Source organism: Tachypleus tridentatus, chromosome 10 (assembly GCF_004210375.1).
Source record: "Tachypleus tridentatus isolate NWPU-2018 chromosome 10, ASM421037v1, whole genome shotgun sequence".
Lineage (NCBI taxonomy): Eukaryota > Metazoa > Arthropoda > Merostomata > Xiphosura > Limulidae > Tachypleus > Tachypleus tridentatus.
The window spans coordinates 136,130,779-136,274,957 of record NC_134834.1 but is presented as its reverse complement, the minus strand read 5'-3'; the positions used below and the strand labels follow the sequence as shown (position 1 = coordinate 136,274,957).

At 33.2% G+C, this 144,179-nt stretch overlaps 5 protein-coding genes across 8 annotated transcripts; 1 reads left to right on the top strand and 4 right to left on the bottom strand.

Moving 5' to 3' along the window:
* Window positions 1-5,273: 5,273 nt before the first annotated feature.
* Window positions 5,274-19,996, bottom strand: LOC143230407 (uncharacterized). Its single transcript, XM_076463919.1, has 4 exons — window positions 19,847-19,996; window positions 18,999-19,032; window positions 14,690-14,849; window positions 5,274-6,374 (listed from the first exon to the last, which is right to left on the bottom strand). Exons 1-4 carry the CDS (start codon window positions 19,898-19,900, stop codon window positions 5,651-5,653), a joined length of 972 nt encoding a protein of 323 aa, XP_076320034.1. The 5' UTR covers window positions 19,901-19,996; the 3' UTR covers window positions 5,274-5,650.
* Window positions 19,997-25,769: 5,773 nt separating this feature from the next.
* LOC143230406 (cytotoxin-like) lies at window positions 25,770-29,590 on the bottom strand. The gene is made up of 4 exons (XM_076463918.1): window positions 29,448-29,590; window positions 29,137-29,161; window positions 27,213-27,372; window positions 25,770-26,607 (listed from the first exon to the last, which is right to left on the bottom strand). Exons 1-4 carry the CDS (start codon window positions 29,505-29,507, stop codon window positions 25,914-25,916), a joined length of 939 nt encoding a protein of 312 aa, XP_076320033.1. The 5' UTR covers window positions 29,508-29,590; the 3' UTR covers window positions 25,770-25,913.
* Window positions 29,591-44,624: 15,034 nt separating this feature from the next.
* LOC143230405 (ribonucleoside-diphosphate reductase subunit M2-like) lies at window positions 44,625-49,131 on the bottom strand. 2 transcript variants are annotated; one of them, XM_076463916.1, is made up of 7 exons: window positions 48,604-48,866; window positions 48,061-48,111; window positions 47,271-47,555; window positions 46,661-46,794; window positions 46,065-46,293; window positions 45,193-45,411; window positions 44,625-45,072 (listed from the first exon to the last, which is right to left on the bottom strand). In XM_076463916.1, the coding sequence occupies exons 1-7, from the start codon at window positions 48,709-48,711 to the stop codon at window positions 44,920-44,922; spliced, it is 1,179 nt and encodes a 392-aa protein (XP_076320031.1). In that variant the 5' UTR covers window positions 48,712-48,866; the 3' UTR covers window positions 44,625-44,919. The 2 variants fall into 2 exon arrangements, with proteins under 2 accessions (XP_076320031.1, XP_076320032.1); XM_076463917.1 differs by lacking the exon at window positions 48,604-48,866 and adding an exon at window positions 49,102-49,131 and having other exon boundaries at window positions 44,653-45,072.
* Window positions 49,132-54,003: 4,872 nt separating this feature from the next.
* Window positions 54,004-99,075, top strand: LOC143230404 (tyrosine-protein kinase Src42A). Of its 2 annotated transcripts, none has more exons than XM_076463914.1 (8): window positions 54,004-54,696; window positions 73,857-73,978; window positions 74,218-74,381; window positions 85,457-85,625; window positions 85,975-86,133; window positions 89,290-89,468; window positions 91,045-91,201; window positions 94,723-99,075. In XM_076463914.1, the coding sequence occupies exons 1-8, from the start codon at window positions 54,251-54,253 to the stop codon at window positions 94,932-94,934; spliced, it is 1,608 nt and encodes a 535-aa protein (XP_076320029.1). In that variant the 5' UTR covers window positions 54,004-54,250; the 3' UTR covers window positions 94,935-99,075. The 2 variants fall into 2 exon arrangements, with proteins under 2 accessions (XP_076320029.1, XP_076320030.1); XM_076463915.1 differs by lacking the exon at window positions 54,004-54,696 and adding an exon at window positions 59,460-59,580.
* Window positions 99,076-99,368: 293 nt separating this feature from the next.
* On the bottom strand, window positions 99,369-143,403 carry Hpr1 (THO complex 1-like protein Hpr1). 2 transcript variants are annotated; one of them, XM_076463913.1, is made up of 20 exons: window positions 143,265-143,403; window positions 141,461-141,540; window positions 136,344-136,404; window positions 135,835-135,898; window positions 133,197-133,315; window positions 128,718-128,766; window positions 127,743-127,838; window positions 127,036-127,165; window positions 126,244-126,352; window positions 123,375-123,512; window positions 121,662-121,762; window positions 119,691-119,757; window positions 117,948-117,998; window positions 116,211-116,320; window positions 110,329-110,391; window positions 109,737-109,802; window positions 107,658-107,741; window positions 107,146-107,299; window positions 103,234-103,372; window positions 99,369-99,748 (listed from the first exon to the last, which is right to left on the bottom strand). In XM_076463913.1, exons 1-20 carry the CDS (start codon window positions 143,310-143,312, stop codon window positions 99,471-99,473), a joined length of 2,007 nt encoding a protein of 668 aa, XP_076320028.1. In that variant the 5' UTR covers window positions 143,313-143,403; the 3' UTR covers window positions 99,369-99,470. The 2 variants fall into 2 exon arrangements, with proteins under 2 accessions (XP_076320028.1, XP_076320027.1); XM_076463912.1 differs by lacking the exon at window positions 143,265-143,403 and adding an exon at window positions 141,930-142,523.
* Window positions 143,404-144,179: the final 776 nt, after the last annotated feature.

Below are 144,179 nucleotides of genomic sequence, written 5' to 3'. Positions count from 1 at the left end.
AATAAAGTTAAAAACAAAACTGTTTATCGCGACAGGAAATTCTGGTATTTGTTGTTCATTTGCAATATTATATTGTTTTAATTAATCCTGTATTCCACTCTTTATATCTTGGTACATTTACAGTTTACTTATGAGGTGGATAGAAACAATCAAACAATTAATTTTTTCACATATTTCTTGCTTGATTGCTCTTTTAGTGATGTTAACTCAACTATATATGATGGTGTTATATAACCGTTACTCGAATGTCTTTAGAGTCAATACTAAAGCAGAAACATAACACCATTAACTAGTTAGCATTTCAGTCACAAAGCTTTTCTAACTAGTGTGTGAATTGTAATGCTGTTGTAATTCAGAAATACTATTACAGGAAGTCACAGTTACCACAAATATCGTGTCACTTACTTTAATTTTACATAAGGTCACATTTACCACAGTTCTTTTTGAGTGCTTATGTGGTTTCACAGTTCACTGTTGTTAAGGTTCAATAAGACTTTCATCTTTACTCCTTGATGTTAGTTGTTACCCGAGTTCAATTAGAAAGCATAACATATGAACAACAACGGATCATTAGATTCTCTAAAACTGTTCCTATGCACATTTTTTGTGTGAAAAAGTAAAAATGAAAAGAGGTAGGTGCACGCCTATGGAAAAGGTTTGAAAAATTAAAAAATGTTTCCTTGACAGCTAATCTCCTATACCTGAAGCTTGCTTATATAATGACTGCCCATTCCGAAATGAGATACGAATTACAAGAGAGTATATATGACATTTTCTATAAAGCATCAAATGTAAAACACTTTGCTCTACCTTGTGCTTATGCATGTATATTTATACATATGTGTATATATATATATATATATATTACTACTCTTTACCCATTTATTTATTTATCATTTATCCTTAAAACATAATACAAGGAAATAAAAAAAACGTAGAAAAACAAAGTTTACCATGTTAGTAAATTGATTTGTACTCGCAGGTCTTGTCTAGTGTCTCAAGTGGATAGAGAACGTAAATTGATTTGTGTAGATTTGAAAGACGAATTTAGAACACCCCCAAAAAAAAATATATATATATATATATCTAAAATTACTATACTGGTTCATATAAAACCACGCTAACGTACCTGTCTTTCTAACTACGCTGTATATAGTTAAAAAATCTCATTTCTGTTCAGAATAACAAATTACTCATACTTTAACATCTCTCAATTCCCCTTCAAGCCAATTATAAACAGATTTCTGACTTACATAGTTTGTAATGTGCTCTGTTGGTTTATAAATATATATTTAAGAGAAGTAAGCGTTAGTAGACAAGAAGTTTCAAAATAATATAGTAGTGGATGGGATTACCCTTTTAGCTTTGCAAAATATATTGATATCTCAGTAAATTAAAATAAAAAGTTAAGAAATTATAAATTTCCTGTATAATGTAGAAAAAGTAGAACACAAATAGTTAAATTAAGGAATTATTCAGTTAATCATTCAAGCATTCAGTTGATTAATGAGTGATTAAGTTGTGCATTAGTAGTAGATTATGCAATGAGAGTTATCAAATCTATTCAGTTATTCAATGAGGTATTATGTTTGTTACAAATTAATTAGTGAGCAGTTGCTCACTATAAGTATGTATGAGTTAGGCCTAAATTAGTGTAAGAGTTCCTATTAAATCACTTTTTGTGAGGTTAGGCCTATAACTGAAAGTAGCTTGTAACAAACGTCACTAAACAAATAAGTTGTTAATTGTTTCATGAACTGGATTTGACATTCTTTTTATCAGATAATCCAGAAAAACATATTCAGTGTTTAAACACATTACAACAAGATCTTTACGCAGTCATTTCTAAACAGTTTGTAGTAGGTAACAAGATCATTACAATTAAATTTATCCTCTCACACTTGTTTGAAAATATCATTTATCTTTAACGGCATTTTATTAGTCACACAGTTTTAACGTTACCTTGCATAACTTAACTACCATTAATTTAGCAGTCCATGGTTATCAAGGATAAAAAGCATACTTTCAAATTCAGATTTTATTGTGTTTTTCATCAATTTGGAGGTAGCGTACAATATCTTTTATTCTTAAATCTCAATTTAGCCTTAGCTAGAATGTTTAAAATATCGAAGCTAAAAATATCCGTTGTAATTAATGGCATTCGAATATAAAGTAATATGGATCAATTTGGGTGTCCTGTACCATATAGAAAGAAACCTACAATAAGTCGATTCCCAGATATGGAAAATCAGAAGTGGCTATTTGTAACAGGTGAGATTTCACGACACAAATGTCAGCAGTGGTAAAAAACAAGATTATGCAACTTAATTAAGGTTATTTTACAAAGTCAATACAAATCACGTTCTCGGTGATGTCGAGAAAACCCACTTGTAGAGAAAAATATATATGTAAAAACGGCTCGTTTTGGTTGAGAAAATTTTTTTACGTGGAGGAGCGAACAACGTTTCAACCTTCCTCGGTCATCACGTTCTACAATATTTCCGTTCAATCATTACATATCTCAGAAGGATGGAGAAAAGTGGGTATTATGCTATTCCATACGAAGAAATATCAGTGAAGTCGTTTTATGCAGTGTCTATGAATTTATGTGAAACCTGACTTTGAAAGGTGTGCAAAAATTATTTAAGTTTTAATATAACTTACTTTTATTTTATAAATATACTAGATAAATGTATGAATATCATTCCCTGCTCGTACAGCATACTCACTGATGATATTGTGGTCTTTCTTTAAGATCTTGATGGTTACTGCAGATATCCTACCATAACATGTTAGGATTGTTTTTGTGGCTTCTTCACTGACATGTTCTTGGACCCATCTATCAAAGTTCATTATACAGTTATTTGGGACATTATTTTATATCGTTTTTGATGCAGAGACAAGCAAGAATAGTATGTTCGAGTGAGACTTTTGCATTAAATATCCGTAGTTGTTTCAGAAGTTTAGATTATAAAGTCGATCTCCAGAATAATTTGTTAAAAATTTTGTACTTTAAATTGTATAAGCTATTATAATGAAAACAGTTCAGATGATTGCAATTCGTTTTTTATATACAGTTAATACACATACCTCTCTGAATCACATATTCAACATAAATAACAATCTATGAAGTCTTCACTTTAGTTGTTTAATGTTGACAAGTCTGAGTTAATTTAAGAATAATAGTAGATGAAAAACAAATTTAATTTATGTTTTGATAATATTTCTTTAGATCTGTTAAAAAATTATTCCTGGCGTATACAGATTTGATAAACTTTCCACATACATTCTATAGTACAAGAATGTAAAATTCCGGGACCTTATTAAATCAACAAGTGCACAGAAGTTCATGGGTACAGAATCAACTAACTTTATGAGTGTCAGAACATCACTTTTTATAGTTTATAGGTCCCGTGCTGGGACAGCGATAAGTCTTCTGATTTACAACGCTAAATTCGGGGGTTTGATAGCTTGTTGTAACTTTGATATAAGAAAACACACATATACAAACACATAGTTTATAGAAATGTCCCTTTGAAATTTGCTGTAGGTCTCGATGTGGCAACATCTTCTCAATGTTTTGACCATACAGTGAAAGAATTTCATTTCCAAAAACCGGTATCAGAATATTTTCCTGTGATATTAATAAGAGATCTTTTGTTTAAATGTCCACTTTGCGAAACTTAAATTTCTCATTATGTGAGAAAAGAGTGGCAACTATAAGCAGCACGAGAAAAGCTATCTTTGCATTCTCTGTACCATGTTGGAAAGCCATTATTATACTGAAATTGTAAACAAACCATCTGTATCAAATCAAAGTCGTTTAATATATTCATGACTCCTCCAACGTTCCGTGTTTCATATTCAATGTATTTTTCAAGTTTTATTTTTCTTAGACCAATATGTCTTGAGTATTTATATTTTATGTTTATTTACAAATTGAAGACCTTTATAAACTTCATTGCCCCCCGCTAGTACAGCGGTATGTCTCCGGATTTATAACGCTAAGATCAGAGGTTCGATTCCCCTCGGTGGGCTGAGCAGATAGCCCGCTGTGGCTTTGCTATAAGAAAAACACAAACACACATAAACTTTATCATAGTAACAGTTGATTTCGATGTGTGAAACGCGTTAGTAGTAATTTTCTGACTGTGGTTTTTCATGGCTGCAAAGCTTTGTTTGAGTGATTTCTTGGTGCACTGATCTTGCCAGTACTATCCCTAAGGATATAAATTGTCGGTCTGCCCAAGATTTGTATCTCTTTGCTATTTCTCTGAACTAATATACTTCATTGTAAAGAGGTGACATTTCTTCCAGTAATAAGATTACAATGGCGGCATTTCACTGTCGTAAGATAAAAAAAAAATGTTTTTAGCCAAATTAATGTTGTCCGTAGCATTATTACTCGTCTCTATAATGACATACCACAGAATTAGTGCTGACGCGAAGTGTTAGTAACCCACCACACACTCTCTTCATAAAGGCATATATATAAAAAAGCTTACGTTTGTAGTATATATATATATATATAAACAAAAACCCGTCTTTATGTTTCTTAAGCATAGAAAAATATTTTCATTATATAATTACTTTTTGATATTTTGCTAATAATTTACAGATATATTTATTTTGATGCATATTGTTAGGGACATTTTGAAATCTAGTAATCCATTATGTTTGTGATTTTATATTCCACTATGAGAAAAGGTGAGTTCAAAATAACTGGTCAAAACAACATAGTCTGATGCTCATGTACAGCAGTGATAAAGTAAGAAGAAAAAACGGGATGTTTGCTAAATCCTTGAAGCATTCTTGTTTTTCATGTGTATTTTTAGTTATTATTATAAGAATAATTATACCTGTGAGGGCGTGAAAATATACGGTCAATTCCACTATTCGTTGGTAAAAGATTAGTCCAAAAGTTAGCAGTGGTCTTACACTGCTAAATTGACGACGGCATAGCCCTCGTGTAGCTTTGCGCGAAATTCAAAACAAAAACAAACATAAATTGGAAGTGCGTATAACAACAGTATTTCAAACATGCTATAGATTCATCCTATCCGTTGCTGACAAGGCGTTTCATCGAATCAAGAGCTCTCAAGGGTGGATGGATATGACGAATATAGTATGGTTGAAATACTACTATCATACAAAATTTTAATTCTTGAAAATCTCTAAGATAAAGAGTGTAGTGTTTTCAAATATAATGGGCTCAATGACAAGTATAATTATAATCATGTTGTGCAAGCTTGTAAAAGACGTTCACACCGTAATAGCCATTACCTTGTTTATTAACTGCGATTTTTTGTTAATCCAACATCTAGTTAAAAGCATAAATAGTAAATGTGACAATATTTCTGAAACTTTTTAAAAACTAATGTATGTCAAGTACCAGTGTGCTGGACTTAAAAATGTTTGCTGCAAATGAATAAAACGAGCAAATAATGTAAAACTGTTTAAGTTTTTGTACACGTCATTGTTTAGTGCACTTTTTCAAATTATTTACGATTTGAAAAAAATTAAACTCATTTCATTGCGTAAATAAAAATCAATTTTTGAACATTTTTAACATTCAGATGGAAAGCCAAGAAGGTTCTAGTTAGTATACGAGCAAATAAAAATGTTAGAACGATACATGGTTGTCTCTTTCCTAATCTCCAAGAACACCGTGGTATTTCTGCTCACGGTTTTGGGGAATATGTTGGGTCTTGATCCTACGAGGAACTTCTGGTTTAGTCAAGGGCTCTCCTGTAACGTCTGAATACGGTTTCTGTAAAGGATATTCATACGTTCTGATTACTGAGTCGATCCCACGAACTCCACGAAATGTTCCATGAGCTCTAAATTTAAGACCATCACCATTTTGTTGAAAGTACTCATTTCTCAACATCCACATAGGGTGAAACCAAAGCCAGTGTCCCTCCCATTTTTCATGAAACCACATAGCGATCCAGCCATCTATAAATATATCTGCTTCCCAGGGAACTTCAATTTCACGTTCCGTAATCACCCATTCTGCTTTTACGGACGTCTTTGGATCAATTTTAAGAGTGTATGAAATCTTAAAGGTGTCTACCTCACTGGTGGTTTTTCCCTGGCTGGCCCTAAGGTCCAGTTCCGTGGTGATGGACGTACTGACATCAATGACTTCAGGAATACCAGCCTTGGCCTCTACCTTTGTTCCAATCTTTAATCCTTGTTGCAAAGACCAAGTAAACGAAGACTGCCTCTGAATTTCTTTGGAGATGACTGTGGTAATTTCTTGATGAGCCTGGTCGTTGTGATACCATTTAGTGTAAACTGACTGAGGCCTGTCAAGTTGCCTGCTAACTGCTTTGTAGAAGACAGGTCCAGTGCTTACCTCAATTTTGTACCTAGGAAGTTATCAATTTAAATACTTGTATTATTTGCTCTCCAGAAAACACAGCTGAACATCAAAACAATAACAATAACTTTAATACATAAGTATTTTATAAAAGATAAACGATTAAGTACACAAGTTTACAATTAAATCAAACTTATTATATAATTTTCAGGATTAAATTCAACTTGTAGTATTAATGATTAGTTTTAGCATATAAATAAGGATCTGAATTAAATTTGACTTTTAAGGCATGCTGTATTAATTGGATTTGTTTGATTGCTACAATCATATGTACCAATTTGAAGATTATCCTCAGTTAATAACATACAATCAGGATCGACAGCATTTCATTAAGATCTGAATAGCTGATTGTATCATACAATGGAATCGTTAGTGGTAATCTATGAGTATTTCAAGGGTTTGAAATAAAATGAAGAAACAAGTATTTGTTGTGGCCGTTTATTCATACTGAAATTATGTAGGCTTTGACTTTGTAGTTAGATTTGACGAACACCGAGTCTCAATGTCTTCACGTATCATAAACGAAGAAACTGAAAAATATAACTTAAGAATAAACAAAACAGTAATTAAAAATGATATACGAGAAACAGTATAGAAAATTAACAATTTAAAGATGGTGATCGCCTGACGAAGATTAGTTTTTAATTGGAAATATATGTGTAGAGAGTAGTTAACCTCTTTACAGAAACGGTTTCAAGTAAGTTTAGCTAAAACTGAAAGTTTATATAAAAATAGAGTGGAGCGTGATTCTCATATGCATAATCAAGCCATTTTTATTTCTTTCATAGATCAATTATGGACACCCTCGGAAACATTATTATTAGACTCTCTTGAAATGTGAAGAGCGATCAGAAACTGTCAGATTTCCCAATATATCTTTCTTTTCTACTGTGTATTAGATCTTACAAATATACGTGATTCAATGTATCGATAGAAAAACAGAAATGTCTTTAATCTTGATGAACTAAAAGACTTTCACTCCAGCAGGTTGTAGGCCCGGCATGGCCAAGCGTGTTAAGGCGTTCGACACGTAATCCGAGGGTCGCGGGTTCGAATCCCGATTGCACTAAACATGCTCGCCCTTTCAGCCCTGAGGGCGTTATAATGTGACAGTTAATTCCACTATTCGTTGGTAAAAGAGTAGCCCAAGAGTTGGCGGTGGGTGGTGATGACTAATTGCCTTCCCTCTAAAATAGGGACGGCTAGCACAGATAGCCCTCGAGTAGCTTTGTGCGAAATTCAAAAACAAACAAACAAAGAAACAGCAGGTTGCACTTCTACAATTTAGAGAAAAAAGTAAATATTTGAAATATTAGGAAAAGCAGCAGATTTTAAATCAGTATTACTTATTTATTTCATTTCTTTCACCAAAATAAAGAACAAATGTCAGAGGCGTTAGATTCAGAGTTTATTTCCAAGTGTAAAACAACAAAATGCCCGATGTTTTACAGGTGTAGCAGATTTGAATGCAATCATGACGAGATACCATTTACATAGAAAGCAAACCACATGAATCTCAGAAAGCGAAGGTTCGTTATTTTTAATAAAAATGTCAAATACTTGAAGATAAGCGCTTCTACTTCCAGATTGGGAATGTTCACAGAATTGTCGTAAGACGTGGACAACCATGACCAAAGAGTGTTTAAAAGTATACAAAATCCCAACAACCACAAGGAAAAGGCACAGAAAAAGACTCCTCACTTCAAACCTTACAAATCTCTCTACATATTTCTTGTCAACCTTTTCGGACCTCATGTGTACTACTTCCTTCTCAACGACTGATTCAACCGACTCAGAGATTCGTTGTTAGAAAATTGTATTTAAACAAATGAAATTATCTAATGATTTTTGTACATATTATGTTCATAATTACTGATAGTAATTTAAAGTCACGCAATAAAATATATCAAACATATATTGAAACAGTATAGTAATAGGCCTGTGCATGTAGGATTACCATGATGCACTGCTACGTAGGGCTTGTTACAGTCAACAGAGGCTACACTATCCACATAATAAATATCAGAATTAAGTGTTGTTGACGTTTATATTTTCACAAATATCTGTGAACCCTCTAAATAATTTCGAGAGTGCATTTTGCAATCTTACCCTGCATGTTTGATATTTTGTAACAAATGAGGTTAATTATATTAATATGAAATACAAATACGCTTAGCTCTGTCAAACTGAGAAACACATGTTATATTAAACATTTACATATGTAATTTGTATAACGATTTATTAGAACAGGAAACTATTTTAAGACACTTATAGAAAGTTACGTAATTCAGCATTTCACCTATCCCAACAAAATCTTACCGAAACATATATCATGATAAAATGTTATATGAAGTTATAAGAAATAGAGTCTGAAATATTATTTCGGTTAATATTAAACATTTAGTATTGACTAGCCCTCTTCGTACACTAATAACCTCCATAAGGCGACGTGGCATGCTGTCAATGTGGTTACTGATGTAGTACACCGTTATTTCATCCCAAACTGTCACGAGAATACGCTGCAACTTAGCTACAGTCTCTGGTTTACAGTCATTATTAACTGTTTTTCGGATTACTTCTGTCCAACAGTTCTCAATGGGATTGCAGTCTGGACACTTTGCTGGCCATGAAAATTTGGTAATGTTTTCCTGGCCAAAATAATCATGTAAAATGCACGTACTGTGGGCAGTGGCATTTTTAGCGTGTATCTTCAAGTTATTGTCGTACTTTGCCCTAGGGTATGACAGAAATATCATCTCCGCGTTTCCCTGGAGGATTATAAAAAGCAGTTTTTCTCATCATAGCAGCCCAGTATCTGCTGTACTGTTTACATTGTGTTCCCTGTAAGAAAGACAGCCTTCCATCGTATATTTACCAAGTCAACGAATCCTATCATCAGTTTTGTCCTAGCCTTAAGCTGGCATACTTTCTTGCCAAAGTAACATGGCGAAAGTAGTAAATTATGGTTAATTTCGTTTTTAGATAATTCTTCTTGCAAAATAACCTTTATAACCAGTCACTTTTTTCTAGAGCAGTAGTGTTTTGGATAGACTCTTCTGGAAAAAAAAAAACATTTTCTGGAATATCCATGATGCTGGATACAGTGTACTGGGTACTCTACTATTCTGACAATGACTGCTTGCTTCATACCATTTTAGGACAGTCGAAAAAATTGATGCTTTATTACTTCTGGCATGTGACAAGGCATAACTCTACATCAAGTACAGATATGCAGTCTAAACAATGCGTTCAATTGTCTGGAAAAAAAATTATACCAAAAGCACATGTTTTTATATAAAACAAGTGTATATGTGTATTTTAATGAACAAATGTTCAAATAACATATATAGACTAGAATAACAACTCATGCATATTTGTTGATCGCACGCTCCTTTCTCCATTACATCTCGAACATTCACTCAGTAACTATTCCATACATGTAAAGGTTAACATCATTACAGAAGAGTATGAAATATTTTGACCAAGGTTGCATGTTGTTAAGTGACAGCCCATAGAAAGTTTTAAAGTCTAATCTGTTCTCGGTAACTTTGGGCGTTCTTCAATCTACAAAAAGTCATGGGGCTCACCTCTGATTGCACAAAAATGGGTGTGACGACGAAATACAAAAATAATTTCGCCTAAATCAGCAGTTTTTCAAACCTGTACGCCAAACAATGATTACAGAGGAGAAAGATGTTGGATGTCATTTGGCGAAAATGTCTGTACGTGCTATTATGCAACAATTAAATATTCACATCGACAACTGTCAACAAGCGACAATGATCTCAAGATAAGCGTAAAATACTGACTGACAAGAGCCAACACATCTTGAAAAGTCTGGTCACCTCATCTCGCCCTCAGTAAATCTGCTTTTGTAGAATAAAATACCTATAGGCAATTCTATAATGTTTCCACGGCACGTCGAGGGCTGTATGCATTGAATTTTCACGGAAGAACTGCAGCTCACATGCCATTGATAACAAAAACGAAAGCTCACCAAACCTTGAAGCATGACAGTGGTTCCTGTGAAGTGATGAATCATACTACGCGCTCTTACATTCTATTTGACGTGTTTGAATATGAAGGATGCCTGGATAACTCATATTACTTGAGTGTATTGCCCCAACAGTAAAGCTTGGAGATGGTGGTATCATGATCCGGGGGTGCTTCTCATGCATGGATCTGTGAATGCTGAATGGTGTTCTGAAAAAAATTTGTGTCCTACAGTACTATGTAAAATATTTAGGACATGAGAATATTTTGTCATTCTATCCATTTTATGGGACTAGTTCTTACATGTCATTACAGAATGTAAATTTCAACACTATGGAAGTGCTTCACTGATCTCTGTTGACAATTGAAAGAGACAGGGTAAGAAGACTTGTTACTCTTTAAAATTCCCATACACTTGTACTAAAGCCTTGTCATAATTGTTCTTCTTGAATGAGCATACCAATCAAATTTAGGGTATGAAATAACTGTTACGGTATCCTAAGCGCTACCAAGGATAATGCATATGATACCGGTATATGTTAGAAGGCATAAATTTATAAGCACTACATAAAAAAAACCTGACAAAAAAACAGAGTTTAGCACTATATATTATGTTTTATTATCATGCCACGGCCCAAAAAGCATACAGAATTGCTGGTAGAGCATAAAGTTTGCGTGATGTTGTTTGGACTTTCCAAAAGTTTGCTGCACACTTGAAATGCTCCCCAAACACTGTTAAGTTCATCATAGATCGTGAGACCAAGACAGGTAAATTTTAAAAAAGGAAAAGAAAAGGCAGAACACTTAAACTCCACGATTCTGATGCGAAGCATCTTCAATGATGAAGTCTTTGGAACAGAAGGAAACCTACCACTGATTTCAAGCAAGTGATAAATGAATATGTACCAAGTTATAGAAAGGTATTCAGATCTATGGTATCAAAAAGAGTCAAAGAGAATGGAAAATCTGTTTGTGTATCAGTTAAAAACATTTACTGCGATCTCCAAACATTGTCAATAGATTAAAGTTTGCTAAAAACTACAAAAATAAACTGATGATGATTATTAAGGGTGTTATGGACGGATGAGTCCAATTTTAAAATAATTGATTCAGATATATGGCGTATGTTCGGTTGAAGAAAGATAATTACTTCAATGCATAGCACCTACTATGAGAGAATCAATATGATGATTTAGAGGTATGTTTATGTTAAGGTAACAGGAGATATTTCCAAAATAGATGGAATAGTAAACCAGCGCAAGTATCATCAGATACTGATCCGTCATACTACCAAAAAATAATGACCTATGCAGAAATTACTTTGCTATGAAAAAAAAAACAAACTGCTGGAGTAATTCAAATGATGCAATTGCCCCCATAGATAAGCAGATTCGGGATTTGATGATAAAAACCTGAAAACACTTTAATTAAATATACGGAAACAATACTTGACTTTCTGTAGTTATTAAAGCAAAAGTTTGTTGAAATCAAGTTTCAGTTGTATTAATATGAAGATTAATAAAATTTTGATGTTTCTTCTGTTATTTACCTTCTATTGTTCTTGGAAAGTAGCCTGAAATCTAATTTTTGACTTTGTCCTATCACTTTCGCACATACTGTAGATTGTGGCAATTTCATAGTATCATCCCTTACACCTTCTAACATAATAACGCTATATGTCACAAAGCAAATAATATCGGAACCTTGCAGGGGCCAGCACCGAGGCCCGACCGTAACCTAATAAAACATCTTTGGGATGAATTAGAACGCAGAATTAGCGGAACTTACTTATGCTTTAGAGAGGAGTGGAAATCAATATCACCAGCTTTCTAACAGAAATTAACAATCATTACAACCAAAGGTAAGCTAACACATTATTAATTTCTTAAAGTAACTATCCGTATACCATTACTTTTGGTAGAATATTGTATATTCTTGTAAGGTTCAATTAATTTGTTTTATTGTTTACATTATCTGGAAATTTCTCTGAAATGCATAAATCAATATGAGAAATATATAAGCACTTGAGAAGCTATACAGTCAATAAAGTAGTGAATTATTGAATGAGTGATTTTTGTCAGTTAGTTAATCAGTCAGCTATTTCAATAGTGTGAAATAACTAGACTGCGTTTTAACTAATAAAATAGTCATGAAGGTAGCATTTCTGTTAGAGATAGTGTGTATGTGGAATTAGGCCTGTTGGTGAGCATTGGTTAAAGTCATATTGAAACCTGAAGTTGGAGAGAGTAAACATTGTTATTAAGCATAGGTCATATAACCCGAAATGGTTTCCACACATTGATTTAATAATGTAAACTACACATATAAAATCATTTTATTAGACAGGTTCAAAAATATTTTTTGTATGGAAACCAGTACGTTAATCAAAGAATAACTGATTTTTTATAACGTTAAAAGTTAAAATCACTCTAGTTATTAATTATTCTCCTCAATGACTGGGCAGTACGTCTGGAGGCTTATAATACTAAAAACTGGGCACATCAGAAATTGTACATTGTGTAGCTTTGTGCTTAATTACAAACGAACAAGTGGAGTGTTACACCCTTGTGCAAATTAATTGAAACAAGACGGAAAATTACGATTTTTTCAATTTTTTGCGTTTTATTTCTGAAAATACAAAAATTACTCGCAAATTAATACATGATATGACCGCCTTTATTTTTCAGAAGATTATTAATTCGCTATGGAATCGAATCTACGAGTTGACTGCAATATTTACTAATTTTTGGATCGCGGTATCACATCTCAATTACGGCCTCAATTAGCTATCTTTCGTAGTACAGTCTTTTCCCCAAAGTCTTTCTTTACAAATCGCCCAAACATTTTCAATAGGATTTAAGTCCAGAGAGTTTCCAGGCCAGCCCAGCACCTTTATTTGCGTTGTAGTCATAACATTATTCACAAGTTTCGATGTATGGCACGGAGCCTGATCTTGCTGAAAAAATGCCAGATCCATCTGGAAATCTCTTTTTCAATTTTGGAACGACTCTTCTCTGCAAAACTTCAATGTACTGTGGTCCTCACATCATACCTTCTACGATATGTAAGTCTCCGACGCCATAGTAGCTGAAAAGCCCCAAAACATCTTCTTCAAGGGATGTTTTACGAACTGATTGATGTGAGATTCTCGAAGTTTCTCACCTGAAGATCTGCGAACATGCAGACTTCTTTGACCCTGTACGAAGAAATGAGTCTCGTCGCTGAATAACATCTTCCTCCATTGTTCTTGCGTCCAGTTCTTGTATTTCAGACCCCATTGATACCGTTTTTTCTTCATTGAGTTGGTAAGAAGTTGTTTTTTGACTGGTCTCCTTGCTCTTCTAACGCAATTTCGAATGACGTAATATTCCTCAAATTTTCGTCATATATCCCAAAAATAGATCGACCGTACTGCAAAACATAGCTAGTGAAGCCGTCTGTGTGAAAAAATGACTATTAAAGGAAATCAGCGGGTCCAGCGAGCCTACACCGGCCGCCATGCTGAAAATATTGTAAAATGACCATTTGTTTCAATTAATTTGCACAAGGGTGTAATATTAACCCACCACGAATATTAAAATTACTTTATTTTTTAAACCTCTTTCGTCACTCAACCCACCTAAAGACAACTACAAAAACTAGCTGCATCACGCCCTTGTTAAGTTTTCTGTGGTTTGCATTATTCGTTTTGCAGAATAACCCAAAAGAACTGGCGAAACAATGAAATTTAAAAAAGAAAGGACAATTAGACAATGCAAAAGCGAAGGGTTAAAGCCGTTGTGAATTTGACAAACAAAACGTAACTTAATATAGACGAAAAGGACTCAGCAAGAAAAACAAACACAGGACAGAGGGTGAAAATTTGATTGTGAATAACCGCAAAAGTTGGATGAATTATAAAAACCAGGAGGTAACAAATGGTCATAAACAGGGCTGAAAGGGCAGGCTCCAAAATCTTATTAGAATTGAAACATCTGTATAAGAACACCTATAGTCTTTTCACGGTGGCACCATGAGTTCATAATAGCATTCAAGCTATGCCTAAAAACAAAAGTAGACCCACGCGGCTTTAACGGCATTAGTAACACTGTATGATTTTGCTTTTGTAATTTAATGGTTTAATGGAGCAGGATAATGACACAAATAACTATAAAAATTATATACTCTATATTTTGTTTCTAGCTTTCTAAATCAGCAGACATGCCACTAGGGGACATTTCCTTATGCGTTGATATATTTGTTTGCTTATTAAATTAAATTATTTCTATAAATCTCAAAAAATATACTTGTTTTATGCCATAAGTCACTTACCGATGATATTCTGGCCTTTCTTTCAGATGCTGGTGGTTACCATACAGATCCCACCACGACACCTTACGGTTGTTTTGACTAGCCTGTTGATTGACGTACTCTTGTGCCCACCTATCAAAGTCCACCATGTAATTGTTGCGAACATTGTGTTCTATTACATCTGTACCAAGAAAAATACTCAACAGTAAATTACGCTGCGTAGATGTAATTAAAAGTTTCGCTTTCTGTATATCATATTAACTGCCGTAATATTTTGATTATTATGGTCTTCAGTGTTATTTTCAAAATAAATAGTTTAAAATGAAGCATATCGTGGACAGAATTCTAAGTCACTAACGTTTAGTTCAAGTGTGGAAAAGCTTTTACCGAATATCAAGAAATACCGACGAGGCCTTTCCCATAATGGGTGGAGTTCTCAAGCCGACTTGGGTACAAAAGGCACAGTAATGATCAAGACGTTTTTGGAATAAAATCGCAACGAATGTAACGGTATAAACAAGATTAAAATGGTGAAATATAATTTTTATCAATTTTGTGCTAGTCATTTACAAATCAGATTTAAATTGAGGATTAATAAGAAACAGAGATGGTAAAGAAGAGTGAACTTTCACCTGATAAACAGTATCGTAAGAATAGGTACGACGGTTGGGAGAGTTGTTTCAAAGCCAAGATATACGGAGTTCCACTTAGCCTACCAAAAGTTATTAGTTTCATGCAAAAAAGAAAATAATAATTATGTATACAAAGCAAGACAGTACAATAGGATTTAGCAATGAGAAAAATAATTTCAAAAAGAGTTGTCGTTCCCAATATATATACTGAATAAGCTTTGAACTCCCTTGTTGAATTTCGCACAAAACTACTGGCAGGTTGTCTGCGCAAACTGACCCTAATTTTGAAAGGAGAGACTAAAGAAAAGACAACTAGTTTGCACAATCCTCCGCCAGCTCTTGAATAGTGGGGTTGAGCTTCGCTTTATAACGTTCCTACTATTGAAAAGATGATCACGTTTGATTACTGGGTTCGATCCCGTAATCCGCAGTTAGTGAATCCAGCACCCTAACTAAATGTAAGGTTCATACATGATTTAATACTGTGGTGAATGCACGTAATACTCACTTCATGCCGATAAAACAATATAAATAAAATTATCATAGAAAATTACAACAATTGAGAAACATTTATAATACTTTTTCATCAATATTTTATAAATCGGTGAGTTGAGTCTATCACTCAGTTGAAGAATAATTTAGCCAGCCAGTTAATTACTCTAGTTCCATCAACTACTGAATTCGTATTTTGACAGACATATATTGTTTTTTAACAATTTAGACCTATGTATTTTCCAGTATGGTATATGTAAAAATACATGATGATAGTGTTTGTTTGTTTTGAATTTCGCGTAAAGCTACACGAGGGTCATATACACTATATGTCCGTAGTTTGCAGCGTAAGATATAGGGAAGGTGATCATTATTGCTCATGACCAACTCTGAGGCTACCCTTTTCACCATTGAATTGTGGGATTGATCGTCAAATTATTATGGCTCCACGATCGAAAGGGCGAGCATGTTTGGTGTGATGGAGATACGAAACCTGCGACTCTCAGATTACGAACTACCCTAACCACCTGGCTATGCCGAGTCCAACGATAGTGCTTTGAAAACTTGGTCGATAAACAATAAACGTAACGATGAAATCCATATTAGTTTCTAACATTTAACTAACCACATTCAGAATCGTACATTGTTATGTTAGGACTTAGGAGTGGTTCTGATGATGTCATAAACTAAAACAGAAATAACGTTTGTCCAATCTAACCAATCTTCATAGCTCATTTCCTTTTGAAACGTTTGTAAGAGACGTTTTTAATAAATGAGGAAAATTACGGCTATTATTGGATTAAACTAATTCTAAAATGCTTTTATTATTTATTAACCAAAAATAATTTCTAGTAGCTTCTGATCTAAAGTTAGGGGATTCTATATATCAGAACTAGAAAGTAACTTATAACTTAATGGAGATAATTTCATACAACAAACTACATAATATCACAAATCAACACACAAGCAACTAAATCTCACAGCAAGAATGCACTGAATTATCATTTCGAATCTTTGCTATTAACGATTTTTAGATTATTAAGCTGGCAGATTAAAAGCTGGGGATTTTTGTTTGTTTGTTTGGAAATTTCGCACAAAGCTACTCGAGGGCTATCTGTGCTAGCCGTCCCTAATTTAGCAGTGTAAGACTAGAGGGAAGGCAACTAGTCATCACCACTCACCGCCAACTCTGGGGCTACTCTTTACCAACGAATAGTGGAATTGACCGTCACATTATACACCCCCACGGCTGGGAGGGCGAGCATGTTTAGCGCGACGGGGACGCGAACCCGCGACCCTCGAATTACGAGTCGCACGCCTTACGCGCTAGGCCATGCCGGGCCAAAAGCTGGGGAATAGAGGAAAAAACTTCTATTGAAGAAAGTCTTTGCGTTAAAGTACTTGTTTCTCATAATATATCAACTTAAAACCAGCCCTTTCACAATCGACTTGCTTAATATAACCACTTTCCAGAAGTTATATTGAACTAATTCATGAAATTTGATATTAAGTCAAGTAGGGCTTTACGTGGAAACTAATTGACCTCTTTTAGTTCTTCAATTGAACTTTATTGCAAATAGATGGCACTCTTTATTTTGTTACTTGTAAATGATGCAATCAGGAGACAAATGCTGATGTAACGAAATGCACATTTGCACTGTCTTTCAATTTAAAAATTCGGTCTTAATAATTAATATGTTAAAAGTAACCATAGCAGTTTATTTCTTTTAGAATGTTCGCGCGATTGTGTGCTGATACACTAGACAGAGGGCAGCTGATTAACAACTTCTGCCGCCATTCCTTGAGCTATTGTTGATATACCAAATACTAAGATTTGAATATCACATTTGTAGCACACATACTGCACCAAACAGCAGAGCGAGTCTATTTTTCTTCGGCAACGAGACACCAACCGTTAAACCCTGGATTCACATTTAAGGCACATTAATCACTAGGTTGTGCTCAGCCCCGTTACAAAAGATCAAGATGCCTGATCTTAAACCCATTGTTCTGAATATTAAAATAGATTGATTTAAAAAATATTAATTTGAACTTCGAAGCTGTTTAAAATATAGTTATGGGTTTGAATTTTGTGCACTGATAAATGTAACTAGGGATTTCAATGCCTGTTTTTATCATCATAGGTTCAAACAAAAAAAGAAAGAGAAGTTCTCATATGTGGACCATTTGAAATAATTTGGTCCACATTAAACGAAAAATAGCTTTGCGGTTTATTTAGAAACGGAGGAGCATTCTCTGTTTAACCACATGTTTTGTGTGTGGCATTCCTTGATAAATTGAGAATATTTATACTATTCTTTAAGAATCATAGGTTTACTCAATATTGAAATCTTAGAAGTGGAATTATTTAACACCAGTTCGCGACTCAGAGAAATGTTTTTAATTAAATGATTCTCAAACAAAGCTTTTCTATATATACATACCAGGGGTGAGCATACCATAGACAGCCCATTATGTAGCTTTATGCTTAGTTACAAACAAACAAACCTCAGTTCTAAAAGCCGTTTTATTCGTGAAGTTTGCTGATATAGGTGGTTGAAAACAGCTCAAGAAAGCTAACTTGTGGATATAATGTGACTAATTACCATACTTGCCTGGACACGATCATTTCTACTGTTGTATGCAAGAGGAACACATTTTATTCAATAACCTAAATACTAATTATTTCTTTTTTCACTTTAATGTAGTTTTTAAGGTTAACAGATAGAGCCTTTTATCAGAATACATTTTGTTTGTCTTTTATCGAATATCGGAAACCGTTACATCCCTGTGGAACTCTGTAATTTGTAGATTGGATGTTAAAAACAGACTTTCAGGGGAAGATTTCTTTGATATTTTGCAGTTTTCTTCCACAAATTAAATGGCACGCAAAAACATTCAATTTTTGATAAGAATGTATATTGGTGAACCACTTATTTCAAGCTATATTTATTATACTTGTTGTTTTAAATTAAGCACAAATCAACACAATGAACTATCTGTGCTTTGCCCATCACAGGTTTCGAAGCCCAGTTACTAGCACTGTAATACTGCAAACATACTGCTGTACCACTGGGACCGAGAAAATGTAGAATCCAACTTCGAGCTGCATATGAAACGAGGGGTATTTAAGACCTGCTAAATAACTTTACTTGCATGTATTTTATTATGAAATAAGAAAAATAAAATATCCGAAATTCTTTTACCTTTAATTGCAACATCGTCGAATCCCTCCAGCACCTGAAATAAAAAGAAAAAGAAATATAAATATATTTGTAGAAAATTGTTTTATCCTTTTGAACATTGTACATAAAAAATGCTTGTAAAGGAGTTTTGTATATAACTTATCTTTCGTCATGACTGACCTTCAAATTAACACAAATAATCATCAGTCAAACATTTTCTTGGTTTTATTTTTATGCATTCCATAATTAATGAGTAATATTTGTGGAAAAGAGAATTTTTCTCCCCAATTTCAAATGTTGAAGCATCACGCTTATTTCATAATGTACTTGTGTGGGTGTAGAAAATATATAACTGGTATGTTTACAGTTAAACACAATGCTGCATAATTGATTATTTGTACTCTGCCTGCCTTGGGTATTGAACACAGTTTCTAGTGTAGTAAACCCACAGACATACCACTGTGCCAAAGGGGAGCGAAGAGAATTAGACAAAATAATATATATGCATATGTATATATATATATTCAATAATTTTAGCACCACACAGCATGAAAAGTGGTCAGTGGTCGAAATGATTAATCAAATTGCTGTCTAATCTTGTAAAAATGCCTGCAAGATAATGGTTCGAAATATCGAAAGTGATTTTTTCTCCTGAAGTTCTTGATTTATTTATATCCCGGAAGGATGGTAACTTGAAATCTTATATCAAAAGTTTCTTGTTTATTTGTTTTAATTTATGTCACATCTGGAATTTTCAACTACTTATTTTTACAAGAAATAGTTAAAGTAAGAAGGTGTTATAATGTGTATGTAAGTTTTTATATAAAACTGGAATATATTTCTTAATTTCAACAAATAACGATACTTACTGGAGTAGCAGCGGTAAGACCCAATAACACGTAGAGTGCCGAAAGACCTAACATCTTCGTAATTGATAGAAAATAGTAATTCAAGACTTTTAATCAAAGAATTTCAGTTTTATTAAGCATATTTGTTATCACTGCCTTGATAAATACCGTTGTTCTGTATGGGACTCGCCATATGGTTTGATAACTCTTAAGTTGTTATTATCATCCAGTTCCGGCACCTCATGGCCTTGTTATACGGGAAACTAACGTAACTACCTGTCTTCAATAAAGTGCTAAAGACACGTAGGTCCAAGAAGTCTTGATAAAATTGAAATAGAAACCCTTATAACCCGAGCGCTTTCGGGTTATACGGGTTTCTATTTAAATGTCTTCAATGAAAATATGGTATATTTCAAAATATTTCAAACTCATCCAAAATTACATACGTTTTGTCAGTTTTCCTGAAATATACTCTCTTTATCAGTTTCTTTATATAAAACAAAACTCATGGTTAAATAAAATGAAACTTATTATGTTTATAAAAATATCTAAATGAAAGATGCAAGAAATAATTGACATCAAGATCTTTACATACTCTTTCATGGGGAAAGGATGATAACATAGAAACTTTACAGCAGAACTTTGAAATTATATTAATAAGCTCAATCTCTAAACCCACAAATAAATCCGTAGGTTATAAATCAGGTTTAAGAGGATAGCAACAATAATGCATAATAAAGATGGAGAAAAGTGGGTATTATGCTATTCCATACGAAGAAATATCAGTGAAGTCGCTGTATGCAGTGCCTATGAATTTATGTAGAACCTGACTCTGAAAGGTGTGCAGGAATTATTGTCTTCATATCGAAATGGTCTATGTCTAAGGTGGTATACCTTGGAAGTAACAGCTTTTAACTTTAACAGCTTTTTTGGAAGTAACTTAGTAGTACCTTTTGCAGTAGAAACTACACTGAAGGGCTATTTACAAGATGCGCAATCGATAAACGAGACATTACTAGATGTGGAAACGTAGGTTTTTACGGTGCAGCGAGACTCCAAGACAGTTTCAATATAACTTACTTCTATTTTATAAATATACTTGATAAATGTATGAATTGCATTCCCCGCTCACACAGAATATTCACCGATGATATTGGGGTCTTTCTTTAAGATCTTGATGACTACTACAGAGATCCCACCATGACATCTTGTGATTGGGTTTTCTGGCTTGTTCAATGACATATTCTTGGTCTCATCTGTTAAACTCCATTATACAGTTATTTGGGACATAACTTTATATTGTTTTTGATACAAAGAAAAGCAAGTTCGAGTGGAGACTTTTACATTAAATATCCGTATTTGTTTCAGAAGTTTAGATTACAAAGTTTGTGTGTGTGTTTTTTATATAGCAAAGTCACAAAGGGCTATCTGCTCAGCCCACCGAGGGGAATCGAACCCCTGATTTTAGCGTTGTAAATCCGGAGACATACCGCTGTACTAGCGGGGGGGCAGATTACAAACTCGAGCTCCAAAATAATTTATGTTGAGAATTTTGTACTTTAAATCGCATAAGCTGTTATAATAAAAACAATTTAACATAAATAACAATGTATGAAGTCTTCGCTTTAGTTTAATATTAACAAGTCTGAGTTAATTTAAGAATAATAGGAAATGAAAAACAAATTTAATTACCTTTTGATAATATTTCTTTGGACCTATCCAAAAACTATTCTCGGTCTATACGGAATTTGTAAACTTTCCACACACTCTATAGTACAAGAATGTCAAATTCCAGGACTTTATTAAACCAACAAATGGATACAGAATCAACTAACTTTATAAGTGTCAGAACACCAAATTTGTTTTTCATAGTTTATAGGTCCCGTGCTGGGACAGCGATAAGTCTTCGGATTTACAACGGTAAAATCAGGGGTTCGATTTCCCTCGGTGGATACAGCATATAGCTTGTTGTGGGTTTGATATAAGAAAACACACATATACAAACACATAGTTTATGGAAATGTTCCTTTGAAATTTGCTGTAGGTCTCGATGTGGCAACATCTTCTCAATGTTTTGACCATACAGTGAAAGAATTTCATTTCCAAAAACCGGTATCAAAATATTTTCCCGTGATATCAATAAGAGATCTTTTGTTTAATTATCCAATTTGCGAAACTTAAATTTCTCATTATGTGAGAGAAGAGCGACAACCATAAGCAGCACGAAGAAACTCATCTTTACACTATCTGTTGGAAAGCCATTATTATACTGAAATTGTACGTGTGTGTGTGTTTTCTTACTGCAAAGCCACACGGGGCTATCTGCTGAGCCCACCGAGGAGAATCGAACCCCTGATCTTAGCTGAAATTGTAAACAAACCATCTGTATCTAGTCAAAGTCGTTTAATATATCCATGACTCCTCCAACATTTCATGTTTCATAATCAATGTATGTTTTCAAGTTTTAATTTTCTTAAACCAATATGCCTTGAGTATTTATATTTTATGTTTATTTACAAATTCAAGACTTTTATAAACTTTATCTTAATAGCAGTTGATACAGATATGTGAAACGTGTTAATAGTAATTTTCTAATGTTGTCTTTACAGTCTGTCTGCCCAAAATTTGTACCTCTTTCCTATTAAGGTTGTCGTGGCGGCATTTCACTGTCGAAAGTTAAAAAAAAGGTTTTTAGCCAAATCAATGTTGTCTGTGGCATTAATACTGGTCTCTATAATGACATAACACAGAATTAGTACTGGCGTGTTGTGTTGGTAACCTACCACATATTCTCTTCATAAAGACATATATATATAAAAGAAAACAGTGAGAGAGAGAGAGAGAGAGAAAAAAAAACCGTCTTTATGTTTCTTAAGTATAAAAAATATTTTCGTTATACAATTACTTTTTGATATTTTGCTAATAGTCTACAGGTATATTGTTTTGATGCATATTATTAAAGACATTTTGAAATCTGGTGCTCTATTATCAGTGATGACGAGCAAACCCACTTGTAGTGAAATACATATGTAAAAACGGCTGGTTTGGGTTGAGAAATTTTTTTATGTGGAGGAGCGAACAACATTTCGACCTTCTTCGGTCATCGTCTTTGTAAACCTGACGAACCAAGTAGATAAGTATATTTTATTACATAGGAGGCATTACTTGTTAAGTTATATTACTAATTTAAACAACTCGCTAGACCATAATGTATTAGCTATTTCGATTATTGACAATCAAATACACGTATTTATGAGCTACTGAAATAATATTTTAGGATGCTCCATTTCTTAACATGCTTTTCTATAACTAACTTACATAGAATTTCAATGTTTATAGCAGTATCAGAGTAATTATGTATTAAAGCTAGATCACTCGGTCTTTCTATGATTTGTATATACATGAAAATGAAGTTAATAGCAATATTTTTACGTCACAAAAGTGAGGTAGTAGTGGGATTGACTGTCACAGAAATTAAACATTCAGAAAAAGTTGCAATGAAAGCTGCAAGTATTCATTAAATGGAAATCAGTTTTATTCAATAAGATTTGTTGTTGTTTTTAAAGATAAGTATAGGCAGTCGAATGCGAGACAAATTCCTAATGTAACGGCAAGTGTGCTTAACTAACATGTGAAGTTTAAATAATATTTCAGCACACACTATTAAGCCGTCTTTAAGATAACAAAAATATAAAATATATGATTTAAATTAAACTATTAAAATAATAATTTTAATTGTGAGCACACATTACGAATTATGTTAAAATTATAAGCTATATCATAAAAGTTATCTGAGTTGCAAGTTGAAACCCCAAACATTACACAAAAAGTGGTGAGACTTAACATTTTAATTGTTCGAATTTTCGAAGACACTACTGCAAAACACCAGATTCGTCGCCCTTTATTTCATAATTATCAGTTTTCTGAATATGCTTAATAAACATGCCATTTGATATTAATATTTCGTGATAATCAACAAGTGTTACTTTTCATACAATATTCTGATAACTTAGATTAATGGATCATCCAACTTAAGTAAACTATGAGTTTCTTACGTAACGTTTTAACCACATTCTTTGTCAACAGGTTTGTCATGCACTATAACACTAAAAATCCGGTTTAGATTCTGACAGTGGGAAGACATCTGATAACCCACTGTGTCGCTTTGTTCTTAAAAACAAACAAACTAGCTAAATATTTTCTTCATGTTGAGAATCTGTTGGATCTTGAAGGACACACTTAGAAGTTCTAAACATTCGATTAAAAAAAGGAGCAAATTATTCGTGATTTTCTAACAGAATGAATCTCGTAATCTTATAACTAGATCTAAACTACTTTGAAGTATTAGATTCAGTTGTTGTTTACGGATCTTAAAGTTGTACGATGGGATATATGATATGCACTATCCACAGAAAGCAACTCACGAGTTTTAGAATTATTAGTTCTCAAACTTACCAGGGTACTTCAGATTTGGACTGTAATTGTAGAGTGTGGTGTTGTAAAAAGTAGTATTTTATTAGTTTGGTTTCAATTTCGCGCATAGTTTAAGACTAGAGTAAAAACAGCTGGTCATCACCACCCACCGCCAACTTTTAGGCTACTCTTTTACCAACACATAGTGGGATTGACCGACACATTATAATGCAGCATGTGATGGAGACTCGAACCTGCGACCCTCAGATTACGAGACGAGTACCTTAACCACCTGATCATGCCGGGTCAGACTGAAGAACGTAGAGTTCGAGTTGAAGAAACAGGCTTTTGCTGGTTATACTGTAAACTGTGGTGTTGTAAAAGGTAGGTGTTTGCTAGTTAGTCTGCAACCTATATTGTTCTAAGGAGCGAGTTTTCGTTAATTAGATTGGAATTATTATGTTGTAAGAGGTACGTTTCGACTGAGGGGCGAAATATAGTGTTTTAAAAAGCTGGATTGATAACTTTCATTTTTAAAAGTATTTGATTTAATTTCTTCTTATTTTATAAGCAAGACTCGCCTCTCTCCTTCAGTGATTCAGTGTTGAAAATCGGGTTTCGATACTCATGATGAGCACAGCGCCAGTGGTTCATTGTGGGGCTTTGCGCTTAACAAAAAAGAACTCTAAGTGGCTGTTTCTATATTTAAAGATACGCTTTTGGAAAGAAACGTTGATGAAACAAACCATGTTGCGGTTTAAATGCCGAAGGTAGGCGAATAAGTATAGAATGTTAAAAAAGTCTGGTTTACGTGCTTTTCGGGCCATTAAAAACAAATCTTGTTCTTGGTCTATTAATACAATATTTGAAAGTACATAAAATTAAGTGGGCGAATTTTTAAACTATTCTTATTATAACAATATATAAACTTCAGAAACTCGCTATTTATATTTGTTTTCAGTTAGTTGCGAGAGACAGATAAATAGTTATTTTTAATGCAACTTGTGTATTTAGGGTAATATATTTCTTGTTAGAAATACTTGTTGTTTTGTTATAATTTCACAAAGCTTAGTTAAGAACTAATTAACATTATGCTTCCACCAGAAAAAAGAATTATAGGAAAACAAACTCAAAGTAGGCAGATTCTTCCTTTAGTTCTCGGCAAAAAGAAGAAAAAGGTTTTATGAATATTAATTCATATTTGGTCAGTAAGTATAAAACAACTTTTCTAATTTATAGTGATAGGATATGTTTCTTACCTTTAGTTTAAACAACATTAAAAGTCATCAACTTCGTGAAGAAGTTAATGGGATTTGAACAACTTCTATTAGGGTCTGTTGTTTGCAGAAGACCGAGTCATTGAAAATTGGCTTTTACCTTTAGTGTTGAATTATTATAGCCTACGTTATTGATCAGAATTTAAGCTTTAATTTTGTGTTAAGGGCGTAGTTTGTTACGAGATTTTTATAATATTCTTTAAATATATTCAAAGCATATACTATGTCCTAAAAAAGGGAAAAATTCATCAAAATTATTTTTTCAATAAACGCTTTTATTTTGCATATATATTCCGTTTTAAATAAAGAAATTAATAAGTAGTTTACATAACAACCTCTATGGAAAGAAAAACTAAATGATGGGTTAAAACAAATTAAATGTACAACATAACTTTATTTTAATTGGTTCTCAAATTCATTGGAATTGTAAAAGTCTTGTGTGGTGCTCCTGGGTCAGACAGTGGCTCCCCAGTCTGAGTGTCCCTTGGTTGAATAGGATATTCGTTGGTACGGATCGAAGATTCTATTCCTCGAATTCCTCTAAATACACCTTTAGCTTGGAACACTAGACCGTCACCATTTTGTTTAAATAAATCATTTTGAAGCATATATATTGGGTGGAACCAGAGCCAGTGTCCTTCCCACTTTTCATGAAACCATATAGCAATCCAACCGTCAATATAGACATCAGCTTCCCAAGGCACTTCCACCTCTCGCTCTACAATTATCCATTCTGCCTTCACGGAAGTTTTGGGTTCAATATTTAAAGTATAGGAAAATGTGAAGGTATCAATATCACTTATCATCTTTCCTTGACCTTCAGTTAAGTCTATTTCAGTGGTATTGGTCGTATCTTTATCGTAAAGCTTTGGAATTCCTCCTTTTGTAGTTACACTGGCCTTAATGTTGATCCCTTGTTGCATAGACCAGTGAAATGTGGATTGATGTTGTATCTCCTTAGTTATTTGTGTGGTGATAACTTGGCTAGCCTGGTCATTGTGGTACCATTTGGTATAGACAGACTGTGGTTTCTCTATCAGTTTAGTCACCGTTGAGTATTGGATATCACCTGTTGTGACTTCAATCTTGTACCTGCAATACCAGAATAATAAAAATTTTCACATGTCTAATATGACTGATTTACAAGTTAATTACTCTAGTTAACTCCAAGGTAAATTAAGATAATAGAAAAGAGCCGAATTTCGAGAATTATCTTTTAATTCCTAAAAAATAAATTGCAGTTGATTCAATTTTTCTAAACAGCTTCAAGAAGGTCAGGCTTAGCCGTAGTAGAAATCCTAACTATGTATAGTTATAACTCTCAACAACATTCAGAAATAAATACAACTCGAAGATATCCGCTTATGTTCACAACTTATAAAACTCGTGCAGAGCAATAACAAAGGCTATTCAGAAACATAAATATTCATTACAATTCACAACTGTAACAATACTCATGTACAGTTCTACAACTAACAGCTCTCCAAATTCTAATGAACGCTAATAATATTTATTTATGGTCTCTTACAAAATTAATAATACTCACATACACGTCACAGTATTAAAACCTACAAATGGTACAGACGCAAACGTGTTTCTCGGTAAGGACACTTTATTCTACCAGTTCAATTACGTCAAGTAATTGAATTTATATTCAAAAAGTCAAATATATGCATCCATTCATAAAAATCACCAACCTGTGATATTGTGGTCTCTCTTTAAGGTGTTGATGGTTACCATAGAGATCCCACCACGATACTTTACGGTTTTTTTCTCTGGCCTGTTGATTGACATACTCTTCAGCCCACTTATCAAAATCTGCCATCAAGGTACTGCGAACATGGCGTTGTACTGCTTCTAAAAACGAGCATAAAAACAACATTTAATGCGTAGTTAACTGGCACGTTCCCACATAACGATACCCACAAATAAATAAGTGACTATAATGTATTCAGGATACCATGCATTAGGGGCATTTCCTAGAGCCTAAACAATGGCGTATTTAGGTAGGGGCTAGAGGAGGCTCAGCCCCAGGTCCATGGCCTTAATGGGGGACCCACTGATAATTTTATTCTATGTAAAATTACATGGGATGTAGGGCCCACAAAAAGTATTAGTTCCTGGGCCCATACAACCTTAAATCCACCACTGGATCTAAAGGAGATCATGTAAATTTATTATTCCTTTAAATTTCTTAAAATAAAATAATTTTTTATTATCAGTGTAAAAAGTTTTCTAAAATTGTAATTATATTTCTCTTACATATTTACCAAGGTTACGACACTGATGTAGCTTTTAAATTTACTTATTAAAAACTCGAACCGAAAATAGTTGTAATTGTATCATAAAAAAAATGGAACAATAAATTATACCTATATGGAAATATTGACTTCAAATACCATCATTATTACACTTCTATACCATCGTTGATTTGTATCTTAAAGGTGTTTGTGTTTTCTTATAGCAAAGCCACATTGGGCTATCTGCTGTGTCCACCGACTGGAATCGAGCCGCTGATTTTAGCGTTGTAAATCAGTAGACGTACCGCTGTGCCAGCGACGAACATCTTGAGAGTTAAGTTACTTGTTTTTAAATACAAACCTCCACAATATTAATCTATCCTCTTTCCCCCACGGGTATTAAAACCTGGCTTTGGCGTTGTAAACCTGCAGATTTTCCCCTGAGCCGCTAGAAGCCCACCTTAGAGCATAGTAATCATAATAATTTCAAAATATTGGAATTTAATTTTTTCTTATTTTATTAAGCAAGATTTTCAAGTTTGATTTCATGTTCATGAAACAACAATTATAGTGAAAAAGACATATTTCTTGAAAAAACATACTAAAAAAGTAAAATATTAGTTACATTTTGAAAAAAAAAAGCAAGAACGTCTAACTGTGGACCTTTTTCAAAATGGAAATCGAATGTATTATACGGGTAAATGAAATATTTTTTCTTTACTTTCTGCGAAGTCAAAACCATTGTTTTGTTTTGTTTGTTTTTGGAATTTCGCACAAAGCTACTCGAGGGCTATCTGTGCTAGCCGTCCCTAATTTAGCAGTGTAAGGCTAGAGGGAAGGCAGCTAGTCACCACCACACACCGCCAACTCTGGGGCTACTCTTTTTCCAACGAATAGTGGGATTGACTGTTACATTATAACGCCCCCACGGCTGGGAGGGCGAGCATGTTTGGCGCGACTCGGGCGCGAACCCGCAAGTCAAAACCACATAGTTACCTTTACAAACTGATTTTTGAAATTACACAATACAATTAAGGTAATTTCAAAAGACTTAGAATCTCGAACGCCAATAAATTGTTGACTGTTCTTCTCAAAGAGTAAAAACATTAGTTATTGGTTTTCTTTCTTTAACTAGTGTAATAATGAAAACATTTTTAAATGAATATAAGAACTACTTTTAAAATATTGTGTTAACCCTTCTCCCCTATTAAACAATTGGTTTCAGTACTCGCACTGGGCATAGAACCGGTAGCCCACTTATGTAGCTTTGTGTTTAACAACGAACAAAGTTAACCCTTACATAAACATAATTTTAAAGTATTAAAAACAACTTGTAAATTTATTAGTTTTCAAACATGTTGCTTTCGCACTTCAAACTTACCTTGTACGTTTTCGCCTTCAAAAACCTGTCCAAAAATAGAAATACCAGGTAACAATAAGAAAGTACAAAAATATACAAATACGATTTATGGAATTTACATAATGTTCGGTTTTACAGCTGTATTTTAAACATAGCTTATTGGTATTTCTATAGCCACAGCTATAAATACCAATATTAGTAATATTTTCTAAATAGCCATTATGGACAGTATTTTTTCATATTAAGACCCCAATCCTACGACAACAGAATGGTGCTTCCTGCAATTTTCTGATATTCGGTTTTTATGGTTATATATTTTAAGAACAACTTACTGGTATTCCTAAAGCTACAACTATAAACACCAATATCGGTATTATTCTCCAAATAGCCATTATAGATGGTATTTTTCAAATTAAGGTCCCGATTTCACAACCACAATAGATTGTTTAAGCAATTTTTTTTGGCTGACATATATATAAGTGATTATTTTATGTAGTGTGACTTAAAGGCCAAGGACATTCGGAATCGAGAAACATTTTCCTGTGGCATCAAACAGGTGAACAATATCAGTAGCTATTATCAATAACTAGTGTGCGTTGGTACCTACAGATGAAACTGGGAGATATAAACAAGTCATTCTTATTTTTGTTCTGATTATTTATATATCAAATGACAAATATATCTTAAACTACACATTTCGGTTATTAAAAATTAGTTTCGCTTATTTTTCGCCACATGCAAACAGACCACTATTGTTTTAAGCAAAAGTTTTGATTTACGTCATACGGTTAGATATTTCGTTCTCGCGTGAAAAAGAAACTGACAATTTTAAAACAACCGTGAGATAATTCCAATAACCGAAGAGTCCGATTAAAACCATTCAATGTCGAAGCGTTGAACAGTTTATGGGACGATATTTTATTTTTAATAAAGCATCGCAGCACGTTTGAAAACTCTCCATATGACTAAATAATGAAACTTTAATTTCTCAACAGTGTATTTTAATACGTAAATCGAGAAATCGTGGTATTTGAAGACTAAGAATTAAATACATGTAAGGTTGTTACCTGATTATCACAAACAATTAGAAGTTCGAAGATCCAGGTAGAAGAGGGACAAATGATTTGTTGCAAGCTAAATGAAGATTAAAGGAGAGGTACAAAACTGTGTGCAAATTTATCTTTAACTGTTCATTGTCAATAAAATATTAACTAAAAACAATTGCGTTCGGTTTCATTTAAGGTAGATAAAAGATGTAGGAATGAATGATTAACCTGAAAAAATGAAACTGTCTTAAGCAAGAAAATAAAGTTGGGTTTAACTTCGAATTGCGCGTGAATTGGATAATTAAACAAAAACCAAAAGAAATTAAATAACCCTCATGAATGGGTCAGTAAACAAACGCACACATAACTTCACAAGCGAATTTTGGCTACTAGCAAGCTGGAACAGAAATCCTCGAAAGAAGACAAACCATGCTTTTACAGTCTAAACCTTCTTTTACAGCTGACCACTCACAATCACAGTAATAACGCCGAGAACATAACAGTTATCTTAAGAAAAAGGGCTAAATACACTTAGTTCTCAACTTTTATAGAAATTGAAACAAACTACATACATTTTGTTACAAACTATGCATTTAAAATTTTACTTTCGACCAGTACTCTAGCCTCTAGTCCTCTACCTTTCTTCACGTGTTCCATGGGAAGTCTGCATCATGACGGAAGAGAAGTGGTAGTATAGTATATTGTTTAATTTTATTTGTGAGTCAAGTTTATTATTGCGTTAACTTGACATTGGGCAACCATGACTGGTTTGGTTTGCTTTGAATTTTGCGCAAAGCTACTCGAGGACTATCTGCGCTAGCCGTCCTTAATTCAGCAGTGTAAGACTAGAGGGAAGACAGCTAGTCATCACCACCCACTGCCATCTCTTGGGCTACTTTTTGACCCATGAATAATGGGATTGATCGCGACATTATAAGGCCCTCACAGCTAAAAGGGCGAACATGTTTGGTGTGACGGGGATTCGAACCCACGACCCTCGAATTACGAGTCGAGTGCCTTAACCACCTGGTCATGCCAGGTGTTCATCTTAAGAGGCAAAATGTTTTTTCATTGAATTTGACTAGACTCAGCTTTAATTTTATTTATTTTGGAATTTCGCACAAAGCTACTCGAGGGCTATCTGTGCTAGCCGTCCCTAATTTAGCAGTGTAAGACTAGAGGGAAGGCAGATAGTCATCACCACCCACCGTCAACTCTTGGGCTACTCTTTTACCAACGAAAAGGTGGATTGACCGTCACATTATAACGCCCCCACGGCTAGGAGGGCGAGCATGTTTGGCGCGACTCGGGCGCGAACCCGCGACCCTCAGATTACGAAGCGCACGCCTTAACGCGCTAGGCCATGCCAGGCCTCACTTTAATTTTACCAAATAATAATAATAATAATAAAAATAGCTCTATGATAAAATATGACATCACATTAGAAGCAGAAGTGGGATTATTTTTTTAAAACTAAAATAGAATCTAGACTGAATATCAAGGTGATAATGTGTGCTCGAAATAAGATCGAGCACCTGATGGAGATGATGAGTAAGTGAAAAGAATAACAAAAAGAAGAGGTAGAACATTGAAAGAAGATAAAGAACAAAATAGAAGATTAGAACAAAGAAACAGAGAAACTGAAAACGACCAAGAACAAAGAGACAGAGAAATTAAAAATGACCGGGGTCGGATTACAATTTAGTGGCTTATGTAAATTTTGTAGGTGAGGCTGTCAAGTATAATTCAATACTATATTTAACTACAGTTTGAACAATACACAAACACGAGCGATGGATAGATGATATATATTCGAATTCTATTGCTTATAATAAATAAAGTAATTACAACAGTTATATTTTGTTGAGTGATGAGTGTATTTATATTGATGAGAAGTTACAAAATAATAGGTTTATATGAAACGACTTAAGTCGCTGTTGTCTTAGTGACGTAACTGCAGTCATTTTCTTCAATGACGCATCCAGTGTTTTATTTACTCCCATCCTCAAACCAGCCCTAAAGAATATAAAAACAGAAAGAGACAGAAAAATCAAAAGAAAGCCAAGATGAAAAAATACAAAACTTAAAGTAAGATCACGAAAAATAAGATGTAAATTTAAGAGGTAATACAGATATAATATTTAAAGAAAAGTAAATAATAAAATGAGTCACTAAAGAAGTCTCCCGCTGGTACAGCGGTTAGTCTATGGATTTAAAACGCTAAAATCAGGAGTTCGATTCCTCGGTGGACTCAGCAGATAGCCTGATGTGGCTTTGCTATAAGGAAACGCAAACGCGGACTAAGGAAAATATCGAAGAAGCTACTAAAAATGTGCAGAAGGATTACAACAGATAAACTACAAAAATATTTATAAAGTGCGTATAGATTAAAATTAAAACAATCTAAAAGTATAACCAAAGCAACAAGGTACGATAGAGCATGAATGAGAAAATAAAACATTTGGAAATTTTTTTGTAAGTTCAGGGACACCCGAGCCCGCATCTACCAGTAAATTAAAGCCCCAAACGCCATTAACTATGAAATAACGAATAACAGAACATATCTGGCTTACAACTTTTGCGACTACTGCTGTATCAGCTAACTCTCCTAGACTTCACTAGCTATATCGCTACATCATCAAGCTTTAGAATTTAACTGTTTAGTTCAAACAGCAACGCAGTCGAGAAAAACGTACTATGATGGCAAGGTAGTACAGGAAGAACAGTATGTTAAGTATGAGGAATTAATCATTTATACAAGCAAATGGCAAGAATTTGCTCTTATAATAGTTATATAAGTATATCGAAGTAATAATTGTTTAAAATAAAAGATATAAAACAGACCTCGCATATGTACATTCGAGATGAATACATTAAAGGCAGAAAAGAAGGTAGCAAAGCATAGGGATATATTATAGATTGGAAACACTGTAGTCTCTCATCTCGATTGTTGGGATTTTCACTACCTAGGTTAACGTTCAAGAGGTAGGTTTTATTAATCAAGGTTTGATTTTTGTTTTACGAGCTATGCAGGTTTTTTTCTTCAGCTGCTTACAGATTTGTCCACCACTCTTCCATTTAACAGTTTAGAATTTTTACCTCTTTCACATCTCACTTAATAAATAAACGTCTTTCCCAATGCCCTATTTATTTTTAAGTTGCTTTGAATTTCACGCAAAACTTAATTAGGGCTATCTGCTATAGCCGTCCCTAATTTAGCAGTGAGAAGGCAGCTAATAATCAAAACCCACTACCAACCATTGGGCTACTCTTTTACCAACAAATACTTCGATTAACAGTTACGTTATAACGGTCTCACGGCTGAAAGGGGGAGAATATTTGGTGTGACGAGATTCGAACCCACAACCCTCATATCACGGGTCGAGTGCCCTAACCATCTGGCCATGGCAGGCTTTATTTTTAGATAAAACACATTAAAAGCCACGTTTTAATCATTAATAAAAAATGAAGAAATATTCATTAATGTCCTCTCCATCAGTTTACTTGGAATGATATTTGTTGGTACCGTTATCATCATCTACAGCTTCAGTTCTCCCATTTCTTGCTTCCGAGGCATGTTTTAGTTTCTCAGCATGTACTGTGTATATTCATGTACTATGAGGCTTACATACTTTTGGTGCATACAACAGCCATGCCCAGTTGCCTTACTTAACCTGGTATTATTTCATCATATTATTTACTGTTTTTCTTCTGCCTTTCCCTTATGTTCGTACAAAGTAAGGCACACAAATATATATTCAACCATCCCACAAAATCATGTATACACTCAGGAAAATCCAGAGCTAGTAGCAATCCACAAGATCTCCTAGAAGTACAATACTTTCTTCAATCAGTAATCTTTTTGAAGAACCAATACACTTATTTCGTTACACGGACTACTGAAATTATATCTGTCAGGCAACTAATTCAGCCAGTTTCATCCGACTCAAATTTAAAAGGAAAACCATACAATTTGAACAATTCACTTTATTAAACCATTAAAACTGGGTCTGAATTAAGGTTATCACCTTTCATTTGAAGAATTTAGTGAAAAATAGACAAATTTGTCTTTACAATACTATGTTAGCACTTACAAGTAAAGTAGACTATTTACCTTTTTCACATTTAGGTAATCACTTCTGTATTTTGTCTGAAGTACACAGAAATCTATCACCTTTTTTTTTTTTGCAAATTTTACTAAAACGTTAATGATTCTATTCAAAGCAGGCTAGCTTTTACTTGCTGCTATAATGTTAAGCCTAATTGTTTATTAGGCAGAACAAATTAATTACGCGGTACTTACTGACAGTGTAAAATGTTCAGAATAAACAGGAATGTCAAGTAAAGCAAAATGGATGACCACTCGAAATGTAACATTCTTCACAATGTTACACCTTACACTACTAAGCAAACGAAGTATGAATCTATGCCTATGCTAATTTTCCAACATTCTGAGTGATATATCAGATAATGTTTAATATTCGTTCCATTTTGTAAAATAATTAGTTATAACCAGAATTTAACAATTACTTTGCCAGTTTCGAGAGGTGCCAAGTAATGTCCAGAACTATTTTCTGCAATGGACAACCTGTCCAAATTTTCACTGAAATAGCATGTTTACTGCATCACTGTGGAAATGTTGCCTGAAAAACTTTTACAAATTGACTATAATTCAAGGGACTCCCATGCTCTCCAATTTTTTATGGCATGTAAGCTTCAAAAATGTTAATTTTGCTACCACTATCTAGTCCTCAATTAATATCCACCTTTGCATGGGTGGTAGCCAAGCAATGCTGGTTTGTACTGATCATATAGCATTATATCTCTGCCTATGATTGTTGATATAACTGGCTGGTTGTTGATGGTTTCATGCTGCAGTCATCTTTCAGTGAAAGTTGATTCAATATGTAGAACAGTGACCAAAGGCTATGCTAGGACTTACTTCTGCAGTTAATAAGAAAGTGCATATTCATGCTGTTGGCTCTAATGGTGTCTTACAATGAAGTTCTGCTCTTATGAAATTGTTATTCAAAGTATGATAACGTATGTATGTAAAAAAAAATATAAAAAGTGTGTTGATCTAGATTGTGTTGTCATCACCAATAATGCTGTCAAATTCTAAGTGGGCACCATGGTTAAAAACCTAAAAGGCTTGAAGTTTCAGTGTTGAAAATGGGGTGGTGTATTGCTAAACATAGAAGTGCTGTAACATAAAATCCACTGCATAAGAACATAAGGTGGGATTCATTCAAAACTGTTGGCAATATGGTGTTCCAGCTAAAAAAACATACTGGTATGCTACAACTATGCATTCTCACCCCACTTGTACCTCTGAGAATAAGAAAAATAGTTACTTAATAGCAGAAGCCCATTTGTTTGCAGTGTCGACAAGCTTATTCCCCCAAATACCAACAGTGTTAGGAATGCTGAAAATTGAATGATGATTCATGATAGAGAAAAATGGATCAGTCATTTCCGAATATTCAAGGGAACTGGGTTAGAACTGATATTACGTTATTTTAAGTGTTTCAAAGAGCTAAATAAGCTAAAATACATGGCACATTTGTCTTACTAGGCTTCTATATGATCCATAAGAATTGATGTTACACACAATTAATCACTGAAAATGAAATCTGCAAAGGAGAAACTTAAAAGACTGCAGCAAACCATGCAGACTCCACAAAAAATCACCTGATTTTGAGCCAACAAATGTTTCAAAAGGGCAGTTTAAACAAAAGTTGGTACCTTCCATCAGAAGTTTTCAGATGATGCAATAAGCACAACATTTCACTCACTTCTTAATTTATTCCTTCTTGCTCACATCTTCCAGCCTTTCTTGTTTTCATCCATTAAATTTGTATTTTATATTTCTTTCTCACAACTATGCCAACAAGTCCCTTTCTGTCTGTCCTTTCACATATTTAGGATTATAATGCTCACAAGTGTAGAAAATGTCAAATTTCACAGCATCTAAATAAAAATACTGATCAATCCATTTGATAATTGTACCCATTTAGTGTTGTAATCCTCTAATCCACTAGAGACTGACCCAAAGTCAAACACTTTCTCATTTCTCAATAACAAATGCATACATGTACTTCATAACAACTTACACTTAAACACTTTACATTGATGGCTAGACAAAACAATACATTTATAATTAGAAGGAATCTCAGAATACTACTTACAAGTACAAGAAAAAGATAACAATAGCTTAGCACCATAAATCTAGAAACTCCTTACCTGCCAGACCTAAAAAGAACCAGAATACTGAAAGAGGCAGGAGACGCATGACATAGAATCTTCTAATGCACTTGATCTGTTCAAACTTGAATTCCACCAAAATGAATAGTTAATTAGTTACAAAATCAGGCTTAAAATAATGTGGGAATATTTTGCTTGTATCTTGATAGCCAAGACTGGAGAACATGTGCAGGCATTGGAGTAGCAGAAAAAGCACTTTCCAAGAGTTTTTTTTTTAAATTCCAGCATATCAGTCACTTATCTCAAATGACCACAGAACTAATGGAAAAATACTGGTAGTGAATTTAATCAAATATGCTTTCTCACTTTTATGTGTCACACACAGACAGCAGGCTTCTACAATGCAGGTAGTAAGAATTAGAAATCTGCAAATATCTCAAGCTTGTTTTGAGTCTGGTTGTCACATGCTCACCATGAACAAGGACACCATAGAAAATGTTATGGTTTTATGGGTAGTAAGGACTATATGATCAGTTACTACCTACATGTACCTGTTAATGGCTGACTTGTTTTTTGTTTTTTTTTATTTGAAGTTAAGCACAAAACTACACAATAGGATATCTGTTCTTTGCCCACCAGTTATTGAAACATGATTTCTAGTGTTGCGAATCCACAGACATACTGATGTGCCACTGGGGAGCTGAGAGAAGGAAGTATCAAACTTGGAGTAAGTGGTGAAGAAATGCAAGCTTGCCTCCAACTTTCACCAACTCATGAGTTATATAATGTTGACTGACCAATCTACCTCAGAATAAGGGTAAAATGGTTATTATATACCTACAAAGAAAAAGGATGAAGACAAAACAATGGAGAGATTTATCACAGTAAACATCTGACATAAGGCAAGGAAACAAGTATATTCCCCAGTATAGAAGATATGCTGCATTTTCTGAGAGTAAATGCTATACAGATCAGCCCCCCTCATTAGTGTATCACCCTAGAATGTATTGTTTCTATTTAAATCTCCCATGATAGCGAAGAGATGGCAACCACTCAAAATCATAAAGATATACTGGATTGAATACCTCCCTCAGGTCAGGTTTAAAAGATGGGCTGAATTCTTTATAGTAAGCTTTAACCTTATAGTAATCAATTATAACCAGGATAGTTATACAATGGTGTATAACACATTTTTGGTGATAAATTTCAACAATAAACAAATAGCACATGTTTTGATATTGACAGGCATAATTAATAAAGTTTGTACATGATATTCAATTCTTGTGTATTTCTATCAATACTGAAGATTTTGAGATAGCACAGAATGACTTAGGTCAATTAGTTAGTTGGAGAAATATTTGAAAAATAACTTAATTGTAATAGGTACACAATAATGTACCTGAATTATAATTGGGATTACACTTTATTGTATATGAGAATCAATTGAATAGCATGATTGAATAAATTAATCTTGGCATATCGGAGGATAAGTCACTCAAGCAGTTTTGTTGCTATTAGTAACGATAATAGAATTTTCTGTACTTAAAGCATATTGATTGTAAGTCAAATTATACAACTACTTATCACTAGTTAAGGCCTTGCTTGGAATTCTGTACAGTTTTGTTTCTTTATCTAAGAATGGATGATTTATTAAAAAGGGTGAGTAGAAGGATATAATTCCAGCAATGGGATGGTTATTATATGCAGATTGGTTAAAATTTCTAACTTGCATTTGCTTCAGAAGAAAAGGACAACAGGTTATTTTAATCAGTTCACAAGACAGTCTAGAGACTTTGGTGGAAAACAGCCTTCAGTTTGTGCTATATTTTAAAAACAATAAGACACACAAATTTAGTATTTGGAAAACACAGGCTACTACAGTTAAGGCATTTTTCCCAACAGAATAATTGATGGAATGAATTGTTGTTAAGTGGTAGCCTACACTACTTCAAGTTTAGTGTGGAAAATATTTTTTGAAAGAAATAGAGTGGGTTTATATTTTTAATTTTTCTCAAGTGCAAGTGTACAAGAACAGCCATAAAGAATCAAATGGTTATATATTATGAATAAGTAAAGTACAGAGATGTGAGCCTAAATATATGGATAACATACATTCCTTTTCAAAAGTAATACTGTTCACATATTAGATCATAACACATGCCTTGGTCAGTTTTCTGCAAGATGTCATTATATTAGCAGCAAAAATGAAAGTTAAAATTAATTGGTAACTGGTTGGTTGATTTACAAACCTTGGGACAGAACATGCTTAAAATGGTGCCATCATTGATGGTAATAATGATGGCAAGACAGTAAAATGTGGCTTATTGTGAACCGAGTGTTACGCAAACTACATACTGGTGCATTATTTCCAGATAAAAGAAAACAATGAGTTAAAAACTGACCAATGCATAGTCTAGTTAGAACAACTTCCTCTCTTCAATCCTTACAGAAGCAAGATGGCCAAAGTCCAATATAGTTTTATTTAGAAAAGCTTGTTTTTGCATTGCTCACTCCAAGTCGGCTGCCAGCTTGCAGAGAACCGAGCCTTGAATATAGGACCATAGTCCATGTATGAGAGGCACAGTGGTGATAGCACAGAGCAGATAGACTTAGCTGCAGTGTCAGAGAGTTTGTTCCCACAAATACCAACGTGGCCTGGTATTCAGAAAAACTGGATAGAAGTAAATATTATAGAGAAATGGGCCAGTCAGTTTTGAATATCAGTGAGAACAGGGTGTGAACTAATTCCAGGGCCAGTAGAGAATTAAGCAAGTCAGTATAAATTGTGCAGTTTGAGTACTGCTTAGCTTCTGTGATCCAGGTCAAGAGAAATAGCATACAGTTCAGCAGTGAAAACAGAAGCTGTATAGGGGATTCTGTGGGAACCAACGAACCACAATAAACCATGGCAGAGCCCACAGAGTCACCTGATTTCAAATCATCTGTATAAATAGGAATGGAAAGATGGTTCAAAAGATGTTCACCAAAGAGCAGACAGTATTTCCAATCAGGAGTGTCTACTTTTCTCAAATGACTTAAAGACAGGTCACAACTGTGGACAATAAGAAGCCATGATACGATGGGCTGACCAGTGGATACAGCAATGTTATCCAAGGACAGACCCAATTCATCCAACTGCACTTGGATACGAAGGCCAAAAGGAGCAATGGCAGACCGTCTAGTCTGAAAAAGCATGGCCCAACAGAGGATGGAATGAAGTTTCGAAGCATATAATAAAGACAGTTGCAAATGGTGGAGGTGCAAAGAAGGTTTATGAAACTATGTATAAGTTCTGAACTGGGGAAGTGCAGAAAGCCCCAGTGCAGAGACAAAGTTCTTGATGATGAAGAGGGGCTAGCATCTTTAAGGCTGATGGTCTGGCAGAGCAATAGACCAGTGATCCATAGTAGAGTTTCGATCGAATAAGAGCACAATATATCTTTATCATGAAACGTCGATCTGCTCCCCAAGTGGTGGAAGAGAGGACACAGAATGTTCAGTGCTTTTGTACATTTGACCCATAGCTGCTTGATGTGTAGTATAAAAGTTAACTTATGGTTAAAGATAAGCCCCAAGAACTCGATCTGCTCCCCAAGTGTCAGGCCACAGAATGTTCAGCACAACTTATGGTTAAAGATAAGCCCCAAGAACTTGGTGTGTCAGGCCACAGGCAGCACAACTTCACTGATACGGAGTTCAGGATCAGGGTGAATACCCCATTTGTAGCAAAAGTGCATGTATGTGGTTTTAGAGAGAGAGAGAGAGAGAGAAAAAGTGAAGCCATTTGCTGTGGTCCACTTCAGTAAACAATTAAAGGCAATCTGTAGCTGCTGCTGCTCAATATATATCTCATGTTCGACGACTCACACAAGATGCGAGAGTTGTCGACACAAAGCCCGTTTGCAACAGTAAGAGGGAGTTGTTCAGTGATGGCAATTTTTATTCTGAAAAGTGACACTCAGAACATAGCACTAAGGGACGCTAAGTTCCTATAGAAAAGAACAGGAAAGCATTGAACCCACACGAACTCTGAATCTCCTGTCCATTAAACAATTTTTAATAAAAATGGGCAAATGGCCACGTTGACTACATATATGGAGGTCTCGCAAAATGCTATACCTCCATGTTGTGTCATAAGTCTTCTCAATGTCAAAGAATATTGATACAAGGGATATTTGTTTGAGAAAGGCCTCTCTGACTGATGTTTCAAGTCGATTCAGGTGGAGCATTACTGTTGGAACCCACACTGAGTGGGCAAGAGGAGGTTGTTTAATTCAAGGAACAAAACAAGATGAGAATTAAACATCCTTTCTAAGGTCTTATAGAGACATCTCGTCAAAGCAATTGGACGATAGTTTGAGGGAAACTTGGGATCCTTCCCAAGCCTGAAGAAAGGCAGGAGAATAGCCTGGCACCAGGAAGAACATTCTCCTGCCAGATCTGATTAAAAACAATCAGAAGGATAGCAAGAAAAGCAGGAGAGAGATGGTGCAGCATCTCAGTGTGTATCATCTGATCCAATCGATGTACTGCCAGACCGATAAAGGGCCAATTTGAGTTCCACCAGTGTAAAGGGACGATTATAGTCACAGAGTCAATCAGCTCGAATGGAAAGAGGTGATGGCTCTGCCCGTGTCTTGATGGCTAAGAAGGTGGAAGAAGCAGAAGTGCTAGATACCTGACAAAAGCTTTCATCAAGAGAGCAAGATCGAGAGGAGGACAAAGTAATATCGCCCATTGACCTTTTGAATCTTGTCTCAAATGACTTTGGAACTGGTGGTAGAGGATATAGTTATAAACTTAATCCAAGATTCCTTCTGGCTTTGATGTCTTACCCATTGAGCACGTGCCTGCTGGAAAGTGATGTGGTTCGATAGTGTGGGATATCTACAGAAAGTATCCCAGGCTAGTTTTTGAGCCTTCAATATAATGTCGCAGGCAGGATTCCACCATGGACGAGGATATAATGGAAAACGTGTCGAGGTTTCAGGAATATATTGAGCAGCTGCTTGTATAACACAGTTGTCTATTGATGGCTTACAGACAATGGTAGGATCAAGTTCTGCAACAGCAGTAAGAGAGGGCCAATTTGCCTGATCCAGCTTCCACTAGGGCAAGTAGGTCGGGTGGCATCGACCACACCCTGTCTCTCTCAAGATTATAGGAAAATGATCACTGCCTCGTGGATTATTGTCAAACCTCCATGAAGAATGGGAAAATAGTAAAGGGGAACAAACTGAGAGATTAATAGCAGTAAAGGATATACTAGGCACATGGAAATAAGAAGTACCAGTATTGCAAAGATAAAGGTTGTGATGAGAGAGTACACGCTCTACTGAGCAACCATTTCTATCAATATCAGCATTTCCCCGGAGAAGATGATGTCCATTGAAGTAGTGCACCAGGATTAAAAAGGGAGACAGTAACTGTTCAATGAGGACATCAAGGTCCGATTAATCACATGTCTCTCTAGGTGACAAGTAGAGAGAACAAACAGTGATGGTACGACCCAAAGAAAAAAGGATGCTATAGCTTCCAAGGGTGTGTCGAATGGCAAAGACAGGGTGGCCACATGCTGATCAACTCACAGTGCCAACCTTTCATGCACTCGTCCATCACACAGCCTGTCATTTCTGTATAAAGAAAACTGCTGAAAGGTAACTGTATTGGCAAGTTTCAGAAATGTTTCCTGTAAGGAAAGATAAACAGGATGGTAGGAAACAGTGTTTTAATGCCATCCAGATTAGAATGTAAACCTCAACAGTTCCTTTGTATCAGGGGGGCCATTTTTGTTTACATGTAAGTGAATTGGGTGGAGAACCCTTAATGCTTATGACCACGTTTTTCCTTTTCTTATTCAAGGGAGGTTTACTGACCTCTATGGATCAACTTGGCAGGTCTTTGCTGTTGGAAGGGAATTTCAGAGACTGAGGATATGAACGAATGATTCTTTTGCATCTTGGGGTGAGAGAGGAAGATGGATCTGAGGAAATATCCATACATGGAACCAGAGGATGTGGATCTTTGGGTTTGGTGGAATGTATGTAAGGGATAGAGATAGGTGTTGAAGTTGATTTATCAACTATTTTAACCATGGACGTCAAAAGACTTTTCATTTGTTTGGAGAATGATCTGTCTGCACTCCCACAGTAGCTGTGGAATGAAGTGCAGCAGCATACATTCAAGTTGAGGCAGTGGACAGCAATTTGAACCTCAGAATAGGTAATGTTATGAATCATTTTCAAACACTGCACCCCTATTTTTTTTCCAACCATTTAGGGCAAGAACAAAAGTAGGATGGGTGGGAGCCACTGGAATTGATGCAATGAGTGTTTCACACTCATAGGCATCATTGTCCATGCCACTGCAATGAGCACACGTCAATGAACCATGACATGATGTCTTCGAGTGAACAAACTGTTGACACTGGAGAGGGTTTGGAATGTATGGCTGAACTCTGCACTTTAGAGTGGCAGGCAGACCTGGTGATGTAAATGTCAGAATGAGGACATTGGTCGGCATCACGATTTCATCTCTGCGTGAAAAAAGAAGCAAGAATCTCCAACTCTGGGATGTTCTTCAAATCCCTCTAAACAATAACTTCTCATGATAAATTCGAAGTAGCATGAGGTGTAATCTCAATAGGTATATCCCCAATTGCCTTTGAATGCAACACGAGTTCACTGTGTTGAGATGTGAATATGCTACCAGATCGAAGCTTTTTTATTGACTTTGGAGAGCCAGCAAGTCCCTTCTCAATGAAAAAGGGAGACATTTGCCCTAAAGGTTTGTCTGAAAGTGAGTGCAATATAAGAAAATGAGGTACAACAGGTGGTACAAATGATAAGGATTGCTGCTCAGAATCTTCAAGACTGTTTTTTCACTATTTTATTAAGATTTTTAATTGAAATATCCATAATAAAGGGAAAGAAATTTTGGTACCCACTGACCCCACTCACCATGCAATACAATGTCAAATAAGGACACTGCTGTAACACTATGGTTTTGCAAGCACTATACCCAAGCACCAGCATCAGATATAATGTCCACAACACTGTTGAGAACATCATATACTGGTACTTGGTTGACCCTAGCCCGAGTGGACCAGCCAATTGACCCAAGGGGGGCTCCCCATCTACAGGAATTCAAGGCCAAAGTGGTGCATTAGGGTTGGACCCCTCAACCACCAGAATTCCTCTCCTCCCCTTCACGGGTCACCACACACGGCAAACATGTGGGTGGATGTTTAGATCCAAGAGGAGGTGAAATGAAAGAACAGAACCTTTCCTGGGAGGTCCCCCTCCCCATGTACAGGAATCCACACCGAGGGGAATTGGTAACTGAAACAGAATGAATTTAGTATAAAGTAAAATATCATAAATGCTATTAATCATGACAATAATTAGTATGCTACTGCTATAGGTTTAAAAGTTAGAAATTAATTTTGATCATATTTAGTCCCAAGATACTTGTTGTCAAGATTTAGCCCCCAAAACCTCGTGTATCTGGCAGGTGTACAAACTTGGTGCTAAATTATAGCACCAAAATACCCTTACAGTAAAAGAAGTATTAACTTTTGACACTAATGAATACTTAAGTTTTATTCACAGTTACTTTTCATTTCATTAAGAACTATAGATGAAGAAATGTTTGTTTCACCTTGGATCAGGAATACTTATGTAATCTACTCATACTCATCTGCATTCACAGGAGAGGTGGTTTATGTAGGAAACCTGCTAACTTCAGAAACATTGATAGCAAACAAATTTTTAACCAATTATAAATTACACTATTTTTGTTCAGCAACTCAAACAACGTGGTTAGTGTATTTAACTCGTAGCAATAAACATTTTTATTTTCAAATATTCTAAAACTTATAAAATATTGTGTGTTCACATTGTTTTTAAGTTAAGCTTATCTAACTTTGGGTTTAAAAAACATGTTTTAAAACAAACCTTTGCATAAATAACAGATGCTGCAAAATTTCCTCTTTACTAAACAATGCAGGTGTTATTAGAAAAACGTACATGGAGTCCACTTCGTTAAAAATGTCTTGTGTAACAAAATATTGTAAAGTGTATTGAAAAGCAGAGTAGCCTGATAATTCAGTATCATAGTATCTCTCTTAGTACAACTTTAAAAACTATCTGCAACTATCTACATTTAATAATTCATTTAAAAACTTAAACTTACCAATCAATCTTCTAATTTTTTAAAGTGTGAAAGAAGTAAAACAGTCATTCAAATAGCATATGTAACTTATTATTATTATTATGACAAACAGTACTGGGACATCCATTTTTTATTTACATTTATTCAAATTCCTCTTATACTGATACAGGAAAGTTTCGGATCATCTCTGAAGACAAATTTGTTTTATACACTTATGCCAGAAAAGTAATCCTTTGTCACAAACAGTATTCTTTCTTAAAACTAGTAAAATATACTACAGAAAGTATAACATTAAAAACTTGAAATAATTTGAGAAAAAATAAAAACTTTCTCAAATATTCAATTATCACAAAAACATTCATTAATGAGTAATGACTTGTATTTAAAAATCAGCATCAAGAGTAAACTTGTGCTCTTCCCGTTTAGCCATGACTCCACACTTCTGATATTCACCTACTTTCTTTTCAAAGAAGTTGGTCTTGCCTTCTAAAGAAATATGTTCCATAAAATCAAAAGGATTTTCCACATTATAAACCTGAAAAACAAAAAAGAAATGGAATTATTATGAAAATATTATACTAAAACAAAACTAATAACCAGATAATAGATACATAAATGCTCTTAAACTTTTCATTAATCTATTTGCAAAGTTTACCTTAACAAACCCAAGCTCCAGTAGTAGATGATCAGCAACAAATTCTATATACTGTTTCATCAGTTGACAATTCATACCAATCAAAGCCACTGGTAGAGCATCAGTTAGAAATTCTTGTTCAATTTTCACAGCTTCTTGTATAATCTCTGCTACTCTATCCTTGGATGGTTTATTGACAAGATGACTAAACAGTAAGCAGGCAAAATCACAGTGTAGACCCTGTGTTTAGAATTTTAAGAACAAGCTTTAATTTACAAAAGCTTATGTTATTTAAGAACATTTTATGAATAAATTTAGTCTTTGGCTTGTTATAGGGATTTACACAGTATTTGTAGTAATTGCCATTTTTATTAATTGCGAATAAAAAGTTTTTGAAGTAATTTCATATGCTAATATAATGTCCAAATTCTTAACAAGTTCAAACACCTGAATATTTTTGTTTCATTCCCAAAACAATTTTATTTTGCTAAAGTTCATTATAAAATGAGATTAATATATGTTACATTTTTGTTGATAGAAATGGAACAATTTTTCAATAAAGTAACTGCATACACATCTAAAAAGTTTTCAATATAATAAAATTGAAAACTTTGCATCACAACACAAAGGACAAAACATTAATAAGTGGTTTTAGACTTTTTCATTATAAAGTATTGCAAAAAATAATTTCATACAGCAGATAAGACTTTCAAAATTACAGCTTATGGAGTATTTATCTTAGCTTAATATGTTAATAAAATGTTGCTGTTTGCTATTCTGCACATTTTATAAACAAACTAAATATTCAGTAAGTAATAAAATTATATATAAGAAAGAGAGGCATTAAAACTAGAACAGTTGAAAGTCAAACAAATCAGAATTCCTCAATTTACCTCATCTCTGCTGATCAGCTCATTACTAAAGGTGAGACCAGGCATCAGGCCACGCTTTTTTAGCCAGAAAATTGAAGCAAAAGACCCAGAGAAAAATATTCCTTCTACAGCAGCAAAAGCCACAATTCGCTCACCAAAAGTTGCTGTAGGATGGCTAATCCAAGTGAGAGCCCAGTCTGCTTTTTCCTTCACACATGGCAAAGTCTCGATTGCATTGAAAAGCCTCATTCTAAAATCAGAAAAATTCAAATTTAAGACATCTAAAAAAATTGAATGTATTACAAGATAAACACTTCTCACTTGTTCAAAATTTTTAAAAGTAGATTGTAATTTCAATTATTTTTCACAATGTATGCAGAGATGTACTTATGTCATCACCAGTGTGAAATTACAAATCTTTTCTGGGGTGGATGGAATCTTACTGTGTTCAAAACCTGAAATACAAGAGCAAAATTGGAACAGTTAAATCTTGTTTAGTTAGTGTTAGTAGTTCTTCCCACAATACACACAACTGTAAGATATCCATCAATAAAAGATAGTTATCTTTTTACTTAAAATAAATTATCTGAATATTATATCCTGCTACACTGACTAACCTTTCATTTGTATCCTTGATATAGGTGTCAATTAACAAACTGTACATTTCTGAGTGAACATTTTCAATGGCAATTTGGAAACCATAAAAACACCTAGCTTCAGTTACCTGCACTTCCTGGCTAAATCTCTCCACCTGTAAACCAAATAAATTCTGTCACTTAAAAAATCTGACACACATCCTTATTTAAAGAACAATTATAAACTTTCTTTCCCACTAGAGTATAAGGATTAAGTTTAGTAGTCATTAATGTCAGATGAAATACTGCTCTTATTAATAGTGACCTTACGAGTATATTTGGTTACTAAATAAATAAAATATGGTTTTAAGAGAAATTCTTCAAATATAAAAGTTTAATGTTTTGCACTTTTTAAACTTTAAAAAAATGTTAATAATTTCGTAATGTGTCTTGAAAGCAAAAATTCCAACTGTGGAGACAGAACTAATCCTTTGATGTTTCTTTTCTACAATTGAATCAGTATTAATGAAGATATTTTACTTGTGGTTTTGCAAATATTTCTTGCATGCCTTCAACCGTACTTATAGAACCAGCTTTAGCAATACACACACACACACAGAGAGAAAAGAATAGAGACAGAAGATTTACTTACAAGGTTTTCATTAACAATCCCATCACTAGCAGCAAAAAAAGCCAAGACATGAGAAATAAAGTGTCTTTCATCATCCTTCAACTGTTCCCAGTCATTTATATCTTTGGATAAGTCAACTTCTTCTGCTGTCCAAAATGAAGCCTCTGCCCTCTTATACATCTGCCAGATGTCTGGGTATTCAATGGGAAACACTACAAACCTTCTAGGATTTTCTCGCAGCAAGGGCTCCGCATCAACATTCTCAGCAACGATTTTTGTACTATTTTGACAAGATTTTTGAAAATCCTACAAATTTAACATTCATTTGTTAGGAACTTGAGCACAAGTTTAATTTCACTGTCAGAAATAAGTATCTGAAATTTTTTTTATATCAGTGGTAGATGACATGTTCTTCTAGCTTGTAATCTTCATTATTCACATCAATTTGTTTTTGTTTTTTTTTACACAAGATACAAAGAACAAAAATGAGAGTAAAAAAACAAACCTACATTACAAATCTGATGAACACAAACATTGACTTTTAGCAAACTTCTGTCTAATAACCATGAATATACAGATAACATCACTTTAATGCATCACCAAAATAAACTTAATAATTGATATTAAGATTTTATTATGAAAAAGGGTTTGTAATTAACAGTAAATATTTTATGCAAACTATAAAAGTAGCAAAGTTATTTTATTAATGTTCTTGTTTCAACACTTTTTTATTACCTAAGAAAATGTTTTTAACTCTCATCTAAGCAATTCTAGCTTAATTGACTAGTCATACTTCAGAATCCCAACTCACCTCTTTTTCCTTGTCTGTTTTATGTTTGTGTACAAAACTTGAAGATGGATTCTGAAATTAAAATTACTCATGATTTGAATACATAAAACATTCTTGTGGTGTTAATAATCTATAACCTATATGCCTTAAATAGTAATGGAATTTGGAACGGTATTTTCAGGTGTCTCTTTATGAAGAGAAATACAACTACAACAGTTCATTAGTAGTATTAGTAGAAAATTACATAACCTAAATGGACCCCAGTTATCCCTTCAAATTCAAAATGAAACTTAACTTGTGGTTATTAGCACTGCTAATTAATTACGTTCACTTACTGAATTCATTTAGTTAAAATAATATAAACTAAACTGCATAATAAAACATAAACATACTTGTGGTTGTAACTTGTAGTGTATTTCAACAATTGTATTAAAGTCAACTAGTTTTAATGTAAATTTAAGACAGCATTAACACTTCACTAATTTTTTCAGTCTCTCAATGATACTTTTCAACACATTTGAAAGTTATTAGTATTAACAAATAAATATAGTAAGCCCACCAAACCTTGTTCTCCTTATTGAATGTACTTTTAACTTCACTATCATTTATAAAATGTTCTGGTTTAGCTCTTGCACGAGTATTCAATTTTTGTGGAGATACAACTGAAAGCATTTTGAAGTATATTAAAATAACTGTTTTAAACAATGAAAATTTAGTTAAAACAAAATTAAAACCAAACCAGAAACGAGAAAGTTACTATCACTATTAACTCCTACAAGAAAGAAATACAATGACACAAACAACCGCGCAAAATTCTTGCGTGGAGTGTGCCAAAAATTGTCAGCAAATAATAGAACGATTTAAGGATCACATGATTAACAATTTGACCAATCAGAAACAGATTTTATGAACCAGAAAAAATTTGGGATAGTCTTAATTAAATAAAAGGGTGTACCCCTCAAACTTCCTCTGTTTTCATAAAAAGAAAATAAACACATAAATTACAAAACTTAATTGATATTAGTTTAACCTATTTCTTAAGCATTCTCTGTGATAACTTACATAGAACGCAAGCATAAAAGTTAAACGTTATATTTCAAAACTTATTTGGGTCACAAAGACGTTTGTTTGAGTTTTGAGATCAAGCACAAAGCTACACAATGGGCTATCTGGGCTCTGCCCACCACGGATATCGAAACCAGGGTTATAGCGGTGGGAGTCCGCAGACATGTCTAGACTACTGGGAGACTACAAAGCCATACGTAATTATTTTTTTTTTCTTTTTCTTATTTGGAATTGAATGGTCTTGTTGTTTTCTTGTTTGTTTGTTTTTTTTAGTTTGAAATATATTTTACCTTTTGAAGAGTACCATATTTTTTATTTTTCTCGCTATCATTTTCGTTATAAAAAATAAAATACTGCCTTTGGTTTTAATAAAAGCATAAAAACGATATGTAAATACTAAAATTATGCAGCTGTAAAAATCCAAGTTCTTGGTGGCCGAGCCAAGACAAAACATTGGTGTTGTGATAATATACCCGCCTTTAACACTAGCAAACAAGTAGAGACATGTTCCGTGAATAATAAAAGGCGCAATTGTATTACATTTTCATGCGTACGCCATCTGATAATATCATTTTTGATAGAGAGAAGGTTAATCTAAAAGTTGCAGTGGAGATACAATTGACTATCAATGCTTTACAAGACCATTCTTGAAAAGCTGCGGATTTTATAGGTATTGTAACAAATTAACCTAAACAATATCATTTATTACGAGTTATAACTTAACAGATAATAATAAATCTTTAAAATTTTAAATTAAAAGCTGGAATTAAATATATATTTATTTAGAAATTTGCCTTTAATTCTTACATTCTTTATTTAGGGCGTGCAAAGTTGAAAAGACAATGAAATAACTTATACTGTAAATATAACTTTTTATAATTGAACAATAGTTTAATTTTTTTAAATAAATGGAACGGGTTATTCTGTGCAAAATAAATTCATATATGATAAAGACGTTTTTTTTTATTTTTGACTTTCAATTTTAATTTGGTATGTAGGATACTTGTGCGTTGCTCACGATGGGTATCGAAAGCCGATTCATAGTGTTGTATATGTACATATACGCCTCTGTGCCACGGAGGACAGATTATTTTGTTTTGTTGATCACAAATATTTGGCCCGCCATGGCCAAGCGTGTTAAGATATGCGACTCGTAATCTGAGAGTCGCGGGTTCGCATCCCCGTCGCGCCAAACATGCTCGCCTTCTCAGCCGTGGAGGCGTTATAATGTAACGGTCAATCCCACTATTCGTTGGTAAAAGAGTAGCCCAAATGTTGGCGGTGGGTGGTGAAGACTAGCTGCCTTCTCTCTATTCTTATACTGCTAAATTACGGACGGCTAGCACAAATACCCCTCGAGTAGCTTTGTGCAAAATTCAAACAAACAAACAATCACAAATATTTAGATACCACAGCTTACAATTACTTTTAAATTGTAATTGTTGTGTAACGTATAAGTATATGTATATGAAATTTAAAATGAAATATATTTTTAGCATCCCTTCGGTAAACTACATCATTGCTTTTCAGATTTTAAGTTAATAAAGCAGCAACAGAGAGCAGCACTGTACAAATAACTGAATGTGTATTTCATTACACTGACTTGATGACAGTATGCAAAATGTACCATGACCATCAACTTGCAAAATAATGTTTGTCTGTGGCTTTAAATTCATATGTACCCCTCTAATTCTAATGGGAGTAATTCTACGTAATAATCACGAAATATTGATTTTAATGACATTATAGGTAAACAAAACTAACAATTTGCTGTTTCCGCTGTAAACACCATCATGCAGCATCTCATTGGAAAGATCTGACAAGTTATTTTTGGTCAGCAAAGAAAGAACAAAAATAAATGAAATATCACAAATTTATTGATCTATATGTGATGCCGTAACCATGCACACTGTTACAACAAGTATAACTCCACCATGTAAGACCTCGTATGAAAGAGCTTCGAAAGATTGTTTTAGATAAAAAATAAGATATATCTTTTTCTGAATTAGGAATATAAAGTTCAGTGCGGAAATTATTGTGTACTTATTATTCCTACTCAGAACGTATTATGAACTTGTGAATAAGTAAAAAAGCCAACCCGTCCAAATGTGTACATCTCATTTAATAAACAAGAATGATATATTAGGGATGGCGAAAGCAGATAGCCTTCCTGTAGTTTTGCGCGAAATTACAAAACCAACAAACAATCCTCTTATAACCATTTCTATTCACAAACTCGTATACACAAATATTTAAATATTTAAAGAACCTTGGACCATTTTACAATGGAGCTAAAACGGCCCAAGGTTCATTTGTAAGTAAATTACTAATTTAATCGATATAGAAGAAGCAAGTTTCTATAAAGAGCAGTGATAAATTTGACTCACCTGTGTTATTCCGTTTTCTTCCACTAGCCTCCTTTTAAGTTATATGTTTATATATACGTAGAAATATTTGCCCCTATATCCACCCATGATTTACAAACTACTTGTCCAATCTCGTTTTCAACTTCCTCAATGTTGCAACTGCTACCGCACCAAAATGCTAACAGTTCTATAGATTGACCACCCTGTTACAAAAGTGACACTGCTTTAAATGGAGTTGTACCTGAGTGTTCTACTTATTAAACTTATACACCGCTTCTAAAGTTTCTTATGAAAATGCCATATGTATCATACACTCTAGGTTTTAAATCAATATAAAACAACATAGAAATACTTTGGTTTGTTTTTAATTTCGCGCAAAGCAACAGGATGGCTATCTGCGATCACCATCCCTAATTTAGCAGTGTAAGACTAATGGAAAGGCAGAGCTAGTCATCACTACCAACCGCCAACTCTTGGGCTACTTACTCTTTTACTGACGAATAATGGGATTGTCATAAGATTATAACTTCCTCACGGCTGAAAGGGTGAGCATGCTTGGTGTGACGGAGATTCGATCCCGTGACCCTCATATTACAAGTAGAGCGCCTTAACCATCTGGCTATGCCTGGCCCGTAGTAATAGTATCAATAATATTGAATATAGTGCTTTTGAGACTATTAAAGATGAATACTTCGCTAATTGTTTGGAAAACAAACAATAAGAGAGAAATTTCTGTACGATACGCAGTAACAGAAAATAAATATATACACCATCTAGAAAAAGAAATATTTAATACATGTATACAAATATATTATTGTGCCTTCTCTTCATAATTTTGAAAGAGAGAGCTTTGATGGAAGGCAATTAGTTACCACTGCCTGACTCCTGGGTTACTTTAATCGAATAAGGAGGGGAGTGTACCCTTTACTCTCACAACACACCCATCACCTCAGAAAGCCAGAAGTAATTTTTAATTTTTTAATGATAGTAGCCATTTTGCGACTTTTGTAAGGTCAATTTGGAACGTTAACCAAAGGGGCCGCCTTCAGTCTTTCGTTAATGAAAGTTTTTAAATTAAACTCTGTTACTCCATACATCACTGCTTTATAACAATTGTTTATACATACAGCGCTCGAACTGGAGAGTAACGCAAGATTACGCGAACCTTCACTTCTTGTGCATCTTTATTGAGAATTCCAAACAAGAAAACAACGCTGTCATAATATTATACGTAAGGGTAACCCCAATTCGAGCACTGGATACGTACTTACATATATATATATTACTAAATGAAAATTGTCAATACACGTTTTGAAGTTTCACAATATTGTATTAGTTACCCTAGTTTATCAACAAGGAAGTTATGTACGGATAGTCGCTAGTGTGCTGGACAGTGAAGCTAAGATTTTACTATCTGTGCTCCATTATCGCAAAAAAATAATTAACAAGTGCATCGCTCTTTCTCGCCATGAGTGCGTTTTAATTTAAAGAAATTATCGAATTCCACGATTAAGTCTGATGAGAGTAGTCTAAAAGTTATCGGTAGATGTTATTAACTATCTACCTTCTCTCTTGTTCTTTTACACCATGGGCCCGGCATGGCCAAGCGTGTGACTCGTAATCTGAGGGTCGCAGGTTCGCATCCCCGTCGCGCTAAACATGCTCGCCCTCCCAGCCCTGGGGGCGTTAAAATGTGACGGTCAATCCCACTATTCGTTGGTAAAAGAGTAGCCCAAGAGTTGGCGGTGGGTGGTGATGACTAGCTGCCTTCCCTCTAGTCTTACACTGCTAAATTAGGGACGGCTAGCACAGATAGCCCTCGAGTAACTTTGTGCGAAATTAAAAAAACAAACAAGCTTTTACACCAAAATTAGGTACGGCTATCCTAGTTAGCTCTCGAGCAGCTTTGCACAAAATTCAACAGTTATCATCAAGGTATAAGGATTGTTTATTTGAAACAAACATGACTGTTGTTGTAATTATATACAACTCAACAATTAAAAATAAGTTTAGTTTTTTTGTCTATTAATTAAATCATAAGGAACATTATCGTATAACATTTCTCAACTGATAAGTGTTCAAAATATCACTTAAAAATAAATACAAGATATATTAATAAGATAAATAATATTTATCTAATAGTGTTACTTTCAACCTTAAAGTCATATGAAAAATATGTGGTTCAAATATTTAGTTAATAAAAAATAAATTACTCTTTCATATTTAATTAATATTATAAAACTAACGAATAGTGTATGCATTACAAGTGATACATTCGCACATGTAATCTCATCACATCTGACCAAATCGCCATGTGGTAAAATTTACTCAGCGTATGTATACAAAATAAATCATGCTACTGTAACGTATAAAGTCTTGCCTTTTTTTTTGTAACGTTCTGGTTTCTTCGTTTCGAACTGTAAACAGTAGTTATTTGCAAATAATTATTTTCATATTAAATGCTTTAAAATGCAAAATAGGGAAATAAATTAGATTTTTATGTACTTATTTTTTGTAGCGTATGACTCAGTTTGCAGTGCTGTTTGATGGTAAATGTACACGTTTAGGGAGGAGTTCTAAGTGGAGAGTATCTGTCGAAAGTTGAAATCACGGAGAAGTGAAAGCTATGTATTGTCGAAATATATATTGTGTGGAAGTAAGTTAAACTTAACACAATGCAGTGGGGTACGCGAAGAAATGTTATTATTTTATTTAAAAATTGTTTGTAAATTTGGTTTGTTTATCATTTAATTTTACAACATAAAACAGAAGCAACAACCATGGGAAACTGCTTGAATCGGTCAGACAAAAAAAATGTCAAAAAAGGGGAGACTCATTCCAGTCAAATCCCGGTGGTAGAGAGAATTGAGACAATTTCTCCTATAACTAATTCTGCCCTTATAGCCGTACAGGCTCACGAACCATCCAGCATAAGGCAAACTCACCACGATCTTTTAAATTTAAAAGGAAATGGGCCTACACTGCCAACAGCAATGTCAGAAACGGGCAGTATTTCGGGCTCCGTTGGTACTGTTAAAATGTTTGTTGCATTGTATGATTATGCTGCCCGAACGGATGAAGATCTAAGTTTTAAGAAAGGCGAGCATTTGGAAATATTAAACGATACTCAAGGAGATTGGTGGTTTGCAAGGTCAAAGGCCACTAAGAAAGAAGGCTACATCCCTTCCAACTATGTCGCCAAACTTAAATCTATTGAAGCAGAGCTGTAAGTTGTTAAGTTCGTAATGAAAGCTTTGGTGTTTTTTGTTTGTTTTTTATTTTCATTAATTACTACTGACGACGTGTGACACTTTGACCGTGTTTTAATACTTATGAAACTCATCTCTTTTATGGCATTATATCTTTCTTTTTTTCATTGTTACACATAATTAAACAGTGACGTTGATACAATTTCACACTTGCAAAATTACATTTACACTGTTATACATTTAGTCTAATGTCATGAAACATCAAATTTCCCATTGAATAGTCGCAACCATTTCTGTGAGTGTGAGAGTATTAGACTTGTCATAGCATCAATAAATCATGTGTATAATAAAATTTAATAGTAGTGTTTATTATGTATTTACGTAGGGAATGTTGTTTTTCCTTTACAGTATAGAGAAATTTCATGATCTTATATACTTCATTTTCTATGTTACAATTTTTAGGAGTTTAGTATTGCATTTTATCCAAAAACTAGTATAATTCTATTCATCTGCAACTGAATGCAATAAGGGGATGTGTCATAAATTTTTACATACAGTTTGGATAATTGTAGAATACTAAATTTCCTGTATATAGTTAGCTCTTGAGAAAGATATATTATAGTGTTGAATGAATCAGGTTTCTAAAGAAAGAAGGGTGTATTATTAATATATTATACAATACTTTAAACTTTGATGGGAACATTATATAAACCACTGACCAACAAATATGCTCATAAACATAATAGTTTGATGAAAAGAATTAAAGAAGCCAGTTCAGTTTTGATATTGTATTTATAGTAAACAAAAAATACCATTATTTAGTAATGCAACTGCTATCCATGACTTTTTTTTTTTTCTTTTAAAACAAATACATTGTGATCCTGTATATACAGAAACAGTGTGTACAGTGTAAGGATGATCCATATGGATGATGAAACTTATCAGGACCTCAGTGAAGCATTTGGACATTTCCACTATATGAAGAACAATAGATTGTTTAGCACATGGTTAAACATAACTAATTAAGCAATTAAAGCCATCAACTGAATGAAAAGGTAGTTTACAGATAATTATAAAGAGGCCTTATAAGGATGGTGTTTATGCTAGGTGAATAATAGTGTGTGTTACTCTGAACCCATCACCAAAAACAACATTATTTTAGCTCCACTAAAAACATTGTTTTTAGTGGAGTTTAAACTGTGAATTGTTCAAAAATGCGTGCAAATGCATTGTTCACAAATGAATCTTGTTCACATTATTGCCAGACACAGGATGTGTATGCATTTGGAGATTGGCTGGGACCAGATGCAATCTCAAATTTACAGGGAGAAAAACTTATAGCAGCAGTGACATACTAATCTGTGCAAGGATCACTATTGACCAACTTAATAACTGGATATGATTACAATTGAATATGTATGGAATGTTCCATGAAGACTTACTAGCTTGTGATTTGCTTCTGAATAGCATTGGTGAGCTAGAAGCACCTATGGTGTAGGGGTAGGCTGTATTACCCTAGCTGCTTAATGAATTACTCATTTTAAACATGCCACGTCAATATACAACTTGCATTAACATTACATTTAAGGGACTACAACTGTGTGTGTGTTTGTGTATGTATTGAGCTTGATTATTCTATTCATTTTATCAAATGCATATCTACCTACATTCATTCTTGGCTCCCCCACCTACTCATCAAGCTCTTTTATGAATTATATCAATTTCATGTCTGATAATCTAGTCCAGAGGTTGAGCACCTTGTTTGTAAAATAAAATTATCTAAATTGCAGTTCATATTAATGCTGTCATGACTTAAATCTACGATTGTTGTTAAACATGACAAAATATTATGCATTAATCCTGTCTGTTCATTTTAATGACCCTAACCAGTCCATTACAGAAATCATTAATAAATCAGTGCCCTTAAAATAATGATCCCAAGACTGGACATAGTAGTCTAAATGAGGCATAACCCAAGATAAATGTACTAAAAAACAGCAACTTATATTGACTTGTATTCAGTATTCCTGTACACAGATCCAAAATCTTATTTGCTGTCTCACTGGAAATGACATATTGCCTGGAAAGCTTAAAAGACTGATTTATAAAACCACTAAAAATATTTTATTTCATAAATCAACAAGGTGGTAATTATTATTTAAATTAAGGTAGCTTTCATGTATTAGTGCTTATCAGACATAAATACCATTTATTTACCACATTATCTAAATCCCTTTGTAAAACATATTTCTTACAGTTAACTATACATACAGTTTGCAATATTATTAATGTATATGAAATGAGTAAGGTACCCAGCAAAAACTTCTGAGGTAACCCACTTGCATCTACAGTTCGTTTTTACTGAACCCCATTTATTACAAGCCCTTTTTGTTTTCTTTCCTCTAACCTGCCTTTTATCTAATAAACTACCTTATCTCTCACACCCACAGGGATAATGTTTCTTGCATTTTTTTAAACTAAATATACTTTGAATATAAAAGTTAATCTATTGTCATTATTGAAAGATGTGACTTGTACAAGACTAAGCTTTAATATTTATCTCATTTTGCATAATATATATAATCATCTTTTGTAGTCAGGTTCATTTTTGTAATACTGTTGTGAACCAAGTATTCCTTAGTTAAACAGTTATTGATATAAATTTTGTTAATGTAAAAAGAAAGTATCTATTATTCTGTAGGATATTAAGGATCTTACAAAATAAAGAACCTAAGGCCAAGTAAACTAAGTTTAATGTCCAGTGGACATATTTTTTTAAATTATCTCTCAAAGAAAGTTTGCATCCTTTTTTCATGATACTTGTTTTCAAATGGCTAATGTCAAACAAGTCCTAAGTTTTTTTTGATGAATTTATGACAAATGAAGGAAAAGGGCAGAATTAGTCAACTGTGTTCTTTTCATTTTTTATTCAGACATCTTGTTTTTTAAGTATGATCACGAAATTAAATATAAAAAATCAAAATAATCCTACCCTCAAATTGCTACAAACAAAAGAAGTGGGTGGGAATGCTAAACGTTTTCTTTTTCTTTTTTACTTTATCTATTTGTTGTGAATGTGGATAATAATTTAACTAGTTGTTTGCTTGCATGTATGTTTAATAAATATGCTTTTCTTATAGTTTTTTTTTCATATTTGTTTGCAATTAATAACATCTGTAATAAAAAGACATTCATTATGCTTTGAAGTGACATTAAGTTCATGGCATAATTTGTGCTTTTAATGCTTTAATTGTCAGGGTTAACATTCTTGTGGACTACATTTTATTGTTAGATCAGTATTTAGTATAATTTAAAAAGTTAAACACTTTCTTTTAGATTTTTAAATGAAGATTTGTTGAACAGTATAAAAGAACTTGGAATTTTAATATCAAAATAAGTTTGATATAGCCTATTGTTTGACTTTTTATTTAACAATATCTTGAAAACCTGCTTGAACTTACAAGCCATTTCTTTACTGGTGGATTTTTATAACTTTAAAGTTTGTAATTAACTGTCATAGTATAAAGAAATATAGTGCTTAAAATTAATAAAAGATCTTTATAATGTCACATTGCCAAGTACAAACATTGTTTGGTATCAGTTTATATATATATATATATATAAGTTTTTTTCTGTTTTAAAGTGATGACTAGATCAAAAATTATTGTAACATTTTTATTTTTTTTCATTCATGACAACTAATGGGATATACATGATTATTATGGGGGAGATTCTAAAAGTATAATATCAGTTTGGCTTATTAATTGCATAAGAGCTACAATTAAGTGAAACTATTACAAATTAAAGAAACTGGACTTCTTTGATGGGAGACTTAAAAACAACTGTAAATGATTAAGATAGTTAAGTAGAATATTATGCAGTAGAGAAGGGGATATACAAAAATGGCTGAAAATGTAAAAAAAATAACAGTAAGGATTTCTACTAGGATGGGAGAAGAGCCTTTAAGGAATGGTTAAAAAAAAAAAACTCTTATTTGATGATTGAGATGACTGGGTTAATACTTTTTTTCATTTCTCTTCAGTTTTTACTGTTGAAGATTTTAGTGATATTCCAGATCCTGAATAAATGAAATGAGTAAACATGATTGATGAAAAAATGATCACTTTAGTTTTGAGATTGTTAAGAAACTAAATTGGGAGGTTTAAAGGATGGCAAGGCTCCTTTGCTAGATTACTTTAAGGTTTTAAAGGAGGTAAAGGAGTGAATATATGTGCCACTTGTAAGCTTTTGAGTAGTGAGGTGATGCCAGAGAATTGGAAGTTGGGAAATGTTACTTCTGTTTTTAAGGGAGATAATAAAAATTGTCCATTTAATTATAGGCATAGTAGTCTTATATCAATAGTAGGAAGAGCATCTGAAAATGACAAAAGATGCTTTGCCAAATCACATAACATTTAAAATTTTGTTAAGTGGTCACTAGGGAAAAACCTTGTCTTAATAATATTTTGACATTTGTTACTGTTTATGTTGATTTGAATTAAAATTGGGTTGTTTGGAGCACTGTTCAGATTGGAGGACATTCATGACAGAAATTTCTCTAAAATACAGGTTAAGGGTTATTTAATAGGGACAGAGTACAAAGAAAGGGGGTTTTATATGTAAAATGTGAGTTAAATCTTGTTCATGTCAAGGGTATTGAAAATCTGTATAATAAGATTTTGTGCGTGTGTGTGTCACATAACTCTTTCTAAACCACTAGTTGCACTAACTGGTACCAACTGAATCATTTCATCCTCAAAGTTTACACAATGGTAAAACTTTTCACCTTGCCTCTTGGGAAACCCAGGAATTTCCCCAAAACACCATCTTCTAAATTGCTGAACTTGCCAACTTCTAAGTTGTGTTGAATGAATCTTCTTGGCCATGAGGTTTGTACAAAGGTAAGACTTTTCACTTAACTTCTTATGGAACATGGTTATTTTACTAAAACATGGGGAATTTCCAAAAGTGGACCCCAAATTTGGCTTTCATTTGCATGCAATAGTGTGTGTATGTGTAAAAAACCAACAAAAACAACTAGACCTGTTAATCAACATACAAAATTTGGTGAAACAAATTAAATTTGTATCAAAGTGACAATAATCATTGAACTGAAAAAGTGAAAAATAGTAGCTCAAGTGTTAATGTTTTATTATAGTGACAATTTAAATGTAAATGAAAGACCTATGGGTTTGCTGAAGGCATCATGGTGGCTAAGTATTGTGCTCTTTTCATGATTCTAGACTCTCACACTTGAAGGTACACAAATTCTGTTCACATCTGTGAATGGTAAAGGGTTTCATTGCTGAATGGTCTAGATAACATGTTCAAGGACAACTGCCTTGGTGCCTTGGAGTTAATACAGAGCCTCAAATGATATTCTAGACCTAACCCAAGCCTGTGAAGTCTGTTCTTTGCTGTTGAATATGGTACAAGCATTTCCATGGCTTGATAAGGCTCATTTCTAAGGCTGGTGTAGTTTTTAATGGTTAATTCTGTAGATATCAATCACCTACTCTGCTGGTAGCTCTTCTGTGACTTTCGGTTGACCTACTGGTGTATTCTTGTGTGATGTGGTATCTGCATCTCATTCTACTGACCATAGATTGGGACACATCAATCTCATTGCAGTCCTGCTGAAGCAGTGTGATGGCTGTGCAAACTTTAGTTCCATTTAATTGGTTTCTAATAACTTGAAATTTCTTTCCAAAAGTCAATAGAAGCAAATATTTACACCTACCCTCTCTCCTCCCCCACACACCCAGGATTATCTTAACAGTAAACACTTTTACTAGTCAATCAGACTTGTTTTTTGCTTTGCAGAATTTGCATTATTTAATGTAAAGGCTTATTACATAACGAGTTATTGGGGCTAGTTCTAGGTACAGTTAGTAAAATACTATAGTAAACATGCTAAATTTGAAAACAAATAGCCTAAATATATAAACATTTAAACAAATGTCCATTATCCTTTTAATTTGTGTGAATAGTGTAGTATGTTGTGGGCATGACACAGTTGAAATAACCTTTTGATATTGAGTATGACAAAATGTGATTTTTGAAAGCTGGTAACAGCAAAAATACTATTTATTAAACTTAATGTATTGTAGCCAGGTTGCTAAGGTGCTTGACTCATAATCTGAGGGATGTGGGTTTGAATCCCAGTCTCATCAAATATGCTTACCCCTTTTAGCTGTGGAAGTATTATAATGTGATGGTCAGTCTCGCTAGTCGTTGATAAAAAGAGTAGCTCAAGAGTAGGCAATTAGTGGTGATGACTAGCTGTCTTCCTTCTAGTTTTACACTACTAAATTATGGACAGCTGGTGCAAATAGTCCTCGTGTAGCTTTGCACGAAATTCAAAAAAGATACATCAGGGTTTAAAGCAAGGCCCTAGAAGGCAAAGGCGTGATTTTTTTTTTTTTTTCTAAAGTATGAAATTCTGAATAATATTTATATTGCATTGCATCCTAATATTATATATCTAAGTTTTTAATCTGTAAAAGTAATACACTTGAATTATACGTCTAGAACTCCCTCAGAAATATCTCAATGAAATGCTGCAAACCCAAGAATGTTAGAAAGGTTTTCTGTTCGAGGAGCCAGTATTGCATATTGTCTTTTCCATTCAAAATCACCTCACCTGTTTTTCGCTTAGTCAAACTTTGTTATGCAACGAATATGATGCAGGATGGTACAATATGTCATCATGTGATAAATGGCTTAGATTTCAACTCTATATTTTTAATTTGCAAAGTATTTTACACTAATAATATTTAACTTGTGTGTAAGTTCCCAGGAGAAACAACAACAATAAATCACACTAAGTACAACTGGTACTGACTCTTTCGACTTACTTAGGTCTAAAGTACATATGTGCAACTCGTTTAAAACCATACACATTGTGAACACTTCCTCATTTACATGTTTCTGCATACTCAGCAAAGTTTGCTTTCATTACAACTCTACATTGCAATAGCGTAGCTTTTGTTCATTTAACATGTTGCTTTAAACACCTTCTAGCAATTTTTTTTCTTATTTAGTACGGTCTTTGCGAGTTTCTTTGTTTCAATTTCTAAAACCATGTGATATATTGAATGCCGTCACTGTTTCATAGTCTGTATACTATTATAAATACCATAACTGTATTGTTTACTTTATAAAGTTACGTTTGGTTATTTGACCACGTAATTTTTGTAATTAAGATATGTAAAAGACTGACCAGGCTCTAGCTAAAGCAATTTTAATTTTGTAACAGGTAGTTTAGCTTATGAAAGGATATGCTTTTGGCATTAGTAAAGGCTGGCATGTTACAAGAGTCGAGAAAGGTTGATTACTTCCTGAAAGGTAGACAGTGGCTTTGATTTTTACATTTATTTTTGTCTGGGGAAGGGGGTGGTTTTGTGGCAGGTTCATATTATTCGGTGTACAAACAGTATAGTGTGAAATAAATTTCACAACTTTTTAAATATGCAAAAGCAATATCTTGCAAAGTGTTAAAACGGTAACTGTTAATGTTGTTAGGAAACCATGATCACGTAATAACCAAATGATAAAAACATGATGAGGGTGCAACGTAGTGCGTAATGCTATGATATAACTAAATGATAAAAACGACCTCTAATCAGTTATAGAGTATTTATATGTATTCAGGTTACTGTCATTAACCAGATTAGAGGTAGGTAGAGCATGGTTACACAATCAGGACAATTATAAGGGAGTTTACTCAATTAAGTAAATAAATTGCTAATATTTACAAAATTGGGAGGTAAAACTATGCCAAGTTATTATTAGCCATACATGCAACTAACAATAAGGATGAATTTATTATGCTGTAGAAAATGTGTATATATGCTGAAAACCTTTATGAATAAAAAACATAATATTGTTTGATTTACATTCTTTAGCTTCAAGAAAGAATTAACGACACCAGTTATTAAAAAATAAAGTTCATTACTAGGAGATTGTTAAGTTTACACTCCAAAATCTAGGATTAGATTTTTCGCAGTGGACAGAGTGTGTATGAACCATTGTACAGTTTTGCTCTAAAGAAACCGTGAAGAATTAAAGTTTCTCCATATATTTGTTTGCTCCTAAAAGTGTTTTTCAAGATTGTTTGTTAAGCCGGTTATCAGAAAATACACTGCTCGTAAAGCCGGTCGTTTATTATAGATGTTTGTTGGATAAGGAAAAGCATATTGATCTTTCAGTGTGGTTGCGGATCATGTCAGTGGTGGTTACCATGGTTACAAGTACCTCGATCTGCCAGGTAAAATTGGGTATCTCTTCAAGAAATATCCGCATTTTATGTTGGTGTTACAGATTTCACGTAAAAATGGCAAATTTAGTTAAAACTTGTCTTCAGTTTGATTATTTATGAATTTAAATATCATGGAAAATTATCTTAGTGATAAATGCGAAAAGAAGAAAAAACGCATTTTTTTTAGTTTTCTTTCACATTTCAATTGAATATTTTTCTGATGAATTACAAACGCTTGCTGATGATTTTTTCCCCTGAAAGCACAAATATACTTAGGCTTAAACGAAACCTTTAGGAATAAATATTGGAAGTTAATTAAATTTTGTAGCTGTTTGAATTTAATGTTTTGTGTTCTTAACTTCAAGTTATTCCTAGAACTTTACTTTTTTTAAATCCCGTATAACAAATAACATTAACTTTCTTCGCTGTAAAGTAACTATTATGAGTATGTTATAAACTATTCCCCATATCCGAATAAAACTCGATATTTACAAAAGCATTTAATGGAAGCAAGTAACGATAGAACATTTGGTATGTGTCACTTCTATTCGTTTCGTTCCTTTTTGTTTTATTCATGGCTTTTGGTTACTACGTGCTCTGATGGGATAGTCAAGTGATATTAAACATTATATAAACACAGAGAGTGAGAAATAAGGAATAATTTTCTTTTTTCCGGAAGTAGACGGTGGAAATTATTAATAGAATGAGAAATTGATATGCCTCACGTAACTGTGAAGTTTCGTGAATCGTGGGAATAGTAAACTTGCCATGAACAGACACCAATGTTATCATATTAAAAAAACAACAACAAAAAAACGTGAAATGAAGTAACACAAAACTCCTAAATGGAGTGAAGAAATGTGTCATTCGGGCACAATCGAGTGTTAGTTAATGTTGTGCAGATTTTTGACGAGATAATTTTCACCCGTGCTTTGTGACTGGTTATCGTATCGTGAAAGCCTCAGTGCGTGGGAAACAATGAGCTGTTCTGTGTCCGCAATAGATATCGACACTTATTTCTTAGCATTATAAGTTCTCAAATTCACTAGTGAGTCTCTGTAGACCATTATATATATAGAGAGAGCGTAGACACACACACACACACACACACACACACACACACACACACACACACACACAAAGATAACTATTTATGAGAAAGGGACGTGATTTGTTCAATCCGAGGGATAAAAACGATCAGCCTGTGAACGAGAACAAAATGTGGTAAACTAGCGTATTACAGATTTTTGGGTACTATAATGTCAAAGCTTTCGTAAAACAAGAGAGACAATCAACCAGTAAGGAGTATGAAGTTGTGATACCGTGTTAGCAAGGTATATATGTTACTGGAATATATATAATGCATATTAATATAAAAACACTATGTCCATGTAACATTAAAAAATGGAGACTTTATTAATTAATAGGCACGAAGAGATTTTACACATCTATGCTTTTGCTGAAAGTAATCACAAAATACGTGTTTGATTGGATTTTGGTTTTCCTTGAAAGGCGTTGCTAATTGGCTGCATATGTTTAGAAAATGTTGGACGCCGTGTTTAGGAGATATGGTAGATACAGCAGTTTTCTAAATTTTAAGTAGTAGCGCCTCTAACTCAGCATTGTTTCTCTTGTACCTTCTTCATCCTTACTGAATACTTTTCACAAGCGATAATAAGAGCAAATACAGTAGTTTCTTTGCTTCTCCTTATTCAGCCTTTCCTTTAAAGTATTAAAATTTATTATTTTTGTTTTTTCTACTACCATCATTGTTATTTTTGGGTTCTGGCAAAAGGCCGCGCCATCCGTTCTGGAAACTACTGCCATGAGGTTAAATTGTTCAGCCTTTATGATATTAGAACGCGGTTTATAGCTGGGAGCTTCATGAGTTGGAAACGAAAAAGCAAATAGGATTGATAGAGGCGAGTGATAGAACTTAGAGCTTATGTTATTATCGTTGTTGGGTTAAACGTGTTTTGACGAACAGAGTGAACGTTTTCATTAAGAGAAAAAAAAAAAAGCACAAAAAATGTTGAAGATGCAGCACGTTCTGTATTTTTTTTGAAACAATATATCTGAGATGGCCATCTCGTAGATAATGTATTTTATCGTTGAGCTAGTTTTTTGATTATTTAGTAACAAATAATGTCAAGTATCTCGTTTAACCATAACAAGTCAGTTTATTTTTTCATTAACGTTTATTGCAAGAAACTTTCACTTGTAGGCCTAACATTTGAACAGAAATTCTGAACTAATAGTATGCTAACTGACTGATAACAAACAACCTGACAAACTCACAGTTTAACTTAATAAGTGTATCTTAGAGCCATTTAATTCACTAACTAGCATTTATGTCACTATTCATTTTCTGCTCACAAAACAAAACTTGTAACTTTCGTGAAATTCTAAATGTCATGACATGCATCTTCTAGCAACAAACATCTAAACTGAAACATTAAAATAGCTTAAAACACTGTCCCTTCTCAGACTCTGATGTTCCTTAAAGAATCGTAATACATAAATAAAATGGTACATTGCTCATTCACAAAGTCTTTAGTGGTTTTCTTTTTCAACTATTATGGTATGTAGTTAGGGTGGTTTTTTGTCCCTCATTGTCACTGGATTTGTTCTCATTAGGTAGGTGAATTAACAAATTCTCTGGTGACTTTTTTTTTTTATCCTCTGGAAGTGGTCTTAATAGAGACTCTGAGTTTTCAGCATTTTGATTTTACACTGCCAAACTCTTCTCTGAAATTATCCAGTTGCCTTTTCTCACCAGTTCATCTTCTGGGGTGGACCTTTTGTTTTTCTGTTTTTCATAATCCTCATTATTAGTTCTTTTCAGTATGACATATGACCCTTGCCTAACCCCTGTTTAACTTTGGAGTTTCTTTTTTTTGATGTAAATTATACAACTATACCATGCCACTTTGATGGAAATCATTCTGATTATCATTAACATTATGGTAACTTATCAGTAGTTGGTTTAAGTCCAGGTAGAGTCATTTACCATATCCCCTCGGTGTGGATTCCAGTACGTGGTGAGGGGACCTCCCAGGGAAGGTTCTGTTCTATCTGGCTACCTTCTCTGGGATCTAAACATCCACCCACGTGTTTGCCGTGCGTGGCGACCCGAGAAGGGGAGGAGAGGATCCTGGTGGTTGAGGGGTCCAACCCTAACACACCACTTTGGCCTCGAATTCCTGTAGACGGGTGGCCCCCCTTGGGTCAATCGGCTGGTCCACTTGGGCTAGAGTCAACCAAGTATCAGTGTTGGAAGTTCTCAACGGGTGTTGTGGATATTGTGTCTGATGCTGGTGTTTGGGTATAGTGCTCACGAAACCCTGGCATTGCTGCATTGTCCTTGCATGACTTTGTAGTGCATCCCCTTGTAGGGCTCCATGGTGGGTGGGGTCAGTGGGTACCAAAATTTTTTCTTTTTCCTATGGATCCTCCAAATAATTTAAATAAAATTGTAAAAAAAACAGTCAATGGGTAAGCAACCACGTCTTGAATACTCAGAACAGCAATCTTCAACATCAGTAACACATGTACCTCATTTTCTTATATTACATTCTCTTTCGGAAAAATCTTTAGGGCAAATGTCCCCTTTTTTTATTCAAATGGGACTAGAGGGACTTGCAGGTCAGTAAAGAAACTTCGATCTGGTGACATATTGGTTGAAACATCCACATCCCAACACAGTGAACTCCTCTTGAATTCAAAGGCAATTGGGGATATACCTATTGAGGTTACACCCCATGCTACCTTGAATTCTTCACGAGGAGTTATTGTTGAAAGGGATTTGAAGAACGTTCCCGAGTCAGAGATTCTCGCTGGTCTCTCCACTCAAGGAGTTTCTGCAGTGAGGCGCATCTCCACTCGCAAAGATGGAGTTACACTACCAACAAATACCCTCGTTTTAACATTTACTTCACCACATGCACCTGCCACCATCAAGGCAGGTTATCTCAATTGCAGGGTTCGGCCATACATACCAAACCCTCTTCGATGTTTCCAATGTCAGAGATTCGGCCACTCAAAGACATCTTGTCGTGGTTCCCTGACATGTGCTCGTTGTGGAGGCAAGGACCACGATGCCTATGACTGTGACATGAACCCACATTGCGTAAACTGCAATGGTTTTCACCCTCTTACTTTCATTCTTGCCCAAAATGGTTGGAGGAAAAGAGGTGCAGCGCTTGAAAACGACACATAACATTAGTTATCTTGAGGCTCGGAAATTGCTGTCCACAACTCCATCTCGGACATATGCTGCTGCACTTCATTCCACAACTACAGTGGGATTGCAGACAGATCTCTTTGTGCCTCCAAGAGAATCGTTTTCAAAACAAATGAAAAGCCTTTTGACCTCCGTGGTTAAAAAGGTTGATGAATCGACTTCCACACCCATCTCTGTTCCTCCCATACCTTCCAACAAACCTCAAGATTCACGTCCTTCAGTTTCAAATACAGGCATTTCTTCTGATACATCTTTTTCTCCCACCACAAGAGACAAAACAATTATTCGTTCGCGTCCTCAGTCACTGGATTCCCCTTCGAATAACAAAAACCTGCCCACCCGACCCAGAGCAGGATCCATGGAGGTTGATAGACCTCCTCCGACTAAAGACAGTAAAGAAAAAAGACGTGGTCGTAAACAGAAGGGTTCTCCAACAACTTCGCCTACCCGTTCTTAAAAATGGCCACCTTGATACAATGGATCTGTCGAGGTTTACGTTCTAATCTGGATGATATCAAACGCTGATTGCTTCCTACCATCCTGTGTGTTTTTTTTTACAAGAAACATTTCTCAAAAATGCTGATACTGTCTCCATTCGGCAGTTTTCTCTGTACAGAAATGACAGGTTGTGTGATGGTCGAGTACATGGAGGGGTGGCACTGTTGGTTGATCAACACGTGCCCACCCTGTCTTTGTCACTCAACACACCCTTGGAGGCTGTAGCCATCCGTATTTCCTTGGGTCATACCGTCACTGTTTGTTCTCTGTACCTGTCCCCTGGAGAGACATATGAACAATCAGATCTTGATGCTCTCGTTGAACAGTTGCCATCTCCATTTCTAAACCTAGGGGATTTTAATGGACATCATCCCCTCTGGGGGAAGTGCTATTATTGATGGGAGGGGCCGATCTGTAGAGCGGATGCTCTCTGATCACAATCTTTCTCTTTTCAATACTGGTTCTTCCACTTATTTTCATGCACGTAGTCAGTCCTTTACCGCTATTGATCTCTCAGTTTGCTCACCTTCATTATTCTCCCATTTTTCATGGAGGGTTAACAGTAATCCACTAGGCAGTGATCATTTTCCGATCTTTTTGAGAGAGACTGGCGTGGTCGATGCCACCCTACCCCGTGCTCCGGTGGAAGCTGGATCAGGCAGACTGGTCCACTTTCACTGCTCTTGCAGAACTTGAACCTGCAATCGTAAATCAGCCATCAATAGACGACTGTGTAGCAGCGGTAACTGACTGTATTACACATGCAGCTGCTCAATGTATTCCTAAAACCTCACACGCTTTCCAATATCTCTGTGGTGGAATCCTGCTTGCCACTTAGCACGGAAGGCTCAAAGCGGCCTGGGATACTTTCGTAGATATCCACACTTTCAAACCTCGTCGCATTCCAACGGCCCGTGCACATGCTAGGTGGGTAAGACGTCAAAGCCAGAAGGAATCTTGGATTAAGTTCACAACCAGCATATCTTCTACCACCAGTGCCAAGATCATATGGGACAGTATTCGAAAGGTTAATGGGCACTACAATTCTGCCCCCCCTCTTGATCTTACTCTCTGATGGTCAGGAGGTGACTGATGTTCGGAACATCTCTAACACTAGGTGAAAGCTTTTGCCGGGTATCTAGCACTTCTGCTTGTTCCTCCACCTTCCTGGCCATCACGACTCGGGCAGAGCGATCACCTCTTTCCTTTCGAACTGACTGTTTCTTTGACTATTATTGTCCCTTTACCATGGTGGAACTAAAAATGGCCCTTCATCGGTCTGCCAGTACATCTGTTGGACCTGATGATATTCATTATGACATGCTGCACCATCTATCTCCTGCACCTCTTGATGTCCTTCTGATTGTTTTCAACCGGATCTGGCAGGAGAATGGTTTTCCTGATGCCTGGCGTAAGGCTATTATTTTACCTTTCTCTAAGCCAGGGAAAGATCCCAAGATTCCTTCAAACTACCGTCCAATTGCTTTGACGAGCTGTATCTGTAAGACATTAGAAAGGATGGTTAATGCTCGTCTTGTTTGGTTCCTCGAATCAAATAACCTCCTCTTGCCCACCCAGTGTGGGTTCTGTCAACAGCACTCCACCACAGACCACCTAATTCGTCTTGAAACATCTATCAGAGAAGCCTTTCTCAACCGCCAACATCTTGTATCAATATTCTTTGACATAGAGAAGGCTTATGACACAACATGGAGGTATGGCATTTTGCGAGACCTCCATACATATGGGTTACGTGGCCATCTACCCATGTTTATTGAAAAATTTTTAATAAGGAGATTCCAAGTTCGTGTGGGTTCGACACTTTCTCGTTCTTTTGTACAGGAACTTGGAGTCCCTCAAGGCTGTGTATTGAGTGTTACACTCTTCAGTATAAAGATAAATGCCATCACTGAACAACTCCCTCTCACTGTTGCGAATGGGCTGTATGTCGACGACTTTCACATCTCATGTCAGTCGTCAAACATGAGATATATTGAGCGGCAACTACAAACTACCCTCAATTGTGTACGGAAATGGACTCTGGCGAACGGCTTTAATTTCTCTCTCTCCAAAACTGTATGCATGCACTTTTGCCATCGACAAGGTATTCACCCTGATCCTGAACTTCATATTGGTGAAGTTTTGCTGCCAGTGGCCCCGGAGACCAGATTTTTGGGGCTTATCTTTGATCGTAAACTGACCTTTATACCACACTTAAAGCAGCTTCGGGTCAAATGCACAAGAGCACTGAACATCCTTCGTGTTCTCTCTTCTACCAGTTGGGGAGCAGATCAATGTTCTATGTTAAAGGTATACCGTGCTCTTATTCGATCGAAACTCTATTATGGATGAATGGTCTGTGGCTCTGCCAGACCCTCGGCCTTAAAGATGCTGGATCCCATTCATCACCAAGGACTTCGACTCTGCACTGGGGCTTTTTCCACCTCTCCAGTTCAAAGTTTGTATGTCGAATCTCATGAACCTTCTCTGCACCTTCGCCGTTTGCAACTATCGTTACTATATTCTTTGAACTTCGTTCCTTTCCAGAATCCCCTCTACAGCTTCTGTGTTCACTGCTGAACTGTATGCCATATCTCTTGCCCAAATCATATTGAAGCTGAGCAGTACTCCAACTGCACTATTTATACTGACTCGCTTAGTTCTATGCTGGCCCTGGAATCGATACACGTTGGCTCACACCCTGTTCTCGCTGATATTCAAAACCGAATGGCCAATTTCTCATTAGCAGCTACTTCTCTCCAGTTTTTCTGGATACCAGGCCATGTTGGTATTTGAGGGAATGAGCTTGCAGACACAGCAGCTAAATCTATCTGCTCCGGCACTATCACCACTGTGCCTATTTCGTACATGGACTATGGTCTTGTATTCAAGGCTCAGCTCCATGCCAGCTGGCAGTCCACTTGGAGTGAGCAACGCGACAACAAGCTTTTTCACATAAAACCCTTTATTGGACTTTGGCCATCTAGCTTCATAAGGTTTGGAAGGAGGAAGTTGTTCTAACTAGACTATGCATTGGTCACAGTTTTTTAACTCATCATTTTCTTTTATCTGGAACTGGTGCACCAGTGTGTAGTTTGTGTAACACTCAAATCACTATAAGCCACATTTTACTTTATTGCCATCGTTACGATTCTCAACAACGGCACTATTTTAAACGTGTTTTTTCCTAGGGCTTATCTGTAACATTGGACTGTGTTATTGGTGATAGTGACACTGTCCACCTTGATAAAGTTTTTTAGTTTTTTAATGGCCATTAATCTTTTTAATCTCATTTAAGTGTTGGATATTTATTCATTACACCTTTTTAATTGTGGTTCTCTTTTTACAGTTTTATTCTCTCTAGTTCAATTTGACATTGGAAAATGGCCAGAATATTAAATAACTCGACACCAGGACTGGAAAGGCCAACTTCAGGTGACTAACGCTGCTGTTTGAACTATCCGTTTGAACTACTCGTTAGTCTTCCTGGCGAGTTGTTATTACACTTTTGCTGCATGTCATTTAACACTTTTACTACTTTACTTTTTAGTACTGGCCATAATGACACATTACCCAGAACCAGGACTGGAAAGACCAACTTCAGGTGACTGACGATGGTTCTTATACTTACCTGTTAGTCTTCCTGGCGGGTTATGATCATTACCATTTTGCTACAGGAAGTTCTTTACAACTTTGTAGACTGGATGTCAACATTGGTTTTATGCTATTTTCTGTTTTAATTGCTGTTTTGTTTTTACCTTCATTTACTTTTACAAATTTTACTCCATTTACTTTACTTTTACCTTTTTTACTGGACATTTGGCTACTCATTATTACAATTTTGCTACATGTCTTTTAAAACTTCTATTATTTTACATTTTGATAATGGCTGCTATGACACATAACCCTGAACCAGGACTGGAAAGGCCAACTTCAGGTGACTGATGGTGGTTCTTGAACTTATCTGTTAGTCTTCCTGGTGGGTTATGATCATTACCATTTTGCTAGAGTAAGTACTTTACAACTTGTTTTACTCTGCTTTCTCTCTTAACATTGTAGACTAGGTGTTAACATTGGTTTTATACTTTTTCTGTTTTTCAATGATGTTTTGTTTTACCTTCATTTCCTTTTATGTATTTTACTACATTTACTTTATTTTTACCTTTTTAACGGACGTTTGGCACAGATAGCCTAGCTGCTTTGTGCCATAAAACACTAAATCAATCAATCAATCAATTTACTGATGCTCTATAGTTAATTATTTTATTTCTTTTACTTCTAACACTACAGTAGTAACAATTAAGCATATACTTATAACTGTGCTCATTTCATATGCTATACATTTCTCTGCCTTTTATTCTTTTGCATTTAATTTTTTCTTTCAATTGAAATTTAAATCTTCTCTCACAGCTGAATTTAATAGCCTTAGTAAACAAGCCAGTTTTTTTTCTGTTTAAATGTAAACAATCCATTCCAAAAACCTTTTTTCTTTCACTGAACCAATCCCACAAGTGTAGCTGCTCATACTTACATACTAACATAAGTCTAGCATTTATCCCTAGTCATCTACTTATAACTTCATCCACACAGTTAATTCTGGGCAATATCCCTGACAAAATTAAGTTATGTTGTTTTCTTTAAATGCCTTTGTATTTATTGACTCCTCTCACCTACCTTTCCCTATGTCATTAGCCCCTCCATGTGCTATAAAAACTGCATCTCTGCTAGTCCCCTTTATTATATCTCTTGCTCTGTTAGTTATATCATTTACATGTGCCTCTGTGTATCATAATCTGATTCCTCTTCCTGTTTACTTCCCACACTATTCTATTCAAATGCTTTATCAAGGAATCACCTATAGCTTTAACCTTATCCACATCCTTCTCTGACCCTTTGGTTTTTCTTTCATCCAGTTGTTCCTCATCTGCAGAATCAGAGGGCTGAAATTTATTATACAACAGACTAGGCTCATTGTATTAAAATCACTATTTTTTTACTGTGATAGTACTCTTTCTAACTTCCTGAAAGTTATTGTTAGCTGACATATCTCTTGTACATAAATACTTAAGCTCCTCCTGAACTTCTGCTGCCATTTCCCACAGTCTGTGATTCTCTTTATCTTCATTTAATTTTTGTGTACATAACTGTAATATTATACTGAGTCAAAGTTTTATTAAAACATTTGCATTGTTGTCTTGTTTAAAAAGGAAGAAATCATTACTATCTACTACAGAGATTTAAAAGCATCCTTTTAGTGTTGTGTTACCCATGTATAAGTAGAACCATTCTTTGTTTAGTTTTAAAAGCTGTGAAAACTACAGTCCAATACTGGTGGTACTATTAATATTTTTTATTTTTCCTCTTGGTGTACCATCCCAGTATATTGCCATCAATCATAAAATTTGATCAGTGAGAGATATGGGTATCATGCAAATCATCATACCCAACCGAGAGGTCTCCACACAATGATGTGAATGTAGTGATGCACCAGAGCTTTTTTGTATCACCACCTCAACTCTGAAGTACTTCTTGATCTGGAATCACAAATGTTGATGACAAGAGAAAAAAACAGTCTTATTATTACAATAATTCTGCTGATATTAGCAGTAAAAGTAGGTGCAACAATTCAATGTAATGTGTTTTCATGTGTTGTCTGCTGTTATGGTAACAGTTTAGTAAATAAATTTTATCTTTATGCAGTATGGAGAGATGTACTGCTTTCATGAGGCATTTCTAGATGTTGCATAAGTTACATTTTTGATGTCCACCTCAACTGGCTTGACAACCTTGATTTATTATAAAATGTGGGTATTTTGTTTTGAATAATTTAAATTATTAGGTATTTACTTCACAGTATAGGCAAAAGGTGGAGTAAAATGTTATTTATGGCATTTCGAAGAAAATGTGTTGGGATGATCCTTTAAAATTTAGTGGTTTTCTTTCTTTTTTTGATTTAGTAACAATTAGCAGGAAAACATTAGGTACTGTGTGGGGTTTGTTAGTAAATTGTTTAGTCACTTCAGTAGACTGATGCTATGTTTCTTTAGTATATCGTGATTAAACTAGAGGCTGGGAGATCTTTTGTTGCATTCATTAGAAAAGCTTTAAATATACTTTCTCTTTCAGCTTTCTCACATGCAATTACTTGTTTAATGTTAAATCTTTACGACTTTCAGATGGTACTTTGGGAAGATAAAGAGGATAGAAGCAGAGAAAAAGTTGCTTCTTCCTGAGAATGAACATGGTGCATTCCTCATTAGAGACAGTGAGAGCCGTAGAAATGATTTCTCTCTTTCTGGTAGTATTTGTCACTAATGAATATTCATATTGAAATGTTATCTGGTTGTTGATTATAAATTTTTATTTGGATATGTTTGTATATGTTGGTAAGAAATAACCATACTGAATTTTATTTACTGATCATCTAGAATACTGGTGTGGTGCTAATAGATGTAGTAAAGAAAGTTTTTTTTTCTTTTCTTTTCTTGTGAAGTAGAAATATTAATATTTCCTAAGTTGATACTTTATTGTTCATAGTGAGGGATGGTGATACTGTAAAACATTATCGTATAAGACAATTAGATGAGGGAGGATTCTTCATTGCTCGCCGTACCACATTCCACACTCTGCAGGAATTAGTGGAACACTACAGCAGTGATTCCGATGGACTTTGTGTAAATCTGCGGCTACCTTGCATTCAGGTATTTTTTAACAACTGTTATTTTGTTAATTTTTAACTACTGTAATAAATAGTATGATTATAGATTGTTTATTTTTTTGTTTGTTTCTCTTATCAGTTATGGCACTTCCAGTCTTAAAACATGACTAATGACTCTTGTGATGTACTGAGTTGTGAAGATTTTGCAATTTGCACAAAACAAATGATCTGTGGGACCTTCACCATTTCATGACAGTTTCAGAATGTGATAAATTGCTAAAATCTAACTTAAAATTTTCTGTGGGATAATTTTCATCTGGCAAAAAAAATCACAGGTTCAGAAATTTTAAATATTTGGGTATGAATAGCTATCTGAAATATGTTTAACTCTTTATCAACAAATGGCCCCTGTGTTTTTTACCAAAAACCTTTATCTCTGTGTGGATTCCTATACGTGGTGAGGGAACCTCCCAAAGAAGGTTTTGTTTTTCATTTTACCTCCTCTGGGATCTAAACATCCACCCACGTGTTTGCCATGCTTGGTGATATGTGAAGGGAAGGATCCTGGCGGTTGATGGGTCCAACCCTAACACACTACTTTGGTCTTGAATTCCTGTAGATGGGCAGCCTTGGGGTGGCTCCCTAGGATTAGTTGGCTGTACCACTTGGGCTAGGGGCAACCAAGTACCAGTGTTGGATGTTTTCAACAGGTGTTGTGGACATTGTATCTGATTCTGGTGTTTGGACATAGTGCTCACGATACCTTGCTTCATTGCTTCATTGTCCTTGTTTGGTATTGTAGTGTGTCACTTCGTAGGGCTCCATGGTGGGTGGGGTCAGTGGGCACCAAAATATTCCTTTTTTTGTTATGGACCCTCAAAATAAAAACTTAAATAAAATAATGAAAAAACAGTCCATAGGTAAACGACCATGTCTTGAAGATTCTGAGCAGCAATCTTCAACATCTGTAGCACCTGTTGTATCGCATTTTGTTATACTACATTCTCTTTCAGACAAACCTTTAGGGTAGATGTCTCCTTTTTTCATTCAGAAGGGAGTAGAGAGACTTGCTGTCTTTCCAAAGTCAGTAAAGAAGCTTTGATTTGGTGACATACTGGTGGAAACATCCCCATCTCAACATGGTGAACTACTCTTGCATTCAAAGTCAATTGGGAATACACTTAGTGAAATTACGTCTCATGCTAATTTGAATTCATTACGAGGAGTTATTATTGAGAGGAATTTGAAGAACATCCCCAAGCCAGAGATTCTTGCTGGTTTCTCTACTCAAGAAGCCTCTGCAGTGAGGCGTATCTCCAGTTGCAAGGATGGAATTATGATACCGACCATTGTCCTCATTCTGACATTTCCATCACCACATCCACCTGCCAAAACCAAGGCAGGTTATCTTAATTGCAGGGTATGGTCATACATTCCAAACCCTCTTGGATGTTTCCAGTGTCAGCAGATTGGTCACTGTAAGACGTCATGTTGTGGTTCCCTAATGTGTGCTCTTTGAGGTGGCAAAGTCCATGATGCTTATGAGTGTGAAATGGACCCTCATTGCATCAATTGCAATGGCTTTCACCTGTCTTACTTTCATTCTTGCCCTAAATGGTTGGAAGAAAAAGAGGTACAGTGTTTGAAAACGATTCAAAACATTACTTACCTTCAAGCTCCAAACTTGCTGTCCACCACTTCGTCTTAGACGTATGCTGCTGCATTTCGTTCCTCTACTACAGTGGGAGTGCAGACAGATCTCTCTGTGCTTCCAAAATAATTGTTCTCGAACCAAATAAAAAGTCTTTTGACCTCCATGGTTAAAAAATTTGATGAATCAACTTCAACACCCAGCTCTGTCACTAACATACATTCCAGCAAATCCCCAAGATCCAATTCCTTTGGTTTTGGGTTAGGGCATTTCCTCAGGTACCTCTTCTTTTCCCATTTCAAGATGCAAAATAATCATTCGTTCACGTCCTCAGTCACTGGAATTCTCTTTCAACAGCAAAGATCTGCCCAGTCGACTCAGGGCAGGGTCTACGGAGGTCGATAGACCTCCCTTGAATAAAGACTGTAAAGAAAAATGACGTGGTTGTAAACAGAAGGGCTCTATACCCAATTCACTTATACATAAATAAAAAATGGTTACCTTGATACAATGGAACTGTTGAGGTTTACGTTCTAATCTGGATGACATCAAAACACTGATTGCCTCCTACCATCCTGTATGCCTTTCCTTACAGGAATCATTTCTGAAACCTGCTGATACAATCACCTTTCAGCAGCGTTTTTTGAACAGAAATGACAGGCTATGTGATGATGAGTGCATGGAGAGGTGGCACTGCTGGTTGATCAGCATGTGCCCACCCTGTGTTTGCTGCTCCAACACACCCTTGGAGGCTGTAGCCATTAATGTTTCCTAGGGTCGTACCATCACTGTTTGTTCTTTCAACCTGTCACTTGGAGAGACCTATGATCAGTCGCATCATAATGCTCTCATTGAACAGTTGCCATCTGCCTTTTCAATCCTGGAGAACTTTAATGGACATCATTCCCTCTGGGGAAGTGCTGATATTGATAGGAGGGGTCTTTCCATTTAGAGTATGTTCTCTGAATACAACATTTCTCCTTTTAATACTGGTTCTTATACATCTTTTTATGTACCTAGTTGGTCCTTTACTGCTTTTCATCTCACAGTTTGCTCCCTTTCACTATTCTTCCACTTTGTCATGGAGGGTTGACAATAATCCACGAGGCAGTGATAATTTTCCTGTAATTTTGAGAGAGACTGGCCATGGTCAATGCCACTCGACCCACATGCCCCGGTGGAAACTGTATAAAGCAAACTGGCCCTTTTCCACTGCTCTGACAGAACTTGATCCTGCCATCGTCTATAAACCATCAATAGACGACTGTGTGGCAGCAGTAACTGACTGTATTTTACAGGCAACTGCTCAATGTATTCCTAAGACCTTGACACGTTTTCCAAGATATCCTCATCCGTGGTAGAATCCTACCTGCCACATGGCACAGAAGGCTCAAAAATGGGACTAGAATACTTTCTGTAACTTTCCTACACTCTCGCACCTCATCGCTTTCTAGCAGGCCCGTGCACATGGATCAGAGCCAGAAGGAATCTTGGATTAAGTTCACAATTAGGACATCTTCTATCACCAGTTCCAAAGATTTGAAAGGTCAGTGGGCAATATAATTCTGTCCCCCTCTCGATCTTGCTCTCTAATGGCCAGGAAGTAACAGTTACCTGGAGCATCACCGATACTCTAGGTAAAAGCTTTTGCCAGGTATTTAGCACTTCTGCCTCTTCCTCCACCCTCTTAGCCATTCAGACTTGGGCTGAGTGATCACCTCTCTCCTTTTGAGCTGATTGTCACTATGACTAAATTATCCCTTTATGCTAGTGGACTTAATGATGTACATATGAAAAGCTGAGCCATCCATCTCCTGCTTCTTTTGCTATTCTTTTGTTTGTTTTTAACCAGATCTGGCAGGAGAATGATTTTCCTGATGCTCGATACCATGCTGTTGTCCTACCTTTCTCTAAGCCTGGGAGGGATCCCAAGATTCCTTCAAACTACTGTCCAATTGCTTTGAAAAGGTGTCTCTATAAGACCTAAGAGAGGATGGTTAATGCTCGTCTTGTTTGGTTCCTTGAACTAAACAACCTCCTCTCGCCCACCCAGTGTGGGTTCTGGCAACAGCGCTCCACCATGGACCACCTGATTCAACTTGAAACGTCAATCAGAGAAGCCTTTCTCAAATGACAACACCTTGTATCAATATTCTTTGGCATTGAGAAGGCTTATGATACAACATGGAGGTATGGTATTTTGTAAGACCTTCATATATATGGCTAACGTGGCCATTTACCTATTTTTATTAAACATTTTTTAATGGACAGGAGATTCCAAGTTCATGTGGGTTTGACACTTTCCTGTTCTTTTCTACAGGAACTTGGAGTTCCTTAGGGCTATGTTTTAAGTGTCACACTTTTGAGTATAAAGATTAATGCCATCACTGAACAACTCCCTCTTACCGTTGCAAACGGGCTCCAAGTTGACGACTTTCACATCTCATGTCAGTTGTTGAACATGAGGTATATTGAGCAGCAGTTACAGACTGTCCTCAATTATTTACTCAAATGGAACACAGCAAATGGCCCTACTTCTCTGTCTCTAAAATTGTTTGCATGCACTTTTGCCACCAACGGGGAATTCACTCTGATCCTGAACTCCGTATTGGTGAAGTTGTGCTACCTGTGGTCTCTGAGACAAAGTTTTTGGGGCTTATCTTTAATCGTAAGATGACCTTTACATTACACATCAAGCAGCTATGGCTCAAATGTACAAGAGCACTGAACATCCTCCGTGCCCTCTCTTCCACAACTTGGGGGGAGTGGATTGATGTTCTGTGATAAAGATATATAATGCTCTGATTCGATCAATACTTGACTATGGATCACTAGTCTATTGTTTTGCCAGGACCTTAGCCTTAAAGATGCTGGACCCCATTCATCATCAAGGACTTTGGCTCTGCACCAGGACTTTCTGCGCTTCGCCAGTTTAGAGTTCATACATAGTCTCATGAACCATTTTTGCATCTCTGCCATTTGGAACTGACTTTACTATATGCTTTGAATCTTTGTTTCTTACTGAAGCGTCCCATCTGGGATTGTGTTTTCCTTCCTCGGTGGTCCATACTTTTTCAGAACAGATGATATGCCATTGCTCCTTTCGACCTTCGTATCCAGGCGCAGTTGGATGAATTGGGTTTGTTCTTGGATAACATTACTGTATATGTTGGTCAACCCATCCCACCATGGCTTCTTACAGTTCCCAAATGTGACCTATCATTAAGTCATCTGAAGAAAGCAGACACTCTTGATTGGAAGTACTGTCTGTTATTTGCTGAACATCTTTCGAACCATCCTTCCATTCCTATTTATACAGATGGTTTGAAATCAGGTGACTGTGTGTGTGGGCTCTGCCATGGTTTGTTGTGGTTCCCACAGAATCCCCTCTACAGCTTCTGTGTTCACTGCTGAACTGTATGCCATTTCTTTTGCCCTGGATCACGTAGAAGCTAAGCAGTACTCAAACTGCACTATTTATACTGACTCGGTTAGTTCTTTATTGGCTCTGGTATTGTTTCATGTTAGTTCACACCCTGTTCTCACCGATATTCAAAACTGACTGGCCCATTTCTCTTTAACATCTACTTCTATTCAGTTTTTTTGGGTAGTGCACTTTGTTGGTATGCGTGTGAATGAGCTCGTCGAAACTGCAGCTAAATCTGTCTGCTCTGTCACTATCACTGCTGTGTCTGTTTCATACACGGACTTTGGTCCTGTATTCAAGGCTTGGCTTCGTGCCAGTTGGCAGTTGACTTGGAGTGAGCAATGTGAAAACAAGCTTTTCCAAATAAAACCCTCTATTGGACTTTAGCCATCTTTCTTTCATAAGATTCAGAAAGAGGAAGTTGTTCTAACTAGACTACTCATTGGTCACAGTTTTTTAACCCATTGTTTTCTCTTATCTGCGACTAATGCACCAATGCGTTGTCTATGTAACACTCAGGTCACAATAAGCCACAGTTTACTGTCTTGCCATCCTTATGACTCTCAATGACGGCACAATTTTAAATATGTTCTGTCCCAAGATTTGTCCATAACGTTAGACAGTGTTATTGGTGATGGTGACACTGTTCACCTTGGAAATATTTTTAGTTTAATCTTTATAATGCTATTTAAGTTTTTAAATTTATACATTGTACCTTTTTTAATGTGATTTCCTTGTTCGATTTGAAATTAGAAAATGGCCGTAACGTGAAATAACTTTAAATCAAGACTGAAAGGCAAAATTTATGTGACTAATGCTACTGTTTGAACTACCTGTTAGTCATCCTGGTGAGTTATTATTAAAATTTTGTTACAAGTCTTTCAAAACTTTTATTACTTTACTTTCTGAAAATGGCCATAACATCAAAAAACTTGAAACAAGGACTGGAAAAGTCAACTTCAGGTAACTGATGGTGGTTTTTGAACTTGTCTGTTAATCTAGTGTTCCTGTTGAGTTATGATGATTATAGTTATGCTACAGAAAGTCCTTCACAACTTGTTTTTCTATAGTTTTTCTCTTGCTGCTGTAGACTAGATCTAAAAGTTGGATTTAATGATATTTATGTTTTTAATTCAAAAATTAAACTTTTTGTTTTGTTTAATTTTAATTTCCTTTTATGAATTTTACTAATTTTACTCTAATTTTAGCTTTTTAACGGATGTTTGGCACAGATCGCCTAGCTGCTTTGTGCCTTAAAACACTAATTCAATGGACCAATCAACTAACCAAAAATCTTAAATAAAGAACTGTAAATGAAAATGGAATAAAGTGGATTTTTCTTGGAAAATAAAAGAACATGACACAATTATAACAGCAAACATTTGTAAAGCTGGCATAAATAGATAAATAATGTCATATATAATACTTGTACACTTTTTAAACTTATATACTTGTGAAAATAAGTTGCTTAGAAAATTCCATTTAGTCAAATTGTTTGTATCCATTTCTTTTTTTCGTATTTTTCTGAAATCTTTAAACCACAGAACAGGAGTAAATATAATCTAATAACGATGATGATGGGCAAAATAACATTTTACATACAGGGCTTGAACATTTCAAAGTACATTTATTCCAGTTTCAGCAAAATTGTAAATAGTGTTATGAAGATATTTATAAACTAAACTATGGTACCTCTAATAGCATTTAGATGTTGAATAAAGTGGTAAATGGAAAGAAAAAAGGAAACAGTTTATAGAATGTGTTACACAGAATTGCTTTCTAGGTGTGTAAATTCAGAATAATATTAGGTCTAAAGAGGTTTTTTAGTTGTTAAGAGTTGGACAGTCTTTAACTATGAGTAAAGTTTCTTTAATGTAGAGTTCAAGGTCTGAAAAATTGCTTGTTATGATAGAGAAATTATTATATGAAATATTATGACTTCTGGTTTCTACACATGAACAAATGGATGAGTAGCTAGATGCAAGTAATGGGCAGTCGCAATGTTCACAGATCCTAGTTTCCAAGTGGCATTTTGTTTTGCTAATTAATTTGACCCTACAGTCATTACATGTATACTTACACAGATCCATAAATGTGAAAGTTTAGGTATTTCAAATTTATGTTAAAAGAAGTGTTTAATGCAGAGGCTAAGTTTTTCTGTTAGACTTAGAGTAGAAGTTTTTTATTAAAGAAAAAAGTTATTTTTAATTTGTAAGGATTTTGAGCACAAAAAAGAAAGTCAGATATTGAGAGGAAATTTATGAAAGGTGTGCACAATAGCAGCAACGTGTGTTGTGATTTGTGTTCAGACAGTTTGTAAAAAAATCTGTTGGATAGCCATTATTTAACAGATGTTTGTGCAGAAATGTTTTCTCTGTGTAATATAGAGTGATTTAAGTAAAAGTTAAAATTTCTGTTTAACACTGACATCATAAGATTATATTTGAAGAAGCTGGAATAAAACTTTTAAGATAATATAAAGGCCAGTAAAAGTATTTGTGTGATAAACAGAAGTAGAAAAGTGCTTACTTTTTTTAGTAATATTGACAATTAGGAAAAATAAAGATTCATTTTCTGTAAGTTAAAAGGTGAACTTGACATTGGAGTGTTGGGAGTTAAGGAAAGAAAGAAACTTGGAAAAGTGAAATTATTAAAACAGCAAGAAAGTTTTATGAATATAGTATTTAAGAAGAGTAGATTTGAATTCACATGGGCAATTTTCTAGCCAATTGTGTTTATCGTAGCACAGAAAACTATTGGATGTCATTGGACCTCATCAGGTTTCTATGGGGATTTCATTTATCTGGTTGTAAATGATGTTATTAAAGAGGAAATGGTTTGTTTTTTGGGGAAAAGTGAGAACTTCCAAGAATTGTTTATGGGTGAAACCAAGGTAACATTCATGTCAAAAGGAAATAGTAGGTCTGTGATTAAATTTAACATTTTGTCAAGGGAAATATTTAATATAGAAGATTCAGTGTGAGAGCTAGCTTTAACTCTTTGGTTAGTAAAATGAATTTTGGGGATTTCTAAAGCAGTCAATTCACTCAAAGTGAGGGGTTTTAAGAATAGTAATGATAAATTTAGAGACGTTGTAATTACAGGAGCCTACAGCTGAGAGAATTTGGTGGAGAGGGTATTCATCTTTGTGCATTTTGGGTAGGCCATAAAGAATATTGGGTTTAGTGCCATGTGGGGAAAGTTGGTGAAAAGTTGTTTGGGGGAAAGTATTTTGATTTCCTAATGGTCTTTAGAAAATTTAGGTTCTTATTTTCTCTCTTAAAAGCTAGGGATAACAAGTCTGTATCTAGTTTTTTGAATTCAAAAGGTCACTGAACTGGCAATTTATTTGATCCATATGATCAGTTTTTTTTAATAACAATACCATTGTTTTTGTTTGGTTCAGTGATAATGTTTTTGTTCTTTGACAGAGTTTGTCCTCTGGTGGGATAGTTGTAAGTCTTCAAATTTATGGTGTTAAAATTGGGGATTTGATTCTTATCAGTGGGCACACAAGATAGTTTAATGTAGCTTTTCTATGAGAAAACACACTTGACAGAGTTTTAAGAGTTTGTAGTTCTAACATTGTATAATGGAGAGGTAGAATGATCGGAGGAAAGAGCAATGCTTTGCTTTTTTTTTTTTTTTATAAGATTGTGCACTGTATTGTTTTTCAACTTAGTGAAACAATGTTAAGAAAGTAAAGGTTCTTTAAGCCTTTTCAAAATTATAAAACTAATTACTATATTTGAGTTTGAGAATTTGAATGCTAAAATTAAGGCCTTTGATTGGAGGTTATTTCCTACTACATTATATTTTTTCTTTCTGTTTATCTACTCAATATTTGAGTAATTATTAATGATACTATAGTTTAGTTAATAAATATCTTTGTAACACTATTTTCAATTTTTCTGAGGCTGGAATAAATGTTTTGAAATGTTTGAGCCAGTCATCTTCGTCTTTATTATTAGATTGTTTTCCACATCATGAATCACGTACCAGTTTTAAATGCACATTGAGTTAAAATGGTACAACTTTGAATGTTTTACCATAAATTAAATTATATAGTAACATGGTATGTCTATGAAATGTAGCAAAAATGTGCATATTTGCCATTTAATTCACTTGTTAGCTAAAACTTTAAAGGTCAAAAGACTTTTATTTTCACACAAGTAATTGGGTAAAGAAGAGGTTGTAATGAAAATTTAACAAATAATATTTAGATTAAGATTTGAATTATTGCTTTCAGTACTTAATACAAGTAAAATGTAATTATTATCAGTACAATTATGAAGACCTTAAATTTTATCATTAAACGTGACAAAAACTGGGATCTTGCTTATGTCTTAAAATTATTTAAGATCCTGGATTATCTGTCTTGAGGAAGATTATATGAGCCATGCAAAGTGCCATAAAGGTTATACATAATATCACATAATCCTGGAACTCTGTAATGAATAGTTTAAAAATATCGTAAAAATCATGAAGGTCTCTCATGCAGGTTATACAAAAGATTGTAAAAATTCTGATAACTTTGCAATGACGATTGTAAAGGTCCTGGAAATGCTACCATGTGTATTATACGAGAGATTGTAGAGGTCCTGGAAATGCTGTCATGTGTATTATACGAGAGATTGTAGAGGTCCTGGAAATGCTGTCATGTGTATTATACGAGAGATTGTAGAGGTCCTGGAAATGCTGTCATGTGTATTATACGAGAGATTGTAGAGGTCCTGGAAATGCTGTCATGTGTATTATACAGGAGATTGTAGAGGTCCTGGAAATTCTGTCATGTGTATTATACAGGAGATTGTAGAGGTCCTGGAACTACTGTTATGTGTGTTATACAGGAGATTGTATAGGTCCTGGAACTACTGTTATGTGTGTTATACAGGAGATTGTAGAGGTCCTGGAAATTCTGTCATGTGTGTTATACAGGAGATTGTAGAGGTCCTGGAACTACTGTTATGTGTGTTATACAGGAGATTGTATAGGTCCTGGAACTACTGTTATGTGTGTTATACAGGAGATTGTAGAGGTCCTGGAACTACTGTTATGTGTGTTATACAGGAGATTGTAGAGGTCCTGGAACTACTGTCATGTGTGTTATACAGGAGATTGTAGAGGTCCTGAAAATGCTGTCATGTGTGTTATACAGGAGATTGTAGAGGTCCAGGAAATGCTGTCATGTGTGTTATACAGGAGATTGTAGAGGTCCAGGAAATGCTGTCACGTGTGTTATACAGGAGATTGTAGAGGTCCAGGAAATGCTGTCACGTGTGTTATACAGGAGATTGTAGAGGTCCAGGAAATGCTGTCACGTGTGTTATACAGGAGATTGTAGAGGTCCAGGAAATGCTGTCACGTATGTTATACAGGAGATTGTAGAGGTCCAGGAAATGCTGTCATGTGTTATACAGGAGATTGTGGAGGTCCAGGAAATGCTGTCATGTGTTATACAGGAGATTGTAGAGGTCCAGGAAATGCTGTCATGTGTGTTATACAGGAGATTGTAGAGGTCCTGGAAATGCTGTCATGTGTGTTATACAGGAGATTGTAGAGGTCCTGGAAATGCTGTCATGTGTGTTATACAGGAGATTGTAGAGGTCCTGGAAATGCTGTCACATGTTTTGTACAGGAGATTGCAGAGGTCCTGGAAATGCTGTCACGTGTGTTGTACAGGAGATTGCAGAGGTCCTGGAAATGCTGTCGTGTATATTATGCAGGAGATTGTAAAGGTCCTGGGAACTCTAGTTTGATATGTGGAAGAAGCAGAAACAGTTAACACACAGTCAATAAAGGTGTTAATAACTATTTTAGTGATTTAGAGTGAGATGTTTGATTTGTTGTTTTATAAACTGATAGTAAAGAAAGTCACTTTAGTTTTATAGTTTTAGGCACAAAATAATAAGCATAGGGAATTTAATTTTTGTATTTATAGATGGTAAAATGAATTGAATATCAAGAATTCACATAATTGACAGTTAAAATGTTTTTTTGGTTCAGAAAGTCAGAATAAAATATATGTATATTTCTTTAGGTAGAAAAACCAACAACAAGTGGGCTTTCTCATAATACCAGGGATCAGTGGGAGATAGAGCGTGTTTCTCTGAAATTTGTAAGAAAGCTTGGCCAAGGTCAGTTTGGGGAGGTTTGGGAAGGATTATGGAATAATACTACTCCAGTAGCCATTAAAACTCTTAAACCAGGTAAATATAAACCTCAGAATGATTACTTTAATATTACATTAGTAGCAGATGAACATACTAAACTAAGTTAGTTTAAATTTTAAAATAATTAGTGAAAAATGGTACATTAATAACCATAAAAATAGTGAACCAGGTAAGAATAAACTTTAGAATGGTGTGTTGAAATATTTAAATAAGTAGCAGATGGAAATACTAAACCATGTAAGTAGCTTTGCATGATTATTGGAAAATGAAAGATATTACATCAGTAAACATCAAAACATTTAAGCCAAATGCTAGTACTGACAAAAAAGTAACACTTTGTAACTTATATTTTATTTATGATTATAGTAATTGTTGTATTGTGCAGGAACAATGGATCCGAAGGATTTCCTTGCTGAAGCTCAGATAATGAAAAAGCTGCGTCACTCTAAGCTTGTCCAGTTGTATGCTGTCTGTACGTTAGAAGAACCTATCTACATAATCACTGAGCTGATGAAGAATGGGAGTTTGTTGGAATATCTGCAAGGTAACCATTAATAGTGTCTCTCATGTCTAATTAAAGTTAACCTTCATTGTGCTTTGATAGTATGTTGTGTTGACAGTTAAAACTAGTTTCACTGTCTCATGTTATATCTTGATATTTGTTAATTCATTTCTTCATCATATAATAGTATTTTGTATTTGCTACGTAGACGTGAATTTCTGTTTTTCTTTGTGTTGAAATTAAGCTTATGTTATTACACATCATGCATGGTTTTATTAAAGTAATAGGGCTGGATTATGTCTATTTTTAGAATCCTAATTTATTTTCTTTCTTTCTCTTAACACTGCTAATGTGTGGTTCAAATCCTGGTAGAAGACCTAAGCTGTTAAGAAGCTTGAGTCAAATCAACATTGTAGAACATTAGCAATTTAAGATTATAAAAATGTTTAATTGGAAAAAATATATTTCAAACTTGAATATACATCAGTTACTATTGTTTGATATTTTTCACGTTGAATGAAATCAAAGAAGCAAAAGTAATGTCATTTAACTTGTTGACTTGTGCAGTGTAATCATACAATATCAAACAAAGTTTTTGCTTCATGAACACTGTTGGGTGTTCCTTATAGATTTTTGGCTGCTGATCATGAAAATCATATCCAAATTTGCCCATCATGTACCATTTCATCAAAACCTTCAGTTTTGTCATTTTTTTAAATATTTGTGTAAAAAAATTTTTGTTTCTGTAAGAGACCTATGAACAATGATTTGTGCAGTCTGGGCTTGTCCAGGCATGAAATCAGGCCAGGTTGGAAGGTGTTCTGTGGAAATATTCAGCCCGGGCATTTCCTGGGCAGGCTGGAGCCAGCTTGAAACTGTCTCAGCAGGCTATAAAAGTGGCTTGCATATGCAGATGCTGCTCATTGGATTAATATAAACCTTATAGTGTGTATGCATTGTTTCAGAATATAGCATTGCCTCAGTAGTACTGTAACAAGTAAGTTAGATGTTATAGATGTTTTACAGGATGATTGGTGTCAATCAATATGTCTTGTCAGTATCGTAACAGCCCTGATACATTCTGCTATATTTGTGGTGAGTATACGCTTGTTCATCAGAGACACTCAATGACTACTCTTGTAAAGAAAGCATATCATCTGTACTTTAGCTGTAAAACTGGTGATCAAGACCAGGAATGGTCACCTCACATTTGTTGTGCAATATGTGCTGTCTGTCTGAGAGCTTTGCTCAGAGGCACTCGAAAGACAATGCCGTTTGCTGTCCCGATGATATGGCGAGAACAGAAAGACCATGTGACGGACTGTTACTTCTGTTTGACTAATGCGTCTGGTTTCTCTGTGAAAAACAAGAAGTCAATTGAATATCCTAATCTGCCTTCAGCAATGAGACCCGTGCCACATGACAACAATCTTTCAATTCCGAAACCACCAGAGGAATAAACCTTAGATGAACCAGATGAAGAAACTGCAATGCAGGAAACTGGCAGTGACATTGATCTGGATTTTGAACCATGCTCCTCAGGCAATCCACATCTCATAACACAGACAGAATTAAACAATCTAATCAGAGATATGGGTCTGTCAAGCGCAAAAGCCGAATTGCTGAGTTCGATACTGCAGGAATGGTGTTTGCTGTCACCCGGACGAAAATTTCTGTTTTTCAAAGTGCCAAGATGATGTAACCAAATTCTTTGCACAAGTTGACAGTCTCTGTTTCTTTGTTGACATCGAAGGATTGTTCTCTGCTTTAGTTTGTGACCATGACCTGCAAGAGTGGCATCTCTTTATTGATTCATTAGTGTTAAGCCTCAAAGCTGTTCTGTTACACAATGACAATGTTCACCCTTCAATACCTGTTGGTTATGCAGCACTCATGAAAGATACATATGAGAACATGGAAATGCTGCTGAAGCACATCCAGTACAGCAAGTACATACACTGGAATATCTGTGGAGATCTGAAAGTTGTTGCTCTCTTACTGGGATTGCAGCTCAGCTTTACAAAGTACTGTTGCTTCATCTGTGAATTGGACAGTCGTGTCAAACAGTCATTATTCTAGACAGAGCTAGTTACTCTGTAAAAAGTTAGTTCCAGGACAGAAAAATGTGGCACATAAACTGCTTGTTGACTCGGCAAAAATTTTTTTTGCTTCCTCCTCACATAAAATTGGGACTTATGAAGAATTTTGGGAAAGCAATGAACAAAGAAGGCGAAGGTTTTTGTTATTTAAGACAAATGTTCCCAAGAATAACTGAGGCCAAGATCAAAGAGGGCATTTTTGTTGGCCCTCGGATCAGACATGTTATGAGTGACAAGCAGTTCGAAGATCTGTTAGCTGGGCCGGAAAAGATTGCCTGGAAAGCCTTCAGAGATGTTGTTGACAATTTTCTTAGCAATTACAGAGCCCCACATTACATTCAGCTGGTAGACAAACTTCTCAAAGCATATAAAACAATGAAGTGCAACATGTCATTCAAGATTCATTTTCTCCACTCACACTTGGACTTCTTCCCCACAAATCTCGGTGCTGTCAGTTATAAACACGGTGAAAGGTTTCACCAGGATATTGCTACAATGGAAAAACGATATCAGGGCAACTGGAATCCGTCAATACTTGCTGACTACTGTTGGACACTGCAACGTAGTGCACTGGGCATTGAATACAAATGAAAATCAGGAGCAAAACACTTTTAATTATGTTGAACTTAATAGAGTATTAGAAACATAAACGCAATTAAATACATTATTGCTGCTAAACAGTTAACTCTCTATTGCTCAGAGTTCCTACGTGATGAAGCAGAACCAAAACTATATTTGTGCATACCCACCAGCTGCCTGTCACAATCAGCAAAAACTTTTCAGGAAGCAAAACTTTTCAAAAAATTGTTGTGCAGTGTTATTATTACATTTTTATGTTTATAGTCATTGAGTGATGAGTTTTTTTGGCTTATAATGCTAAAAGTCCTGGTTTGATAGTGCAGATAGTCCATTGTATAGCTTTGTGCTTAACCATAAACAATGTTTTCAACTTTAATGATTTATGTTCATTATTTAACTATCGTAATTTTTTATTAAAGGTAGTTATTAAAAGAGAAGAAGAAATTTTGAAGGTTAACCCATTATTTCTGATGTTTTGATATAAAATCTGAAATAAAAATAAGACTTGTTTTCTAATTAGGTAAAGGAAGGTCTTTAAAGCTTCCACAATTGATTGACATGTCAGCTCAGATAGCAGCTGGAATGGCATACTTAGAATCTCAAAACTACATTCACAGAGATCTAGCTGCCAGGAACATACTGATTGGAGAGAGTAACATTGTGAAAATAGCAGACTTTGGATTGGCCAGGCTTATCAAGGTATCAGATATTAAGTGAGGTTATTATCTATTTTATAATAAGATAATTACCTAAACATATAATGTAATATAGACTGATAATAAGGTGACATTACTAGAAGTTATGGTATGGTGACTGTTTAATTATTTTAAAAGCAAGGAAAGTGAATATGCAACTAAATATTCTCATGTGTAAATTAGAGCTATCTTTGATAATTGGAAGATAAAACAAGTTAAATACGATTATATATATAAAAATAAAACGCCTGTCTCTGCTGTTAATAATGTTTTCCATTTCTCTTTCTTTTTACATATTACTTTATTGGGTCTAATTTAAAAGCAATTTTTTTGAATTATGACCTACATTTATGAAAATGATTTTATATTGCTGGACTAATGTTTGGATTTGGGATTAACCTAACTCTCAAGAGTTGACTGAACATTAGCAGATAGTGTTGTGTCTGCAAACATTGTAAAGGCATGGAATATTTGAGTTTATTAATTTCTAACTGGTCAAGATCTATAATAAGCAGGAGCTTATTATATGTCATAAAACACAATATGGACAAATTTAGTAAAAAATGGAATCTCAAGTACACTTGTAAAGTAAAAAGCTATAATCTTTAATTTGTTAATCAGATGTTATGCTCAGCTGTTATGGACATATTCTATTATACTAGCTGGTGTCTATATACATTTTTCAACACAAATGAGGGCAGAATTGGAATCTGACAATATTGCACTGTTACAGTGTAGACAAAGGGCTTCATGTGGTATCCCACAATTTCAGATTACTTATGTCAGCAGTCATTCCTCTTATGCATATTGAAGGAAGGTAAATCCTCAACTCAAATTATAATTCTTTGTTCCCTCTTTCAATTTGAGTGCAGTCTGGAGAGTGATCCTACAGAAACAAAACAAGCAAGTATAAGACTTTACAGGGTGACTGCTTTAGAATGTAACCATTTTCTAAGACAAAGTGATTTTCACATTCTGTTCACAAGGAATTCAGTTAACTAAATGCAGAACACTTGCTCAAAAAAGTTTAGAAAATTTACCCAAGTAAAGATATGTTCTTTTCTGAATTCAGGATTTACTGCAGTCTGATCATTGTAGGTTACATAATGTATACATTTAAAATATCAAGTATTCAGGCTAGTTTGTACTACATGATTTATGTTGTTTTATGTGATTTTATCATCTCTATTAAACTTTCTGGTTTACAATACTTCAAACTTTTGACATTTTAAAATCATAATTATATGTGTATAAATAGTATTCCATATAAACCTATGTGTCATTACTTAGCCTAGCTGATGAGTTTTGGTATGGACACTAACTTATTGGGGAGAGAGAGATTGATTTGAAATACTATCTTCACATACTTTAGATATAAAATCTGTAATAGACAAATTAAGAAAAGTGTGGGACATCAGTAGTCTTTTTTTTTTTTATCTTGAATATTAGGCCTATTGGTGTGTGTATGTTAATGTTATGCCTTTTATATGAAGCTATTTTAGTTCAGTTTGATTGTAACAATAGACATGAATAACAAGCCAGATATGGGCATACATAAAGTAGTATTTCTCTGTTAACAGGAGGATGAATATGAAGCAAGGGTAGGAGCAAGGTTTCCTATTAAATGGACAGCTCCAGAAGCTGCCAATTACAGCAAATTTTCTATTAAGTCAGATGTTTGGTCATTTGGAATTTTACTGACAGAACTGGTCACTTATGGAAGAATACCATATCCTGGTGAGAAATGTTTTGTTTTGTTGATTTAAAGGACATGGAAACTTATAAGTAAGTTTTATTAGATAAAAAAGGCTTATCAGATTTAATAATTTGTAAAAATAACCTGTTTGTGAATAATTGCAGAATTGTAAGAGACTATGTTTGATTTAAAATTGCATGAAGAAATAACATGTTCAGTCATTCTGGATTGGCACAAAAACAGTTACTAGCATATGCCTTCTGTGAAATTATTTTTAAAGCACTGTATGGTTTGGTTTTTGGAATTTCGCACAAAGGTACTCGAGGGCTATCTGTGCTAGCCATCCCTAATTTAGCAGTGTAAGACTAGAGGGAAGGCAGCTAGTCATCACCACCCACTGCCAACTCTTGGGCTACTCTTTTACCAATGAATAGTGGGATTGACCGTCACATTATAACACCCCCACGGCTGGGAGGGCAAGCGTGTTTAGCGACTCGGGCGCGAACCCGCGACCCTCAGATTACGAAGCGCACGCCTTAATGCTCTAGGCCATGCCAGGCCTAAAGCACTGTATTGAGAAGCTATTCAATGGATGGGTGAAATTAAAAGTTGTTTGTAACAAATAATAGGAAATTGTGTTTCTTTTCAGTAATTATCAAAAGTACAATATAAATATATGAAGTCACCAATAATGAAAAGAAAGATACTGTTTTCATCAATTGTTTCACAATTAGATGGGGATATCAAATCCCCCTCTCTCATGTCATTATACATCACTGTGTCAGGTTTGGTGCTGATTGATAAAGAAATTTGGAAACGTAAAGAACAGACACACACACACACACACACACATATTAACATTTATTTATATAGATTCGGTTTTTAAAGATGGTACGAAGTGAGAATAATGATGTTTTACTGTATTCTGAAAAACCAAAATATTTTCAGTTTTGATTTGAACCAGAGTGGAGCTGTTTTATTCAATGGTTTTAGCTATTTAAATAAGGTTGAACAAAAATATACAAGCTGTTCAGTGCTTTTTGTGTGTTTATGTAAAACACAAAAACAAACAGCAAGTTTGTTGATGTATTTTGTACTTTATATATAATTTTAAAACACTAATTATCCTGAGTGAAAACAAAAGTACAGATTTACTCAATTCCCCTTCATGTTTAGCTTAATTCTACACTGTTATATATTAATAATGCCTTGTTAACACAGAGGGAATGGGATTGAAACAAATAATGTTCAAATAAATCTTTGATATATATACAAGCTATACCTTCTTACTGCAGGAAGAACTTAATAGTAACAAATGAACTAATGATACACTTTAATAAGTTTGCATTGATACATAGTATCTAGTTTGTCATTAATAAAAGTATATATAAATAATTTGATTTAGTATTTATATAATATTTTAGGTTGAAAATGTTTGGATATTTTGTGAGTGTTTTTAAAAAAAATCATTGTAAAATACTTCCTTTCACCTTTATGTTTCTTTAATTTTTAATTTTTCCTATATTATGTAAATGTATTGAATAGTCAGTTATTTTGTCACTAAGACTGAATATTGTTTTTTTGTTGATCAGAAAGTTTAATTTTATACATACTGTTAGGTCTAACTTGTTTTATTTTCATTATTTATTTATTAAATAACAGTAAAATCATTGACTGGTAGAAATACAATTTGTCTACACTTATAGGTGATATTTTTCCAAGTTTATTTGTGGACAATTTCTCATTAATTGTAACATGTTTTTAATAACTAAGCACAATGTTTTGTTTGAGTAGCATTTACTTTTTACTCGTGCATACAAATTAAAATGTTTTTGTGCCAACTGAATAAATTCCTGTTCCAGAACTTCTGTCTTACCAAATTTGCAAACCTCAAATATCCTTTGCAGGCGTGATTTGGAGTGCATTAAAAAACTTTTGCTTAGCCACTATGAAAGTTCAGAAATAGTTAAACCATGTAATTAAATGGCAAAATAAATGGTATGTAATTCTAAACCTATCAAAAACCCAAGTAATATTATTTAAAAGAGCACGAAGCAATGCACATAAGATCCATAATCTCTAAACCTCACACTTTACACAAATCTATTTTTCAAAAACCATAGAATTCCATTGGTTAACCATTAATAAAACCATGTCTCAGAAATGGAAAAGAAACCACCAAAAACCGAGGCTATTATTAGACCACTTATGTAAGAGATGAAGATATGCTAAAAGGTCGAACCCACACACCATGAAATTAACTATATATATTAGTATATGGTGGTTGCATGATGCCATGTAATGTGACAATGAACATAAACCTTTTGTTCAGGAACTGGGATTGCTTGCAGACTTTTGGCATACACTTCAGTCATATATTTACACAAAAGCTATAAATTGAACCTATCGAAGAATGTATCCAAAGTCTTGCCACTATATTCTACAAAAATCAGAAAAGAGAAAGCCCTCTGTCAGCAGAGCTTCACAAACTTAACATAATCTTTTTGTGAATATTCTTTTAAATTTTCTATTTTAAAAGTTTTGCATCTTGTATAGCTCAAAATTGTGTTCTGTATGCTTCAGATGAAAGAGACATAGTTGTAGTCTGCTCTCTTTCAATGCAGTGTGCTTGGCTGATCAAAGTTTTCTATGGGTGATGATAATCATTTCCAGCTAAAAGTTCCTCCTTTCACCTGTGGTCTTATGAGAATGCCTTCTGATCTACTTCCAGACTTCAGTGATGCCCCAGTCAGGTGGCATTTAGTTTAATTAATCAGCTTCTTAACAAGTTGAACTAAGAAACTTTTAATAATACCGTAAGCAGGTTATTAACCTTAATATTGTATTGTTTTAGAAATAAAATTGCAGGAAAATGAGATGACAGTTTCTGGGTTAATATTGTCCTGTACTTTGGGATGGGCAGAAAAGTTCTAAAACCAAAATCTACAAGAACATTATTTACAGCAAACAAGCCCTTGGAGCTGTGCAGAAATCAAACTTACAAATAATTAATTCTTAAATATTTTGAAGTGAAAAAAGTTGAAATAGTTAGAATTACTACTTTTACTTACTTGCATTTAGAAATTTAATATACAAGCATGCACTTGATACTGAAAGCTGATCATTGGTCATAAAAGGGTTAATGGTGTAGATGAGAAATGGTAACAAGTGGTTTAATTGAGTATATTTACTTCAGATTCAGGTTTTCCTTTTTAATCTGTGTAGTTTGTTTGATATATATACACAGACAAGAAACAAATATGTCACTTCCTGTACTACTAATTATAAGTTAACATTGAAATTACTAATTACAGTATTTTTTATTTCAATAAATGATCTTTAATTCAAAAGAAATTGCATTCAAAGTGCTTATAACAAGACTAGCTATTGGGTTTTACATTTTAGACTGAGCTTCTCAATCAGTAAAGATACAAGTGTGGACTAAGTGTTAGGAGCTGGAACGCATTCATTTCTTAATGCAACAAAAAAAATGGCACATTTTCTTTTCTGGTAAAGAGTTGTACATGTGTGATTGAAAATGATACATTGTTTTAAATTTCAGGTATGACTAATGCAGAGGTCCTTCACCAAGTGGAACATGGGTATCGCATGCCTTGTCCACCAGGTTGTCCAGTGACACTTTATGATGTTATGTTGGAATGTTGGCACAAGGATCCTTTAAAGAGACCTACCTTTGAAACCTTACAGTGGAAGTTGGAAGATTTTTTTACCCAGGAAGGATCAGAATATAAGGAAGCTTCTATTGCTTACTAACTGGGAAATTCTGAATGAGACCCATTAAAAGTGGATTAAGTGATTGCACCTTTGGTGGTCACATGTAGCTAGTAATTGAACTACATGAAAATAGAGTTACCATGGTTAGAGTATTGTTGCATACTTTGGCATAATTCTGACTTAATGGTGAACTGCCCTGCCCATGTTACAATAATTCCTACCCATATTTTTATAATTTTGTAGAATGTGTTTTTGCAGCTGTTTATGATGTCCATTTCTCTGTTGTGATTAAGTTCATCATATTCTTTGAGTAGAAAATGACATGGATATATTTTGGGTTAGAATAATATAAAACGTTGATTACGTAAGTTTGCTCATTTGGAATTGAATTAACATAAGTTATCAGGTAGCATAGTTATGAATACAATCAGTCTTATAGGTATGACTGAGTTATTATGTCCTTTACTATTACAAGTGCAAGTTGTCAAAGTACCAAGTCAGTTCATCCTTGTCTATAACAAATACAAATTGTAATATTGCTGGAACAAGTGGAAGTTGTCAAGTTACTGACATAATTATATTATTGTTCATACAATTTAACAAATTGGGTCACACTGAAGATTTAAAATGTGATAAATCAACTTTTGTGGTTTTGTATGGAATAAGTATAAACCTGTGCACAAAAAAGCGAATTACACCTAATTTGGCAAAGTGAGTGAAATAACATTTATAGTGTGAGAAAGTGTTAGAACGTTTAGTATAATACTATAATTATTTATTTTAAATAAGTTGTAATAATTTAATTATTCTTTTAAGATGGCTACTCTATAAACATTTAACAAAATATAGCCAGAGATTGAGGTTAATGGTTGGCACAGAAAAAGAAGATGGGAGGAAGGTGAGTTTCAACTGAAGAAGTTCATGAGAAGGTAGAAGAAATGACAGTAACCTCAACAGTGTTGTACTTGTATAAAACTTTAAGCATTTTGAACAGAACAGCAGTTATGAAAAAATGTGGTTAAATAGTCTTCTATGGCACAGAAAAAAGTTCTTTTAAACTAAAAACCTTATATGACAATACTTTAAGAATTATAAACATTATCTTGTGAAATGCAGAAAATTACCTAGAAAACTACAAACCTCATCTTATCTGTTTTATGACATACAATGAAGTGTTTTACAAAATTACATCGTATAATTTTCTTACTTATAAAATAATCCTAGTTACAGTTTGCCCTCCCCCCCATGATTTGTATATTCATTTTTATGAGCCATTTTATCTCAGTAGTTAAATAACTTAGTTAACCTGTTATTAGAAGCACTGAAAGTTTCACTTACTTGATTGAATCACAATGTAGTTAGGGTAAAAAAAAATCAGAAACTTGGATTTTTGTTTAGAATGATTGATAGTTAAGATCAAATGGTGGAAGGAAATGTAGGGATTTCCATTGATGTGTAGATTAATTGGTAGATTCCTTAACTATACATGGCTGTTAGTTAACCTTGTTAAGTAAACTGATAACATTGTAGAATGTTTGTAGGAGTTAAAAAGACTGTTTTACAGTATTTGAAGTATGTGTTGTTGGGTCACTTTGTAATTCTTGTATTATTAGTGTAACTTGTAAATATGTATAGTGCTGTAGGTACTTCTAAGATAATGATTGAAATTTTAATAACTCGATAGATACAAGTTGCAATACATACATAGGGCAGAGACACAAGCTTAAGCCATAACTATTATATTTCCCATAATAATATTCTATTAACTCTTTCTGGACCTGAAAGGTGTCATTAGCTATTTGATTTCCTACTCATAGTGGAAAACACTTACGTTAGGATTAATTCCTAAATATTATCACATTTTTGGCAAAACAAAATATAATTTCATTATGTTTTTCTATCTTAAAATTTTCAACTTTTATTGTGAAACATCTTTCTGAGAAAACATTATACTTTTCATTTTTATTGTTGATCAGAAATTTCCATTTGTTATATTCAGTCAATTTTAACTTGATTTCCATTAATATATTTCTTTTGAAACTTTAATTTACTAATTGCAATACTACATCAGGCTATAAGTTGTAACAAAACATTGCATAAACTTACAATTTATCAGTGACCTGACCTTTCAAGATGGTACCTGATCACACAAGTTAATAACATTTTGTTAAAATTTATATCTACTTATTTTCACTGTTTAATTATAATAAATAGTGTGGTTGTAATAAATTATTTTTTGTTGTTTGAATAGGGAAAGCCTTCACAATTATATTCAAAAAGTAAATATTTGAGTCATTAGAAAATTCTACCATTGTTATTACACTTTCTAAACCAGCTAAGGCTTACCTGGTATCTTTTCATTGAAGAAAATTGCTATAATTTTCAAACAGATATGACACTGAAACACTTTGAGAATTTTTTAGTTTATTTAAACTATTTATTTCAATCTATGGTTTATTCTTAAGTCTTCTAAGTATGCTACTGCATTCCATTGTTCTCTTGAGGAGTTGCATCTGATCGCTTTGTCACCAAACCATAAATAACTTTTTTATACACTCAGCATTGATCTTGTAGCTGTTCATTGTTAGTTGTCTAATAGTACCCACCCTTTTCTAACTTTGCAGCTTTTAATGTAAATAGAAGCCTGCAATAGTAAATCATCATACAGAGAAGATAAATCATCAAGACTTGGTCAGTTGTAAGAAATGACAATTTCTTGGCAAAAAAACAATCAGAACTCTATGCTTTTCAATGGGTAAAAAACATTTAAACAAGACAATTTATTTTCAGATGAAACTTCTCAGAGTGGTGCAGGTGTGCAAGTTTGAACATTTTTTACATCTTTGAGAATTACACCAAGTAAATATCAATTCTAAAGTATTTTTGACTTCAACTTTGTTTAAATAGTGAGAATACTTATTTTGTACTAAAATTTTGAAACCTGCTATACAGTTATCCAGAAAGGGTTAATATGTGGTTTGCATTTAAAGATGTTACGTGTAAACATGAGATGAAGATATTGACAGCTAGTGTTAGTTTTATATCAGAATTTTGATGCAGTATGTTTTATGGTGCTTTTCACATAATTTGTCATTTAGTAAAACTAGACACATATGTACCAAAAGTTTTATTTTGAGATTTAAAGTTGAAGAGGGTTTTGACAACTGTGTAAATATTTTTTGTATTGCATGGATTTTATTGAAAAAACAACAAACAAAATCAAAATGCTTACAGTCGAGTAGTACCACATTTAAAAAGGGAAACTCCTCATACTTTCTGATGCTTATTGAAGAAATGTGGAGTTGCTTTAGAAATTTGGAATGTTTTTTGTAAACATGCTCTAGGAGTACTGGACTTATAGTTGTTTCATGTTTGACTTGCATCAAGGAGTAGTTAATATAAAGTTTAATGTACATAGCATTTAGTAGTACCTTTTTATTTAAGATAAAATTATTTTTTCATTAATTCATAGCTGGTGCTTGTATTTCATTATTTCTCATCAAACCACATTGTTCGTCTAAAAGTTTACTGCTAGAAATACAATATTTTGGAATCATTATAATTCTTTTTTGAAACTGTTAGAAATGTTATTAGTTAATGAGTTTTTACTTATTCTGAAATTTGACTTAAATGAGTTAATATGTATTTGCATACTGTAGGTACAGTGTGAGATATTCAAACTGAAGTTAAATCCTGCAATATTAAACTTTCCTCAGTGTTTGACAGCTTTTACTTTTTTGAAATATATATATATTTGTGCCTTTCTAACTATAGCATTATTAATGCTTGTTTTTTATTTCTTAATACTAATATATTTTAAGTAAAGGTTTGCTTCAATAACAGATGCTGGTTTGACACAGAACTATTCTTCTGTTGTTACAAGTGAAGTATGGAATTTAATAGTTCCTAAGCATTATGCATTTCTGAGCCATTATATTAAGAGATGTATTAGTTTACTCAAGTTAAGTGCTTTTTAAAGGAGGGTTTTCTGTAGTTTGAAACTTCTTCTCAAAAAATTAACCCATAATATACAATGTGGATTTAAATTTTTTATTAACCCAATGGTTTAGAGTATCTAAATGTTCTCTAGACTGTATAATCTGTTCTCTGAGGCCCTTTAGTAATTGTGATACTTCCTATTTGTAAGAGTTTTAATGGAATAAACATAATTTATCCTCTCACCTCATGGATTTTTTTTTTCCCATGCATGATTTTAAGTGAGGTGCAAATTATGTATTCCAAAGTATTTCAGTATAAGTAGGAATTATAAACAAACAAACAAATACCTATAGTATTCGAGTGCTTTTTGTCGTCCAGTGTATGTGATATCACTAGGTGCAGTTGTGTTCTGTAAAATTAACCTATTTTAGTAATAGATAAGAATGTGATACAAACTACCATTATTTTAGCAAATAATTAATTGATGGAGTTATCACAATGAGTAGAGTTTAAAAGAAACAAAACAAAACAAACTTTCATTAAAATATACATAGCTTTAATTATTCTTATAGACTGAGGTCATGGAAAAAATGTAATCATGTACACTTTAATTTCACTGTACAAGAAGATTAGATGTTACTGAGACACAGACAAAGTATTTCCTATTTGGCCAAGTCCTACACTTTCAAGCTTCTTCTTAAGAACAGTAACTGTGCTTTCCTCAGGTTCGTCTTCCATCCAGATGAGGAGCATCTGACTAGCTTGTTTCACAGCATCAGAATATTCATCCTGGAAGTATTGTATTTCATCTTCTTCAAATCCTAGAGCAGGTGCTAAGATCTTCCAGTCAGCTTGCAGTTTCTCTGCTACATACGTTAACTGGGTCTTGGTTACTAAATCCTGGTTCTTATCACCTGGGGTGATAATCAAAATCACAAAATTTAAAAAATTTTTATGCTGTGCATCCATTCCTTAAAGATAATCAATTTCATGATAATTACTTTAACAAAACTTCTCAGTCTGTTCTACCTAGAAATAGAACTTTTAGTATTTAGGTAAGTATTGGAATTTGTACAGTCTTATTCTTGAATGAGTTGTCAGTAAACTAATTTTTCAAATGATGTGATTTCTAAGAATTTAGTTCTTTTCTGCTTTACTGAAGAACTATTTCTCACTAGTGAATAAGAAAGCAGTTTTCATATCCTTAAACTATTAACATAAGAACATTTTTACTTCCACAAAATTAAAAACGTGTTCATTACTATAAAAATGAAAAGATGATCACTAGAAATGTCAAGTTGAATACATTTTAGAACACTGGCTACTGAATGATTCACTTTCAACTAACATACTACTCCCAGGTTCCCATGGGTCATTGTTTTATAACATAGCTAAGGCAGTATTCTTTAGCTCTGGCATCTTCCATCATTGATTGAGATTCTGAATTATCCTCGTCGTTATAAAGGACCCAGTTCCATATCTAGGGAAATGAGCATATTATGTGGGAGCAATATTTGAATTAGGGTTGGCTTGTTTCAAATTTTGGGTAGCTACACAAAGGGCTGTGTTAGCCATCCCTAATTTAGCAGTGTAAGACTAGATGGAAGGCAACTAGTCATCACCACCCACAGCCAACTCTTGGGCCACTCTTTTACTAACAAATAATGTGATTTACCATCACATTATAATGCCTCCATGGTTGAAAGGGCAAGTGTGTTTGGTGTCACTGGGATTCAAACCCATGACTGTCAGATTAAGAGTCAAGTGCCTTAACCACCTGGCCATGCCGGGCCATTTGAATTAGGAAGTATGGGAGAAAGGGGCACTTAAGTCATGCATAAGACCAAGGTGTAGTTAAGTGCTAGAGTTAAACAAGGAGTTCCCCTCTTAAAATCCTTTCTGGAATAAGTCATAACCATAAATTAACCAAGGTAAGATGGAGTGAAAATTGTTCCCAAGTCATCACTCCTAGCTATTTAAAAGACATTTCCTGGGAGTACCCTAGCACAAAGATTTTCTTGTGACACAACAAAATGATATCCAATTCAGTTTGCACTTGGCCTTTATTTCAAAGAATATTTCAGAATCAAAATTCAATAGCTAGGAACAATTTTTGTTGTTGACTTATTATTTGATATGTCACTGACTAAAGTTTCAAAGGAAGAGTAAATGGATTTGTGCTTCTGGTATAGAGAAAAGAAAAATGTTAATAGATATGTTGAATAAGTATTTCTTGGACACAATATCTGAGGATTTGTTTGGAAATTTTGAGAGGACTTAAAAATTAAGTGTTGCAAAACTTTTGCAAGTTTCAATGTATGAGCCAAGTACCAACAAGGAATCATTTTGCAGCACTGAGAGGAATGCAACCTTTACACTCCAGTGCTTAACAGTATGAAGTTCTGTTAACTGCAAGTTGTAGAGGAGTGTTCATGTAGAACTTGTAACATTGGGTGAAGCTGGACAGGGTGATGCAATCTATCTAGTATTGTTCCTCCAATGTTTCTAGAAGAGAAGATACTATTTAGTTGCTAGAGAGGAGAATGTACAACTTCCTTTGAAAATTTGTAGCACTAGACAGTTAGAGGATGTGCCTGTAATAGAAAGGACCATTCAGAATTATGTAAAACAAACCTATAAATTGCCCAAGAGTACAAAAATTAAAGACACTATTATGTTTCAAAACAAAATAGAAGTTGGGTTTACAACCAAGTAATTCATTTACCATGCAAAGAAGGATAGTCAGTCATGCTAATCAACTGCAATATGTGAATTTAAGAAAGAGTGACTTGCTTTTTTGCAAAACTTGGCTGAGAAACTGCTGGAAAGATGTTCTCTGAAATGTTCTACCATAAGAGCAATGAAGTATGTGGACATAAGGTTTATTATTAAATACCCATTGAAAGTAGCTAGAACACCTGAAACATCCTCAGTGCAAATGATTATTAACTCCAGTTGTTTAAACAGAAAATATAGGAGTGTTATTTAGTAGAGTTAAACTATGACCATAGAAAAGACAGACTTCATGGAGTAAAAGAATCCTTATAGGAAATCTGAAACATAAATCAAAATATTGTTGATCTTATCTCATGGTCAGTCATCAACAGAGAGGAATTTTTCAACCAACAAAAACATCTTAGTTGAAAGGAACATGATGCAAGTTGATAGATACACCTATCACAAAGAAGGTAATAGTGACATCTATGACTGCAAAGATGAGATACCAGTTATATCTGGATGAAGAAAAGAAAAAAGTTTCTTGTGGTGATCTGAGAAATAAAAACCTTCAAAAGAAGCTGACTGGCATAGAGGTAAGCAAATGAAAGCTGAAGTGCAGATCTGTTAGAGGCATATGATATTTTAAAACAAGGAAGGAGAAAATGAACCTTTTTGTAAAATCATTTTTAGAGCTAATTTTAGTTCAAACACATGTAAAAAATGGGAAGCTTGAAAAGACTTGAAGGTATATAGCTGTTGGCAATGTCTGCTGTGCTTATATTTGAAACCAGTCTAAACTAACTTTTTCATTATATGTTACCACATGAGTAAGTATTCTGAAATCATATATTATAATATCACTTTGTTATATTTTGCTAGTTACTGTATACCATAACTGGTTAAAATGTTGACTGCAGTTTGGAAGCTAGTACACAGTTTCATGTACAAGTCTTTCTCTTCAATTAGTGGTTTTAAGAAAAGGGAATCCACACATAACTAACACAGCATATACAGTGGTGTATGTTTAATTCTTATTATCTGCTGGATATGGTTTTGAATTCTTTCCTTTTGGTTGTTGGTGGGTAAAGCCTGGGAAAAGATATATGAAAAAACAACAAGTAGCTATTTGTACAATATGTTTAGTATAACAAACATGACAATAATACCTTAGCAAATACATATTGAAGAGTTATTTGTGCTTTAATTTACAGGAACATCATTTATTTTTTGACAGCCTTGGTTCCAGAGCCTTGCCAGATTATCCATTTTGCAACACCAACAAAGGCTATGCAACAATAATTCAATAATAAACTTCTGACCCACTAATTATACCCCTCCTGTGTGTCTAAAGGACCATGGACTGCTAGAAACTTAAATAAAAGAAATATTAAATGTGAATTGAATTCATTAGTACAGTATAAATGAAAAAGGTTTATTAAGTACTGTACTTACAAAGAATGTTGCAGTAGTACTTCTTACAAAGTGACAAATTTTAGAATTTTCCTGAAATTGTAGAGCTAATAATAAAGGTCTGGAAGTTGAGAGCCGTCAGGATTACTGTCTGTTTCATCATGGACTTGCAATGTTGTATCATCTCTAACAAATTACTGCATTCTATGACACATTTAGTGGATTTACTCTATTAGTTATGCAATAACTGAATCACTACTACTGTACTTACCTTTCTTTGCTTCCTCTCTCACTGTTCCATCTTCAGAATTCTTCAATAATTCATCATCACTGTCCTCTCCACCATCTCCAGCCATGGATGTTACCTCTGTTCTCGATTCATCTGATGCAGACTGACTAGGCTGTTGGTGCTGGCAGGGATTTTAAAACAATCTTTCAGGTTTCAGACACCACAGTCTGAAGAGCATTTATAGAGCAGCAATTGGTATAATAGCAAACATTTCTTTACCCACAAGTTTGGCTCAAGATCAAACATTTGTTTTATTTAATTTGTTATTGTTTTTATTTTGAATGAGAAAACTGATGATTTCTTTACACATACATTAGTGAAATCCTTAGTTCTCTAAGTTATGGAACTATTTGGCTACATTAAATAGAAAAGATTTGACAGGCTGGTTGCCACTTATAAACAACAAGCTGAGTGTCCTCCATATAACAGAAAATAATGATTGATTTTTCTTCTGAAAAGTATATATAAATGTTTTATAAGTACATTTTCTAAAAACTAATTATAACCTAGTAACAATATATGTATGGAGGATGATTATCATATTTCTAATATTTTATGAAAACATTTTTCATGTTTATTTGGTCATTTAAGTATTACTTGATTAACATTTTGATAACAAAACAGATTCTCAAAGACATATTTCTACTTGGTCAATTGTATGATGCTGCAAATTATTAATAGCAATGGTAAAGATGGTTGGTTGGTTTGGTGTTTTATGGCATAAAGTAGCTAGGCTATCTGTGCCAAACATCTGGTAAAAAGTTAAAATTAAAGTAAAACAAAACAATGATTAAAAATGGCATTGAAACCAATATTTATATCTAGTCTATAACAATAAGAGAAAAACAACAGTAATACAAGTTGTAAAGGACTTGCTGTAGCATAATTCTAATTATCATAACTTGCCAGGAAGACTAACAGGTATGATCAAAAACCAATGTCAGTCACCTGAAGTTTGCCTTTCTAGTCCTGGTTTCAAGTTATTTGATGTTATGGCCATTTTCTAATTTCTAAATCGAACTAGATAATTTGATTTTTAGAAGGGTATCACATTAAAAAGGTACAATGTATAAATTAAAAAACTTAAATGGCATTAAAAAGACTAATGGCCTTTAAAAAACTAAAACATTTCTAAGGTGGACAGTGTCATCATTACCAATAACACTGTCTAACATGTGGGATACCTATGAAAAGTATCCCAGGCCAGTTTTTAAACCTTCCGTTCCATGTGGCAGGCAGGATTCCACCATGGATGAGGATATCATGGAAAATATGTTGAGGTTTTAGGAATACATTGAGCAGCTGCTTTTATAATACAGTCAGCTACTGCTGCCACAGTCATCTATAGACGGCAAGAGCAGTGAAGAAGGGCCAGTTTGCTTGATCCAGCTTCCACCTGAGAACATGGGTCGGGTGGCATTAACTACGGCCAGTCTCTCTCACAATTACAGGAAAATGATCATTGCTTCATGGATTATTATCAACCTTCAAAGAAAAATGGGACAATAGTGAAGGGGAGCAAATTGAGAGATCAACAGCAGTAAAGAACTGACTAGGTGCATGAAACTAAGTAGAAGAACCAGTATTGAAAAGAGAAAGGTTGTGGTGATCATAGAGCATACACTCTATGGAATGACCCCTCCCTATTAATATCAGCACTTCCCCAGAGGGGATAATGTTCATTAAAATCCTCCAGGATTAAAAAGGGAGACAGCAACTATTCAATGAGAGCCTCAAGGTGTGATTGATCATAGGTCTCTCCAGGTGACAGATATAGAGAACAAACAGTGATGGTATGACACAAGGAAATATGGATGGTGACGGCATCCAAGGGTGTGTCAAGTGGTAAATACAGGGTTGGCACATGCTGATCAACCAAGAGTGCCACCCCTACAAGCACTCATCGATCACACAGCCTGTCATTTCTGTACAAAGAAAACCATCAAAAGGTGACTATATCGGCAGGTTTCAGAAATATTTCCTGTAAGGAAAGACATACAGGATGGTAGGAAGCAATCAGTGTTTTGATGTCATCCAGATTAGAACATAAACTTTGACAGTTCCATTGTATCAGGGTGGCCATTTTTATTTGTGTGTAGGCGAATTGGGTGGACAACCCTTCTGTTTATGACCACATCTTTTTTCTTTACTGTCTTTATTCGAGGGAGGCCTATCGATCTTCATAGATCCTGCCCTGAGTCGATTAGAAAAGGTCTTTGCTGTTGGAAGAGGATTCCAGTGACTGAAGATGTGAACGAATGATCGTTTTGCACCTTGGGGTGGCAGAAGAAGATGTATTGGAGGTAGTGCCTGTACCCGTAACCAAAGGAAGTGGATCTTGGATTTTGCTGTAATGTATGTAAGGGACAGAGATGGGAGTTGAAGTTGATTCATTAATTTTTTAACCATGGAGGTCAAAACTTTTCATTTGGAGGCACAGAGAGATCCATCTGTATTCCCACTGTAGTAGTGGAATGTACAGAAATCCACACCGAGGGGGGATAAAGACAGTTATTTTAGGGTCTTCTCTCTGGACTGTCTTCCTAATTTTGGTTTTATTAGCCTACTTAGCCGAAGGATCAAATTTTATTTAGTGCATTTTCAAAAACTGAAATGTGCAATTAAGTATAGAGTTGTAGTCAAGAGTTCCAAGTGGACAAAATTTGGTGATGTTGCATCATCATGTCTTCTCGACAACCAAGCAAACATAATGGGAAATTTCAGGCAGTAAAAATTATGATTTTTATGCACCAGCAATGTCAAACATGGGGTGCATGCATACCTGATTTGATTTTATTACTCATCACAATCTCTACGAATCTACTGTCAAATCTAATTATATGCTTAAAGTAGCTATGTGGCTGGAAGATTTTTTTAAAAGACAAACCTGTTTGTAAGGGAAGAATGCACCACCATTTTGGGCAAGTTTCATGTTGATCAAGAGCTGAGATACCAATGTGACAGCTTTATATAGTAGATGTAATAGAACATACACATAAGATGTTATATAGCCAACTTATGCAGTTAAACTACCATGTAACATTACTGGTACAACAAAAATTTCGATCATCAGAATTTGTACAGCTAAACTGAACATATGTCATCAGAGGTGAAAAAATTCAAATTAAAGACCAAGAACAATTCTAGATACTTAGAAGTTTTTAGAATATATGTTAGAAAATTAAAAGAACAGAGAAAAACATGCAGGCCCTATAAACAATTAAGATTAGAGAAGTGTAATTATTAGTAAATCCATATTTCCAAAATTTTGTATTGAAACTTCCTGGACCAAAATCTTGATTTAATGTATCATTTTATCTTATCTTAATTTACACATATCTAGCGATTTATGAAACAGAGTTCTTGAGAACAGGAACAGTTAAACACCAATTCAGTTTTGTGCAATAACTAATCACAATCTGTACTTACATGATCCTCAACTAATGAAAACTTGTAAATATTTTTCTGTTAAACATTGCTTTGGTGTTTATGATTCTTAACTTTAAATCTCTAGTAGTAATGGTCAATAGATTTTAACACAAGAACACTGAATATTATACACACCATATTCATCACAAACAGTTTATGGATCTTCATGTGACTGTAAACCATCTTTATTTTAATTTCTTTTTGATTAAATCTCAAAAAAAATCAAAATTGCTCAGTTTGTACTGACACTAGGTATATACGGCAAATACAATTTATCTTGGTGAAACCATTAGCAAGATTCATTACTTTATATTCCTATCCTTTACAAAGCTTTTAAAAATTATAAAATTTCCTTTTGAAATAATAATGAGAATAACAAATTTTATGACTTCTATAAAGAAAGGTGTAGAAAAACTTCTCTGTCACAATCATGCCATATGCTAAATCTATGAAACATACACTTACACTTTGTGGGAGCTCTTTGGCTATTTTTCGAACCATTGATTCCAGATAAATTGGTAAACGTTTGATTGGTTGGTTGCTGTGAGTAAAAAAATGAGGACTTTTCTGGGACAGCAACCGCAAGGCTCGCCAGCCGTAATTACCATCATACACATGTCTAAAATGTAAACAAAGAGTAATTTGTTATAATTATGGGGCATAATTCATTTATGGTAGGTTTTATTGCTATTTATATTTATATGCTGTAAATTTCTATTTTCTTGTATTGGTAAACAGTTTTAATTTAAGTGTTGCTCTTTCTTTAGTTACAAATTAATCGCTGCAGTTCTGTTTCCATAAAAAAAAATTTATCTGGATTAGAAAACCAGGTTTTTAAAATTCTGGTATTGTAACATCCACAATATTACACTTATACAAGTACAATTATAGTTTTTAATGCAACATTATAATAATTACTATTTTATGACATGTTGCACATATACTATTAAAACTAGATACTTTCTAAATGTTCTTACTTGAAACAATTTTCTATCTGATTTGCTGGATCAGTTTGTTCAATAGCAGCTTCAAAATACTTCTCCAAGGATGGTACAAAGTCCCTACAAACATAAAACATTGTTATTCCTTCATGAAATGTTTATGTCAGTAACCTGTTCTCTCATACCATCATACATGCTGTAAACGCTCACATCTTGAATTTCTTGAATTAAATTGGTTGTTTGGCATTTTATGGTGCAAAGTAACTAGACTACCTATATCAAACAACCAGTAAAAAAAATTAAAAATAAAGTTAAATTATTAACTTTGAAAAAGGTAATAATGTTAAAATAAAATAAAGTTCAATTTTAGAATTAAAAACTTAAATAGCACTGAAAAGACTAACTTTCCTTTAAAAACTAAAAACCTTTGTAAGGTGGACACAGTGTCATCATCGTCAATAATACCATCCAGTATCAAAGGTAAATCTGTGGACAAAACATGTCTTCAAAATGGTGCTGTTATGATAGTTATAACGACAGCATTACAGTAAAATGTGGATTACTGCAACCTGAGTGTCACATAGACCACACATCGGTGCATCAGTCCCAGATAAAGGAAACAATCAGTGACAAAACTGTGACCAATGCTTAGTCTAGTTAGGACAATCTCCTCCTTCTGATCTATGCAAAACAAGACGATCAAAGGTTTTTATCTGTAAAAGCTTGTTTTCACATTGCTCACTCCAAATCGACTGTCAATTGGCTCGGAGCCAAACCTTGAACACAGGACCATAATCCATGTATTGAAGAAGCACAGCAGTGATAGTGCCAGAGCAGACAGAATTAGCTGCAGTGTCAGCAAGCTTGTACTTGCAAATATCAATGTGGTCTGGTATGCAGAAGAAATGGATAGAAGTAGGTGTTAAAGAAATAAGTCAGTGGATTATGAATATCGGCAAGAATAGGGTAAGAATTAACATGAAGCTATTCCAGGGCCAGCAGAGAGCTAAATAAATTGGTGAAAATAGTACAATTTAGCACTGAACACAGAAACTGTAGAGGGGATTCTGTGGGCAACCACCAAACCACAACAAACCATGACAGAGCTCACAGAGTTACCCGATTTTGAACCATCCACATAAATTGGAAGGGACGGATGGTTTAAGATATTCAGTAAATAAAAGATGGTACTTCCAATTGGGAGATAGCTGCTCTGAATCTTCAAAAGGTTGTTGTTCACCTATGGTATGTTTTTTCACTATTTTATTTTCATTTGGAGGATCCATAATAAAGAAAGAATATTTTGGCACCCACTGACCCTACCCACCATGGAGACTTATGAGGGGACACACTACAATGCCAAACAAAGACACTGAAGCAATGCCAAGGTTTTGTTAACACTGTACCCAAACACCAGCTTCAGACACAATGTCCACAACACCCATTGAGAATGTCCAACACTGGAACCTGGATGACCCTAGTTCAAGTAGACCAGCCAACTGACACTATAGGAGCCACTGCAAGGCCACCCATCTACAGGAATTGAAGGGCAGAGTGGTGTATTAGGATTGGATCCCTCAACCACCATATTCCTCTCCTCCCCTTCATGAGTCACCACGCACAGCAAACAAGTGGGTGGATATTTATATCCTAGAGGATGTAAACTGAAAGTACAAAACCTTCTCTGGGATATCCCCTCACTATGTACAAGAATCCACACTGAGAGGCCATGAATTAGAAAACTGTATTCAAGTGTCAATTATGTTAAACATTAAGGTGTTATAAGGACATAAAAAAGAAACAGATACACGTATTAATATTAAAATAAATATCTGATCAAATTGTATGAATGTTCAGAAAACTATTGATATACAACATCAAACTGACCACTGTAAAACCAAATCTGATAAACCCTGGTTAATTCAATATCAGTGATATTTGGCTGGCTGTACAGAAGTTAACTTGTCAATGAAGTTTCACATTTTAAAGTATTCTGATGAACAATTATCAAAGGAACAATACTGTTAACTAACAAATATAAATATATATAAATATTCAACTTTTAATTAAAAGCTATATATAACAACAGCATTTCAAGGTAATAATGAATCTAACCGTTTCTTGGAACGACAAGCTTCCCAGTTATCAGGACAAAGGTTCCACAGTCTATTAAGTTCAGCACTGCAACAGAGAAAACTACATCAAGCTGCATGTATTAAGCACACCTTTAACATTAAAGCTAAAGTACACAGTTATTCCTAAGATAACACATATATCTGAAATACTTCTGAAGCAAACTGTTTGGGGTTGCATGACATTTTGTATTACAATGTAACTGATGACATACAAACCATTTAAAAATTAACACAATTACTACAGTTATTACAATTACTCCATCTTGTTACTGCTGAGATCCATTCACCAATGTATATTACACAGAAAATGACTGATATCTAAAAACCCAATTACTTGATTAGCTGCACTATATAGACCTCACATGTAGTGAAAAGTTTAGAAACAAGTTGGTAATATAACATTTATACATACAGTTTCAAGCACATGTGCATGTGCAATCAACTGTCACACTTTGAAAATAAGATTTCTACAGTTTCTATAGTGTCAGAGCACCAATTAATGGTACACTCACCACTACTTAGGTGAACAAAAGTTGCACTACAGTGTAATAAAGAAAATGTTCAATTCTCACTTTCCAAGTAAGATCTTTCCTTGACTGTCTGCTGCATGAATCTCATCTCCAACTTTTCTTTTCCTACAAAATAAAGAAACATAAACATTACTAAATGAAATCTTTCTCTTACTGCTAACACAAAACTATGTTAAAAAGCACTCTTTCTCCTCAAAACTAGGGAACATGGAATGTTGTTCAGAAAACTCAATTAAAGATTAGGCTGAACAAATAGAAGTGCCACAGTTAAGAAAACTCAAATATATCAGTTTGAATAGCTAGAAATGACATAGTTAAGAAAACTCTTATAGATCACCCTGTATAGCTAATAGTGCCTAAGATTAGAAAACTCACTTATAGATAAGCATGAAGATAGAAGTGGCATAGTATCAAAAATGCAGTCTGAATAAATAGAAGCATCACAGTTCCAAAATCTCATTTGAAGTCTGAAAAGAAGCGTTATCCTGGAGTTTTATATTTTAACAACTCTTAACCTTCTTGTTATAGGTAGATTAAAGTGTGCATGTTGCAACCTTTCAATTTAATTGAACTATTTTATCATGAATATAAATGAGTAAATGTGGCATAAAAATGTAGTCACTAAACCAACTTTTAATACATTCATTTCTTTACAAAAAAATCTTCAACTTACCCTAATACAAAAATCATAATATTTGTTTTCTAATTAATTTACCACTCCTCTTTGAAGTGCAGAATTTAATGTACATTATTCATTATCAAGTGAATAATATTTGGGGAATGTTTAATTTTTATACTCTTCAATTTTATTTGTTTATGCCACACACACTTGTCACATCCTGTCTTTCCCAGATTGCCAATACTTCTCATTGATGTTTTAACCTAAATTATTTATAACCAATAGAAAGGCAAAATTTTAATCTATCAAGTTATGCATTATATTAAGTTTTTTGTTTGTTTGCTTTTATTTTCTTTTCAGAACAGAACACTGTCTATTTCATCTTCAGTTTGAAAGTTTTTCTCATGGTGTCTAACTATAGCTCTTATGGTATAGTTAGAAAGCCAATTAAATTATGATATTCTTTATTCAGTGGTATAAAAGTAACTAAAATGCAAAAATTAAAAATTCATTAGGTTAATTTAAATAAAGTGATAAAAAATAATAAAAAATTAATAAGGTATACTAAAGAGTAGCTAGTGCAATATGTCGTTCATATGTGTTCACCAAGTGACTTATAACTTGTGTCGCAAAATTATTAGTTAGATATTAGGTTTAAAAAGCAACGATTGGTTGGTTGGTTTCGTGTTTTATGCCACAAAGCAACTAGGCTATCTGTGCCAAATATCTAATAAAATGTTAAAATTAAAGTAAAATTCATAAAAGGAAATTAAGGTAAAATAAAACAAAGTTTAATTTTTGAATTAAAAACATAAATAGCATTAAATCCAATTTTTATATCTAGTTTACAGCAGTAAGAAAGAACGTACAGTAATACAAGTTTTAAAGGTCTTTCTGCAGCATAATTTTAATTATCATAATGCACCAGGGTGACTAACAGGTAAATTCAAACATCAGCATTAGTCACCTGAAGTTGGCCTTTTTAGTCCTGATTTTCAGTTATTTGATGTTACAGCCATTTTTTAATTTCATATTGAACTAGTTGTACTTTAACTCTTAAAAAATAATTGTATTAAAAAAAGGTCTAAGGTCTTTAAAAAATTGAAAACATTTGTAAGGTGGACAGTGTCATCATTGCCAATGACACTGTCCAATGTCAGGGATAAACCTTGGGACAAAACATGTCTAAAATGGTGCCGTTGATCAGTCGTAACAACAGCAAGACAGTAAAATGTGACTTATTTTGACCTAAGTGTCACACAGACAACACATTGGTGAATCAGTCCCAGATAAAAGAAAACGATGAGTTAAAAAACTGTAACCAATGTATAGTCTAGTTAGGACAACTTTATATGTGGTATAAAGGTCAGTTTACAGTAAAAAATAAGCTCCAAGAGCTTTGTCTCAGGGTCCATTGGTAGCACAACTTCACAGACTCAGGGTTCGGGATCAAGGTGAATACCCCATTGACTGCAAAAGTGTATGCAAATGGTTTTAGAGAAAGAGAAGTTAAAACCGTTTGCTGTGGCCCACTTCAATAAATGACTGAGGGCAGTCTGTAGCTGGAAGTCTCTGTTGTTGGAAGAGGATTCCAGCAAATAAGGACGTGAATGAATGATAGTTTTGCATCTTGGGGTGGGAGAAAAAGATGTACCTAAAGAAATGCCCGTACCTGGAACGAAAGGAAGTGGATCTTCAGGTTTGTTGGTATGAATGTTAGTGATAGAGAAGATGGATGTTGACGTTGATTTATCAACTTTCTTAACCATGGAGGCCAAAAGAATTTTTATGTGGTTTGAGAAGGATTCTTTTGGAGGCACAGTGAGATAAACCTACACTCCCACTGTAGTAGTGGAATGAAGTGCAGCAACATATGTCTGAGATGAAGTGGTGGGCAGCTACTTTCGAGCATCAGGGTAAGTAATGCTTTGAATCGTTTTCAAATGCTGCACCTCTTTTTCTTCTAATCATTTAGGGCAAGAATAAAAGTAGAATGGGTGAGAGCCATTGCAACTAATGCAATGAGGGTCCATTTCACACTCATAGACATCATGGTCCTTGCCACCTCAACAAGCACGCATCAAGGAACCACGACATGACGTCTTCGAGTGACCAAACTGCTGGCACTGGAAACATCTGAAAGGGTCTGGAATGTATGGCCATACCCTGCAGTTAAGATAAACTGCCTTAATGGTGGCAGGTGGATGAGGTGATGCAAATGTTAGAATGAGGACATTGGTTGGCATCTTAATTCCATCTTTGTGAGTGGAGATACACCACACTGCAGAAACTCCTTGGGTAAAGAAACCAGCAAGAATCTCTGACTCAAATCCCTCTCAACAATAACTCCTTGTGATGAATTCAAAGTAGCATGAGATGTAACCTCAATAGATATATCTCCAAGTGCTTTTAAATGCAAGAGGAACTCACTGTGTTGAGATGTGGGTGTTTTCACTAATATGTCACCAAATCAAAGCTTTTTTACTTACTTTGGAAAGTCAGCAAGTCCCTCTAGTCCCTTCTAAATGAAAAAGGGAGACATCTGCCCTAAAGGTTTGTCTGAAAGAGAATGCAGTATAAGAAAATGAGGTGCAACAGGTGTTACAGATGTTGAAGATTGCTACTCAGAATCTTTAAGACGTGATCATTTACCTTTGGACTGTTTTTTCATTATTTTATTTAAGTTTTTATCTGGAGGATCCATAATAAAAAGGAATATTTTAGTGCCACTGACCCCACCCACCAAGGAGCCCTATGAGGGAATGCACTACAGTGCCAAACAAGGACACTGCAGCAATGCTAGGGTTTTGTGAGCACTATACCTAAATAGCAGCATCAGATACAATATCCACAACACCTGTTGAGAACATCCAACATTGGTACTTGGTTGACCCTACCCCAAGTGGACCAGCTGACTGATCCAAGGGGGACCCACCACAAGGCCACCCATCTGCAGGAATTCACAGCCAAAGTGGTGTGTTAGGATTGGACCCTCAACCACCAGGATCCTCTCCTCCCCTTCACAGGTCACCATGCACGGCAAACATGTGGGTGAATGTTTAGATCCAAGAGGAGGTAAACTGAAAGAACAGAACTTCTCTGGAAGGTCCCCTCACCACAGAAAGCAACAGATCACAAGATTCATAACTCCGGGAACACAAGTCTCATGGTGGTTGGCCTAGTACAGGAGATCTAGTGTCTGAAAACACACAAATACAAACTTGGTTCCCTCTTGCTTGGTATTAAAGATGATGACAGCAGAATTATCAGAATGAACCATAACCACTTGCACCTGCAGGAGCAGAAGGAAATGATACAGAGCTTGATGAACTACCAAAGATTCCAGAATGTTGATATGGATAGTAGCCTTCTTGACTGAGCATTGACCCAAAATCTCTCAGGAATTGAGGAAACACCCACCCACAAAAGAGGCATCAGTGTTTGTTTGCTTCAATTTCTGTAAAACTACAAATTCAACCTAAAACAATATATAACACCTTAAGTACAATACCACTAAGAAACATAAAAGAACCTTAAATATTGAACATACAAGCCCACCCAAAGAATCTATAAGAGAAAGAATATGAAAGTAAAACCTACCTTGAAGAACACGAGAATAAAAAGGCACCCAGTTAACAATAACAAATTTCGACTCAAATTTAATCCACAGTTAGATGTGACTAGTAGTAAAATAATAAAAACTTACAAATTAAATAACATACAGTAAAAAGGAGTAAAACTGATGAACCAAAACAGCTAAAGGTACAATTACCTAAACATATAATGAAAATTAAATGAAAACAATGTAATAATCAAACTCTAAATGCAAATTTAAAACAAAGTAACTTACATGGTAAATGCATTATAAAAAATCTAACTAACCAATTACTGAATAGAGAAGATATGAAATAATTAAATTATCTAATGTGGAAATTAGCCCAATCCAAAAAAGCACAAAATAAGTTCATTAAACTTGAGTATACCTACTGGGAGTGAAAAATATACACTGAAAAACAAACTAACCACATATTTACTGGGAAAAAGAACAATACTTAACACAGAAGATTACAAGGAGGCATGGTAACAGGTGAAAAACGCCACAGAAAGGAATTGCCATACAGCAATTATATCCTTTTGCACAGAAAATCAAAACATGAAGGAAAAAATTGTCAGCTGAGGACCAGTGTCAGAATCATTGTCTACTAATGTGAGAATTTCATCATTTGCCAAATTAAATCTTGAATTGATATGAACAAAGTAATATTCAGAAAACATAAATAATTGTAAAACAAATAAGAAACAATGGAAATCACACACAAGAAATTGGATTTTAAAGTTAAAACTTATTACAATTTGTAAACAAGCACAATCAAAGAACAAGTAGAAATACACAATTACACCCAAGATGCCAATTTTAAAAATAAGAATTGTGCTATAATAGTAGATGGAGATAACTGCATAGATGATGCAGTATGACTATGACTGGTGGATGTTAGTTACGTAATCAGCTCATATCCTGAAATGGCAAGAAAAAAAAAGGGTATAAGAAACTGGTGTGCTGTTAGCAAAAAATTTAGCAATGCTTAGAGAACAAACCAGAATTGAGAAAGTTTAGGGTGAGGAGAGGTATTACTATTTTGGAATTTAAATACAAATAACTACAACTCCATCTCAATAAGTTTTAAACCTAAAAATATTTTAGCATAATTAATAAAGTAAAAAACAAAAAAATAAAAGGTATCTTACAATTTACTTTTTACATTTTTTTTTGCCTATTCTTAAGCATAGATATATACTTACAAAATAACTATTATCCCTTGAGAATTTAATCATACATGTCTAAGTTCTTATAAGAGTTATAAAATTAAAAACATGATAGAAACTATATTAAAAGTTTGCTGTGATATTCAAGATATGCTTTGTACAGTATTGTATAGTACCATAACTTTTCTATGAGTCATGAAAATGGCATTCCTATAATAGTATTTCATATATTTATCATTTCTTTTTTCTCTGAAAGTTAAAACATACACATACAAATTAGAATTTATCAAACTGTCATGACACAATCCTGAGATAAGATAGATATTCCAAAATATGAATTACTAGTCTTCGACTAACAGTTTTATGTATTATAAATGAGAGGAAAGTAAAAATACTGTATGTCTTAAGTAGCTAATAGGATCAAACCCCATCTCTTATAGTAAAAATACAAAGTTGCTTTTCTCGTTTTCTTGGACCCATGTGTTAGCAAGCAAATGTTACTTAGTAAAACTAAAAAATAACAATAAAAACATTTTCAAACCTGGCTGGTTTTTGAACTTCCTTTTCTTTCTCAGGTTTACCAGGCAAGTTAAAATTGGGACATCCTTCATTCTTCCATTGATTCCAATAATCCTCTCTCTTCAAGATATGCTAAAATATTAATACAAATTAGTTTACCAAAACTAGTACCATCTGAATCTTGTTTATTAAAACACTGAAAACAAAAAACTTTCGTGCTGCTTTGTAAATGAATTATATTTAATAAGTTTATGAAAAATGGCAGACAACTTTTAATTATGATGAATACTTGTGGGTTAACAATTTCAATTGTAATTTTAATTTTGATGGAAATCACAGAGTTATGGAAGAAAACAATATTGATGTTATGGTTGATCAATCTCTTATGGCATTCAAGAGATTATTTCAATTGTGAAAGTTGCTCACTTGGCAGCATTTAGAGTATTCTTTTTATTTAATTTTAGCAACATATTCTAGGTAACTTAGTAAGAGCAAAATTAATTCTAAACTAAAATTGCTTTTCATTGTTTTAAATTATCACAAATTTGTGATCTTGGTGCTCCAACATTTTGTTTCGTACAACATAAAAAGACCATTTATAGAGAAAAGTACTTTATTAAAATATGATTTTTTACACTGCATTTTAAATAATCTAATGGTTGCTATCTGAAAATCATGTCCAAAAGTAAACATGTATGACAGTAAAATTAGTGAAGAGATAAACACTCATGTAAGAGACATGTACATTACATGATTATTACATAAGGTATGTAATAATAAGAGTAAATACAATATTACAAACATTATGAAATACACAGTCATATGAGATAAAGAACACAACCACCTATTAAAGTATGAAACAGTCATGTATAACATTACAAGAACACAACACCAAAGAAACAAATAATAAAATACATAGTCACACAGATAAGGAACAAAACCACCTATTGGAACAAGAAAATATGAAGAATATGATTACAAGTACATACTACTGTAGAAAAAGTTAATTATGTTAAAGGACAAACCCTCTAATATCAGGTAAAGTAGATTATCATATGGAGCACAAAATTAGTTTAAATCACAGATATATAATATGTACTGTGTAAATAAATGATAGTAATTAGTCTTTTTTGAAAGCTTCCACCTGGTATCTTGAATAACACAATGTGACAATTATTGATTTATCATAACATTGGAAAAGCTAAAAATTACATTATCTGCAACACTACTGGTAAAAATTAATGTGGAAAAAACAATTAATCAATAAACCAGATTTTCAAGTAACTTATTCTTGAATGCAGATCACATTTTCACAGGTTGTCTGTCCACAAGTAGAAATTAACTGAATCAAAAGTGGTTTCAAGTATGTAAGTATGATGTCAGAAACCAAACCAATCATTTCAAAACAATCCTACAGGGAGTGTGAAAAGTAATTTATTCCATTCATATTAGTTTGAGACCTGAAATAAATTCAATGAATATAGTTTGCACATAAAGAAGTCCTACCAATTTTCAAATACTGATTAAAACTAAAGCTTAATCATTTCAGTGCAGTTCTAAGTATCTTACTTGAATGATCTATTATGAAATCTCGTTTGATTAGTTACATGAACATAAAAAAATGTATAAAACATCTGTAAGGGGCTTTTAAGCAAAATATACATCAAACCTATATGAACAAAAACTTACAAATGAAGGAATCATGAATACAAAATTTGTTTTTCTTAATTTCATATCACATTTTAAACAACACACTCACCGCAACATTTTTGGAAAAATTAGATCCATCTGAAGAAGTCTGTTCTAGAAGCTGCAAATTGAAAAAATACTAGTGTTACAAGGTTTATTTGTGTTGTGTCTAACCACTAAAAGGTAACGAAATTTTCAAGAACTGTGTTTGAGACCATGCACTATACTTGCAACTACTTCACTTTCAGTTGTGCACATCCTGGTAGTCAAAATTATAAACTACAATCCAAAGTTGAAATCTGCATTGTAACAAGCTTTAATGAAGCTGGGGTCAATCTCAGACCACACATCTCTATAAACTCTCCACAGATTATCCACTATACAATTTGTTAGCAATTTAGATCTTTTATCCAACTTTATCCAAAAATTAAATGTCAATAAAATGTTCATGAAAACAAATTTCCACATATGAATGTTTCATTTTAAATTTTGTTTTGCATATCATTGAAGGGAAAGGTAATGAATATACATTTTTAACATAATAATGTCATTTAACCTGATTGGCTAGAAAGGTTTAAATAATTCTTACTCAAATTACCAAAGGATGTGGCCACACTGAAAATCATTAACATATTTAAGTCAAAGCAGCAAACTACATCACTTGGGAAAAGATATGTAAAGTGTTCAAGACATAAAGCAGTAAACATCGCATTCAGTATGAAAAACATCAAAAAATGATTTTATGTCAGAAAGCAACAAAGTTGGGATCACACTGGAAAGCATCAACAAATTATTGGCCCAAAGTTAACAGTCATTATGGTAAAGATGAACAACTCAAACTGTTTAAGAAATAAATACACTAAAATGTATTTTTTTACACAAGTCATATAAAAAAGCACATAATTCAATTATATACTTGTTATAACAAATATTAGAATGTTTCTAGCAGTACAATTCGAAGTTGATATCCAGTTCTAATCATACAAACTCAGGAAACACTCCAAGTAAGTCTAACAATCATATTGTGAAGTACACAGGTAATTAACTAAATTATATTAGATAATAACATAATATTTTATGCATAAAATATAACACATACATCAATGACATATTAATTAGAAATATCTTTTCATATTTCTCCTAATATAGCCATTGTAATGCGAAATAATGTGTGTGTAAAAAGTAGTGCTTCAAATTTATCTTTGATCTCCAACAGGTCACTGCCCAATAACATTACATTCAAAACCAGAATTCATTACCTGAATTGAATGATGATAACAAGATCCTATGACATGCAATAACTTACATATATGCAGTTTACTATTTTAAAAGTCCAATTTTGACCTAATGTGGACAAATTAAAAGAAACATGAAAAGAAAAAAAACATCTCAGTTCTCTTGTTTTATTATACTTTTTAGGTTTATTGATTTTCCAATATATTGCAGGCTTTAACCCCTTAAACTGCAAATTTTTTACTACTATACTTCATACATTAGTAAAATTTCATAGAATCCTTTGTCTCTCATTGTCAGCCCAACTAATGAGTTCTTGAACAGACTGTAAAGCTGGGCAGTGATTTGTGGGAGATATTTTTAAACATCTCTGATTTCTAGCTGTAATGGACAATATACCATCTAATATGCATGTAACACAAATGCAAAAAATTAAAAGATCCATATGGGTAAATGAAATCCTTTTTTTCTTAAAACAAGCATGAAAACAAATAGAGTTTACTTCATATTTTACATCAACAATCAACTTTTTTCAAAAATGTATTTACTTGTACCTTTTTACCTCATATCACACATTTACCTTGTATATCCTGGCTGTAGTTTCTTTTATCCACCCTAGCTGTTCATCTGTTAACACAAAGGACTCTCTAAACAAGCATTAAAATAGCAGATATTTAATATCAGAGAACAAATTTTTTTTTTTCACTATAGAAAGTGATGAGCTAAATATAAACTTCTTTATTGAAATTATTTCACACTTATCATTTGTTTTAGCATGTTTCTCTATATCAGTTTGAAAAGGGCACTTACCCTTTACAAATAGCTGAGAGTAATACCAAAATATGACATAAATATGAAGCCCCATTAAAGGTGGTGAATTCATAATACTTGTAAATGTTTTATAGTTATTAAAGATTCCTTACTGTGGTGTTGGAGTTCACTGAAAAGAAGCACCATCATGATTTATTAAGACACTAGATATGTACTGCTCTCTAGTTCTTCATTCAATGAATACAAAACTGAAGTACAAATACATTACTATGCAAAATTGTTATGACAAGAGAATATTCTGTCATCATTTCCATTTGATGGGGCTAGTTTTTCCATGCCATTATAGAATGTAAATTTCAACACTATGGTAACACTTCATTGATACTTGTTGACAACTGAATGAGCCAGGGTGATAATACTTATCATACTTTATAATTCCCATATATTTGTATCATGGCCATGTCATAAGGGTTCTGTTCTGCTTAAATGAAAATATTAATGACACTTAGGGTCTGAAATAACTGTCATGGAACCTATGCAGTGTCTTAAATATAAAGAAAGAAGCTAGCATATGGTACCAATATATGCTGAAAGAAATCAATTAAATAATACTTCACAAATAAACCTTCATAAAAACAATGTTTAGCATTGTCTTAAGTGTTATTGTCATGCCATTGCTAAAAAAGTGCAAAGTACAAAAACTGAAATATCGATGATTGGAAAAGGGTGTTATGGATGGGTAAGTCCAAGTCTGAAATATCTGATTCAAAATTTAGGGTTGTTATGTCCAGCAGAAGAAAGGTGAAAGATACTTACCTCAGTGCATAGCACCTACCATGAACCATGGCACTGTGATGGTTTGGGAATGTTTTTATGCTGAGGCAACAGGAAATATTTGCAAAATAGATGGAATAATGGATCAGCACAAGTACCATCAAATACTGATCTGTCATGGTATACCCAATGGTTTGCATGTTACTGACAAAGGATTCTACTACCAAGAAGGTTATGACTCCAAACACTCATCCAACCTATGCAGAAATTACTTAACTAAGAAAGAAGCTGCTGGAGTTATTCAAATGACACAATGGTTCCCACATAACCCCATCTTGAACACAACTGAACAGAATTGGAAGCTGATAAATCAAAAGTTACTTCCAAAGGAGCTTTATGGGAGTGTATGAGAGATATTTGAAGTATATTCTCAAAGGACAATTGCAGCAAAGCCTGAAGGACTATTTGCAGTTTTTAAAGCAAAAGAAGTGCAAACAAAATGTTAACTGTTTGTTGAATTCAAGCACTTCCACTGTGTTTCTGTTGTACTAACTAAATATGAAAATTAATAAAATTTTAATGTTTCACCTGCAATTTACCTTCTATTTTTCTTTGAATCTAGCCTGAAATTAATTTTTGACTTTTTCCTCACACTTTTGCACAGTACTGAATATTTTCAGTGAACTCTAAACACACAGGTACAACTGTATGCTAGGTCTAATATTGCAAGTCAAAAGTGCTTTTGGATAAAAAAAAAAAAACAACAAAAAACTTGACCAACCAAATAAACAATGTACATATTAGGAACAATATTAAAATTTATTCTCAATTTATATAACAATTATGTGCCCAAAGTATTCTCTTTTTAACCAGAGGTATTGAAAAAGAAGCATAAAGCTGTTTTTAATAGATAAAATTACTATAGAAAGATAGTAAGCTTTACTACAGTTTATATTTGATTTACTATGAAGGAAAACCTAAATACTAGAAGAAAAAGTGAACTTACTGTTTAAACTTCACAGGAGACTGAAGGTAATGGAATAGGATAAGAAACTGTATCAGTATATAACGTCTGAAATTGATGTCGCTCAGTTCTAATTCCAGCAACTAAAATAGACAATACTCGAAATATTCAGTAAATTTGTATAGAAAAGTACATAAAAACACTAATTTAAACCTTGTTTAATATCAGCAAAAATTAAATAAAATATCAAAAAAAAAGAGATGAAGAATGTGTTATGCAGGGTTAACCATCAGGTATGAAGGGAATGTGAAATACACACTATTTTTAATAAATAAAGTTTCATTCTAAATGCAGAGTTTTGCTATTTTAAAGAATGATGCTCTTTACTTTTGTATAAGTAGAATTAAAAAAATGGTCTGAAATCATACATGAAAATGCACCCAGGTCATTTTACACAGAAATTTCTCTCTAGATATTGAATCCCCCAAACAAAAATCATTGGTAGGTTTTCAATGCTATACTTCTTATAGTTTGTTTGTTTTGAATTTCACGCAAAGCTACTCATGGGCTATCTGCACTAACTGTCACTAATTTAGCAGTGTAAGACTAGAGGGAAGGCAGCTAGTAATTACCACCCACTGCCAACTCTTGGGCTACTTTTTTACCAACAAATAGTGTGATTGACCATCACATTATAATGTCTCCACAGCTGAAAGGGCAAGCAATGTTTGGTGCAATGGGGATTCAAACCCATGACCTTCAGATTATGAGTCGATTGCCTTAACCCACCTGGCCATGCCAGGCCACTTATTATAGAACCTGGCAATTAACTTGATATAGTTAATTATCTATGAACATCAATTATTGTTATATAAAATAACTGAATATTACAATTAAATCAATTAATGTCACAAATACTAATCATGTTCTTCATTTTTCCAATTTTTACATAATTGAAATAGTGCTACAGATAGCTTTGATTTATGAATATTTAGTTTATGTTTTTTACTATAAAGTAATTAACTTCTCATTAAAATGAAATTTGTGTAAAAGTTATCTGTTATGAAACAATTTTTCACTATTACAAAATTCAAATGGCTCATAAAACTATTTTTCTTTGTTCCAATACTGAAATACCTTCAATCACTATGCTACTTTTCACTACTATATAATTCAAGTCAGTAGTTGACGATCCTTCGCTAGTCAGTAATCACTATAGCCTCTCATCCTCTTCCCATCACATCAATAAATTAAGCAGCAAAAACTTCTGTACTCGCAGAGTATTTTATTAATAAAAATTTTTATTTCATGTTCTTTTTATGTGTTAATTGTAATAAATATTTTTCTTACATTATTGTGAAAAAAAATGTTACATTACCATGGCCAAAACATTTGGTTCAAGAACACATCTTCATTTTTTATCTTTAAAATAATGTAAAAAGAATTTTCAATTTAAGCTAATTCTTTATACATTATACTCTCCAAGAACGTACCCCCTATCAAAATCGAGGGGTACCTGTATTATGATTTCTCATTATCTTCAATTAAATGAAGGACTGTTCAGCTTAATCAATCAATTTTATAACTCATAAAAATAATAACTATTGTTTCCTTGTTTCAAAGTCTCATGTGACAATCATCAATTAGCTGAATGCAATCAATTAATGTGTCTGATATTAACTGATTTCAATTTCCACTAACTGTCCAACTCTAGTATTTAAATAATAATGACAAGTAGTACAGTAACTTTTATACCTTTTGATTTGTAAGATACTTTGCAAAGTAAACTGGTTTTTCAGATGTTGAAGCTGTATCATCATTTAGCTTCCACTTTGTTGTACGCACATCATCTAGTTTGAAACTACCAAATGCTGACAAAACATCCGCAGAATACTGAAACAAATCAAGATATTTGCAAAGTGATAATTTTCCACATTCCATTTTAAAAGAGATTGTAAATTTATTGCTAGAACAAACTTCAATAATTAATGACAATAGCGCAATGTAATTACAAATTTCCATGTTTAAAAACATATCAAATGTATCTAAGGTAACAATTTTCCATTTAATGAAAAAGCATTAAAAAGTATTTGGTGAATTTATTTTATAAATATTTATGTAAATTTTCTTTATAATTGTTAATTACACTATTAATGGTTATAAAACTTGGAGGTTCCAAGTTGCCAAATACATTAACCCTATTGACATGGGTGGCAAGTCCAAGGCCATGTCATTGCATTTCTTGACTTGTATTCAAAAGTTTATTAAACTACTATTTATGTCTATAAATTTGGTATCAAATTGTATATTATAATTCATATTTTTATATTATATATTAGTCAAATTCTTAATTTAAAAGCAAAAATTAAAAGAATACAACCAAATATCAATTTTTGTACGTCATATGTTGAATGTAGCATTGCTTCAAATTAGATGATTGTGATGTCCAAATATAATCTATTGTTTTGCATGAATTAAGAGCTCAAATTACTGATACTGACAAATTAGAATATAAAATCAGAATATTCTATTCTATTTGCTCAGATACTGCAACATTTACTGGATCAAACACAGTGGCCCCACCTATGTCTTTTGATTTTTAAAAACATTTCCTTACTTACACCTACTTTTATGTACGACATGCGAATAAATAATTGAAAGCTCAGAATGTCCCTTTACTGGCTTTCTTAGACATTTGAAAGCATTAGGATGTTAGTCTCATTCTTTTGGTAGAAAATTTTAAGCTAGTAAGGTAAGTCTTTTGTGAACTGTAAATTTCAAATTTTTGAGACCCAAATACAGCTTAATTACTAAGTTTGACAAATTATGGTCTTAATATAGTAATTTATGATTTTTTTTGTTATTTCAAAATGTATATATATATATATATATATAAAAACAAATACAATTATTTCATTTTACATCCTCAACTCGTGAAATTTGACTAGGTTTAATAACTTACAACAAGCAGCAAATGAGTAGAAAGTTAGTAACTAGAAGAGATAATTGTGTTCTATATTTATTTATTTACAGTTTTATGTTTTAAAAATAATAAGTTTAAAACAGGTTATCTTGTAAAGGTCAATTTTATATTCTTGGATACAGCAACATGAGTAAATATGTTCTGCTTTATTACAATTTTCTTAATGTTAGCCAGACATGGCTGGTAAGGTCAATATAATGAAAATAGAAAATATATAGAAATGTACAATGCTGAGATTTAAGCTTAAACAGTTTAGACTAAACCTTTATGTTTTAATACTACTATATGTAATCATTCTAGAACAAAAGAAGAAGAATATATATTCATTTCCTAATTCTTTTTATCATGGTTACAAGGTTGGTCAAATCTACCCAACATGTACATGTTCATTAATGAAAATAACAGATAAAATAAAAAATTTTTCTTAAGAAACATCCAATAATTATCTAGACATCACAAATGTTTGACATATGAAGTTTGGAAATTTACTGATGCATAAAAAATTTTTTATCTTAAAATCAAAATTAAATTGCATGTTGGATAGTCTACATGTAAAAAAGAAAAAAGGCAGAAGAAATAGTTACATGAAAAATCTGATATTTTGCAAATGAAAGTCCTGATTTTTTTTTTTCTGATAATCTGCAAAATTTCATGAAGATACACTTCCCAACTTCAAAGTTGTAACACAAAAAACTATAACAAGCACTAAATAAGGTAGTTACTAGAGGTTGTAACTGCTAAACACACTAATAAAAGTTAATAATTTTTGCAAACAGGGTCATTCTGACTATTATATGTTATTAGATATAATGTTAAAAACTGCCAAATCTTGAAATAAGTTGTTTCAAATTGCTGAATACACTACTAAAGATTATCAAATCATGAAGTAAATTATTCCTAACTACTAAATACACAGATAAAAGTTATCAATCTGTGAAGGTGTTTCTAATTACTAAATATTCTAATAATGGTTATTAAATCATGAAATAAGGGGTTTGTAATTATTGAATACACTACCGTAATTACCAAATCATGACCAAAGGTGTTAAATTGCTAGTTACATTAGTATGGATTATCAAACAAAGTAAGGTGTTTAATTGCTAATTGCACTAGTAAATATTATCAAATCATGAAATAAAGTGTTTTAAAATGCTAGATATATTACTAATTATCAAATCATTAGCTAAGAAGTTCCTAATACACTAACAAAGATTATATAATACTGAATTAACTGCAAGATACACAACTAAAAATGATCGAATCATGAAGTAAAGTGTTTCTAACTGATAAATAACTATCAAAGGTATCATAAAATGTAAAATTACAGATGGCACTGTATCTATTTAGAAAGAAGGAACTTTTAATGATTATTTCAATCTCAATACTTCAAATATTTCAACAACATAAATATTTTTCTGCAAGTACTGGTTTATTCCAATAGAAATTGATCTATCTGTTCTTAAATACCTTTCATAAAGGTTGCATATTAAACAAGCATCCACCACATGTAGTTAACAGTGAATTAAAAATCTTGCATTTTCAATAATAGAAGACTGATACTAGAATCTATTTAATATATTTTTCAAATATCTTGCATGCAAATGAAATACTGTAATCACTATAACCTGAATTTCCACTTACTGAAGCAAAGTGTTTCCAGTTTATTTTATTATAGCACAAATTAGGCTGTCTGAAAAATTCCTGCAGTGACCAAAACTTTCGGTAAATGTTGTAATCAACACTCACAGGGCTAAAAAGTGAAAGATAAAAGATTCTTGATCACAAGAAACTCACTTGAAATAAAAATGTATCTCAGAACGGCTGGTATGGATATTAACACTTTTATTAATAAGGAAAAAACAATGTTTCGACCTTCCTAGGTCATCTTCAGCGTAAGAAAGATGATGACCTAGGAAGGTTGAAATGTTGTTCTCTCCTTATTAATAAAAGTGTTAATACCCACACCAGTTGTTCTGAGATAAAAAAGATAAAGATTATTTCTCATCTCTGAACAGATCACAAAAACTACTCATTCTTTGCATTTGTTTTTAAATGTATTCATCCTCTTTATGAAGTTATGCATGTTTCAAAATAATTGAAAATGTAAAATTCTGAGAACAAAAACACAGCTGCTAATATTTTTTAAATAATCAAGCACTGAATTTAATAGGTAACACAAATTTCAAAACATCTAAATGTAATATTACAGTTAACAAAATGTAACTCCTAAAAGTAATATTTGAAACATGTAATTGAGGTATTTATAACAAAATGTAATCAATGCTGTACCACAGAAATTATTTTTGACAGAAAGTGTAAAATACCTCACTTCACGAGTGGTATTAAAAATGTACAACAGATAGCAACCCTTTACCAAATTATTCATTTTGCACTAGACTATATACCTAATATGGCAATGTAAGCCACTCTTACCACAAAGTGTCATCCATTTCCCCCTCCTCCATTTCATCTTTTTCATTAATAAAATCTGCTAATGAAGTATCATCTTTGGAACTGTATATTGTTATGTTTTCAAGGTTAAATTCACTGACGATATTCAAACCTGAGATATATGGAAAAAATAAAGATTATCTGTACAATATTGTATATTCCTATTTTTTTAAATCACATTCAAACTTTAACCCACTACACTGCTGTCAGAGTTGTAATACTGGTAAAAAAAGTTAAACAACTGAAGACGGTCTTGAAGATCAATTTCTAGGCAAAGTACACTACTCTGTAATTACAGAATCATTTTAAAACAAAGCTATAACTACAAACATTTAGTACACAATAATTTCTTGCATATACTTTTAAGAAAGAACTTTTAAATTATACAATTACCAATACAGCTATAAAAGAAACTCAAACTATTGTTCTATTGTATTTTAACAATATGTAATATTTATTACAGATGATCCAATATCTTTCAACTGCAGTTCATTAAATCTTGTTTTAGAAAAACTAATATTACAGACTGTACTTTATAAAAATCTGCAAGTAACTTTCTACTGGCAGATACTGACAAGTTAGATTTAATATGAAAATAACATTAATAATCATTTTGATTCTATACTACAACTGAATGATTATAAATATAACATGTATCAAATAGTAATATTGATTTATCTTTTTCATACCTGAACGTTCTGATAAGGGGAAGAATTTTGCCAAAAACACTAATATTCTTCCACAAAAAACAGTGTTTTGTGAACGAGATAGCCTTCTTAGGAGATCTGTAAAATAAATTTTAATTTCCTTGCATAATGATATTAGTTTAAATCTTCTTGTACAATTTTTTTGGCAATATTAAAGTCCCATAAATTCTTTTCAGACTTCAACTGTTTTAAACAGTTATAACAAATGTTTTTCATTTCAATAAAAATTTTTTTCTTCCAAGAAAGCAAATCCCTATATTTGAATGAACATAAAACTGTTCACTTTAATCATTCTCAAGCAAACCTTCATTATATCACAGCTTAGAACCAGCAGTAACCTTACAGAAGTATAACTATCATTGACAAAACTAATGGTCTCTGTTGAAACAATTTCTCAAGCTATTAAAAACATGAGTACTGCTACATGTAATTTATATGAACATTTATTAGAAATGTGAAAAACTACGAATTCTAACAAGATTCAATTTTTACTGTAGTTTGATTTTCTGTCTGCTTCATGTAATGTACAATATAATAAAATGCTAATAACAACAAATGGTTATTTATATTCTTAATAATATCCACTAATACAACATGACTAAGTTCCACTTAGGACAATATCATTTTTCTAACAAGATTATTGGCTTATGGAATGAATTGCCATTGACAGTGGTAAAGGTTAGCACTTTACATGATTTTAAGAAGGAAATCAACAACTTCTTAAAAAATAAAAAGTGGGTTTAAAGTTTTACCTCTTTTCAAGGATGAATGTGCAAGAACAATATTGAAGTTCCAAATAGCACTTTGTTGTCCATATATTATGTTAAAACAAAATGACACGTTTTATCATAAAGACTATAAAAAAAAATTCTCTTCTTTACATTATATTGATGGAAAAAAAACCTTACTATTAAAACCTCAATGAGTGGTAAAAAAAACTGAAGAACGTTTACTTACCATTACATGATCTCAGTATTTGGTTTTTACAGTTTTTGACAAACAAATCCTACAGAAAAGGAAAGTTAAAAATAAGTGATGCACAGCTGCCAATATCACACATTAGAAATGGTTTAAGCTACATGATCTATCAATCATATGTACTAAATTACCACTCTTAATATATTTTTTCACAAACATTCAGTTAATTTAATATTTGAATACAGTAAAATCTGTCTAAGCAGGAAACTACATAGGGCAGAAACCTGTACAAGCCAGAAATATCAAAATTTTGCAGCATTACCTTAAGATTTCTCTCATAAAAGGCCCTCTATATGGTAGAACATGCATAATGTGGGTGGAAAACTATCTTTCACCTACCTCATCTATCAACAAGTAGGATTAGAACCTGAGCAAGGCAGAAAAAATGTTTTTGATTAAATATTAATTTTTTATTTAATTAATAATTTCTTTAAATATTAATTAATTCTCAGACATATTGTTACAGTAAGTATTGGTTAAATATATTGTTCATTTTTCTGCCGTCATTATTCCGGAGGTCGCTATTCAAAAGAACGACTGACTGTACTTTTGGTTGCATTTGCTGATGGAAAACTAGAGAAACCATGGGTAATAGGTAAAAGTGAAAATTTGCACTGTTTTAAAAATTTAAGGAAGAATCAACTTCCTGTGGAATGGAAAGCAAATAATAAAGCATGGATGACAAGTGCTATATTTGAGTAGTTTTTGAACAAATTAAACAAACGAATGGAACAAGAAAATAGAAATATTCTACTTTTCCTAAATAATGCAAATTGTCACCCAAAAGTTCAACTTTCAAATGTTCATTTAGTCTTTCTACCCCCATGTACAACATTAGTTCTACAGTCACTAGATAATGGAATTATACAGTGTATAAAATTGAAATACAGAAAATTGATGCTTCAGCATATTTTTGAAAATATGGACGACTGTAAGAGAGCATCTGAAATGACCATGAAAATTGACGTGTTAGATGCAATTTCAAACTGTGGATTTATTCTTGATAATGGCGAAGATTATGGAGAAGTTGTTTGTTGTGACGATTCTAGTGAAATCCAAACTCTGATTGAGAAGATTGATGCAGATGATTCTGTGAATGTCGACAAGACTGTTTTAACAGAAACTGATAAAATAAATTTAAAATCTATAATAGAATCACAAGATGGTTACAGTGTGAGAGATTCAAAAGATGAACAAAATGGAAAAGACAATGAGGAAATAGAAATTCCTACTTCATCGCAAGTGTTAAGTTATATTAACACTATCAAATTGTATGCAAAAATGAAGGGGGAAAATGAACTTCACGAAAAGGCCGTAGAATTGGCTTTCTCTTTTAATTGCATGATAAAGCCCATTAAAAAAATGAAACAGTTGAAATTGGACACTTTCTTCAAACAAATTTGATTAAGATTTTGTGCACTTATGTATATTTTGAATGTCTATTTTTGTTCTTATTCTAATAAATATAGAATAAACAGTATAATAATTTTATCCACAAACATCTTACTTCCCTTGAGTCAAGCAAGTATAAGGTTCCACTAAAAAATTATATATAATTAAGGAAATGCATGTTCACTGTCTAAATCGGAAAACCTGCTTAAGCCAGAAATTTTACTAGGTCCCATGCAATTCTGCCTTAGACAGGTTTTACTGTACATTTATTAAGATAATGGCAAAAACGATGACACAAAACAGGAGCTAATTTTGTTTAATATCAAACAGGGTTTTCATGATATATTTTTCAAGATATACACAGAGCTATGATTCAGATTAAAACAAAATAAAACAGGTTTTTAAACTTTAATTTCACTATCTGACATGTTTCACAAGGTTTTTCAATCAACAGCTGGAATACATAACATGATTTCTAGATTCAATGTTCAATATTTAGTGCCCTTCAACATAGTATTATATTATCAGATGCATAATAATCTGATGTCAAAATTACCAACATTTCATGTTATAGTAACACTTCTTATTTAGCAACAGTTCATGCTAGAGTAGAGATAACACCAGATTCAATGTACAGGGATACCAAAACAAAACTTCAGACATGTATTTTAGAGAATATGTAGGTTAAATAAATCCAATTTGCAAAATGTATGATAGACAGAAATATTTTTATTCTTCATGTGAACATCTCCAAGAACTTCAACTTGTTAGAGTCTGAGTCAGATAGAGTTCATAATTTCAGACACATCTCTGGTACAAAAAAAATATAGTATCACATTTACTTGTGTATGTATGACAGACACATATTGCTGACTAAAAGCCTACCACATTTCATGAACATATATTTCAAAATTTGGAATTAGTCAGTTTTACTTCTCCACTACCAGGTTGACTCAGTTAAATAAGCAACAGAGTTAAAAAATTATAAACTTACAAACTTGAGACATAAAATCAACTAAGACTGACTTAGACTGAGGAGATTCCCCAGGTTAGGAATTTGAAAGATTGGCAAACTGTGGAAAAAGAAAAAGATCAAAAACCCTGACAGCCAGCAAAGACTCAGAAGTTACAGCAATGGTCTTGGCAAAGTTCAGGGATAGTGTTGGACCACATAATGTTGGATTTACCAATGTATAAAAGCAGATAAATCCAGTGTTGGGTTACCAGTACCTGAAACCCATTAAAAATGCTTGTCTTTGTTGTAACCCTTAAAGTATTGAAGTTAACTTGGGAATGCATTGCCAGAAAGTTTTAACAAAATTTGAGTGTTGAAATAAAGTGATTGGTAGAACAAACCAAGTTGAATAATAACTACTATGTGTAGAAAACAATGTTGAACATGTTCCAATAAAAAAAAAGAGCATATTTGAAATAAAATTTTGCCAAACAAGTACTGATAGTTCGGTGGAGGAGTGCAGAAAAACCAGCATCCATCACATAAGCATATCATGCTTCTATTGGTTAGGAAGTGACACATGATAATTTGTATGAGAGACAATAGGGAGCAGAAGGCTTGTTGGCATGCATAAAGAGGACAGCATTGAATGAGAATAGCTAATCTTGCAAGTGGAAGTAAGTACTGTATTGACCTAGCATCTTGAACACAAGTGTAGTTTTATCAATTTGCAGCCAATCACTATTTAACTTTGACCATCATGGTGCAGAGTAATTACCTCTATCTCAGCTGTATTTCTTTGAAAAATCCAATGTCTATGGTCTAAACATGTAAGGAGAGCTCTTTTTCTGTTTTTTTTTTAAGCTGGATAAGACAGAAAAGTGATAAAAGCTTGTACTGATGATATGTTGCTAGAAGAAAATATATTTGTGAAAAGCTTTGGCCACAATTAGTCATGAAGTTTTTCTTTTTTTAAAACTTGCTTTATGGTATTATACTTCAACTGAATTTTAATATTGCAGCCAAATAGGAAACCATTTTTGTGGAAACAATATGAGGTAAGTTAAGTTAAACAGTTTTGGCACTTAATCATATCAAGTTCTGTTTCACTGCAAAAGCAGTTATAACAAGCTTTACTGACTCAAGTAACTGTTTGAATGGACTAAAAACTTGGAAACAAATGTAAAGAAAATTATATAAATGAATAAAAAAAAGGCTTAAACTTATTAAATAAAAACCTTCTGATTAACAATGACAAAATAAGAAGGCAGCTTGATTATAATTTAAGAATGATAAAAAGTTGTATTTATTATACACCAGATACTATACACACAGTGAAAGTGCACAGGGTGTTTTCTAGAACAAAACATACAAAATTTCGTTTTTAAATTAAAGCATTAAAAGAAGATAGGAAAAACATAGTGCTTAAATCCTACACTGAAGTTAAACATTTTAAAGAAACATATCAATGAGACTTTTTGAAACTTCAAAGCTACAAGTTGATACAAACATCAGTAAAGAAATTCAACACTTCCAGAAGTTACACAATCTATATAAAGTTATTTTGAAGTTTCAAACTACTTTATCTAGTTTTTTCTTTGCAATGTGATAGGACAAGTCATACAACACACATGTTGATTTGATGCACCAGGGAGTTTTCAGACTTCAACACTGCGTAATATGTTTATAAAGTTTAAAATTCAACCTGGACTAAATAATGTGCAGAATTTTATAATTACCATTTAGATTAGTGTATTTTTTAGGTCTTAATGTTTAAATTAAGTAATATGTACAATAATAATCAGTGATGTCGAGAAACCCACTTGTTGAGAAATTTATATGCAAAAACGGCTCATTTGGGTTGAGAAAATATTTTACATAGAAGAGAGAACAACGTTTCGACCTTCTTCAGTCATCGTCAGGTTCACAAAGTTTTGTGAACCTTTACAAAGGTTTGTGAACCTGACGATGACCGAAGAAGGTCGAAACGTTGTTCGCTCTTATACATAAAATATTTTCTCAACCCAAACGAGCCGTTTTTGCATATAATATGTACAATAATAAAGAATGTGCATTAACACTGTGGTTGTTAGAAGAAATAATGAACCTACCCTTTTCCAGATGTCAACTCTGTCTTCAAGTAAGTAAAACAACTCCTCACAGTTATCAAGAGTCAAACAGTCAAACATATCACCAATCAACATAACAGGAAGACTACCAGAGCATAATTCTGTCAGAATAAACACACACTTAGTACAGTTATAGTAAAGTAATTAAAGTTTTGTACAAATATCAATACTTGTAGCTCTTGGTTTCCTTTTGTATTATAAAGATATTATTTTTCACTAATAGTACTAAAGAACTTGTTAAAGTGACCACAACTTTAAGATTTTAAGCACAATATGGCTTAGCTTTTTCGTGATGGGCTCAGTTAGTCTGACCTTATATTGATCTTTATATTTTTCATACTTTAACTACTACTATGTTTTGTGTATTTTTGTGAAATTAAACAAGCTTTCAGTAATGATTAAAGTAATTTATAAACAAAAAAATGAGAATTTTTACTAAAAATTTCTCCATGAAAACATGGATTCAAACTGTCGAGTGCTTTGAGTGCAAAGTGATTTTCATGCTAAAATTAAAAACGTTCAACTTCACTAAACAATTTAAAATTTCATTTGCTTTATTTCTAAGCCATTCTAAATAAATTTCAAACTTTTTCTTCATTAAAACTGTCAGGGTTTTATATACACATGTGGGCTAACGATTCTTTCATGGTAAGTGGCTGTGATTTCTTGGTGATAAATTTGAACAATAAATAGATGGCACACATTCCAATTGTTTTGAAATAATATATCTGAAACAAGTCAAATATATGTATAAAAATTATTAACATTATGGATATCACAGTTGTATTTCACGCATTAAATAATTCCCTTTTCTTGTCGAAAGTCCACTTAGGCTGAATCAGTGAATTCAAAACCCAACTGAGAAGACAACTGATTTTTTTTTCTAATCTTATCACAATAGTATCAGTGAATAGTTTACTTCATACTGTGAACTTTGTATTGTGAACTTCAAATAATTGTCTCCTTTTTGTCAAAGTCCCCAGAGATAGGTTTAATAACTTTACAACACTCTTTGACAAGACAAATTATTCTCCTTACCTCTGTTAAACTATGAAACTCCTTATAAAGTACTGAAAATTACAGCTAATCACTCATATGCTGGCTAATTTCATGTTTTATGACTCTTTCTGACTTATATGTTGTTCACTGAGCCCTCAAACTTTCTCTAAACTATGTGACAAAATGATTTAACAACACTCAGTTAAGGTTACAAGAAAAATACTGAATTTTCAAATAGCATGATGTCAACAATATTAGCAAAACTTAGATAACAACAAAACTGCAAATACAATGTACAATACATATAGAATTGCATAAAAATTTTCACATCTAACACTTTTAAAACAATCTTTAACTTTCCTATTATAAAAACTAAACAACCACTATGTATTAAGTCACAAAATAAATTAAATAATAATTCCCACACTAAACAATCTTGTTTATTCAACAAAAACTTTACTTCATGTTGTAACACAGACCTACATTTTTCAGTCCTAAACAGCTTTAAACTCTTAACTGTTCATATTTAAATTTTATTATTTTATTGCCTTTTGAATCCTGTCTAACCATTATTGCTGCCACACAAGTTATAAATCACTTCATAAATGTATAATTCACATTATCCTATTGAATTATGTAGCTCAGGGATATTAACAAGTAGCCATTGAGCATAGTTCATGAACATTTTTATTATTATTACTTATTTTACCTAATTAACCTAAAAATTTTATAATGTGTACATTTTAATTACTTTTATAGCAATAAATATATAATAAACATAAAAGAAAACTACCTACTTGGGCTTTTTTTTTTTTATTGGTAACTGTCAATGAATCTTAACATTTTTGATAATGATGTTACTACTTCACTAAATTTATTTTTATTTAATTAAATAATAAACCAAAGAACACAGAGTAGTACTCTGCTGAAACCAAATGTCTTATAACAATCACAATGTTTCTGGGTTTCTAACTACAGAACAAGATCTGCTAAAAATTTGGTTAAAGTCATTGACATGTTTCCTGTAGAAATTAAGTTTGTACAGGAAGCAAAATATGACAATCCTCTGAACAGAAACACATATAATATAATAATATGTCAGTTAATAGATTAAATATTGCTTTTTTTCTGGTTATAAATAACATAGTATTACATGTCAGAGAGAACTATTGGCAATTTGTGAAAATAGCATGTGACAAGTGGGTCTGATTTTCTAGTTTATGACTCGATAAACAAAGCCAAAGGCTATAAAAATGACACTTTTCCTCATCAACAAGAATATTATAAGTAGTAGTTTTGCTTGATATTTTGTACTTCTCGACGAACTAGTAAATAAATTAGATGGGATATCTAAAGCAAACATCACAATTCTCATACTAACTGAAATTGAGGATTTCTATCTTAATATTGCCATATAAAATTAATAACTTAAGTTTATATAATATTATGATTTCAATTATCAGCTATGATGTGATGCCAAGTTTATTCATATACCATAACAATAAAATACTTGAATTAAATTTTCACTAACTCAGTAAAACCTTGTGGTACACCCACAAAAGGAAGACCATAGTAAGAAGATTAATCCAATCCTAAATGATAATCTGATAATGATAAGTACCTTTCTCTGCTGCTACAATGGATATTTTGATAACTTTTTCAAGGACTGAAGTATCTTGTTCAACCTATGAAGAAAATGATTTTGGAGATCAAAAAATTTCAAAACACTACTAATTAAAAATACAATAACAAAGGTTCTAAAATATATAAAATCTATGATTAATTTGATGCAATTACACAGTGAACTGATCTCCAAGCAATTGCTTTGTTCCAGATAACATTTTAAAAATTAAAAACAAATCATTTCATTGCTAAACTTTCTTTCTGAATTTATTATGCTTATTTCTTTATCAAATCTGGTAATTTTTAATGCAGTTGCACTGGTCTTCCTCACGCAATTCAAATAAAACAAAAAGGTTTTTCCATAAATCTCTTAAGTAATAATGAGTCTCTAAAGAGACAAAAATTAAATTACTTTCATCTATAAGTTACATCGGAACTTATATTCAGTTAACTAACACTATGATTGTGCTTCTATATTACTAGCATAAAATACAAACATTATCTTACCAAAGTCTTTTGTAATAATTCCCTGAAAGCTTGATCCACAGGACTCTTTATATCCATCTCACTGAACAAAAAAAAAAAAAAAAAAAAAAAGACAACTACATTACAGCTAGCATTTAGCATTATGCAACTCTCAAATCATGATCCTGAAATTAACTCTGTTAATCTGAAAATTATATTATCAAAAGAAGTTACCATAACAATGCTCTGGGTAATGTTAGTAGTACCAGATATTAATATTTCAAAAACAGGTATCTTTAATACAAAAATTAATCAATTAATTAACCCTTTTCCAATGGGTTCAGTAGAAAATATAAGTTTGTCTACACATAAGTATTTGCATTATAACTTTTGATACAGCACATTCATTTTCATGAATAATGGTATATGTTTAGCAAAGGTTACAAGTATTTAAAAAAAAAATCAGATTTTTTAATAAATAATTCTTGAAAGATTTGTTTGTGAAAATATTGAATCTGTTTAATTAGTAGTCTCAGTGCAAAGTAATTTCATGTTATGATTAAAGAAAAACTTTTCTTCTTTGCAAAAATTTCAAATATTTGCATAATCTCTAAAACATCCTAAATACATTTCAAATGTTTGTTTTTAGAAGACTTTATATTTTATGTTATTTTCTATGCTCTTAACTACGTTGAGTCTGATACTTGATCAACCTTGTAATCATCATAAAAAATTAGGAAATAAATATAAATTATGTATTTTTGGTACTAGAATGACTACATATTATAACACAAAAATACAAATGTTTAGTCTATGTAGACTAAGTCTCATAATGCTATATATTTATTAATTTTTATTACATATTAACCTTCCAGTCATGCCTAGCTAATCTTACATAACTTTCATTGATGCTGTGCACTTGCACTCGTTTTACATATCCTATAATATAAAACTGACTTTTAGTCTTCCATGTATTGGTTGAGTTTTAATGGACTAATATCTTGTAACATACAATCACATTTAAATTATTATACATTATATATCTATTTTGGTTATTACTATTTTGGAATCAATTATTAAACTTTTCTTTCTTAAAATATAGAAAAAAAAATAAGATAATAGAGCAAACAATCATCTCTTCTAGCTACAACCTAGAACTTGGTTGCTACTGAACATTAGTTGCTAAGCCTTTTAAAGTTTTGCACATGGAGAATATCAAACAAATTTTTTTTTAGGTTTTATACATACAGTTGAATAACTGAAAAATCATAAATACCTATACTAATACCATCAAATTATACAATAATTTATTAAGCTTAGTAACTAAGAAGTATTTAAGTTTAAATAAATATGAAACTTTGAGCAAACTAAACACACAACCTACATTCATGAAATCTTGGTTCGAAAGAATGTGGTAGCCTTTTCACAGATTAAAATAGCTGAGAAAACAAATAGAGGAGCATTTTAAGCTGTAGATTGGTTATTCACATGTCATACATTGAAGTAAGTGTATATAAGGGACCATTTCCAAAAATGGAAAGAGGTGAACAGGGCCACTGTGTTTGATTCAGTACACAAGCAAAACAAATGACAAAAAACATGAAGTTCTTATTTTATATTTTAGATTGTTAATATTGGTAATTTGAGTTCCTAATTTGTACAAAACTATAGATGTAGTATTTTGATGCCACAAACACCTAATTTTAAACAGTGGTGCATTCATTATACCATGACTCACTAAAATCCATATTTAGGTGTTTTTTTAATATTTACTTTTTAATTATGAAATAAGTCATATTTTATTTTGAAGTTTGAATTATACTCTACAATTTGGTTTCAAATTTATTGACATAAATTAAAAAATATTAGCTCAATAAAATTTTGAATCCAAGTCACCAAATATGATGACATGACCTTTGACTCATGAGTTGTTGCAAAAGAGTTAACTTAGCTTTTTATCTTTTAACATTCTTAAAATTAGTAGGTCACTTAAATCTTTAGTTATAAATAAAACAAATATTTAAACCCATCAACACAGCTTCCTGAGAAAATCTGGCAATTAAATATAATGGTATGTTTATTTATTAACATCACAATGAATTCAACTTATACAAAAATAGATCTACTAGCATTTTCACACAAATATCTAAGCTATCTGAAGCTGTTGTTTTCTTTAAATAAAGAAGTCTTACACGTGAAGTCTAACAGGTTTATTTTTGAAGTGTGACTTCCAAGTATTCAAAAGATAATTGGGTCATCCCATGCCAACAAAAAAACTTTTCCCAGTTGTGTCATAGATCGTATTCAAAAAATTCAAGTGAAAACTTCATTTTGATTTATTATATTCAGCCATGCAAAAATCCTGAAGCTGTACTGCATGCCTGAATAAATCAAAATAAAGATTTTGCTTAAATTTTTTCAAGAAAATCTATGACATGAACTGACTCTAATGTCTAACATATAAGTAAACTTTCTCAAGAGCAAGTTTAAACTTCCAGTATCTTACTAAAATTTCATATAATTTTCATCTTGAAAACCTGACCCAATAAAAATTATTTTCAACTTTATTTTTATCACACAGCACTGCTTTATTATAATGCCATTGGTTATAATGCTATGCAATACATTCAGAAAGAGGCTCAAAACCATATGAAGCAGACTAAAGTATATGTTAAATAAGTGAACATGAGTGTGTTTTGTTTTTGAAATACTAGACAGTTTATATTCATATTTTATCTTATCTATGTTCTCTTTATATCTATCTTCCCTATGTAAATAAACAATGAATTATTTTGATTAATTGCTTTAGTACTCTGTTGAATCTGTACTTGTTTAGCATATGGCTACTGATGGTAGTGTTATAATGATGCAATACTGTAGATCTAACATTTTGAATGATATAAAACAAATTTAATTTATAATACATTGGTTTTAGAAGTTACTGTTAAAAGTACTTAAATGAAGTCTTAAAAATTGTTTTTTTTTAGTTTGAGCTAACGAGCATTTTAATGGTGTTTTCTTTTTTTCTGAGTTAAGCATACAGTGGTAATGCTCATTTCTATATACATGCATTCTAAACAGCATCTTTTTTGAATAGGATCATTCTAAAGCAAATAGCAATCATGATTTGTGCTTTGCCACATGCCCTATGACAAATTATATTACTGATTCTTTGCTTATAAGAAATTAGTATGCTTGATTTTTTCTAATTTTTTTTATTTGATGGCAACAAAGGGTGGCAAACATTTTTCACTCATCTTAAAAAATGCTCACCTTATTTTGAGCTGTTTGTAGATATGCCTGAATCAGATATGCATTAGTCATAAATATTCATCAATGCCATAAACAGATGTAGATCCAGAATAGATCTCGTTAATGCAGATAACTCACACAGTTCACCTCAAAAAAGGCATAGTGAAAGGTTCCAAAGAATTTTTTCAAAACAAACATAGTTTTAAAACCAGTTAGAGTTTTAAAAATATTTTGGGTTTTCTGTGTTAATTTGTAAGCAGAAGCATTAGTATAGGAAACAAGTGTCTGACAGGGATACCTGTTTTGAGTAGTTTAAGTTGTACAGACATAGTGGATGAGGGTTCATTACACATGAGAATTAGCTTGGAGTTTGTTAAGTAGGTTTTTTATTGTTGTTCAACAAAGATTTAACACTGTTGTTAGGGTTTTGGTGGTGTCTGTTTGTGAGCATGAAACAGTTAGAATGAAGAAAGACAATGATTTTACCTTTTTTTTTCAACTGTTGTACTTGCTACAAATAATGGTATACATTTCTTTCATATCTTCAGAGGAATGGTTAATAATGATACTATCATAAACGCTTCTTCAAGACATTCAATATGTCACAAACTTGCCATATTTAGTTTGTTACACAAGCTAATCAGTGAATCAAAAACTATAAAACAAATTGCTGTTATCAATGGTTATTCAACAAAGTTAGTTAACAAATAGTTTAAAAAATTGAAAACCATACATTTAAAATCAATATAACTATATACTATAATAAATAACAAAAATAAATGGTTGAAGATGAGCTACATTGAAAAACCTTCTCACACAACACACTGAACAAAAAAATCCCCAAGCTAGTTTCTACCATAAAAATAACCAAGGAAAAATGATTGTGCAACAACAAAGACAGATTTGAAAGTACAGCAACAGTGGTGTTTACCATTTAAAATGTCAAGACTGCATTAGTGCATACACAAGTCAGACAGGACATTCCCTAGAAATGAGAATCAAATAATATTGTCAAAGCTTGAAATTAAAGAAAATGGATTCAACGTTTGCATCCCACTTTATGAAAACTAACCATCAATTTAATTAGGAAAAAAAAAAGTGCAAAATTTTACATAACTGGAAAAAGGTAAAAACTAGATAGCCTGGAAAGTTTAGAAACAAACAGAAGTCTAAAACAAATCCAGAGAAAGTTCTAAATGACCAAAACAAACAAAGCTCCTCTTTATTTTTTTACCTCACTTCAATCTCTAAGTGAATGTCAAGGTCAATTCCAATTCTTTGTTTACACATATGTAAACCTATTATACAGCGTTTCAGTCTGTACTTGATAATGTTTTTACAGGAAAATCATGGTCATGAATTAATGAAGAGTTTGTGAAACAAGTCTTATTTTTACTTAATTTTGTAATAATGCAGTTTCACCAAGTACTGATGATTTCAAGTGTTAATTATGTTGATATTTTCCACTTTAGATTTTTTTTTGGTACCTTGCTACATATTAGTTCAACCATAATAAGTTCTTATAAGTCTTTATTTAAACAAAGACTTGTTTAAACATGGTATTTAAACAAAATCTTTGCAAAATTCTAAATACATCAGTCCACTCCCTTTTCTATCATCTAAATAATACATAATAAAAAGTTGCAAGATCAGTATTGGAAGATCTAACTTTAATGAATCCATGTTAATTTTCTTTTATGATACGCTTTTCTAGATGATTTTGTAAAACTTCTTCACCCAACCTTCTAGAATTAGGAATGTGAAACTGATCATATAAATATGGTAAAAACAGCTGCATATGAAAACTATATAAAAATATTTGACAAACAAGAAAATTTTACAGCATTCATTAATATCAGTGAAATTTTTTGAACACTTTTTAAAATCTTATTTTACTTACTACTTACCTTCCTTGATGGCTTAGTAACTCGCATTTTTCTGCAATCTGACTAATATCTTCAGAGTCAAGAGCCCGAGTAAGTAGGTCCTGAAAGATTAACATTTACATAAAATAAAATACAAGTATTATTTATAATTAACTGAAAATTGATAATTAAAAAGTTAATTTTAGTTTTGTCTTCAGTAAATAGTTTACTTTTATATAAACAATAAAGAAACTCAGAATTAGGATTAGAATTAACACAAATTAGTGAAGCTAATCATGTTCAATATTGTAAATTGATCTTTTATTTCTTCACTCAATTAAACAAGTTTGATAAACAGAAAATTATTCCCATTTGGATTTTAAAACAATTAACATATGAATATAAAAATGAGAATAGTAACAAAAGGCCAAACAATTCAAAATGTAGAAACCAAGTCATCAAACAAATCTAATAAAACATAATTTTATCAAAGGACAGGAATACATCTGACCTTCTGCTGATGAAATCTCTTGTCCATGATAATGATTTTCAACCATTCCATGTTCTTGCCTAAATATAACCTCATGGGACCAGTTATATCTTTTTCTTTTACCAATTCTTATAACCATATACTCTCTTGAAAACTCTTACGTTTGATTAATGGACAATTTTGCTAATTTTCTAGGGAAGTATCTTATTATTTATCTCACAATGCCAGGAAACTACATATTAAATATATATTTAACCACTGTCCAAATCCAATAAAATGTTTTAATAATATATGATTCAAAACTTACAATAACTATATTTTGCATCAGTTAAAACAAAGAAAAACAGAGTGTGATATCTCAGTAATGTACTTATGACTTGTGATTAATATAACATTTTCTCTGTAAAATCTGAGTGTGTGTGGTCCAAGTAACAATAATTAACATTATTGTCATATACACTTAGAAATACTGTTATCTGATACTTCTCTCACCAACATTACCAAACCTTTTACTTACAATTATTGCTTTTATTTAAATTTTAATTAAATTTAAGTTTCTATAGCCAAAGATCTGAAAATGAGCTATAACTTGGTATAATTAGTTTTACTTTTAGTTCAAACAATAAGCCTAGAAAGGTAGACAGTCTACTAAAAAAAGTGAAATGCATATTCTGCATAACCTGCAATAAATATTCATGTAATGTTCATAACTCAATTTTGCAGAAATTGTTGAAAGTAAAATATATAAATTCTACATAATAGGTTAGTTTTGCAAAATGAGATAAATATAAAAATATGAGCTGTTTTACACAGTGGATTGAGTTCTGCTTAGTAAGTTAACATAGGACTGAATATGGAAACAATATTATTAACATATTGATTCAGCACAATATTTAATAGATAATGTGATCTAATTCTTAATACCATTATGTTAATGTAGTTATACGTAATGTTTAGAAAGAAATGCATGAGTACTGTTGTTTCATATTGTATTTTTAAAGTTTATGCTCTTACTTCCATGCATTTCTGCAACCAATAAAGCAGACTTTACCCTATGTTAACTTATACACATTACAGAATCAAACTATTATGCAGAATCGACTTGTTATGCAAAATTAATTTTAATTCACTATGGACAGCATATATAATTTTAGTATCGACCAGTTACAGAAAAATGCAAATTTACAAAATAGCATATCCCATAAAAGTGTTATGATTACTAGCAGAAATACAATACTCAGACTGAAATTTAATTACTTAAAATAAGGCTTAAACTTAAAACCTTAAGCTAAATTTCAAGTATCATTTTAATAAATCATCATACGTTTTTTTCTTATTACAAGATGTAACTCTTACCGATACATCTTTAATGAGGCCAGAAAAATGAAAAGAAAAGCTATCCATTTACTTATAAAATTTTTGGAATAACTACACTACAACTTAAAAAATTCAAAACCATTAAATGTGTTAACTTCAACAAAAAGCGCCATCTACTGATAACAAATAAGAGTGTTAATCAGAATTAAGGTTTAAATTAAAAAACAATTAATATTTTAAATTTTATTTAAAAAGTATATAATCTTCGTGTGTATTATAAGCATTTATTGTTGAAATTCAGGCCTGGCATGGCCGAGCGCGTAAGGCGTGCGACTCGCAATCCGAGGGTCGCGGGTTTGCGCCCGCATAACGCTAAACATGCTCGCCCTCCCAGCCGTGGGGATATATAATGTGACGGTCAATCCCACTATTCGTTGGTAAAAGAGTAGCCCAAGAGTTGGCGGTGGGTGGTGATGACTAGCTGCCTTTCCTCTAGTCTTACACTGCTAAATTAGGGACGGCTAGCACAGATAGCCCTCGAGTAGCTTTGTGCGAAATTCCAAAACAAACAAACAAAAAAAAATGTTGAAATTTAGAAGTTCGTTTTTAATTCTCATTTTCTTTTGTTTTTGTGGCAAATATCATTATAACTTAGCAGTAAGTGTAATTATAAAATAGTTCTATAAGAATTTTAAAAGTTTACTGCACTGAAACGTATTCATATACTATAATTTACCATAGTAACAACAAATACTACTTGTGAATAAACAATTTTTTATTTCGACTTTTTTCAAGGATCTAGTTTAACTTTTTTCAGTTTAACAGTTTCGTTTGAGTCTATTTACTCAAATGTATAACTTCTCTATATAGATCGAAGAATTTGTGTTTATTCTGAGTGTATACTAATCCATACTGTATAAACATTATGAATATGAATTCTTTCTTAAGAGAATG

Coding starts and splice junctions, on each gene's coding strand:
- LOC143230407 (XM_076463919.1), bottom strand. CDS start 19,900: ATGTTAGGTCTTTCGGCACTCTACGTGTTATTGGGTCTTACCGCTGCT. Junction 19,033..19,846: donor GTCTTACCGCTGCTACTCCA/GTAAGTATCGTT, acceptor TTTTTATTTCAG/GTGCTGGAGGGATTCGACGA. Junction 14,850..18,998: donor CGACGATGTTGCAATTAAAG/GTAAAAGAATTT, acceptor TTCTTGGTACAG/ATGTAATAGAACACAATGTT.
- LOC143230406 (XM_076463918.1), bottom strand. CDS start 29,507: ATGGCTATTTGGAGAATAATACCGATATTGGTGTTTATAGTTGTAGCT. Junction 27,373..29,136: donor TGAAGGCGAAAACGTACAAG/GTAAGTTTGAAG, acceptor GCTCGTTTTTAG/AAGCAGTACAACGCCATGTT. Junction 26,608..27,212: donor GAGAGACCACAATATCACAG/GTTGGTGATTTT, acceptor CTGGTATTGCAG/GTACAAGATTGAAGTCACAA.
- LOC143230405 (XM_076463916.1), bottom strand. CDS start 48,711: ATGCTTTCAGTTGTATCTCCACAAAAATTGAATACTCGTGCAAGAGCT. Junction 46,294..46,660: donor ATCAAGGATACAAATGAAAG/GTTAGTCAGTGT, acceptor TTCTGATTTTAG/AATGAGGCTTTTCAATGCAA. Junction 45,412..46,064: donor AGCTGATCAGCAGAGATGAG/GTAAATTGAGGA, acceptor TTCTAAACACAG/GGTCTACACTGTGATTTTGC.
- LOC143230404 (XM_076463914.1), top strand. CDS start 54,251: ATGGGAAACTGCTTGAATCGGTCAGACAAAAAAAATGTCAAAAAAGGG. Junction 54,697..73,856: donor AAATCTATTGAAGCAGAGCT/GTAAGTTGTTAA, acceptor TACGACTTTCAG/ATGGTACTTTGGGAAGATAA. Junction 91,202..94,722: donor TGGAAGAATACCATATCCTG/GTGAGAAATGTT, acceptor TTTAAATTTCAG/GTATGACTAATGCAGAGGTC.
- Hpr1 (XM_076463912.1), bottom strand. CDS start 142,004: ATGAGGTTATATTTAGGCAAGAACATGGAATGGTTGAAAATCATTATC. Junction 127,839..128,717: donor AATACTGAGATCATGTAATG/GTAAGTAAACGT, acceptor TTTATTTTACAG/ATCTCCTAAGAAGGCTATCT. Junction 126,353..127,035: donor GAAATGGATGACACTTTGTG/GTAAGAGTGGCT, acceptor TTCACTTTTTAG/CCCTGTGAGTGTTGATTACA.